This window comes from Dipteris shenzhenensis, chromosome 18 (genome assembly GCF_047967505.1).
Source record: "Dipteris shenzhenensis isolate YYH24624 ecotype China chromosome 18, Dip_SZ_1.0, whole genome shotgun sequence".
Lineage (NCBI taxonomy): Eukaryota > Viridiplantae > Streptophyta > Polypodiopsida > Gleicheniales > Dipteridaceae > Dipteris > Dipteris shenzhenensis.
This window is the reverse complement of record NC_141613.1, coordinates 15018733-15162911: the sequence shown is the minus strand read 5'-3', so window position 1 is coordinate 15162911 and position 144179 is coordinate 15018733. Positions and strand designations below refer to the sequence as shown.

At 45.4% G+C, this 144179-nt stretch overlaps 1 protein-coding gene across 2 annotated transcripts; it reads right to left on the bottom strand.

Moving 5' to 3' along the window:
* Positions 1-23653: 23653 nt before the first annotated feature.
* LOC147890844 (uncharacterized) lies at positions 23654-139316 on the bottom strand. Of its 2 annotated transcripts, none has more exons than XM_087389534.1 (15): positions 138864-139316; positions 119256-119296; positions 119059-119151; positions 118886-118960; positions 118613-118662; positions 118270-118359; positions 108102-108158; positions 107861-107930; positions 98355-98456; positions 58571-58623; positions 40483-40630; positions 24627-24711; positions 24320-24451; positions 24172-24220; positions 23654-23880 (listed from the first exon to the last, which is right to left on the bottom strand). In XM_087389534.1, the coding sequence occupies exons 1-15, from the start codon at positions 139207-139209 to the stop codon at positions 23694-23696; spliced, it is 1578 nt and encodes a 525-aa protein (XP_087245660.1). In that variant the 5' UTR covers positions 139210-139316; the 3' UTR covers positions 23654-23693. The 2 variants fall into 2 exon arrangements, with proteins under 2 accessions (XP_087245660.1, XP_087245661.1); XM_087389535.1 differs by having other exon boundaries at positions 23740-23880; positions 24086-24220.
* Between the last annotated feature and the right edge of the window lie 4863 nt (positions 139317-144179).

Sequence of the window (144179 nt, the reverse complement as noted above, 5' to 3'; positions counted from 1 at the left end):
ATGTGCCGCGCTCTGAAGCAAAAGAACATGCATACTTACCAAGGGATGCTGGGGTATTGTATGAAGGATTATGGGTAGCCGCATTTTAAAAGCGTGTCCAAAGCCGTGACAAGGGATGACCTGCAAGCTGGGGTATCGAGCCGTATATCCGTTATGGTGCAGATGAAATGAAGAATCGTGTTTGTTTGACGAGTACAAATGTGTTTGATCGTTCTTTCATGTTCTTGAAATTTAAGTTTGGGTGCAGATATGCCGCCACGCTGAGCAAATGTCTTTTGAAGATGCTCCAAAGTGGAAACTACTATCCATTTGCATCATGGGTTATCCCGTACCAAGGTAAAGGAATGGATGCGAGGAGAGATGAGTGTTTGTGGAAAGCCATGGTTTCGCCATATGTAGTCGCACCAAATGATGTGAGCAGTATTTTTTTCTGCAGTGATGTCAGAGAGACCCACCCAAAAGCTGATGACCATATAAACGACGTATTGGATAATCGTTCAAGGTACTTTGAGCTGCTACCTAAAGAAAATGGTTCAACAAATGAGAATGCACTGCTGTGTACTGAAAGCCCTATTATGAAGACTAGTAAGAGTTTGGATTCTGTTCGAGTGCATCGTCTAGGAAAAGAGCTCGCTGCTACTCCAGAGGCGTCTAAGTCTACCAATTCTATTGCACCAAGAGTTCCAGGATTTCTCCCTCTTGTAAAAGCGTCTCAAAATATGATCCATATAGCCTGAGTTGTTGTTTTGCATAGATGTTTTTTGGAAATGGATGTTTTGTAAGCCCTTGTGGCCGATGCATAATGTAATAGTTTATACCTTAATGAAATAGATCTTATGTAAGCATTATCTCTTTTTTTGTAAAATCAGAGTACATGCAATGGCTTTGAAAAATTGTCAAGATTTAAAACACAAAATTACCTTTCAAATGCAAAAAATCCCATGCAAATCTGATTTAAGATGAAGGAGTTGTAGATTTTTGAACATTAGTACACCCAATAGTAACAGGAGACATGTTTGAACATACATCTTTTAAGTTTTGATATGAACTCATTACTACAGGAAGCCTAGGGAGATGTTGGGTTTTCTCACACCCCCTTGAGCCACGTGTCATGAATCTAAGCCCTTCATCTGATTTCATCTTATGCCCTTGATTTCGTTTCATGTAAAAGCTAAGCTTTTGACTAAAGCACTAAAAGCATATAGGTGCTTTTCACAATACAAGACTATATAAACATTTTAAACCTATTCGATTTGAAGAGATGGTCTACTTGATTTGCAAGTTTGGGCTTATTGTTGGCATGTGAAGCTTTGGAGAGCCTCGCAATGACCTTATGCCCTACTCTCACAACCCTAAAAGCTAGACTTACTATAGTGATCAAACTCCCATTTTCCCAAGGTTGGAGAGGCACATAACACTGGCTAAGTGGAGAGTGAGAATGTTACGTGCTCTACTTCGGACTTCCTCTAATGATAGGTGTCTTTTTGTGTTGTCCACAATCTATTGAATGATCTGAGAATGTTGGAATCATCCCACTCAAGGACAATGTACGTAGATCCTCTCAAGGTCACATTGGCAAGTTTTCCAGAGATTGTCTCTCGGCGTTCGACTACGATTATGACTATTGACATTTAGGTAATATGCCAGTTTCTTATCCATTTGCGAGACTTACCCTTAGCACTAATATTATCGGCGTTTATATTCTTGGCGTTATCTCGACACCCAGGGAAGGACCGGTTCCCTCGGATTATAACTCTTTAGGAAAGGAAGCGTGCCACCTCCCCGCCCACACTATGTGTGGTTATAATAGTTATATTATAATATAAATATTTTCAATTACTGGTCCATTCAAAATTTCTTGTTTTTAATTTAAATTCTTACAACATTCCTCTCGTTTAATGCATGTTATCAATGCGAGGGAGCAAGGAAATCCAAGATGGATGCAAGATTGAAGGATGACTACACCTTTATTTCATATGGTTGTAGTCCATCTGACAATATTGTAAAAACTGCAACGAGGATCAGTTTTTGTATCGCCTTATTCATGTATTTGCTAGACTTTAGCTTCCAAAATATGGACATCACCAAATCAATAATAAATCACCACCTCTAACATTTGTAGGGAGGATCGGGTCCTAACAAACCCTATGTCGTGTCTCATGTCCACTATTTTACTCATTTGGTTTTTTCCTTAAACAATTGATAAATTAGTAGGATTTAACTTCAATTTTGAGTTAGTAGTTACGTGCTCCACGATGGGGGATGAGCATTTTCTGAGCGAAATCTTCTGAGCATCCGAGCGAAGGAAAAAAAAAGCTTTCAACTATGCAAAAATATGGCAAAAATGGATAAGAAGAAAACATAGTTTCACTTAAAAATATGCAAAGTATTATATCAATGCCTATTTTATACACAAATCTTTACGTGAATCTTTTGGAATGGTGAGAACATAATGGGATGGCTTTTGAAAAAATCCACATGTAGAGTAGACTTCTCTATGAAAATTCCCTTATGATCCTTCTTAGAACTTTTACTGGAGTGACATTGAAAAACTTCTCTCAAACTATCTTCATGAAAGGGTTTCTTCAAAGAAAACTCATTGAAGAAAGCCATCCAGCTGGTTTCGCCAGCGAAACTCCTTTGAGGTAGGTCTTCCAAGGTAGTTTCGCTGGCAAAACTATCTTGGACAACATTTTTAAAAGTGACATAACTTTCACATCCAATGTCCAAATATAGTCATTCAACCACTCAAATTGATCGGAACATCCCATTTGAGCACATCTATGGAGTTATATTTTGAAAAATATTGCATATATAGTATTAAATATTACATGTATTTTATGAGAGTGATATATAAGCCCAAGTTAATACTTATTTATAGTAATTTAAGCTTCTTTAGAAACATGTCCATAAATATCTTGTTATTTATGCTATAAAAACACTAGAAAGATATTGCCATATGATATAAATGTGTTAATAAGTAATTATATATGTATAGTATTATTACATTGAGAGTGATTATGAGGGATGTTTCTTAAAGGAGTTATTTTTCAACATTTTTTAAAGGTAATAACAGGGGTACAAAGGGATATCTATAAATAAGAAAATTTATGTTGTGTAAAAATGAATGAGTGACTAGTTTATATATTTTTATGATAAAGGGATCTAGTTCTAGTGAAAATAAAAGTATAAAAACCATGTTTCCTAAAGAAATACAAATTTTTAAATCTCTTGAAAAACACGCTCGGATAAACTTGCTCATATGTTTTTGCTCGTAAAATTGACGCATCCTCCACGATGGAAAGACTGCTTGTCGTGCAAATCTAGTTCTTAAAGAAGTTCATGTCAAAACTATTTTTTTCACACGTACACACCGCTCATACACTTGTGGCTATCTGCGAGGGACCAACAATCCAAGGCCTTTGCTTTGAAGGCAAAGCAACATCCCAGTAGGATTTGAAAGCGGCCAACCAACTTAGATTGGCATACATCCAAATCGCTCGAGTTGGTTATTGCTCCGTACACTCCTTCCTACACTCAAGCGAGCACTCGTGTATGTAAGTAGATTTGTAGTAGGCAGTCTTTCCATCGTGGAGCAAGTAACTACTGACTCGAAATTGAAGCTGAATCCTTCTATTTTATCAATTGTTTAAGGAAAAAGGAGAGTGAGTAAAATAGTGGACATGACACGCGACACAGGGTCCGTTAGGACCCGATCCTCCCTGCAAATGTCAGGGGTGGTTATTTATTATTGATTTTGTGATGTCCATATTTTGGAAGCTGAAGTCCAACAAATGCATGAATAAGGTGATACAATAACTCATCCTCGTTGTAGTTTTTACAATATTGTCAAATGGACTACAACCATATGAATAAAGGTGTAGTCATCCTTCAATCTTGCATCCATCTTGGATTTCCTTATTCCCTCGCATCGATAACATGCATTAAACAAGAGGAATGTTGTAAGAATTTAGATTGAACAAGAAATTTTGAATGGACGAGTAATTGAGAATATTTATATTATAATATATAATATATATAATTATTATAACCACACATAGTATGGGCAGGGAGGCGGTGCGCTTCCTTCACCAAAGAGTAATAGTTCAAGGGAACGGGCCCTTCCCTAGGTCCCGAGATAGCGCCAAGAATATAAATGCCGAGAATATTAGTGCTGAGTATAAGTCTCGTGAATGGATAAGAAATTGGCATATTACATGAATGTCAATAGTCGTAATCGTAGTCAAACGCTGAGAGACAATATCTTGAAAACTTGTCAATGTGACCCTGAGAGGATCTACGCGTGTCCTTGAGCGGGATGATTCTAATGTTCTCAGATCGCAAAAAAACAACTATCATTAGAGTAAGTCCGAAGTAGAGCACGTAACATTCTCACTCTCCACTTAGCCAGCATTATGTGCCTCTCCAACCTCGAGAAAATGGGAGTTGGATCATTGTAGTAAGTCAAGCTTTTAGGCTTGTGGGAGTAGAGCATAAGATTATTGCGAGGCTCTCCAAAGCTTCACATGCTAAGGCTATGCCACGTTGGGCTTCATCTCTTCAAGGCCTAGCACACAAATCCATCTTGGTTGCTGCAGATGCTTAACATTAAATCCTAGAGGCTGGCCGGCTTCCAACAACCTCACCGCAGTGTCTCCACTGTAGTTAACATGACGTGCCGAGTGATAGACAGATAGATTGATTGATCAACATCATTCCCATAGAGCTCTAATCATTCAAATTGTCTCACAACCTCAAATCTATAAACAAAAAATATCGAATGCACATCGACTGAGAGAGAATCTTACCTTATAATTTTCGTTGAAGACATTGCAAGCACTCCATTGTTGCTTGAAGCCACAAACAATGCTGACAATCATGTGCTTATTATGAATTATATAGATTTATGATGAAAGCACTTCTATGTTTTTCTCCCATCCTTTTGATAAAAAGCTTAACTATGCCTTTGCATCTTGCTTTTCACACCGTTAGATTTGCTTGAAATCAATGCCCATGATTGTGACAAGTGGCTCAAGGAGAGCTCAAAAAAATCAAACTTCCCTCTAGGCTACCTGTCGTAATTAGTTAATAGTTAACCTAATAAATTTGTTACGCTTTGCTTTTTGTAATCACTCAAGAGCCAACATTTTTCCTTTCTTCCAAAGGAATTCCATCTTACAAAGCCATATTTTACAAGAATCCATAGCTTATAAAGAACTAATTAAACTTTGGAATGACTTTGCTTCTCATGACTGTTTATAAGCTAAACTTGTTGAATCATTTTCTCACAACAATGAACTGCCTACGCAATTGGGTTATACGGTTTCTAACCTTGTTTTTTAAATTTAAAAAACCCAAAAAATTTTATCATATTCCTCACGAAAATTGACACAAAACTCGACAGGCTTGAAGCTTGCAATGTTGATCATGCTGAACTTCCATCCTTCGATTCTTCAATATGAATTGGAACCTGTGCTCAAAAATCATTCTCTACCCTTTTTCCACAATCTTAGAACTTGCGTTGCGACTGTTGAAGTGGCCAAGTAGTTTCGAAGGTTTTGCTAGAGATTCGCAAGAATAATGGCCTTCTAAGGCTAAGTGCAAGTTGCACGTGGGAGGACTTTTCGACTGTTGATCCACACTCAAAAAAGGACCAAAATTGTGCAAGGGAAGATGCCATAGCAACAGCCAAAATTCAGAGCATCAAGAACACTCAAATTGAAGGGGCGTCAAAGTCACAGGGAGCCAAACACACTGAGAGAGTGTGTGTAGGCAAGAGACATCATGAGACATCATCAAGGAAAGCGAGCTCAGGCACAAACAAAGCATCACAAAAGTGAGAAAAGAGGATCGCAATTCCATTGTATCTCTTCTACAATATTGATTGGACAAACAAAAAAACGACTTGTAAGAATTCTCTGGCTAGTATAAAATAGCATAGACTTAGTGATTTAGCTCTTGGCAATTCTTACTTAAAAGAATGGCTTCATGGATTTGTCTGTTGTTTGTTGAAGATGCTACACCTTCCACCATTAAGTACAAACTTGCAAATCAAGTAGATCATCTCTTCAAATCGAATAGGTTTGAAATGTTTATATAGTCTTTTTTTTGTGAAAAGCACCTATATGCGTTTAGTGCCTTAGTCAAAATCTTAGCTTTAGTCAAAATCAAGGGCAAGAGATGAAACCAAATCAAGGGCTTAGATTCATAACTTGTGGGTCAAGGGGGTGTGAGAAAACCCAAATATCTCCCTAGGATGCTTGCCATAATGAGTAAATTGGAACTTAGAATATGCAATCAAAGTTGGGTGTTACATCATTGAAACATGGATGACCTACTAATATCAAGGTAGTGGTTTTTATTACCAAATAAATGATAGCAAATATTGTAAGTGTAATAAGGCATTGTTGAATAAGTTCATCAATGTTCTTTTAAGAGTATGATCAAGTGAAGGTTGGTGATGGATGACATGATATCAAAATGGGGAACCTAGATCCATCAAAATTGCTGATGGGTCTAGGTTCAGTGGTGGGCAGTAAAAAGTCAATGTTAGTGTCCAGTCTTCTAGAGATCTTCTCTTCCTTCTTGTTCCCCTTCTACTTCCTAGTAGTGTAGGCTAGGGGTAGTATGCCCTTTTGAGTTAGTGAAATGTTTGTTATCTGGTCTTTTTTGGGAACTGACCACCCATATAATATAAGCAGGCTTATTTATTTTACTTTTTTAATTTTGTTTTCTTAAGGGAGAGCCCATAGAATGATGAAAGGAACACATGGAATTAAATCAACACAATAACACAAATAAGCTCAACAAATACATGCATTGTAATTTCAATACAAGAATGCACATCCATTACAGAGTTAATCATAAGGCTAGCACCATACTTTTGGAATGACTCTTCAACAAATGGGTGCCATAAGGGCATTATATGTAATGCTCCTCACATTGACTGCTCCCTTGTGATTAACTACATGCATAAATATGAAGGTATTTCATCATGCAAATATAAAGGAACGTATATAAATCCAAAGGCATATTTATAGATCATATTTTATAAAAATTATTTCATTTTTTTTAATGATATATATATAGGATTATAAAATGGAGTGTTCGTCTCCATAAGGTAAGCCGCAAATATGCCCTTCCCTAAAATGGCTTGCTCCTCTTCATATCTATGTAGTATTCCAAAATAGTGTGATCCTCGCCCTAGAATGTGCCTTTCCTTTTGAGTTTTCATATCAACTAGGTCAATCTTTCCCAATGACATCAAAATTGGAACTTGAACATCTAGTAACGAAGGCGAACACCATCTCAGTCTCTCTAGAGAGTTTGTAGCCTATACTAAATAATAAATTTCAAATGACCATTGATTATTGAAATCGATGGCTTCATTAGGTGCAATACATCACTTGAGTAACAAAACTTGCCTTCAAAGAACATCACCACCTCTTTATCCTAACTAAGATGTCAATTTACCACCAACAAACCTTTATCCCATACGTTGAGGACACCTTCCCATAGTGCTACGTTGCTCATCTTTACTCTAAATGCCTTTACAACCAACCTAGTACTTTCATTTGGTTTGACACTCTCACTAGTAAGTTTCATCTTCACATCGGATTAGATCACCTCCTTTATAATTCAATCATTGGAGAGAGAGAGAGAGAGAGAGAGAGAGAGAGAGAGAGAGAATTTTCTTAAATCATGTATGTATATGTCTTCACTTGGTAGAAAGTCAAAAAGTTTCCCATAGCTAGGGAGGGATCAAGAAAGAAAACACTGTCACATTATGATGTGTGTTTTTATGGTTGCCAAAGTCATAACAAAGCCACAAGCTAGTGTGATGAGGCAACCTAATTTTTGAAGTAGGCTATTAAGGCCTCATCAACCTTGCTATTACAAAAAGAGTACAAAAAGCACCATCTAGTGGGTGGATAGAGGTATTTGGACTATGTGTAGTCATTTGTGGACTTTTTAAAACCTATATGTCCCAATCATTTAACAGTGCTTTTAAAACCTATATGTCATGGATCTATTTGTGTCTTGCGTAAACTTGGACTAAGTGACTTCGCATCACTAAGCTACGAAGAGTGACCCAGATGTTCAACTAGTGATGTTGACACCATCTCCAAACATTGTCATCTTGGGAAGAAACATGACACTATCAAGACCTAGGAGTTGCATCCTCTACTTCAATTGGGAAGATACTTTATCCATGGATCTTGCAAGCTAGGGTGACAATGTCGATGGAGAAGGTGTGGCCTCCCTATGTCAACCAGGCTACCATGCCCTTATTAAAATCCCATTGGAGCCTTTGCATATGGCCCACTATCTGAAGGGTCCCCTACCAGATCCTTTATGCTATGGGGTAGCTCCAGAGACACTACAAGATCATCTCCAATTCTTCATCTGGGTAGGAACCGCATCTCCCATCAACCATCATCTGCTCCTCATCTTCTCCTCATCTGCTCAAGTGACCAAAATCAAGTAGTCCCAGTAGGTGCTTCCTGATTGTCAGTGACACTCAACATGTGTTGTTTATGAGAAAAAGCCTAAGCCTCCTCAATCATTATAAGGAAGCTGATTGATTTGGTTCAGTTGATCCTGGCCCCATATTCCTAATAGTATACCTAAGGGCATCTTGGACTCCCTCAAGGCTTGTTACCATGCCCTGTACAAAAAGGGTTTGGTCGTTTGTAAACTTTGATTCTAGAATCTTGTCCTCCTCATAGATCAATAAGCACATCCCAAAGAGACAAGTTGTCTAGGATCTTGTCCTCCTCATGGATCAATAAGTGCATCTCAATGAGACAAGCTGTTTAGGAGCACAAAAAGTAGCCCAAAGCCTTGCCATGAATAAAAGGAAAGGATCTAGAGGGCAACCCTATTGTTCTGAATGAGAGCAGAAAAAGGCCTCCCCTGGCCCCCAACACTCACCTGACTAGCACTCCCCATGTACAACGTAACAATGCCCAAATCATGTGCTTTGAGAAGCCCATCCTCCTTAGGGTGCTCTCTAGAAAAGATCACTCCACCTTGTCATAAGCCTTATGGTAATCTGAGAGAATGATAGGTTGAGACTCCTACTATACCTACTACCTCCCAAAAGTGAAGTTGTTATCCAAGATATTGTGCTCCCAAATAAAAGCTATTTGAGTGTCACATATGATGTCAAGGTGGGGGCACAACCACAAACTCAAGAATTCGGCTAAGATCTTGTATGAAATATTTTCCTGTCATCCTATCCTACAGTTGGACTCATCGTGCCTTAAAGGACTGGTAAGAGAACTCTTCTTTAGGGATATTTGTGGCCTGGAGGTCAAGGCACAAACTTTCATACCCATCTATAAGCTAGTCGAAGGTCGAGTCTTGCATGGAAGCCAATTCATGTCTTAGAGTTCTCTCCCACTCATGAAGCATGTATCGCATACACAGTGCCTCCTTGGTACTCCTCTAAATCATTATTCCTGTGCAGCTAGCCCATACATCCTGGCTGGGCAAGATCAAATATTGCCAAATCTCTATTATGAGTTATCACACTTCCTCCTCTAATAAGATCATGAATTTACCCCCTTTTGGGGGAGCCCATGATGGGGTTTCTCAAAGTGAAGCATTATCAAACAAGTATGAACTGGGGTTGTCAGCCCAGCTAAGATACCTATGCATCCACCCTTGTATAATGTCTAATCCCCAACATAAAATCTATAGAGATGCTCGAGTAAGCCATAATGCCAACTCTAGATGAATGTTTAATGGAGGCTATCGGGGATTCCAGACTACTTTGCCTCTGCCACAAATATCAGTTTCTCACCATTAAAATAAGGGGCTCTAGGTACTGTGCTTTGAAGGGGGCATTGCAAAAAAGGAGGCTCCTCCCTACCTGTCTTCCTCGAACTCTAGATTGTTGAGGTGTCCATCAACGAACATTTGAGAGGCACTCTATGAACCACCTCCAAAAATTTGGCCTTTGCTACTGACACAATGGTGCGTAAACATTAAGGACCACAATCCTAGAGTCCCCCATTCTCATGCTAATCTAAATTGCTTGTCATCCTATGCCTTGATGCTAGGTAGGGTCTTCTGTAAAAGCATCTTACATAAGAAATATCCACTACTCCTCTCCAATGGCTATGAAGTTGAAACCCCCATAAGGATCGGATGGAGTTTTGATTGCTCCAATGGAACCACCCTTCTAGGGCTAGAGGATCATGACTAACGTCTCCACTATGATGGGGTAATCATCTAGGATATTAAGGTAGTTCTAGGGCAGTAGCATCCAAAACTCTTAAGTGGGGGTTTCCTAGGTGGGGCTTTTGTCCTAGTGCTTGAGAGAATTGGGGGACGACTTCTACCAGACCTAAAGAAGTCGAGTCTTGGGTCAAAATTGGGAGGGGCCACTTGGAGACTGAGAAGAAGAAGTTGAAATTGTGCCCAAGCCATGTGGCCCAAGTACAGAGGAGTGCTAGGACATTGGCGAGTTACATGGCTCAAGTATCTTGTTCCTTCCACTAGAATTAGCAAAGAATAGAGCCATTGGGTCACATTGGCCTAAAAGAGTGAGAATAGAGGCTCATGGAGACCTAGGTCAGAATCGAAATCAAGGTTTGGACAAGGGTCATGTATAAAAGCCAAATTTTTGGATTTGGATCTCATTATGCATTGTGGAGAATACAAGCTCTCTTGCTTCCAAGCTTTGGTGTCTTGTGTCTACTCCCTCCTTGTTCCTTCCACCCTATGTTCCTTCCACGCCTATGTTCCCTTTCCCCTTCACCACACCCATGCTCTCCCCTCTCCTCTCTTTCTTCTCCATGTTTTTTTTCTTGTGGAGCAACTCATGAGACGCAATTCATGAGAAATGAAGGTGACGTCCGTGGATGGGATTGTAAAGCGTAAGCTACCAAATGAGGATTAGAAGCAAGTGATCTCTTTTTCAGTGATGGCTCAAAGTCCCCACAACACGTTGAGAGGTTGGTGGTTTTCACCTTACTATTTTTGGTGCTATTGTTGGGAAGTACAGGTACGCTTTATACTCACATTGCTTCTCTCATAATCTACCCATTGCCCACTACCAAGCAAATTAACAAAAGGTGGCTATTTTTGGAGATGTAGGGAGTTGATGGGCTCATTTCTTGGATTTTTTGAGTGGTTAGGTGTTTGAACAAGTTGAAATCGTATTAGGAGGAAGGCAACATGATTGTTGTGAAGCTCATGGTGGTAACAAACAACTAGAACTTAGAAATGAGTTTCTTAATGGCTTTCAAAATTTGGTAGATTAGGTAGTTTTTTGGAAATGTAGAAAATCACCCATGGGAAGTAGCAGTGATGACTCTCTGGTGGGCTGCAAAGATGTCTCATATCTGTGTCTATCAAGTTGTCTCACGCTACGGTGGGGGACGCGGTCTCCTCGCTCTTTAGACTATGTGGGCTATGTCCAGAGTGACCCCTCGTCTTTGTCAGTCCCCCCTGAGGAAAGCAATGATAGGTCGGACCTCAATAGAGAGAAAGAAAAATAAATTTTAAGGCACCTTTATGGTATTTGCCAACTTGTATGATCGTTTTTTTTCTAGCATCAATAGAAGTTCTTTTCTCGGGGGGGGAAGTTTATGTTGCTGCCAAGAGTTTTTCTAACAATTATTAATAGTGTGATGAAGAGGTGTCGAGACTGGCTAAATCATCTTCAAGCGATAGTCACACCTTCTACAGAGGACCATTGCATGAAGATTGTTGAGGTTTCAAAGGGGCTATGCATATTCTTCAGAGGATATGGGGCTCTACATTTGAGGAACCTCCACCAAAAGTCTTTTAAGTTGTTACTTCTCTTCATTCTAGTAGATGTAGGCCTGCTTCTTCCAGTGAACTAGGCAGTGGAACTCATGCATCATCTCTGCCTCTCCTGAAAGATGATGCTTGGTTTTGAGTAGGAGTTGTCAGTGTACCAAACCGAGAGGTGGAGGGTGCGTGGCTCGAGTGGTGTGTGGGAAAGTGTGTAGGGTAGCCTCATGGAGAGAGAGTGTCAACATCTAGGAACATGATAGAATCATCATGAAAATCCAGAAGCGTTACATGTCATGTACCCATCCTCACACTAAAGTGTTCAACAAAGAAAACTTCCCCATGGCTCAAGAAATCCCTAGTGTTCAGGTAGAGGGCTGCGTATGGCAAGGTCTCAGCCTCCTTGCATTGGTCTCTAGTGAAATGTGAGGTCTCGAGGGGGAAGTAATAGACCGCATATATAAAAAGCTCCTGACTAGGAGGTTATCAGATTTGGGCCCATAGGAAACTAGCATGTGGGTCTCGTCTCTCGATGGAGATCGTCTCAATAAGAGATGAGGTATAGCACTCCCACTCCTCTCTCCCTGGTCTCATCCCGATATGCTGTCCCCCATGTATATTCACTGACTATAGGTAAAGGGTGCTTTGGGATTTGGTGTATTTTTGTGTAAAAGGCTATGTATTGACTTGTGTACGATTCCAAGAAATTCCCTAGATCAGTCCATAAAGTACCATTGTAGTTCCAAACACTGTAAGTCGGGGTCTTGATGCTTTGAATCTCATAGACCTTGCCCCCATTGTAGGAGGGCCACTAGATGCTACTCGGGGAGCCATCCCTCTCAAACTACTGCCCACTTCCCCTCCTTATTGTCCACATCCCACAGTTGTAGGAGGGTAGGCCTCTCCTCCACTTGAAGGGGTCTATCTAGATGGATCTCTGGGCGGGCACATAAAACTGAGCATCTGTGTAGTGCTGTGAGATGAGGGCCTAGGCATCTTTGAATTGGATGATGAGAGACTACTTGCATTTGGCATCCCTCCCAATATGCCAAGCCCCTTCGATCCCATGTACTTAAACCCGAAGTGTGGAAGTCATGAAGTCGATCGACGATTGCATCATCTACGGGGACAACAGTTGACATTGAGAGCCTTACTGGCCCTCTACTGTGCTGCTCCAAAATGTTGGCTAAAACGGTGGCCCTCACAGCTCCTGTTTCACTACATCCACCCACCTAGAGGTCTCTGTAATGGCTGACCGCATGGTAGTTATCTATGCCTCAAGTCCTCTCCTATTACTCTACTATTGTTACACTATGTGGGGCTACTACTGCGGGTGCCATCTCCTTTCTAAGTGGCAATATTTCTTGGATTAGGCTATGGATGAGATGGTCCTACTCTACCTCTCATGTGTAGAGGCAATATATCTCTAGGAGAACATGGTCCTAGGAGTTTGATGGGACCATGTGGCCATAACGTGTGAACGGATGAGGTGTGAAAGGGGACTAGATGATGGGAGACAGAAGTGGAGCATGGTGAGCAGAGCAGAAGTGTGAACATATGAGGTGTGAAAGGGGACTAGATGATGGGAGGCAGAAGTGGAGCATGGTGAGAGGAGGTGGGTGTGGTAGGACCCACTGAGAGGGGGGAGAATGGGTGAGTGAGGGGGGGTAGGGATGACAAAAATGAGGCATACGATGGGGGTGTAGTGATAGGGTAGTGGGTTGAGTTGAGAGGGGATCCCCCTCATCCAAACACTAACGACGATGTGTAAACTCTGGTGCTCCCTCTAACACTACTAATAGTGGGGCAATTAGCTACAAAAATGGTGCAAAGGATGATGATTATGATGATTTGGGGGTTGATGTGGAGTTACAAACTCTTTGGGAAGGGGGTTGTTGGCTGCCTTTTGTATGGTAGTGCTATCAATTTGTAGGCCAATACTGTTGCTATGTTGTTCACATCATCGATAGGGAGACGCTTCTCTGATTTCTCCTCCTCCTTGGAATTTGGATCACCTTTTTCTCCTTTGGCCATTGTCTTTTTCTTTGTCCAAATGGCAGTAAAAGTCTTGCTTAAATTCTTACTGAAATTCATGAGTGGGGGAGGGCAATGCTAACTGACCCAAGGCTCGCTCTCGTGTGAGGTGGGCTCGCATCTCTCTGCACTCATCATCAAACCAAGGGTTTTGGGGCATCTTCCCATCTCATACCCATGAAGATCGGGTCGTAGGAAAGGATTTGGTGGGAGCATCCTGTATCACTGTGACAAGGGTGGCTCAGGCATGGGTGAGGTCTAAATCACCCCCCAATAAGGCTGGAAGCTCTCTGGCTAAGTGACACACATATAGTAGATCAAGGGGATGGTCAAAGTGGATCTGGGTATGGGTAGCAGTAGGAACTCTCCCTGTGACTAGTGTAGTAGCAAGAACATCGAAGGCTAGATATGAGTGGCCGGCTCCAAGTGTGTGGGGGGGGTATGGTGAGGTCATGTATCCATGAGATAAAAGCCAATGGATCCAGTAGGTAGTCCACTATGCTAGTCCCACCTCCATGTGGGAAGCATGTGAATCCCTCAGATGATGGCCATCTCTTAAGGCCATTGTAGATGATGAGGTCATGGACGTGGAAAGCTCCCAACTCAAGCAGGTGTTGCCCATATGCTATCACATGTGAAGTATTTAAAGAAAGTCTCCGAATCCCAAGTTTTGTTGCATCTAACTTTGGCATCATGTGGGGGTCTCTCTCATATGTGAAGTCAAGTAAGCCCACTTACCTATCCCTTGTCCTTACATTGAAATCCCCCCAGAAGAAGGGTGTCTCCCAATCTGGAGAACTCTATGATATCTTCATGTATCATCTCATAAGGATTGTTCCCCTCTGTAGCGACATCATGGGCATATGATGATGTGTGTATGAAGAGAGAGAGAGAGAGAGAGAGAGAGAGAGAGAGAGAGAGAGAGAGAGAGAGAGAGAGAGATTATATTTCTTAGGGTAGGAAGAGAGGGAGGGAAAAAAAGAGAGAAGAAAGGGGGAGAATAATTTAATTATTGACTTGTCTATACTTACCATTTAAAGTATTTGGACATTAATTCTAAGAGAGAGAGAGAGAGAGAGATTATATTTCTTAGGGTAGGAAGAGAGGGAGGGAAAAAAAGAGAGAAGAAAGGGGGACAATAATTTAATTACCAACTTGTCTATGCTTACGAGTAAAAGTATTTGGACATTAATCTTAAGAAGTTAGATTTTCTTTGGTATTCAAATTATTTTGGTGTTTATGCTCATGCTCACCATATTAGTTGTATTTGTAATGTCTTTTTGCTCATGTAGTATCTTGAGTACCAGGATTCAATATTTGCAAGAGCAACTCTTGAACATTTATGAGGTCATTCTAGATTCACAGCTTGTTACCATTACTTTGAACTCCTTGTGAGAGTCTTATCTTTCTTTTCATACATCTCTCAACGCGATGCGAGGGAATCAAAGTCACCTCACTTTTCAAGAGTTGGTAGCACTCTTGTTCAGGAGCAACAGATGCGAAAGAATACGGCTTCATGTTCTCATAGTGGGGAGCATTTTTTTAGCAAAGGATAAGGGGAAAAAGAAAGTTCAATTGAGTCATGTCCCTAGCAGTGGCTCTAGACATGCACATGCAAGTGGGAAAGATAAAAAGGATACCTCAAAGCCTTTCAAGAAAGGCAAGTGCCATTATTGTAAAAAGCTTGGACATCACATCAATAAATGCCCCAAGAGGCTTCTAAAAGAGAAGAAGAAGGGTCTAGTATGGCAGTTTTAGGCTCAACCCAACATGCAGGTTTCGATGATACTTCTACCCATCTTATTGAGCATGATTGGGCCTTTTTTACTTCCAATTATGATGCTTCTTGGGAGTTGCATATTTTTAGCGTGAATGGGATGGCTAAGACATGGTACTTTGGTCTGCCATATTACCTCACATAAATTGTTCTTTCTTAAGTTATGCACTGCACTGGTTGGCAAGTCAGTTTCTTTGAGAAGATGAATGAGTTGGAGAAGCAAAGAGAATAAAGGCGACTACCATATGGTCATGAAGAATAGGAAGAAGGAGAATGTAATAATATTGAACATGGGCATGCCCAAGGCTGATTAACTGGCAAGATTGCGCCCACCCACGGTGTGGATTCATTTGTTGCTTGGGTGGTGGCCATAGTCTGTAAACACCCTAATACTTCTTCAAATATAGAATCCTTCCATTCTACACCCATGTCACAATCTTATCTCAGAGATGAGGATTAAGGGATGACTATAATGGTGAAGGCACACTAGTGTCCAAGATGCATAATATGCATCAGAGGAATGCACAGCATGGTGAAAGTTCTAAATCCAAGCCTAAACAGAAGAAGAACAATCAAAGCCAACCAAGATAGCAATATTTTGCTAAGAAAATTCCATATGCAAAGAGAAAAATCAAATGTTATGAATGTGACAAGTTGGCTCACATTGCTAGAAAATGCCATAGCAAGCCAAAGGCTAGACTTGGCAACAATGTCAAGAAACCATGGATGGGTCAAAAAGGTGTGATGCCTCAGGCAAAATGCAGACATGTCATACAGTGATGTATTCATCAAGGACATCAAACTATGCACATTATTGAGGACATCAAAGAAAAGTGACTGTGATCTGTGGATAGTGGACTCAGGTGCATCACAATGCATGTGTTGTAGACATGATTGGTTCAAGACACTTGATCATGTCAAGGGCACTCTAGATGTTCATCTAGGAGACAATCATCAACTTCTAGTCAAAGGAATTGGTGACATACTAGTTTAGCTTCCAAATGGGAAGGTAAATTTCACTTGTAATGTTTTTATGTGCTAAGATTTGCCACGAGTTTATTGTCAGTCATAAAATCTATTGATCAGAAGACCAAAACTCTCTTTCATGGAAAGAAGGTGCTCTTTTTCACTAGAAAAGAGAGAGTTGGACATGGATGGAGAGATGGAATTTTTTATAAGTTGGCGGGTCACAGTCCCTCGTCAAAAAGTATGCATGGTTGCACTTACAAACTCTCAAGTATGGCACCAAAGGTATGGGCATCTTAATTTCAGATCCATGCAATTGCTTGAATGCAAGAAGGTGGTGTAAGGACTCCCATCAGTCAAAGGAGAAGATTTATGTGAGGTATGTCTTTATGGGAAACAACATAGGGAAGCTTCTTCCAAGGGCTAGGCCACAAGATCCAAGAGACCATTAAAATTGGTGCGCACTGATATTGTAGGGTATCTGAGCCGATACGCCATCACTTAATGGTAGCACATACTTTGTCATGTTTGTTGATGACTACACAAGAAAGATATTTGTCTACACAATGAAGAAAAGGTTTGAATTACTTACAAAGTTCAAAGAGTTCAAGACTATGGTAGAAGCTCAGACTAGTTATCAAATCAAGTGCCTTAGATCCGACAATGGGGGAGAATATATCTCCAAAGATTTTACTATTGCAAGCGATGCGAAATACGCATAGAATTTTATTTGCCTAAAACACAACAAAAAAATGGAGTAAAAACAACAAAGAATCACACTATTCTTCAGGGTGTGCAAGGAGCATGATGAAAATAAAGGACATGCTTGACAAGTTTTGGGTACAAGTAGTTTGCACAATTGTTTATTTGTCAAACTAGTCCCCTATTAATTCTTTACATGACAACACCAGAGGAAGCATGAAATGGACATAAGCCACGTCTAGCATCTTAGAGTATTGGATCCATTGCCTATGCTCATGTGTCAACATACAAGAGGGGTAAGTTTCATTTTACGAGAGGTAAGTTTCATTTTAGGGGTAAGTTTTCGATAGAAGCAGTTTGCACAGTCGTTTATTTGTTGAACTAGTCCCCTACTAATTCTTTACATGACATAACACTAGAGGAAGCATGGAATGGACATAAGCCAAATGTCTCGCATCTTAGAGTATTTGGATCAATTGCCTACGCTCATGTGTCAACAGACAAGAGGGTTAAGTTTCATTTCAAGTCTGAGAAATGCATTTTGGTTGGGTATGTAGAGGAACATAATTCTTATAAGCTATACAACCTTTCAGCTCATAAAATATTTTCTTATCATGATGAAAGCAATATATTTGCCATCATGGTTATGATAAATCAAATGAAAGAACAGAGAAAGAAGTGGTTGACAATGCTAGAGATGCAAATTTGTAGACATCCACAAAATGTGGAATATTTAATGACATGCTATCTAGTGTGAGTAGGGAGTAGTCAATGGAATGGGGGAAGTATCTCCTAGATATTATGGAAATTCTTAGATGGAGAATGCATCTCATGGTCATGTTGACATCAACCAAGAAGCCACATCATCCAAGTAGATGTCAAGGTGCATAAGAAAGATAGAGATGAAATAGAGGGCATTGTCAAGGACATGAAGCCTAGAAGAGTGAAAACAACCTATAGGTGTTGCATGGCTTAAGTTAAAGAACTTGTAACTTCCAAGAGGCACTAAAATCCAAGGAATGGGTTGTTGCTATGGAAGAAGAGTATATTGGCATTTGAAAACGAATTTTGGGAGTTGATGGAACCACTCAAAGGAAAGAGTGTCATAGGTTATAAATGTCTCTACAAAGTCAAGCAAAATGTTGGTGGGAGTGTAGAGAAGTAAGACAAGATTGTTGGCCAAAAACACACAAAAGTACCTAGCGAGCATGTATGCATGCATGTATTACCATGTATATGTGCACACGTAGAGATGTAATGGGTTTTGAACATGAAGGCGTGGCATATGGGGAGCTAGAACCACATACCTCATATGGACATGTGTGTGCACGCATGCGTGCATACAAGCACACCCACACCCACACCCACACCCACTCTATCCCCCAAAACACACACACACACACATACACATTCCCTTTTCCTTGCAACGGGAGAGAAAGGATGATGGGTAAGCCCACAACATATGGGAACCTTGAATTAAATGATGGTCGGAGATATACAAACCAAGACATAGACTGAGATATTTTAAAGATAAACCAAGATATGCCTTTTATAATGTGATAGACGAACATGTGATAGGTAAATATAAACAATAGGGTGGTGCGGCCCTATATGTCGATTGATTTACAAAAGGTGAAAAATTTGTGAAAAAAAGGAACATACACCCTATGAATTTATATCGTGATTAGAGGGTCTAACCTTGGAATTGTGAACCTAAAACCTCATGAGTTGGTTAACCCTTGATGGGCTTGGAAAGAAATGGAAAAAGAATTACTAAAGCTTGGATAAAGCTTGGCGTGCACTTAAGAGTGCTACTGGCTAGGTGATATTAATGGAGAACGAGACCATAGTTATGATTCCGTTGCAAGGACCACAGCGAGCACAATGCACCAAGTACTATAAGGAGACAATGAGAATGGAAGTATTGTTGACTATAAGGGTACATACCCCATAACCATTGAAACTGAATTAACAAATATGGGCATATCTATTATGGTTTGAACTATGATTGAAAAATAAATTTTATACATTTACGGTAGGCAGCCTATGGGGAATTTTGGGTTTCTTGGCCTCTCCTTGAGCCACGTGTCCTAATATAAGCCTTGGATTTAATTTTGATCTAAAGGCCTACAACACTGGATGAAAAGCATGCTTTTTGGCCTCTCCTTGAGCCACGTGTCCTAATATAAGCCTTGGATTTAATTTTGATCTGAAGGCCTACAACACTTGATGAAAAGCATGCTTTTTGGCCTCTCCTTGAGCCACGTGTCCTACTATAAGCCTTGGATTTAATTTTGATCTGAAGGCCTACAACACTTGATGAAAAGCATGCTTTTGGATGATAAGACATGAGCGCTTTTGAAGGCCTCTAAATCTATATATTTCACAAACTTCAACTCTTTGGATTATCTAGCTGACGTTGGCTCTGCTGCCCTCTCTGTCCAACGTCGCTCACATCAAGAAACCGCTTTGGAGGTAAAGATTGGATTTCCACGGCAAATAACGAAAGAAATCATGACAAAAATTTGATCGATGCTCAGGTTGGAATACAGATACACTCATTGAGATTTAGGTAATATATCATTATCTTACATATTCGCGATATTCAATCTCGACGCTAATATTCTCGACGATTACAACATCAACGCATGGGGAAGGGCCCATTCCCTCGAATTATAACTATTTGGGGAAGAAAGCGTGCCGCCTCCCTACCCACACTATGTGGTTATATAAAATATATACATATCTATATATATATATGTTTTCCATTTCAAGTTGTGTGTTTTCTTTTGCTTTTGCATATTCTAAATTCTTCTTTTTCTATTTGTGTGCCGAGGTGTTCGCAAGAAGGGAACGCTTAAACACATACGCCATTTGGTCGAGCCTGCTATTGTCAGCTTAGTTTATAGTCAGGTATTTTTCAAACACTGGTGTCATCCTTTCTTCATGTTAATTTATAATCAACATATTATAGACTACTCTCTTCATTCATTCCCCTTAGGCGGCCTACCGCACCCTAGTTGTATTCTTTGATGGAAAGATGTACTGACCCGCCCAACTGGCATAGTACAGAAACCAGGACGATGGTGGGAAGATGGCAAGAAAGCACGCGGCTAATAGTGGAGTAATGGAAAGGAATCTTGGTAAGTGCGTTAACATGGAAGAAAACAGGAGCCAAAGTACAATGAAACGGCGCCATCAAACCAGCTGCCAAGAGAGTAGTGGAAGAATTGGGAGTGGAGCATGAACATTACTGCACACACTCCTCCCAAGCAGCCCTGGATACCAATACTCCTAGATTACTACCATATGAATCTGAGCAACGGCTCTGAGGATACGGAAGCTGCTCGGGTAAGAAGATTGATGATCTGACGATATCTAATACACTGCACACAAGAGCTAGCATAGTCGGCCATGAGAGGATGGTACAATGAATAGCCTAAGAGTCCCAAGGGCTGGGCGAGCATCTCGAAGCACGAATTGGGTGATCAAGGACCAAAGGAGCCTTGAAAGGAGCTCGCGAGGGCGCAGACAAAGCCTGACACGAATTGACACGAAGCCCGTGGAGAGATAGCAAAACATCATGTATGTATTAATGAGTCATATCGACTCTCATTGTTTTAGAACTCCTTATTTTGGAGCAATGAGACAGCCACCTTGAGCACCTAGACAGGCTAGGTATAGAGCTTGTGAGCCTTTGTATAGAAGGGGGTGTGGCTCGTCGATTCAGTAACGAGTGAAGAACCTGCGTCCATACCTAGACATTCCACAAATACTAGGAGCTGCGCATCCATCGTTTGGAGCAACCAGACTAATGCAACTTGAGGGGCATGTTGAGTTATGTTCGGCGTGGTCAAATAGTAGGAGCTAAGACTAGTCATAGTCCGTTTTTTTTTGTATGCATAATGCCCAGTGTCGGTTGAGTGACCCGTGAGGGCACGAGGAAGCAATGAACATAGTCATGGGATGAACTACTGATGATTTGGTTTACGTGAGGACTGGGAGCTTAGATGATATGTGCATTGTTTGCTATGCACTCGCATAAACTGAGCGACAATATCTTCTCTATGTTGCCACCCAAACGTAGCGGGTTGTGTCTGACCCTATGAGACCTAGCGAGTCGCAAAGTAGGTGGTCTAATGCATGGTGAGCCGACCTAATAGGTTTAGGACAAGGAAACACAGACAATGCCATGCGATGGCATTTGATGTGAAGAGTCGTAGTTCGAGTGTAGCCGGGGGAGATGTGCTTTGCTTGCTAACGATTTACAAACTACTATCTCGAATACCTCTCATGAGAGACGTTTGGTCTCTTAGCAAGCCATGTGCTCCACTAGTGATGACAAGCTGTAGGGTTCTCGGTAGGTACACTATGGTAGCTTGGTAGCCAACCTGAGCAACATCTTCTAGGAGGATTCATGTGCTCGAACTTCAAACTAAAGGATTACAAATATTTGGGAGGTCTGCTTCAATGGGATTTCAAATTTCAATGAAACAGAGATGGGGTTGGTTCCTATGCAAATTCAAGAAGAATCTTGATAGATGGAGAGGCTTCCAAGCCAATTTAGCTGGAAGAAGGCTAGTTCTTAACTATTGCCTTTATCCTCTAGCTATCTTCTACTTATCCTACTGGGTACCATCAAGGGCTAGTCTTGAGAGTTTCATTTAGCTGTGTAGATCCTTTTTTGGGGGGGTCCAACTAGATTATCTAAGGTAAGGTGGTCTTTCTGCATTAAACCCAAAGGGGAAGGAGGTCTGGGGATAGTTGACATTGAGCAAGCTTCTCATAAGCTTGCTGCCTCTTGGATTGTCAATGCTATTCTTAACCCTTTGGAAGATTGGTCCTTGCTTTTGCTCAAAAATGCTATTCATATTCGGTCTCTCAGTGCCCCGAAGCGGAAAAATTTTATTCTTCTCTTGACTCTCTGCTCCTCAGAACCCTGCACCACAAAAGGGAACCGCTTATAAGGGTCTCTATGGTCTGCTTATGAGCAGATCAAGAGCTTCATTGTCTTTTCAGGCAGGGGTGCCTTTATGGCACTTGATCCCATTTAGGTCTCGATGATATTCAAGGACAAGATGATGAATGATGAAGATTAGTGAGAGCAAGCCTTTTATTCAAAAAGGGCCTTCAATGCTAGGGACAATTATGGGACTGAGGAAACCTCGGATGGAAGTGCTGGCAGGAAATACAAAGAGAGTTCTCACTCACTAATAATCAGCAGACTTTATTCATGAACATAATAGTTCTCTAGCAAGGCGAAGCTCAAGGGAACGGTGGCTCTCAGCTGGACTACAGGAAGGAATTCAGTTGGGTAGGCAGCTCCCTCTTTTTTCACATTCCAATATCCAACTCCACTATTGACGAAGTGTACAAGGAACTTAACAAAAGGTGGAGGTTTGATGACAGTGCTGCCACTTGGAAGAACAGATTTGAGTCTATTTGGGACAAAAACACACTACATAAAGTATCAACCCTGCTATGGATGATACTCCACATGGCCGTCAGGACAAATAGCAGAAGTTTAAGAATTGGGAAAGGTGATGGTTGTTGCAAACGATGCCCAGGGGTGCGTGAAAATCCATTTCATCTCTTTGTGGCCTGTCCTCAAGCAAGGAAAGTCTGGAAACTTGTCCATATGGTTACGCGGAAACCATTAAATTGGAAGGCTATTCTCTTAGGGAAGTCCTCCAAGGTCAAGAAGGACTTATGGCATCCGATAAGGGCACAAGTTGTCTGGTTCATATGGATTGCTAGAAACGGTTTTCAGTTTAATAACATGATTATCTCTGCTGACAATCTGTTTGCTGATTGGTGGGACAGGAACAAAAGCGCATCCACAAACCCATAGAGCTCTACAATGAGGCACACACTCAGTTGAACATGGAAATTGAACTACACGCACTCAGCTGCATTGAAGACTCACAAACCATTGTGATAAGGATACTTATTGAAGCTGATCGACATGTCTCGGCCAAGGAGATTCCTCTAAATAGCCCAGCATCCCCAAGTCCCTCTACCTGTGCTGCTGTTACCCCTCCTACCCATGTTGTCTGTGCTGTTGGTTCCCCCCCCTCTGCTGAACCATTCTTCAGAGCCCCCTTGCCAAGAAAAAGAACTCCCCTCCTTGCTGCTCGTGGACTAGGTCACATGGATCCTGACTCTACAGAAATTGGTACTGCGAGGTTTAAGCCTGATCCTCCACAAGACAATCTACAAGGATGTACTGCTGAGAGACCGAAAGTCTCAGAAAACCAGATGGTTAAGAAAGAAGAAGCCTGAGTGCCTGATGACCAAGTGCTTTCTTTTGTTTTTGCAATTCACCTCAGTTGTGACAGTTACTCTTTTGGTGAATCTTTTATATGATTCATGTGATGTAAACCGATTATGTAAATAATATATAAACTCTTTTTTCTGCACACAAGTAATTATCACATTTTACAGATCATTCTCTGGACGAGCTCTTTGGCTTTTCCACCTTCCTGCTCGGATGTGTATCCAGAAAGAGTAGGCCATACGAGCGAGGACACCATATGAGCAAGGACCGGAAATCTGGATCATAGGCATATGATGGTGCAATTAGCACATTTTCTCCATCATTGTTTGTACAAGCTCTTTCGATTATTCCCCTCCTGCTCGGAAATTATTATAGGAATATATACGCATGTATCGAGAAAGAAAAAGTAAAAAGATGGATCATGGACATATGAGCAATTATTATTTACAAAAGTTTTTTGGTCATTGTGCTGTAAAAAATCATGAATACACCTAAAGTGCCAGATAGGCATCACATTCCAAAGAATAACGATGAAATAATCTCTGATATGATAATGCAACCTGCACCTGCAATGATGGTGCCAAGCACAACCTGACCGCCTGGAACTATAGGGGGCACTGGAGAAGGAAGGCAGACATTTGTGTACCTTTCAGCCCATGCCATGGCTGCTGGTAGGATCCCAAATAATACCAACACTGCATAACACCATAAATGCTAATCATTTACCATGCCCAGCTCCATGAAGATCACAGGTGTTAGCAAGGTAATTGAGAAATAGATTCTAAAATACATACCGCCGTAAGTTCCAGCAAAGTCCAGAGCTCTATAAAATATATCTGGATTCAGTAAGGCCAGCACAAGTGGAGGGAAAATACATAGCAGATATGGAAGAGGTTGCCTGCCTCTGCCAGCTGGCAAATTCAGTACTGCCACAAGAAGAGACAAAGACGACAAGCAGCTCCTTAGAACTCTGTACCTTGCATCTCTGAAGAGGTAAATATAGGTAAGGTGTTTTTGCATTCAAAAAGTATTCCAGATTTAACTGTTGACTTCAACACAAGTACATTAGATGAGATATGGTATAAGAATGTTGCAACATACAGTCCGAGAGAAAATCTGCCAGCCCAAGCACAAAACCAATGTAGGAAGTTGCAATTGCAAGCAGTGAAAATATGTCGATAACAGGCTGCACAAGAGGAAAAGGCAAAGTTAATGCTTGTATTTCTTCTCTACACCCAATAGAAAGGCTGACTTTAATTACTTTTCCTTGCCTTAACTACACCAAATAATAATAAAGGAGCATTATGCCACATTTTAAAGGGAAAAAAGAACCGCTCACCGAAGTTAAGAAATTGGGAATTTGTAGGTCTTCCAACAAAACTTTCAAATATTAGAACTGTCATTATCCTACTGTTGTAAAAGAAGTACATATCTTTGATATTTGTTATTACTTGTCAATGTCAAAATAATATTTATTGATATATGATCAAATCTATTAAGTTTGAATTTCTCAACATTTATTACCATAGAACTGTGGCTCTGAGAAACCACAAATAGAGCAAAGGTATGAGAACAGTCAATATACTACTGTTGTAAAAGAAGTCCATTTGGTGATCAGGTAATCATTATTTTTTAATGTCAAAAAATAATATATTGTTATATGGTCAATATCTATTAAGTGTAATTTTCTCAACACCACAAATAGAGCAAAGAAAGGCATGAGAACTCGTTCACAATCTCAATATACTTCTCTTTCATGTGGGTTCACCAAAAAGATGAAAAGTGTCATTTGGTGTTAGAGATGCTTCCCATTTACTCCTGGAGTTTGAGCCATTTATTTTTGGCCTAGAAATTCACATTAATTTCTTTTAACAAAGGAGAGGGGGATACACATAAGCTATGGTTAAAAGCCTTTAATTTTTGCTCTCACTTGGCAATAGTGAGTACACTTAGCACTCAAAGAGAACGAGCACTGAACTCATCACAACGCCTCCTTCACCAATGAGCCTCACATTACTTACATTTACTAAAAGGTGCCTTTGGAAGAGAACCTCCTCCAGGAGGTGCCCCACCTGACCTCCTCCCCCCTCCTCACTTTATCAGAGTCCTCCCCCTCAAGATACCCCCCTCCCCCTTCTCATAAGGAAAAAGTAATGGCCAACCATAATGGCCAATCATGAATGATATTTCATCCACATAGAAAAAGTAATACCTATGTATCACCATAAGCCCAAAAATAGAGACTACATAGCAAATGCCAATGGCATGTTTTTCCATTAAAATATATTTTTTACTTTTTTATCTTTTTGGGTAGGTGCATGCAATAGACATTGGAAAAGTTTCCAAAAGTTTCATTCTCAAACAAACCATGATTGATATTTCATCCGCATAGAAGAAGCCATATCTATGTATCACCATGAGCCCAAAGTAGATACTACATAGCAAAATGCCAATGGCTTATTTTTCCATTTAAATATATTCTCTACTTTTTTATCTTTTTGGGCAGGTGCATGCAATAGACATTTCCAAACAGCCAAATGTTTGGAAATGTTTCCAAAAGTTCATTCCCAACAAACAGGTTGCATTGCGATGCTGCATGATTCCTGTATTGCATCTATTTCTTCTTTCTACATCAATCTTCCTTGGAATTGCACTATTTCTTTTTACGGTCATCACAAGAGACTTGCAATTGGTAGAGTGAATACTCTAGCCTCTACCTCTTCTTTGTTGTTCAAGCCATCTGAAAGTTGCAGTTGTTTTTGTTGTATAGTCATTGTGGTCAGTATCGTATCATTCCTACTACTAGAGCATCTTGCAGAAGAATTTTTTGCTGCATCTTCTATGACATGATTTCTTTAAGCCTTCGAATCTCAGTTTTCTGCTTGCTGCAACCTTGTTTGGAGTGATCGACCCATTTATGTTTCATTTCATGTCATTACTCTTCTCATGCCCTACTAGCAAATACTTATGACATTTGTTGGAACTGATGATCCTGTATGATATGAAATGACGAGTTGCCGTGTCTATATTGGTTATACAACTGGGTCCCATGCATCTATGTTGCATCCTGTCCTTTATTTTGAATGTTAGTTTGCTGTAGAATTTCACTAGCTTTGTTGTGCATATGTGTTAGTGGAACAACAGGGTCATTCATATTATTGACTTGTGTAGCTTGACCAGGTGCAATGTCTGATCCACCCATGAGATTTGTGGCTGCCTCTTGCATTACTTCCTAATGTCATTTTGTGGTGGCCCTTGTGGTAGCAACTGGAGCTAAGTTGCATCATTTTTGCTTTGGAGCTCCTCATTGTCATGCTCAACAGTTTGTACCTGTTTTGGTTGACCACTTTTCAATTCATTCTCATTGCCTCCTCCCGAGTCACGTCCATATCCTCAAGTATCCACTTGAGCCACAACATCTCACATGCTGCAATGCAAGCAGCTCGGTACTCCGCCTCTGTAGAAGAAGGGCAACTGAGGGTTGTTTCTTGCTCAGCCAAGAGATGGCCCCTGATGCAAGCACAAAACAATACCCTGAAGTCGATTACCTGATGTCGCTGTCACCTACCCAATCTGAGCCACATAATCTACCTAACTCAATCCCTGTGGTGTATGTAATCCTGTATGTGCAAGTGCCCTTCAGATACCTCAGCAATTGTAGACCTTCCTTCTAGTGACAGCAGCCCTGAAGGTGCTGAGTATGGAAAAATCCGGGAAAAGGCTGAAAGGAAAAACCGGCCTGTTCCAGAGAAACCCAGCTCACTGCCTAGGGGATCTTTGGTACTAGGGCTAACAGCCACGTGGGGGGACTATACAACCAATGAATCCCCCGCGAAGTGAAAATATAAAAAATCCCTGCAGGCCAAGCCTTGCAGAATCGAGCACGCCTCGCGATAGTCGCCCTAGAGCCTGGGGGTCCCATGGTCCCAGGTGGAGTGGAGGGTGTAGACGATATCCTGCCAGATGGCGACCAAGGTAGCCAAGGGTGGAACCCAATGCTCACCCATCACCAGACTGCAGCGAGCCACCCAAATGTTCCACGCAGTGATATTGGCTACTACCTCCCACACTGTGAGAAAAATGGATAGCAAGAGTGAGCTGAACGTAGATCACTTTGAAATGAAGTGAAGTACAAGAAAGAGATGAGGGGTTTTGTCTAAGTGACAAAACCCTATCTACTCACTAACCAAAGTTAGAGATTCGACTGTGGTTAGGGAAAAAAACCTCTAAGAGGGAAAAGTGCCCCTAACCCACTTATTACATTACATTGGCCACTTCCTAGAATATAATAATAATTCTAACACCCCCCTGCAGTGTCAATATGGTGTACAAGGTAGTGATTAAACACCCCACAAGAAGATAAGTTTAGGGCACTGCGAAATGCCTCAAACTTCTCACGTGGAAGTGCTTTGGTGAAGATGTCTCCAACATTATCATGTGTCGACACATAGATCATACTGATCTCCCCTGCATGCATCTTCTCTCTAACATAATGATAATGAACCTCAATGTGCTTCGTGCGAGCATGAAACACATGATTCTTTTCCACTACTATAGCACTCTGACTCAGTGAGAATTGGAGAAGGATCCTTCAATAAGAGACGATCAGCGAACAAACGTCGCAGCCAACACATTTAACTATCGCTGTGAAAGCTGCCCTGTACTCAGCTTCATGAGGAAGTAGCCACTATAGATTGCTTCTTGCTCAGCCAAGAAATGCAAGCTTTGCCCAAAAAGAAACAATTACCACTAGTGGACTGCCTGGTATCATAGTGTCCAGTCCAATTTGAATCACTGTAAGCATGCATTTGCAAGTCGCCCCCCCTGGGAAACATCGAGCCAAAAAACTTTGTGCATCTTACAGCTTGCCAATGTGTTATCTTTGGGCTGTGCATATATTTGCTCACTTGAGATACTGCATACTGAATATCAGGCCGTGTATTGCACAAGTATATGAGGCATCCAACATCCTGGCTGTAAAGTGTGACATCTACTGATTCACCTGCATCATACATAGTAAGCTTCAACCCCGGCTCCATAAGAGTGGCTATAGGCTTACAATCATGCATGTTGAACGCATCTTCCGTGGGCTGATCCCCATGTGTCGAATGAACTATTCCATCTGCTCCCGTGGGAGAGCCTTTGTGAATACATCAAAAAGATTGTCAGTGGTCAGACAGTACATTAGCTCCATGACATTGTCGATAATCAGCTCCCATAAGAAGTGGTAATGGACTTCAATGTGCTTCGTCCGTGTATGAAACACTGGGTCCTTCGCGATGGCTATTGCAACTCTGGTTGTCGCACATGACCATTGTTGCCTCCTCCCGAGTCACGTCCATATCCTCAAGTATCCACTTGAGCCACAACATCTCACATGCTGCAATGTAAGCAGCTCGGTACTCCGCCTCTGTGGACTACCTGGTATCATAGTCTCCACTCCAATCCGAATCACTGTAAGCATGCATTTGCAAGTCGCCCTGTGGCACCGTCTGCCAAGCGACCCGAGATTTAGTATTCCTCCTGCCCTCCGAACTTGCCCAGAGGAAGTTCCGAACCAACCATCAGAGCTGCCCAATGCACCCACTGTGAAAACACCAGCAGGAGGCGATATACTAGGCCATGGCAAGGACCTAGTTTGCTAGTAAGGCACGACCTGCTAGGGAGAGTTTGGCCAAGCTCTAGTAGAGAAGCTTGCGCTGAACACTCTCAAGGACCGGGGTGTTCTGCTACTTTGCTGTAATGTCAATACCAACTTGGCATCCAAGGTATCTTGTTGTCTGGCCCTGCGGTATCCATCTGAAGCCAAAGTCGCTCCCCTAGTCACGAATCTCCTATGTCTCCTCAGCGCCTGTGAAGAAACCTATGGACTTTGTCCAGTTGATCCACGCATCCAAGGCCTCACAATAGATAGCTAGGGCTCCCCTGACTCTCTCCAAACTCACTATCATGCCCTCTACATACAAGGTCATGTCATCTACAAACTCACAGTCTAGCAGCTCCTCCTCCTACATGATTGGGAGCCTCAACCCTATGAGGCCCGCCACCTGTGAAGCCTCCGCCACAAACAAGAAGAGAAAGGGAGCAAGTGGCAGCCCTGGCAAACCGAGCGAGAGAGAGGACAGGGGTCATCCGTGTGTCCTCCGATAAGCATCCAGCTAGAGCTCCCCACATAAAGCGCCGAAACTCATTTGACCCATTTGTCTGAGAAACCCAATCTCTGCATAGTACCCTCCAGGAAGGACCACTCCACCTTGTCGTAAGCCTTCTCAAAATCCAAGAAGAGGACGACCAGCGGCTGTGACTTCTCCCTGGACCAATCCACTGCCTCCCAGAATGTGAAGATGTTGTGCAGGATGCTACGCTCCTGGACGAACCCGGTCTGTGTGGCGTGAATGATGTCAGTAAGATGGGGCCGTAACCGCAAACTCAAGACATTGGTGAGGATCTTGTGTGCAATATCAAGCAAAGCGATCGGTCTTCACTGCTGGATATCTGACCTATCTCCCCCTTTCGGAATCAAACAAATAAACCCTGTGCTCAGGGATTGAGGGAGGGAGCCCGTGTCAAAAATCTCTTGGCAAGCTAGTCAGAAAGGGGTGGAGATAATCTCCCAGAAGTTCCGGAAGAAGGCCATAGTCAAGCCATCCTCGCCAACACACTTCTGGGTTGGGAGAGCCTTGAGGGCTTCCCAAAGCTCCTCATCCGTGAAAGGCTCCTCCAGACTGCTAGACTACTATCGGAACGTGATTCCAAACTACCTCCCAGGCCACAAGACCAGCTAGAGTCATCCTCTCTGTTTGAAAGAGCTAGCTGTAAAAACCTATGGTCAGGTCTAAAATCTCCTGCAGGTCAGTGTGCATGATGCCCTGTGGATCTAAGAGACGCTATAGCTGCGTGCCTTCCGATCGTGGCCCAATGGTCTGAAAAAACTGCTTCGTCATCCTGTCCCCCTGCTGTATCCATCGGGCCCGAGAAGAGTGATAGGAGAACTCAGCCCGCCGAATCTCCGTGCCTTGAAGCTCAAGGCAAGTGCTCTCGAACCTGTCAACTAAGCCACTAAGAACCTGGGTCCTGCTCCCTGCCGCTCTATGGAGGCGAGGTCTCTCCTCAATGCCCGTTCGCGCTCTTGAAGAGTCCTCCTTTGCTTAAGGGCATGAGCCTACAACTCCTCACTGCTCCTTTGGATTGCATCGGCCACCCACGAAGCCCAACCCTCACACGGTGCCGCCTCTGACTGCTCCTAAATCCTTGCCATGACCTACTGAATCTCCTCGTCTTGCAGGAGGTCCTCTTGAATGCGGACCCTCTTTTGGGGAAGACCTCCGTAGGGCTGCTCTAAGTAAAGTACTACTACGTAGAAGCGGTCTAGCCTCTCAAGCAGTCCATCATGTCTCCTCTGCCCGAAAGAGAAAAGGAGGCTGCCACGTATTATGCTGAAATTTGGCTCTTGCCACTCTGCCACTGATCATGAAAATGAACAGCTCCCAGGTGCTCCGCTCTGTTGCTGGCATCTCAAAGAAGGAGGCGCCGCCCTGCTTGTCTTCCCCAAACTCTAGATTGATAAAGTCCCCTCCAACAATCAAGGAGTCTACATCCGAAAAACACTCTAACAGCCTCCTCCAAAAGGCCGGACGGTGCTGTCTCCACGATGGGCATACACGTTCAGGATCCCAATCCTGGACTCTCCCGTCCTAACTCCCATCCAAACTGTCCGTCTTGGGATATGCTCGCCTTGATCATAGACATTTGGAGCCATTGTCTATGAGACCGAGATGCAAACCCCTCCACTCCATCCTACAGCAGGGGACCACACCTCCGGACCTCTCCCTAGGAGAAGGTGGTGTCGCCGTCTGATGTCTCATACTGAGAACATATGCTCCTAAATCAAAAGGATGTCCACTGTCCGCCCACCGTTGCCCTCTGCAACTCTTGCCGGAGTATCAGGTACTGCCGTTGACTACGAGCACAGTCGTGCAGCCTATGCACGTTCCAACTCACTATGGTCCAGCTCATGAGGACGGGGATGCAAAAAACAAGGCTCTCCTGTGAGTGGGTGCCTGTTCTAGAAAGATTGCCTTATGTGACGTCGCTGGGGGGTTTGGAGGGCGAGTAGTCCACACCAACTCAACGCCAATCTTCCGTGCCCACTTCATCATAAAGGAGACTTCCACCCTGAATAACTCCGCATAAATTAGTATGCCTGATCAACCTTTGCCTCAAGCGGCAATTTGATAACTCCTACCGCCAAACCACACATCGTCTTCTCTCGCGTGAAGCACAGTTGCACCATGGGCATGCCAAAGGTCCAGTCCCTGTGGCTCCATCCACTGGTCCATCATGCGTGAAATCTGATAGCATCAAACACCACTGGGAACCACTTCTCCAACCCTGTGGAGGCCAGCTGGAATCTCCAAATGGGGTGTGTCTGAGAGCACACTATGTTGATCGAACCCCCTTTCCGAGGCTGCAAGACCACAAACATTACCTCTAGCGGTAAACGGTAAGAGTCTAGAATCTCCAAATAATTCCAGGGTTCCAATCTCTAGAAGTCCCACAGTAAGGGACGCCCAGGCTGGAGATTGGGAGCTGCTGACCGGGAGGACGAGCCCCTTCCCTCTAGCTCCCTCCTTGAATGGACCGGATGTTGTGGTGAGGAAGCAAAAGGGGACGTTGTCTTACACTTGTTTGCCGAGGTAGGGGAGGGGAGGGAGGCTAAAGAACCTCCTAAGGATGTGGAGAGTGGGGTGGAGGGGGAGGGAGGAGGGAGGGGGGTGGGTGGTGAGGGTGATCAAAGCAGGAGGGGCGAGGGGGGGGAGGGGGCGGGAGGAATTCGACAGGGGGAGGGAGTGGAGAGGGAGAGGGAGAGGGAGAGAGAGAGGGATCTGGAGGGGGAGGGGGTGCGGGGGAGTAGGGGCGACCACATGCCCCCTGCTGATCAAGCTCGCCGGCGCTCTGGATCTGCTTCTCCTCAGCCGCTACCCGGCTAACGTCCGCAGCTTCCGCCCATCGCAGCATCAGGAGCTCTTGGGACTCGCTGCTGATGCAAGGGTGGATGCAGACGCCAAACCTCCAATACGGGAGGATCATTTGACTGGGCACTGGCCCCTTCCGCTGGGAGAGGTGGGTCTCCACGACATAAGGGCTCCTGTTAGGTAGTGGCTCCTTTCGCTGGGGGAGGTGGGTCTCCATGTAAGGGCTCTTGCTGCTGCTGCTCCTTAGGTGCCTCTCGAAAAACCTTGTCTCTCTCTCTCTCTACCTCTAGCCGTCTGCCTACGGCGCTTGCGGGCCTGTTTGCTTGGTTTCTTTTTCTTTTTAACTTGGGTCCAATCCCCTTCTGAGGGGGTCACCCAGGGGGTCTGAGAATCCTGTTGCTCTTGTCTAGGGGGATACTGGGCTCTAGCCTGTTGACTCTGCCTACTTTGTGGAGGTGGGGGGGGAGGCGCTCGGCCTTGGCCACGGGGGCGATCTCTGGCTAGGTGACCCATCTGTTTGCAACGAATACACTGGCCTGGTAACCCAGAAATCTCCATTCACTGGCGAAGTGTACCCCCTTTAAGGCTCTCTAGGAAAATCAACTCTGGAAGGGACTCTGGGCTCTAACCTCCAGTCTCATCCTGGAGACTGCGTCATCTGCTGCCACTGATACGGCCGAAGCTGGAGGAGACTTGAGCATGGTGCCAAATGCCCAACCAATGGAGGGGATGATGGCTCGGTACTCCTTTGGGAGCCCTGGGAAGTGGAGTGTGACTGGAAAACGGGGAACATGGTGTGTCGTCCTCCACTGTAAAGCCATGGTACCAAGGAAAGAGATACACCAAATGCAGGCCAAGGAGGATGGGGCTCTGCTCCACAAGTGTCAAGGCAGTATCGGGGGAGCTCAGTTGGATGAGGAAGACGCCTCTTCCATAGATGGTGATCTCCTGAATGTGGTCACCCTCTAGTGCCAAGCTCGCCTGGATCCACTCTCGCACCTGTCGCCTTGTGGGTGTGAGGCCCACAATCGCCTTGTCTTGGAGGGACTGTACTACTTGCTGTACCTATTGTTTGTCGGCTAAAGAAAGATCGCACCTGTCACCTTCTGGGTGTGAGGCCCACAATCGCCTTGTCCCGGAGGGACTGTACTACTTGCTATACCTGTTTTTTGTCGGCTGGAGAAAGAAGGATCTTAACGGCTGTGGGATTCGAGGGTGCTGCCATAGAGTCCCTCTGGCCAGACCAAAGGTCACCACCAAGATCTTCTTCCTCCTAACAAACACAAATGCATCTACTACGAGTGAAGGAAAGAGGAAGGAAAAGAAGAGGCGGAGAGGAGGAGGAGGTGGGGCGAGGGGGGATGGAAAATGCGAGGAGGAGGAGGTGAAGAAAAGAAGCGAAAAAGGAAAGAGGCGGGGGGGGGCAGCATGAAGGTAGAGAAAGCAACCGGGGGGGGGGGGTTGAGAAAGGGGACGCAAAGAGGGTGAGAAGGAGGCGGGGGGGAGGAAGCGCCGAGGGAGGCGGGGAGGAGGTAGAGGCGAAAAGGGGCGGAGATGGAGATGGAGACGGAGAGGGGGGTAAAGGCGGAAAGGAGGCGGAGAAGTGGAGGCGAGGAGGGAGAAGGAGGTGGAGTCGAGAAGGGAAGGCGGAGAGGAGGTGGAGGCAAGGGAGAGGTCGGCGGAAGGGCGGAGAGGAGGCGGAGGCGAGGGATGGCGGAAGGGCAGAGATGAGGTGAAGAGGAGCGAGGGCAGAGGCGGGGGTGGAAGGGCGGAGAGGAGGCAGTGGCGAGGCAGGGGCGGAGAGGAGACAGAGACATGGAAGGAATTGGGAGGGAGAAGGCACGCAGGGCGGGCAGGGCGAGCAGCCAGGAGCATTAGGTCACCTTCCTTCCAGTGATTCTCCTTGGGTTTCACAAAAAGCTGACACAAGAGCCCAATGGAAAAGGAGAAAGGAAGTAATGGAGAGATCCCAAGTCTATCATCGCGAACTCCAGCATGAGTAGCCTCTTGACCTGAGAGATCAGCCTGATGTGGTCACCAGTAAGAATCATATCGTCCACGTCTAAGATAAGAACCAACCTTTGTGCCCCATCTGAAAAGAGAGAGAGTTTTGCATCTATTGGACTTCGATTCTACCTGATCTTCGAGAAGAACTCATCGATGCACTAGTACCAGGCTTTGGGGCCTGTTTCAGCCCATATAAAGCCTTCTTCAACCTTTGAAGCGGACCCTGGAACCTGAAAACTGGGTCGCTGATCCACATATACACCCTCTAGGGTTCCGTTCAAGAATGATGACTTCATGCCCATTTGATATATGGACCAACCGTGATAGGCGACTAGAGCGATCAGTGTCCAAATACTGACCATATGGGCTATGGAAGCAAAGGTCTCGTCGAAGTCATGTACCTCAGCTGAGCATAGCCTTTCAACATCAATCTGGCTTTATGCTTATCCAAGCTCCCATAAAACTTGAACTTAAGATTGTACACCCACTTAGTACTGATTACCTTCTGTTTGTTGAGTCTGTCCACTAAGTCCCAGGTGTCATTTTTCAAAATAGCATCCATCTTTGCCTTCATGGCAGCTTGCCACTTCGGTATATCTTTCACCTCTCAAACCTTTCATGCCACAACTTTGAGTGCCCGTGGTCTCCATGTACAACTAAGGCATGTAACTGGTATAAACCATTTTCGTCGACATCTTGGGCCACCACCTATCCATTTTCCTTGGATGTGACGGTCACTTCTCCATTTTCAAAGAGTACTCACATGTTATGCTTATTCATCTGACTTACAGAGAGCAGATTCTTGCAAAGATTTGGAACATACAACACACTGGATATGTTATATTTCTTCTCCTACTGTGGTGGTGAACGGAATACTGCCTATACGACCACTTTTTCCTATTGGACATATGTTTTGAAGCGTTGCTGTCCATGTGCCAGCCCTCCTTGTTATTACTCGCTACATGAGCGGAGTAGTGCTCTATGCACAAGAAGAGCTCTCTTGTGGTAACATTGGCTGAGTCTGTTGGCTCCTCCTTGCTCTTGGACTCCTTTTTCTTCTAATCTGCCTTCTTATTCTGGCAGTCCTTTGCATAATGACCAAGCTTGTCATAGTAGAAACATTTACCTTCTTCTTCTCTGAGACTTCGGCCTTGCCTTTGGAGTCCTTGGGCTTGCCCTTATTGGGCTTGTCCTTCGCCAAAAGTGCCTTATTGTCGTCCGTGTTGTACAACTTCTCACAAGCTGCCTCCTACAATAACAAGGGCCCAAGCTCTTGGATTGTCACGGGCTTGGTCCTTTCTCCTGTTGTCACAGTGGTGACGAATACCTTGAAGCTGCGAGATAGCATACCAAGTGCCAGTAGTGCCAGCTGACTAGAATCCACCTTTTCACCAACCACTGCCAATTGATCTCTTACCACTTTGACTTTTGTCAAGTGGTCATATACCGAGTCTCCCTCATCCACACTCATCTTAAATTGCTGATGTTGTAGAGTCAATATAGGAGGAGTGCTAATCTATCTTGTACAAGTCCTTTAGAATGGACCATGCCTCCATTGACGTATCTACCATTTGGATGTGAGGAATCAAAGAGTCCATTGTTGTCCCTATGATTAAGCCATCTCTATCCTCCCATGCTTCGAGCTCGTCTGCATTAGCGGCTCAAGAATCCTCACCTTGTTGTCTAAAACATCCTCTGGCTTTGCCTCTGTTCCCATTGTGAGCTTCCACAACTTCCGAGCCACAAGATGACTCCGAATCTTTTTCCTGATGGAATAATTTGTCCCATCGAGCTTGCCGGACTGTCCAAAGTTAAGGATAGAATAAAAAGGAACACAACTGGAGGAGGAGGAAGGAAGAGCAGTGGCTGAAGAAGTTTTCTGACTTCGACATGTCTATTGCAAAGAATATCCAAATAGCGCGTGCAGCAAATAGAATAGAACTCTGCAAACCTGATATGCATCGGAGTTGCTTTCGAGTAGAAGAACTCCTTCCTTCGATGTTAGAGCGTCTAGAGCTAGAAATAGTGCTCTGATACCATGTTGGAAATGAAGGAAAGAATCTCTCTAACCTCACAACCTATCCGGAATAGGAACAACTCTGTCTCACACTCAATGATGTAGACCACACTCGAATACCTCACTCAAAAGATAGAGCATAAACAGCGTACACAAGAGAGACAAAGAACTCAGATATTATTCATCCACCAAGTGGTGGGCACAACGCAGCTCAAGGTGAGCACTGCCAAAACTGAGAACTCTAGACTTCTCCCACTCCGCATTGCTGTTGGAAAGCTTCTGTGGCTAATAAATAAGTGAGTGGGAAGGGGGGGTATTTATAGGGGGCCTGCAGCCCCTAGAGGTGGCCGACCCAGGGGTTGGCTGTTAGGGGGCTGGCCGACTGGCCAGTCGGCCCCTATGCTGTCCCAACCGAACCCCCCTGGGCAGCCTATATAAGGGGCTGCCAGGGGGTTCAGTAAAGCTGCTGTCCCTGCCCTTTATGGCCTGCCATGCAGCCCTCCATGTTGCTGTCCTGCTGCATATCCTGCAGCCCATAGCAGTCCCCCCATTATCCCTCCCCCTCACAGTAATATGCCCCCCATGGGGGCTCGCAGGTGGGGGACATTGACTTCCAACATGGGCAACCCCCCATTCCTGATTTTGATTGCATTCTCACACCTGGCCTCATGTGCCTTCATCTCTTTGTTGACCTTCTTATCCACCTCTACAGTAACCTCTGTCTTTATGGACCGAACTGTTGCAGTAATCATATCCTTGCATGTAGAAACCAACCGACCGATAGGCGGAGATGTATTGCATGTTTGTATTACTTCACTATCACTGCTTGCTTCCCAGACCTTCCAGATCTTGGATTCATGATTCCATTTCTATCAAATGTAGCTTAAGCTCTCAAATCTTTTGCTGAGATGCTTCCACATAGACAACTCACTGCAGCAGAAAATTAAATTGCCCAAGATAACACAACCATTAAGAGTAACTCCATGTATATACCAGAGTATAAGGAATAATCACACACACAAACTAGAGAATGCACATCATGTATAGACAAAACATGAATAATAGAATGCTACAAAAATGGTCAAGCCCTGATACATGTACCATCTAGTAGCCTAGATACTTCCTAGATGTGGACCTTTTCATTCCACCTCTCTCTGGCACCTCTAATCTTTGTCAGCGTGTGTGCTCTCCAAGAGCTTCAGTGGGCTCGCTATATGCTGCTCCAAGAGCCCTTCTACAGCTCTTGTTTCTGCTGAAGATCCTTTGGCTGAAGGCTCTATGAGAACCCCCATTGGGGGTGCTTCTATAGGGCATGGAAGCTCTAATGGCTGGCTAACCAGTCTGTTATGAAAGCTGACCAGGAACAAAGGCCAACCATACAGCCACTCTGCCAACAGTACGGCTGACCTACATCAGGACGGCCGACCTGCATCACGACTGTCGACCGGCCCTAAGTAGGCCTAACTGCTCCTATTCTGCTGACCAGTACTCTGCTGCCCTGACCTCTTTCCAGGCCTCAATATGGCTCATAAGGCCTGCTATTTTCAGCGTTCCCTTGGTCATATTCTGCAGCCCTTCTGGCTGCTGTTGCTCAGGAGGAAGTCCCAACATAGTCTGCCCACATGGCACCATTCTGGTGGCATTTGCTCCTGCCAACCTGGCCTCGTTCTGAGTCCCATACCTGCTGCAGGTCAATGTCCTCCTCATATGGGGGCTCACAAAGGGTGAGGTGGCATTCTAATCCCCAAACAGTTTGGTGAATGCTGTTTAAGAGTGGGTTGGATCGTTTGTGGAAGTATTCTTGCCGCCTAGGACCACAGAGTTACACAAATATGCTCTAAGTTGAGAAAAGGTGTGCTATATTCAAGGGAGATTGTGTGAGAGAATGCTATGTAGTTGTGAAGTAGACATCAGGCAGACACATCCCTTCCAGGAAGATGTAGCTTGAAAATACAAGCATATAGAGCGGATGACATGATACAGACACTGATTGAGCCAAGATGGGAGCCAAGACGGCCACACAAATTAATTAGAAGACACCCTTTGCTTACTATGGAGCTTGTATCTCAACCTGCTTCTCTCCTTTATCTCACTCAATCTCCTCTCTCCACTCCCACATTGGGTGGTCACTACTCAGCCGTCTACCAACCATCGTTTGGTTGTTTGTAATCCACTTCGGTCCAGCCCAGAATCCATTGTAGCCAAGCCTAGTGGTGATACTTTCACAATTAATCCAACCCACCTTTCAACAAAATTGGGCAATCATGTTGGGACACTTCTTGTGTGAGAAAGTTAGTTGCATGAGAGTGCATTATCCTCTACATTCATTTGTGGAGTTTTCATAGAGTTGCAAGATATTTTTTCATGAGTTGTTGTTTGAAGTGTAGTGGCAGTCTTATACAGGACATTTAGGGCTAAGCGAGCAAACAAAGAGGTGAAAGTGCGAACAATCTCAAAAAGTAATTTCCTAACATTGTGTCAAGGAGGTAACTCTTCTATAGGGGACTAAGCTTTGACTATTGCCTTAGGTTAGGAAACAGAAGGTAAGACATTGTTGGCCTAAGTGGCCTAAAGGCTACTTGTGCCTTGTTAGGAGGTTAAGTACAATCAGTACTAGTTTAGTAGTCCTAAGGGTGCTAGTGGACTAAGCTCCAATGAGCAAGTCACCACTAGGCTTAGGGGTGGCAAGGTAGTGCTTTTAAACATCTCTAGTCAAGGGACTTGGTAGATGGCTGAGGTTGCATGAGGAGCTAGTCTTTTGTAGTAGTTTGTTCTTGCAGCCTGAGTGGTGGTTCAGGGAGAAGCAGCAGGCTAGGTAGCATGTATGGGGGCGAGATCAACAAGAGAGAGGCATGGGGGGACGAAAGCATGAGGGAGAGGTCTGTGAGGGCAGGGAGTACGGGAGAAGAATGAGAAGATGGGGGAGGCACCAAAGGTGGGGTGAAGGAGGAGATGCGATACGAGTAGGTCTAGCTGCTAGCATACCATAGAGGTCACAGGTGCTGGCCATACAATATATGTCACATAGACCGTTGCTTTCATCTAAACAAACTCATGCATGGCATGGCCCCGAATCAGCATGACAATTTTCTCATGACCTCAGTTCATGAGATCATGTTGTCGTAGATGAGCAATTTAGTAAATTACATTGCCTACTTCCCCGCAGGCTGACATCTTGCTCCCTATTCAATAGTTCCTCTCCATAGGTTGCTTGCAAACTGGTTAGTGAACAAGAACGGCACAACCATGGAAGGAGTGTTTTTTAAATAACACTTATTTTAATTTTGAATCAGGTTTGATGATTTCTCATTGACTCCTATCTAACTAAAGGATTTCTCACTTACTAGAAGGATCTTTTTCCGAAAATAACTAAACAGTTATAGACCTTATATTTAAAAAGGCCATGCTGTTGTGGTACTCTTCAATACTAGGGTTCTAAAAATAGCTTAAACAGTCACAATCCTGGTCTTCTAGAACTACCACCCTGATTACATTCAAACAACTTCTAAGCATTGTGAGCAGGACCTTTAAAGTGAGGCAATCTAGGTACCTATTTTCCTTATATTCACATGTTTTTCACATTCAAATACACAAATAGACATGCACATAGAATATTTGGGCATAATTGGTAATGCAGCACATAATTACACAAGCTACACCATTCACATTAGTTACTGTCCAAAAGCAAGGCATGACATGTGAAAATCAAACTCCATCTCATAATTCATTTCCTTTCATTGCAGATCTAACCTGCTAAACTTTACTTCAGATATGCAGAAATGCATAGACAATAAGAGTTGCAGATTGAAGTAAAGAAAGGTAGCCACAAAAATGAAACAAAATTAATGAGTTTGCAAAATAAAACAGCTTTCAAAGGCCTTTCTTAAAACTAATTACTTGCCATAGGAGCCATAAAATTATCCATGAACAAATTCAACGGAATTGTAGGTGTACTTACACCAACTATACCATTGGTAGAGCGCAACCCCATTAATGGATCCGCAGTTTGTGTTTGACCCATGTCAGAAGAGAAGGAACCCAATATCACAGCATCCCATACAAGAAACATTATCAAGGGAATTGCAGTCCCCATAACAACTGCAGATCTGCACAACAAAAGCATGTCAATAATACTTTTACAACACATTTGAGCAGATACGTAGCCATAATATGTCATATTTTAAGCCATTTTGATCTTCCATCTCCAATTTATCCACTCCAAAACCATGTGAAGTCCCATATTTAGAATTTTTAACTGAGGCACCAGCTCTTTAACAAAGACACAGGCACCATTGGAGCAGCATGCTGAGTCACTCCAGTTTGTATATTAGTACAAAGCTGTAGACTTTTCAGACCTAAAAACTTCTCACACACATTTTTTGGGTAAAAGAACCTTTCATTAAGAAGAATGTACATTCATAGCTGTCTCAAAGTGAGTCAACTACTACTTATATGCTAAACAAAGACTGGAAAGAAAGCATACTGTAGCTGCTCCAGTAAAGAACAGCTAGTACAAGCGCGCACGTGCACGTACACACAAAATATAAATATAAATTTATATTTATTTATTTATTTGTATTCATGTGTGTGTGTGTGTGTGTGTGTACTCCCTTTGGAACTTCAAGACATGCTTTAGGATTGGACTCTTCTTCCTGTACACTCATCCATTCGTCCTTTGAAGGTGTCTCATATCACAGTCTCCTCTTTATATAAAATTCTGTTGTCTCCACCATGGGCATCAGACAGGGCTAATGAAATTTGGTGTTTGCATCGTCCGGTCAAATGGTGGAGAAAAAGATTGAAACAAATTTGGCACTCCAAGGTCCCTCTACGACAATAGGTCTTTCTATGGCGTGTTTTGTTGGAGGCTATTCCTTCTGGACAGCTTTTATCACGCAGACATATTGCTCCGGCTATTTGCCGTAGGTGTTTAGCTCCAAGAGAATCTGTATCTCATATTTTTTGGCACTGCCCTGAGACATGGAGATTCTTCAGCATCCTTCGACAGAGATTGAGACTAAGATTTCCTCAGGCTTCTTTTGGCAAGCTTTTATGGTTGTTTGAGATCTATCCTCGAGTTACCTAGGTTTGCTACTCGGCACTCTGTACTCTCTGGAAAGATAGAAATTATAGAGTCTTTGGTGATCGAGTTCTTTCTACTTTTGTTTTCTTCCGTCGTTCTTTGCAGCAATCGCTCTTCGATTGTCTACAAACTCACTACATAGATCATGATGTATATTTGTCCTACATGGAGATTTTCTCGTGATGTAATCTTTTGGCTTACCAGTCTTTCTGGGATAGGTATCTTGTAATATAAAGCCTTCAAGTTTTCACCCCAAAGAAAAAAAAAAAAGTGCGTGTGTGTTCTTTGCTCTCCTTGCTCCCTCATTTCTTGCTGCTCAGTCTGCCTTGGGTCTTCTCCTCCGTTTTCCTTTTGCCTTTGGTGTCTTCTACCGTCCTGTTGCTTAAGCCCTCTTCCAGTTGTCCGTTTCTACTGTTTTTTACCCCTTCTTTTCCTCTTCTAACCTTAGCTGCATTTTCTGTGCATATCCTTACTCACTTTCTACTTTCTTGCCTGCTCTTTCTTATCTTTACTTTCGCATGTGTGTGGGTCTCTGCTATCTTTTCAACTTCTACAGGAGCAAATGGCTAATATGAAGATTTATTCGCATAAGAAGCAGAAGCAGGATTTGGGTCATGATGACCCTGTGCATGCCTCTCTTGAGGCCCAATTGGTATATGATGTGATGCATGAGGGATTTGAAGTTACTCGCAAGGAACGGGAAGACTCTACTCCCACCTTTGGGATAAGGTCGAGATTGATGATATTGTGGCTCCGGTGCATGAATATGCCAAACACACAATGATTATTGTCTTTCCAGGCCGCATGCCAATTACAGCTAATGTGGGTAATTGGTTGACACACACTTTAGGTGGTTGTTTTGTACGCAAAGTGCATTATGCAGCCAGGGGCTTCTTTGAAGTTATTACGGTGGACGAACAACATAAGCATATGCTCTTGGAACATTCTCCTCTTTTTTATGGACAGCAAATGGTTCATGTTCTCAAACGGTCGCCTACTAGGGATTATTAAGCTTTGATCAGACATCGTTGTCTAGTGTGGGTGGAAGTAGTGCTCTGGTTTTAAAAAAGCCAAACTAGCCTGCTACTGCAGCCCAGGATAAGGGGAAAGCTCCGGTTGTGTCGAATGGAAATGCCTCTTCTTTGATGCCTTCTACTTCTCAATCGAAAGTAAAGGAAAAGACTTTGCAGGAAGCTTGGCAGAGTCCAAGAAAAACTGTGACAGCACGGAGACCTCTCCATCCTCATACATGGAATGGTTCATCCTCAAATGGTCATTCTCCTCAATAAAATTCAGGAATTGGTCTTACATGGGCTGCTGTGACAGCAAGTCGCACCCTCTTCCCTGAAGAGGAAATAACGGCTCTTTTGTCTTCTCCAAAGACACTTGTATCTTCTCAGGGTCAGGGGCCGAATCCTGAGATTGAAATGCAGACTTGATACTTTTGGTTCTCAGTTGTACATATTCTGTAAATATGTTGTCACATATAAAATGTTTGACTCTCAATGTATAGGGGTTATGTGTAACCAAGAAATGGAAACTTGTCTGGGGCTATCTCAATCAATTACAGCCTGACATAACGGCATTGCAAGAGCATAACCAGCAGGTGTAGTTTTTCTTGTGAAACATGAGTTTCAGGCAGTTGTTGCCCTCAATAATAGCCGAGGCAGATGGCTGATTATATAGTGTCTCATTTATTTTGAATTTGCCTCAGTTTATGCACCTCAATCATCTCGCAATAGAGGTTTAATTTGGGCTGATATGCAAGGCTACCCCTGGAGACAACATGCCTTTATTTGTTGGGATTTTAATAATGCTCCTCAGCACGGTGTTAATACTTCTAGCCTTACTCATATGTTGGCTTCTGAGCGCCATCGTTGGTCCAATCTATTAGTTCAGCTCGCTCTTGTTGACCTTTGGAAAGAATCACAGCCAATGTTACCAGGCTATACTCTTCATGCAATTTTTGCCATAGTTGCGAATAACTGCTTGCATCCTAGTAATGAAAGCTTCCCAAGCATAGTCAATACCAAAGCGGGACTGTTGTGATAGGGGGTGGACAGCCTCATAAACCATGACCTTGTATGCATCATGCACCAAATAACTATTATTGACAATGAGTAGCCTTCTTTGTGTAAGCCGATCATCAGGCATTTCATGAAGAGAGATCCTCAACCACAAAGGGGCATGATCCGAATGTGTAAAACCATAATCCACCCATAACTTAGTAGTGAGATAATCATAGTGCTAAGGATCAACCCTGTACCAACGATCTATACGGTCGCGATAAGAAGACTGAGCATTATGCTGAGAGAGAATGTTGCTCATGCTAAAGTTACGTGTCAATCTTTGATTAAGCTTAAAGAAAGAAAGAAAGAAAGAAAGAAAGTTTATTAAAGTCTTTGGAAGACCAATGGGTCCATGAGACTGTGAAAATCCTGGTACAAACGAGCTGTGAGGGTGGAGCTACTAAATGAGCATCCGCACCAATGCAAAATGCAAAAAATGCAAAATGGTAGTACTAAGTACTAGGTACAACATAGTCATGTCAGCGGTCGACTACATATCAATCTCATCATCATCATCATCATCATCATCATTAGGACATCACGGTGGATGAGGCAATGGAGGCATGAGGCGGCGAGAGTCCTGTCGGCCGCTCACAGGTGCGGCCCTGTGACATCTCCTGGTCATAACTCTGTGCCTAACAAGGGCTACAGTAACCCTTGTCGGCTGGGATCTGACTTTAAGCAGGGAGGGGATATCCCCAAGTGTAATATGCGCGTCCACCCTTTGTCTGAGCTGTCTACTCAGTGGCTCTGGGTCACGATCATGTCGAGGTCTCGTCCTGTGGAGGTCCATGTGATCTGGTAGGAAGAACTCCGTGATGGAGCTCTGAGAGGGATCTGCCAAGGAAGAAGTTTGCTCCTCTCTTCGTGATCGAAGTAGCCTCTTGCGGTGCTTGACTACCTCATGAATGGAAGCCGCCAAGCATCTCTGGTCTGGATAGGAGAGGAATCGGTACGAAACCCCACAGCTATCTCTGAAGAGGCAGTAGAAACGCCCTCGAATCTCATAGTAAATAGGACACCTAAAGATGAAGTGCTCCTCCGTCTCAACCTCATGTATGTCACACAATGTGCATATGCGCCTCTCCCTGGGTAGGCCCTCTGCTCTGCCGCTCTCGATACAAAGTCTATGTGAAGAGACCTGAAACGGCCCAATAGAGATCCTCAGTGAGTGCGGTAAGTGGATCTGCGTGTATCCTGGTGGGTCAATGAACCCCTCGTCGGTGATATGCAAGCAGTGATCCCTGTAGAAGCTGAGCTTCACTGGAAGCTCACTCGGTCCCAACTAGGTTCGGAATGTATGTAGTTGTAAGAGATCCTCGCGGATGACCTAGTTGACTTCATGAGATAGGAGGGGAGAAAACCGAGCGTCCATACTGTACTGGAAGGGAGGGAGTCTATCCATGTGGAGCCCCAGTAGCTCAAACCATCTCTCTGTGCATGCATACCAGCATCTCTGGTCACCTCTTGCTGAGAGAGCCATAGAGGAGGACAATGCTAACCATGGTAGCATGTTGCACCCTAAAGTGTAATCCCCATAATCCCTGACTCGGTACATATATGTGATGAATTGAAATGCAGCATCTAGCTGTAATGGGGATGACCCAAACTCAGTATGAATGATCTGGTGAGGAACGGATGGCTTACCGTGGATCATCTTTGATAGCATGAGAACCTGTAGCCGCTCCACACGAGCCCATTCTATATCCGACAAGTCTGGCCCCCAGCAAGGGCTATGTAAGAAAATCAGATTTAATGCCAGGCTAAACATTGTCTCCAATGCAATGACAATAGCAAAATCTCTAAATGGGAGACACACGCACGACAGAGAGCTTTTTCGGATAAAGGATGTTCATCCAAAGCCTTTTTTAAAGGCTTACACAATAAGAGGCACTCTCAAAGTATTTGCAAGGCTCTTCTCTCGGATGGTGTTTGGACTTCTTCTCGAGCATAGCTTGATGCAGCTTGTGTTCATAATTTTTCTGCTATTTGGGAAAGCTGATTCTCCATCACATGAGATTATTTCAGCAAGGCAGAAATTATTACAGCATGCCACTCCCATTGTCTCACCAAGACAGGCTTTGGACTTGGAAACTCCTTTCATTGAAAGAGAGTTAAGTGATGCTGTTAAATCATGTGGTAGATGGAAATCTCCTGGCTAGGATGGTCTCACTGTTGAATTCTTCTTAGTATATTGGGATGTTCTCAAGTCTCCTTTGCTACATGTTGAGGATGAGTCCTCCACCCACGTGGACCTCAACCAAGGAGGGTTAGTAGACCTCTAGTAAAGGAGGGTCACAATAGCAAGTAGTGGATACTTTTGTAATTGTAGAGACAGTTATAACTATCCTTAATAGCATGTAGTAGCGGCCTTATCCACCACATCATTTCTGAGACTATGTCTGTTTTCTGACTGTTATCCAACTGAGGTCGGAGTACCATTGGATGTTGTTATATGCGAGTCATCACCTCCTGCATGGTGGTTGTTGTTGCTATCTGCTGAAATACAAACTTTATGCAATATTTCTAGTCTACAAATGATTGTCTCGGCTATTTGCATGTTTTGTACTATATCTTCTTTTTCTGACATTAATCAAATTTAAGTCCAACCCTGGCATTCCCATTGCTAGGAGTGGATATGTGTAGGTGTTTTTCAGTCTTTTGGAGACACCACTAACACTATTGGTGATCCTCTACTGCGTTCGAGCTTTGACTGCCGGTTGCTGCTACATAGCAATTCTGCAAAAGAGTGAAAGCCGTATGATCTACAATGACTACAACACAAATCGACCAATAGAGGCAACAGCTCCCAAGAAAATCAAATCAACAACAACGTATTGTCGCAAAGACGACTTCTAGCAAAGCACGAAACGGCATACAACCCGATTCAATGAGCGACATCATTCAGAGATCGCTTGAAGGCGGACCACTTTCGAAAATCCTTCACGACTTCTGTAAATGACTTCCTCACGACAAGAACCAACTGGATAGCCGCCACAACACTCCGGACAAGTGAACACACTGTGACGAGTGAGGTGTCTACGAAGCTATGTCTTGGATTGAGCATTCAACAAGAAGCAAATTGTACTCCGACTCCATTCTGACCATACAAGTTTGCAACAACTTGATAAAATCCCTCATCAACAAACACTTGTTAACTATTTGGCAAAAAAAGTACAATACACGGTTCGACAAGCGACATTGCTGTCAAAGTCTTCAGTCACCACATCGACCAGACGAGCTAGCAAGTAGTCATCGGATTACCAGCGGATAGTTGTCCGACTGCGCAACAGCACTATCAAATATTCAAGGCGACAAGCCCCAGCAAAGTAAGCAGATTCCTCATCGAACTGCACTACAAGCAGCCCAACAGTAGCCAGTGACCACAGTTCTCTATTCCTTTCTTACATGGCGAGTATATTAGTCCATGTCGGATAACTTTTAGGAGAAAACGTAACCTCGCCGAATTGGCTACGCCTATTTTACAAGAACCTGTGCTAGACTGGAAGCGGGCACACAAACAGATGATCAAGACGACATTTTCCACGATCCAGATTACACATTGAGTGGAACAAGCTCTTCTGATAATTATGTGCATAGCACAAAAATAAGTGAGGTTCAAATTGAACTTAGCAAATTCATGGTGCAATCAACTACTGAAGAATTACTCAAAAGGAGTATTGCAACAAATTTCGCAGCACGCCTATTTGTTTAGGCTCAAAGAAAACTCGACTTCAATCCATTGCCCCCACCTCCCAAAAAGAAATTACAAGCTCAAGCTCGAAGACAAAAACGCCAGCCAAGAATGCAGAATCCTTTGGAAAAGTCAGCCAAATTCACTGGCAAGAAAGGGCAAGATCCAGACAATCATGTCGGACAATTTAAAACAAGGTGGGTTGCAAGCAGACAACTTTCGGACAACTTTCGGACGTGACCAAGAAAGAGCAGTTTGCAGCAACTTTTAATGGTAAGGCAATGATTTGGCTTATGCAATATGGTGTAGCTCATTTTGCATCTTATGATAAATTGAAAACTGCATTTTTAAGCCGTTTTCGTAAAGAAAAAACTCCAGAATACATACTCAAGAAGAATCGTTGTTTTACTCCTCCATCATCGATGGTGCAGTCCTGGATTGTAGCAACCCGTTGCATACAAGCATCGCTGGTACAGAACTGAATAGAAGCAAGCTAGGAGGAAGCAGCTAAGGTTTACTGGTGAGTGATATATATTTTTAATCTCGTGGCATTGGCAGATATAGAAGTCAAGCTTTTTAGAGCTGGTGACAATTGACTAGCAAAGATAAATGACTGCTCCATAGAAACATCTTTGGATCTGAGGAAAGACTTGCAAGAAACCTTCATTGGTTATTCTAACAGCTTATAGTTCCACTGTGAAATTCTCTGAGTGGCAAGTATTGGAGACCTCGAAACTGGAGATCTGAATGTGTAAATACTGTTGAAGCGCCTGGATACTTGGGTTGCCATTGTAAATTATGGGGATCTCATTCACTCAGTCAATAACTCGATACACATTCACACACGCATGCACGCCCACCACCTTTATCCTCCGTTCCCCCCGCCTCTCCCGCACTCCTCCCCGCCCCCCTTCCCCCCCCGTAGGCGCTCCTCCCCCACCTTCCTTTCACTCACTCCCTCCTCCTCTCCTTCTCCTCTCCTCCCTCTCTCCTTCCCCTTCTCCCTTCTACTTTCCCTCCCGCTCTATCCATCTCTCTCTTCCGCCTCTTCGCCTTGCTTCACCTCCGTCCCCCCCCCCTCGGAAGCCCTTCTTCCACTCCCCCCTTTTTTCTCTTCTTCCTCCCTGCAGTGGGAGCATTTGTGCTTGGTGGTGACCCTTGGTCTAGCCAGAGGGGCTCTAAATTTCTTAACAAGAATCTTGCGTAAAGTCGCATTCCCACTGCTCATCCTTAAGTTAACCATTAAATTTTTACATTCCAACTTCTTTCTCCTTTTGGGGGTTCTTGTGTGTATCTTCAAAGGCTTTTGATATGGACCTAGACACTCTTTTTTTGGTTTCACTAGGTCTCATAGAACTTGGAGAGTGGCTAGGGCATGCAAGCTAGACATTGTAGATGGTGTTTTGATGCATACCCTATTTACAGTTAGTGTAAACACCCAATACACTAGGTGTTGGAAGATTATTGGTTTTGGTTCACGTAAAAGAGACCCAACTACTCCGTAGGATTACTTGATGGCCATAGAATTCCATAGTTTAGAGATTTGGGGTTAAGGTCTTGATATTGATGACCTAGGCCTACAAGATGGGGCTAATAATTACTCTTTATGGCATGTTCATGAAGTTGGATTACTCATCTTCCAATCCTTCCTCCAAGTCCAATAGATCGCAGGGTTCTTCATAAGCTTCAAGCTCTAGGAGGGCTCTGTTCCCCATCCACCCACCCTTGCAATGAGTTAGAACATGGTGAGCTGAAACATAAACACGAATTCCATGATCAAGCAAGGCAACAATTGCATAGACTAATCCTTAGGCATGAATTGCAATGGGTCCTACTGGGTAGTCCGCTAGAAATCTCTATGCTTCAAGAGCATATGTTTTCAACAACATAAGATGGTTGCAAGGAACCAACTTCTCTAAAAAATCCGTGCAAAGGTTCAGTGCCCTACAATAGAGTGGAGACATGCACATTTGCTTGGCTAGTCCCTTGCATTTAGCGTCTTTGATCACAAAGAGCTTATTGGAAGATAGGTTGTTTGGATGGGCTTGAGAGAGGAGAACTCAAGATTGGGACCTTGAATGCGTAAGCGCCAACCTATAGATAGCAAAGCAGGCCCATTTTGGCACCAAGTCATAGGTGGCTTGCCAAAGGTTGACTCCTTGGTTGATGGAGGCAACTTCAACAACTTGGAATTTTCCATAAATGATATAAGAGGGGCCCCCTTTTCAGAGATCCCCCACATGAGATGGTTCTTGGGAGTAGCTTGTTTTCTCACTCAAGGGCAGTGATCCCTAGAGGTAACTTTAGTTCTCCAAGTTATACGGTAGCTTCAGCTTTTCCTTTGGTCAATGTATAAACGATGGTCTCACGGAGAAGCTGGATTGGATCTACACCTGATAATAACACACGTAACAAGGAGGCATCCACAAGGATTCTAACAGATACTATCATGCTAGATCACGTCCCCATAGTGCCTTGCCTAGAGCAACCATGTATCTGGTTGCCTCAATATGGAGTGACAATCACTTCCACACTATTAGGAGGAGGCCATCACCCATGTTTGGACCCTTGATGTCATACCTAGGTAAATTGTGCGCAATGGACAATAGAGACCATCTAGCGCAGAACCGTGGCAATATAGGAGCAAGCCCTTGGTCGATGACAATCTCTTTGGAAGAGAAGCAAGCCTTTCATCACAACTTTCCATTGAGATGGAGTGAGCAACTGCCAGACTCACCTTGGTTGGCAAAACAAATATGTGTGCCAAAGTGGAGTTGCATGAGGTTGAGGATAAATGATAAGAGTTATACTACCACTCCTCTCCAGTTAGGTGGCCACAATGGGGGTCTACCAAACCAGTAGACATAGGTTAGCAGGGACACATCTTCCATCTCCGATATGAGAAGGGCTAAATGCTTAGTCCGCCATGAGAACTTGGACATGACTACATCCTTCTATAGTAAGCCCTTCAAGGGTGACGATTCTAGATCCTAGGTAGCGGCTGCCTCTGAGAAGGTTTGGGCCCAGATTCCCTTGACAGTTATAAAGCCTATGATGTGTGTTTGGAGACTCCTTTTACAGATAGCCAAATGCTAAAGGCCTAAAGGCCTTCAATGAAGAGGACAAAATGGTGGATGTCCCTTGTCTTCTTCTAGGAGTTTTGGGACTTGATTGATACTGTGCTCCGTCAAGCTTTTCATGATAGTTTTTATGCAAGACAAATGCCCTCCTCTCTCTATATCTATCATAGATGGGTATACGTGATCCCCAAGGGAGGGGGGAAAGCCTACCTTTGTACCTCGCTCTATTGTTCTTTTCACAAGCTTTTCGACTCAATACAAATAGTCTTCTCTCTCCCGTGGATGGACATGTATGATCCTCAGGGTGGGGGAAACAACCAACAATCGATTGTGAAGAATAATCCCCTTCTAGATACAACCTACAAGGGTCTTGAGTCTCCAAATGCATACCACTTTTCCAAAAATTATTAATTATACATAGATATATCTCGTTTAGGAGCGAATTATATTGGATAACATTTTCACCTTTTTGAGGACATCAGGTGTGGGATCAACAAGGCCCTCCTCAGGTGGTTTTACTTGCTTCCCACACAAGGGGGGCACTAGTGTAGTAGATTACATCATGGGATCCCCTACCTTCACCTCATGTATCACTGACTTCACCGTAGCACCACTCCCTCCAGGAGCTGATCACACATACCTATTCTTCACTATCGCCACCCCACGCTTAGCCACACCACACACACCACATAGGAAGCACGACAACTACCACGACATTCACTTTGATCACAGCCTCTCCCCTGCCTACTCTGGACGCCTAAACAGACTCCTAATCCACATCGATCACATACCACTCATAGAGGACCATGCTGCCCTGATTAGCCGCACACTCCGCGAGGCTTCCCTCCAAATCTTTCCCCACACCACACGGTCCACTAGACCACCACCTCTTGATTCTGTACCCTGCAACAATTGGTACGATGCGGAGTGCAAGTCTTATCGCTGACAACTCCGACTTGAAGCTAGATGTCACCTCCCGAACACACCAGACACGGTACACAAGTACCGACGTCTCGTACGTCAGAAGAAGCATGCATTTCTTCGTCGAAATGAGGAGGAGCTTATACCTAGATGAATCCAAGAACATTCCCAAACTCATCCTCTAAAAACACAACATAGTGCAGTTTCAATCTCATGATAGTCACTCACAAGGTTGAAAACCATAAACTCCATCATGCATAGCAGGGACTAGCTACTATGACATCCCCACTCACGTCATCAACGCCCAACAGTTGCTGAACATCTTGTACAGCAACAACTCTAAGGATTTTTGGCAGAGATTCCTTGAGCATAGGTCTCCATCACCCCTCACTGACCGCGAGTTTGGCACACGTATGCACGCCATCTTTATGATGTCCCACACCAGCCTACTCTAGATCTCATACACACACCTCACCCCACCACTTGCACATTGTTCACCAGAGGGGGAGTCAAGGACACGACATTGAAACTACACAATGGCCGAGCTAAGGATCATGAGAGGCTATGCACTGAGTTTATCGCGTATGGGATCGACACATTAGCCTCGATCCTAGCAAAGCTATTCAATGACGCTGTTTGCCTTGGCTTCCCCCGCACTTGGACACTCAACACCATCACCCCCATCCACAAGGCAGGGGATCCCATGGACCCAAGTAACTACAGGACTATCCTGATTGGCATGTGATGTCCAAGATCTATGCAGTAGTATTGGATGCGTCAGTCAGCCTGTTCACAGAGATGAGAGGGCTCAGAGTAGAGGGGCAGATGAGATCATGAGTACCATAGGGGTCAAACAGGGTTGTCCCTTATCACCAACCCTGTTTGGCCTCTACATCGATGAGCTTGAGACTTTCATGGGGGCTTCCGGAGGGACCGGCTGCTCACTTGCCAGGATCATCATCAGGATTCTTCTTTATGTAGATGACGTGGCACTCTTGTCGTCCACACCCGAGGGGCTCCAGCGACACTTGGATGCACTGCAGGCTTTTGTTTATCCCATGATTTGGAGGTCAACCTTAGCAAGACCAAGGTCATGATCTTTAACACCTCTCGAGCAAACATGCAACAGAAGCAGTTCACTTTCGGTGGGTCATCAGTTGAGATCGTATCCTCATACACTTACTTGGGGGTCATCTTCTTCGGCCCAATCTTCACGATGAGACCAGCGATGCAGGCCAGACTGAGTAGGGGATACGCCTCACTACCTCGGCTAGAGAGACAGTGCTTCCACTCCCACTTCCAGGACCCTCGAACCAAGGCTCTTCTCTTCGGCTCCTTGGTTCGACCAGCCGGTATGTATGGCAGCCCTTGTTGGGAACTTGATATGTCAGAGATAGAGTGGACACCGGTGGAGCACTTGCAGATCCTCATGCTCTCACGGATGATCCGGGGGAAAACATCTGTACCACATCACATCATTTAGGCCGAGTTTGGTGCTTCTCCACTCGAGCTAGATACAACCTTTCAGACCATCACATATCTACACCGGGTTAGATCATATGAGGACTGCACATCAAGGAGACAGAGGTTGCCATGGTTGGCTCTTGATTCCTCCATGAGGTTGGTAGCAGAGGGAGACGAGCGATGCTGGTATGCACGGACTCACAGATGGCTTGTGAGACTAGGGTTTCACATCGATAGGATACCTTCTTTTCAGTACAGTTTAGATGCCCCTCCGGTACTCCCACCCACCATCCCAATCGGGCCACACACCAACCAGGTCATTGAAGAGGATCTTCAGCAGCTACACACCTTTAGGACCTGGTTGGAGCCGAGGGAGCTTCCAGTGAAGCTGAGTTTCTACAAAGATTACTATCTTTGTATTTCGGAGGAGGGATTCATCACACCACCGGGGTACACTGAGCTTCATATGCCTCACTCACTATGGATCTCCATCGGACAGTTTCGGGTATCATCACACCGCCTCCGCATAGAGAGCGGTAGAGTAGAGGGGATCCCTAGGGAGCATCGCATATGCATATTGTGCGACTGTCAGGAGGTTGAGTCGGAGGAGCATTTTATTTTTAGGTGCCCAGTGTACTACGAGATCCAAGGTCGCTACCATTGTCTCTTCAGAGACGGCTCCGGGCTCCTTTCCAAATTCCTCGCCTACCCAGATCAGAGATGCCTCGCGGCCTTCATTCACGAGGGGGTCCGACACAGAGAGTACTTACTTAGGCGGCGGGGCTTGGCCACACCATCAGACACCTCTCAGAGCAAGATCACAGAGTTCTTCCCATCGAGTGACATTGATCGGCTAGTCTCTAGCCGCAAACATGACAGAGACTCCAACCTGATGACCGTAGCACGACACAGGAGACATCGAGGGGACACACAGATCACTCTGGGGGACCTCCCGTCATTGTTTAGACCTAGGATACGTCCCACGGGAGTCACAGTGGCTTTGGTCTTGCGTCGAGCCTCCTCCAAGAGACCGAGACACACGGCATTTCTTGACAGACGCCAGCGTCCCATCACCGACTATGCACCAACCAAGGCGACATGACATACGGAGGATTCCGCTCCGCTCCAGTCTTTTTTCTTTTCATTGTCACACTCAGATGTATTTGATTATGTATGATCAGACTTAGGATTCAGCACGGGTGATGATGCTCGTTTTAGTAGCTCCACCCTTACTGTGATCTGTATCAGGTTTTCTTTCAGTCTCATAGACCCATCGGTCTTCCGAAGACTCTAATAAAATTTCTTTCTTTCTTTCTTTTCTCTCTTGTGGTCCTTCTAAACTTCAAGAAGGCTGATGCTAGGGTGGATTGGGCTTCCTTGGAGGGAACCATGAGGAGACTGGGTTTCTGGACACAATGGGTGGAGGAGTCCTCACATGACATGCAGGCAGATTGAGAGAATTATGCTTTGCATGCCACAAAAGGGAGGCCTTTGATCTTTCACATTCCATACGACATGCTATTTGCTGCCCCATATTCTATTCTCTTTACCATAGTGGCTCTAGGATATGTCACAGAATGTATGACGTCGGGTTGGTTAAAAGGCCCCTCCCAATCTAGTAAGAAGAGGAACTATTGAACTATTCTCTTCACCATACAGGCTCTAGGATATGTCATAGAATGTAGGAGGTTGGGTTGGTCAAGAGGCCCCTCCCAATCTAGCAAGAAGAGGAACTATTGAGCTTGTAGTTCATGGATGGCACAACCCTTTTTGTGGAGGGCTTGGCTGAGAGCTTGGAGAGGGTGAGACTCCTTGAGATCTATTGCGTGGGATTCTGTAGCATTACAAAGGGTTCTCTCACCTAGGGTGAGACACTTGGCTCCAAATGAGTCCCTAGATGTCATACCACATTACCTTGGGTGTCGGGTGTGGATTGATATGTTGATGAGCAGTAGGTCAGTCTAGCTCTAGCTGTAGAGTGTGCTTAGCTAATACTATACTGAAGCTCTACCAAACTCTCCTTATTGGAAGAATTTGGTGTACAACTAGGTATTACTTGCCATAGCGTTATACATCACATCATGCTAGTGCTTTCATAGAGGTTGCATTGGACACCTCATGCAATCGGTGTGCAACTTTCTTTGGAGGGATCAAGTGGTACTTGACATACTAGGGCTAGAGTGGCTTGGCAAACATGAATCTTGCCTCATGTCATGTTTGAAGTCATGAAAGCACTTAGAACACCCCAAAGATGGGAGGGCATTGGTAGCCTTCTTGCACGTGGATCTTAATATAGGGTTCCCTAAAAGGGGATGGCTCCTTATATGAGTAGTTTGATGAAGGGGTGGAGCCATCTCTCTACAAGCTTCATTAGGGCCAGCCACACAATGCAGAGAAGAGATTGAGTGACATCCAATTCTATTGGGCCGAATGTTAGAGATGCAAGGGGATTTAAGTTGGGTGCTAGTAAATACATTGTTTGAACACAGTGGATAGTGGTCCTCTCGAGTGTCCCTCTTTGTGTCTGCTAGCCTACCATTACAAGTGGTTTGAGGGTAGGATGATGCAATATCTACCCTTGCTAGTCTTTTATAGTATCTATCCTCACTAGTATTTTAGAGTATCAGACCCGATAGGGCTTGCTGCCTTCATAAAAAAATGGGATGATCGGGTACTTGCTTTGTTTTAGTGGCAAAGGATCAGAGTCATGGGAAGATAAGGCATGGGAAGATAAGCCTACCTGACAGAGAGGCGGCATGCCTTCTCCATAAACATGGTTTCTGCCATCTACTAATGTCGGTTACATGCAAGGAGATTACTAAGGCCACTTCAACCTTCCAAATACAGCACCTTGAATTCTTTAGAGGACATTGCTTGGGAGATACTTGTCAATATCCCCTCCTAGAACATTTAAGTAGCACGCTACAGCCTTGTGATGGCAGGGCAATAGGTCTAACCTCCTGCCACTCTAGTCAATATTTGGCTAGACATTCTATATACCCTGCGAGCAGGAGTAAGGCAAGAAGGGTTCCAAGAAGACTGCTCTACACCATTAGCATTTCTGCAAGGCTTGTCTTGGCTTGCACGTATCTATATTTTCATAGATCGAGGAATCCATTGGTTAGATAGGCCACCATAATGACCTTCGTTGGGAATTTCTCACAGCCACACCGCTCCTTATGGAGGCCCAAAAACCCAAGCATGATCAGATATCCCGGTACATGATCATTGATGGGTTAATTCTATATCATCCACCGTGAAATTGTAATACCATGGGATGAAGAAAACCAATATGGACCAAGACACACTCGGCTCTGCTTAGCCAGCGTTCGTATGATATCCGGCATATTGAGCTAGAGGAGGAAGACAACCCTCCCATAGATGGTGACCTCTTAGATACGATCACCTTCCAATGCAAGACTCGCCTAGATGAACTTGTTGCGCGTTAATGAGGCCAAAAATGTGCCCCACCACTACTTTATTATGGAAATCCTAGACAGCTTTTTGAACTTGGTTGGTTATAGTCGAGGGGAAAGGAAAATCCAGATGGTTGTGGGAATTGAGGGTGCTCCCATATGAGCTCTTTTGGCAAGACCAAATTGTCACCTTCTAGGTTTACTTGTCCCCTTGTCAAACAAGAATTGCAACTTGCTAGCATGATATGTAGTGAAAGGGAAGGGGAGGGATAAAGAAGAGGTACGAGGAGGCTGGAAGACCTGGGTGATGAAAGGGAGAGGGAGAAACCAAACCTATCCAAACAGCCCACAGGCTGTTGGAGAAGTAAGATTCAAAAGAGGGATAAAGAAGAGGTACGAGGAGGCTGGAAGACCCGGGTGATGAAAGGGAGAGGGAGAAACCAAACCTATCCAAACAGCCCACAGGCTGTTGGAGAAGTAAGATTCAAAGGAGCCCAAAGGCCTGCAAAAGGTGAAAGCAAAGGAAAGAAAAAGACGAAGTGCAGGGTGGGGGGGGCAGGAGAGGCTCAATTGAGAAAAGAGGAAGGGATTGTTGAAAGGGGAATAAAGGGGGGGGCAGACCCCTTAGGCCAGCCAAGAGCTAAATCAGCTAATCCAATTGCAAATAAACAAGACAAAAGGGCCAAGGAACTTATGGCATTCCACAGTCCTAAGGATGGCACAATGGCAGTTCAATGCCCAGCCTGTGAAGCAACTGAGAAGGCAGCTGCGTGGAACTTGAGAGATGAACAAAAGAGAGGCTGGGTTGATGTGAGGCCATGCTGGGAGCCAGCCAGATTCGAAGGAGACCCATCCCTAAAACGGGCTTGAAGAAGCCCAAGACAAGCAAAAGGAAAGCGGCAAATGAGTTGTGGTGAGAGAAGACCCGAGGCAGATAGAGGTGAACCAGACCTGGCCCGAGTTGGCATTCAAGAGGCCAGGGATACCTGGCAGAGCTTAGGCAGGGAGAAAGGAGGGTCAACAGTGGACAGGAAAATGCTCACACGGGGGGAAACTGCCCACAGCTTGTCTGAGGGAAAGCAAAAACAGGCAAAGGGGGGGGGAGGTTAAGAGAGGATGTTGAAGAGGGTCAACAGGATGCAGGCAAAGGAGTTGACAGGCTGGAGCAGTTCATGGGAGCTCATGTCCAAGTTAGGGAAGCTGCTGCAATGATGAGGGTTTCATCTTTCACCTCTTGTTACATGCTATAGATCAAACGAAATCTCCTTCTTCACCTTGTTCAAAGGGCTTTTCTCAATGGGAAAATGAGCTAGGCACTATGAGCAGCCTAGGCAGTGCACAATGAATAAGTCCTTGTAGCTCAAGAAGAGAAACCCTTGCCCAACCTTATAGAAAGTTTCCTTTCACTTCAATTCAGTGTTCAGCACTATCTACTTCATTGGTTGAAGCAATGGAGATATACACAGGACCCTTTAGAAGGCCACTTAATATGGAAATATGCACCCACTCCCCTTAAGCAAAGGCTGCCCTAATCCATTGGTGGGTTCCCTCTCCTCTCATTATGTTTCACCCTCTCTTTTTACAATTCTATTCAACTCCCCCCTCTTTGTTGGCTTCTCCCTATCCTCCTCCTTTTTACCCCTCCTCCCCATGGAAACCGTCCCAACCTATCCCACTGGAGTTAAAATTCCCTTTTAGAAAATGGATGTACACTTGTAAAACTTCTTCTATGGACCTTGTGATATCACCCTACACGTATTAAAGAGTGTGACACAGTCTGGCCAAGAACTGAATGGGCTTTAGTTTTGTTCAGGAGCCTCTTGAAGACAGGAGATTGTGCCATCCCCCATGCTTTATAAGAAACAAAATGATGCCTTGATTATAATGGCTGAATTCCAAGCCTGAATCCATCTTACATTCTTTGTAACTCTTCATTTAAGTTACACTATACTACATCATCTGCCAAACCACTACCTATACTCAGTGAGACATATATCATTTGTACTAGCTCAGTCTTCTTGTTTAGGTGATTTTGAGTTTGATTTCCAAATCATCCTTTGTAGTCTATGATCGAGGATTTTGTCCAAAAGAATAGGCTAAGAAACTTGGGAGTTTCTCATTAAAAAGGTGAAGCCTTGAATGCACATACCTAGTAATTATGTGTATGATTCTCAAATCATCCTTTGTAGTTGTCCAAATGGCTAGAAAACTTGGGAGTTTCTCATTAAAAGATGAAGCCTTAATGCACATACCTAGTAACCACAGTCACCTTTTTTTGGCTAAAACATAATCCAAATGGGTAGTTAAGAGAGCTGGCACCTTATTCTTGGAAGGTCTCCTTCAAGACTCGTGCATACAACAGGTACAACATTCTGAAACAGTATGGTTTATAAATATTAACAGACCAATGACATTACAAAGTATGATGATTACAGTACTCCATCTAAAACTCTTCAACATATAAACAGTATTGCAGCAAACTCTTGAAATGGTATAAATTCCACTATTTTCCTGAACCATGGACAAAAATTTACTTTAACAATGCCCAAAGATAGCTTTGTGATACTGTGCCAAAGCTTAAAATTTCTGGTCAAAAAATGCTTAGATGTATGGAGCTCACAAAAAAGAAAATGTCTCAGTACAAATCCAGCATAGTTTGACTGCCAAGATAATTTCAAGTCACAAAACGTGCAAGACTGAAGGGCCTGAAGGGGGAAGAAGAGCAAGAGGGAGAGAGTGAGAAAGAGAGAGGACTCCAAATGTGCGGGTGTGAAGTGATGAGCCACACCACAAACTCATTAGTTTTATTAGGATTAGGTTTTATCCTATGACTGTCTTAAGACAGTCATAGTTGTCTTAACTTTAATAAAGGGGTGGCAATGTGCCTTTACCCCAACAACCTCCCACCTAAAGGCCAATGTGCCTAAAGGGGAGAAAAGAATAAAAATTACAGCAATATACAGTTACTGTATACAGGACCATAAAATAAGAATGGTCTCATCCTAATCCCATGATGTGGCGGCAATGTGCAAACCGCTCAGTAGGCAAGCTCTTAGTGAGCAAATCTGCAGGATTATCATCAGTATGCACCTTCACAAGCTCAAGTCGCTTGTCTTCCAGTACCTCCCTGATGAAATGATATTTCACATCTATGTGCTTGGTCTTCTGATGAAAGACCGGATTCTTTGCTAACATGATAGCACTCTGACTATCACAATGCAAAACTGGCATATCTCCTGTAATGCCCAAGTCTCCCACCAGCCGAGTAAGCCATATTGCTTCCTTGCATGCCTCAGTGGCTGCAACATATTCAGCTTCAGTAGTTGATAGTGCAATGCATTTCTGCAACCGAGACACCCATGATATAGCACCTCCTGCAAATGTGAAAATATAACCGGTAGTAGACTTCCGGTTATCTGCATTCCCTGCATAGTCTGAATCTGTAAAACCATGCACCAATGCATCCTGCCTACCATAGCATATGCACAAGTCTTTGGTACCCTTGAGATACCTCAAGACACCTTTCACTGCTTCCCAGTGCCTCTTGCCTGGATTTGCCATATACCTGCTGATGACTCCCACCGCAAAAGCAATATCCGGACGAGTGGCAACCATGGCATACATCAAAGATCCAACTGCAGATGCATACGGAACCTTGGCCATTTCAGCCTTATCATCATCTGATCTGGGGCTGTCCTTACTGCTGAGTTTTAAATGTGGAGGCAACGGGGTACTAATAGACTTCCCCCCCTCCATTTTAAAGCGCTGCAGTACTTTGTCAATGTACTCTTTCTGTGACAGAAACAAAAGTCCCTTGGACCTGTCACGAGTAATCCGCATGCCAAGAATATGATTTGCATCACCCAAGTCTTTCATGTCAAAAGACTTATGCAGTTGTTTCTTCAAAGCACTAATCTCATGCTGAGATTTACTGGCAATAAGCATGTCATCCACATATAGAATGAGTAGCATCAAACTGCCATCCTTTGCCCGTTTGGTGTACAAGCAATGATCGGTCTCACACCTATGATACCCTTGGGACTGCATGAAGGCATCAAACTTCTTGTACCATTCTCTTGGCGCCTGCTTGAGTCCATACAAGCTCCTCTTGAGCTTACACACAAGATGCTCTTTCCCTTTAACAGCATATCCCTCTGGCTGACTCATATAGATCTCATCATGGAGATCTCCGTGAAGAAAGGCTGTCTTCACATCCATCTGACATAAATCCATGTCGTCATAAGCAACAAGAGCTAACACTACTCTCAAAGTAGTCATCTTGACTACTGGGGAAAAGATCTCATCAAAGTCAATGCCCTTCTCCTGCTTAAATCCCTTGGCAACCAATCTGGCCTTATACCTAGGTAAAGCATTTGAATCCACTTTGACTTTGTAAACCCACTTGCATGGCAAAACCTTTCTGCCTGCAGGTAACTGCACCAAGTCCCATGTATCATTCTGAAGTAGGGAGTCCATTTCTGACTGCATGGCTTTCTCCCACTTCTTTTTCTCTGTTCTTCCCATAGCTTCCTTGAAGCTGGAAGGCTCACCACAATCTGTCAGCATGATAAAATCAGCCACATTATTGGCTCCTGGAACAAACCTGGCAGGAGGCCGTTGTACACGGGTGCTCCTCCTAACAAAATGTTCCGGATTAGGCTGCTGTCCAGCCTGTTCTTCATGCATGACGGGTGGCTGTACCACCATATCTGGCTGTGCTACAGTTCCATCTGCTGGCATATCCAGTGGTGCATCATTGGCAAAATTATCTGGCTGATTTTCAGCCTGTATACCCTCTTGAACAGGGTTATCTGCAGCAGCCTGCTGCTGCATGTAAATGGGCATTCTTTGCTGTTCAACATCATCATAAATAACCCTCCTGTATTCCACAGGTTGCACGGGTTCCTTGTGTACACTATCCTCTTTAAAGATGACATCATTGCTGCGTATAATCTTCCGTTTAATGGGATCCCATAACCTGTACCCCATTTCACCTTCGTCACCATAACCCATAAAGATGCATCTAATAGACTTTGGATTCAGTTTAGTGCGCAGTTCTTTGTGTACATGAGCAAAGTACTCGCAGCCAAATACACGTAAGTGCTTATATGAAGGTGGCTTGCCAGACCACACCTCCTCTGGCACTTTCAACTCCAAAGCCTTGTTTGGCGACCTGTTAATAATGTGAACTGCTGTTTGCACAGCTTCTGCCCAAAAGCCATGGGGTTAAGCAGCATAAGACAACATACATCGAACCTTCTCCTGAATAGTTCGATTCATCCGCTCACTTGCACCATTTTGAGATGCATTATGAGGAGCTGTGAGTTCCTGTTTGATGCCCTTAGCTTGGCAAAACTGCACAAAAGCATGTGACACATACTCACCCCCATTATCGGATCTGAGGCATTTCAGCCTGCGACTTGTCCGATTCTCAACCTGAGCGACAAACTTCTTGAAAGCATCTAAGGCATCGCCCTTATGCTTCAAGAAATAGACCCACACTTTGTGTGTGGCATCATCAATGAAAGTAATAAAATATTTTGCACCCCCTAGTGATAACTGTGGCATCTCACACAAATCAGTATGCACTAGATCAAGTGGTGCTCTATTCTGGGGAGTTCTCCTCTTATGAGGAGTCACAGAATGCTTGCCAAAAATGCAATGATCACAAGTAGGCAAATCTGAAAAAGAAAGAGACGGCAGATAACCCAAACGTGACAGTTCTTGCATTCCTTTAACGGACGGACATGTGTCCCAACCGGCTATGCCACAATGAAACCTTTGGCAGCTCGGTTATGGCAACAACATGATTACCCACACTGGAAACATAAAGAGGATACAAGGTATCACTCTTAAAACCCTCAGCCACTACAGCCTGGCCATCAGTAATCACCCATTTGGAATCCCCAAATGTGGTGTGGTAACCACTGTCATCCAATAAGCCAGTGCTAATCAGATTTTTCTTGATTTGCGGCACATGGCGGACACCATCAAGCATGAATATGCGTCCATCAGGAAATACTATCTGTATACTGCCAATCCCTGCAATCTGACATGCATAGATGAACAACTCCATGAGTACCTGTGTAGGAAGTAAACCACTCCCTATGAGGAGTAACATGAAAAGAAGCACCTGACTCCAAGAGCCAGGTGTGCATGTCATGGCCATCAATAACCAAAGCATGTGCTATTACAGCAGAAGAGCATAAAACATCATGTATGTCACTGTCACTGTCCTCTGCTGCAACATTCACTGCATCCAAGTCATCTGCCTTGGCCTTGCCTTTGCCTTTGCTTGCATTTCCTACTTCTTTTGTTTCAGCCTTCTTGGCTTTCTGATTCCGTATGAACTTGAAGCACTTGGACTTCACATGTCCCTTCTTGCCACAATAAAAGCATTCAATATCCTTTTTGCCACGGGACTGACTGCGGGATTTGGACTTACTAGCAGATCTCCCCTTCTGCTGAGTCCTGCCTCTATCCTGTACCTGCAAGGCATTTGAAGACTTGCTGCTCGCATTATTCTTCCTGCTCATTTCCTCCATAAGCAGAGAGCTCTCTACATCAGCATAAATAAGAGTGACATTCGAATTTGACAGGGTGGTCTTGAAAGTGTCCCAACTCTCAGGGAGGGTACACATCAAGAAAGTAGCCTTGAACTCCTCATCAAGATTCAATCCCTGTGCAATCAGCTGTGTAAAGATGGCATTGAACTCACTCAAGTGTGAGGTCATAGCTGTACCTTCCTTCATGCGAAGATCAACCAGCTTCTTCAACCAATAAACCTTACTGGCTGAGCTCTTTTGGGCATACAATTCTTCTAGCCTTTGCCATAGACCATAAGAGGTCTTTTCAGCCTGAACATTGAACACAAGAGTGTCAGAAATAGTGAGCATGATAGCTGCCCTTGCGGACAAATCAAGCTCTTCCCAGTCATCAGCTGCCATGTCAGATGGCTTGACACCCTTCACCCTTATGGGCTTAGAAATCTTCTTTAATAGAAGTACATTCAAGCACTGTTCTGCCCATAATGCATAATTGTGTGCTCCTTCCAGTTTCTTTATGTTCAGAATTGAAGAATCACTTCCCCCTGATGCCATATCAGATAAGGAAAGTATCTGACCCACTGGAAGTAAAAAGACTGAATAAAAATTCTGATTTCTCAGAAAAAACCTGCTCTATTAAGAGCCAGGAGCACTCACAATAGTGCTGTTTTTTTACTGTCAGGAAATCTGCAGCAGAACAGAAAATTCTCCCAGTTACTATACCTTCTGAAACACTGTACCGTGCTCAAATAGGCATAAAAAAACAGTAATTTCAGACTGCTGCAGCTGCTCAACAAGTGCTTAACAGTGCATAATCAGCTGACAAAGCACAAACACTGATGTAAACACTGCTGTACTGGCTGTACTGATCACTTCTCCCACCTCAGATGAGGTATTGCACTGAGTTAATATGCATAAACCACTTGGCAAACACCCAAAAAAAAATGACACTTCAGCCTGTCACAAAACCTGCAACAGAAAATGGGATAAATCCCAAGCAATCACCCTTCTGCCAAGGGGATAAAATGCATCTGAAGATCTCTGTCGGTGACCCAAGTGCTATCAAACAAAATCTGGGCAAAAGCCCCTTGATCTGACACCTGAACCAAGTGAAAAAACACCTCAACACTGAGGTAGTATGCAATATGAAAGTCTCTCTGACAAAATCAACCAACAGTGTAATGCATATACTGTCCTGTGTAGAAATGACATACACAGATCCCAACGTACAAACACTCAATGAGGAACCTTTTGAGCACTGTCAACGATGGACAGTTAGGGACTGAGTAAACTCGATGCGCCCTGGCCCTGGCCAAGCGTGGCTCAACTGAGGTTCTCTGAGTGTTGCACAAGAAATGTGACCTGCAAGAAAATGTCACCTCGACGCTGCGGAAATCAAGACAAATATGTGCTCTCTGGCACCACACTGCCTCAAGGCATACAAAGCATCACCTGCCGGGCAAAAGCCCTATGATCTGCTCACCTGTAAACTGAGATTCAAACCCAGTAAAAGCACATGTCCTCTTGCAAAATCAAGGCATTACCTTCCCAGAACAAAATAACTGTGCAATCAACCACACTCTGTGGTTCTCTTTTCCTCAAGCACGAGGTAAATGAAGGTACTTGCTGTACTTTCAAGAAAACACAGTTCTGTGAACTGAAAGATGATCCTGAATCAAGAGGAATGAAGAGCAGAGTGCTCTTTCTCCTCTCTCTTCCCCAAACAAAAAATGTACCTGTTGTACTTTCGTACTTGCTGTACCTGTGCAAAAGCCAAATCCAAGGAGAAAAGTTTCCTCTGACACACATCCCGAAAAAAAAAAAAACCTCCCTGCTGCAAAAATCGGAAGCAGCTCCCTGCTCAGTTGAAGGGCCTGTCAGCGTACAGTACGGTAGTCTGTACTGTACGGCACAGGGCCGTCCATACGGATGTACGGACGTACGGCCAACGTACGGACGTACAGATGTACGACGCGCGAAGGGAGCCTGCGGCTGCTCCTGCTGCGCCGCCCTGCCCTGCGCGTTGCGCCGCCGCCCTGCCCTGCGCGCTGCGCCGCCGCCCTGCCTGCTCGATGCGCTGCTGCGCTACACCCTGATCCGATCCGTGCCCACGCTCGATGCCCGCGCCCGCAATGCCGTCGCTGCTCGAAGTTGCTGCTCGAAGCCCGTCCGTACGGATGTTGCTGCTTGCTGGCTAGGTAGAGGTCGAGGGGGGTGGGTAGGCAAGGGTAGAAGGGAAAGGTGGCTCTGATACCAGTTGAAGGGCCTGAAGGGGGAAGAAGAGCAAGAGGGAGAGAGTGAGAAAGAGAGAGGACTCCAAATGTGCGGGTGTGAAGTGGTGAGCCACACCACAAACTCATTAGTTTTATTAGGATTAGGTTTTATCCTATGACTGTCTTAAGACAATCATAGTTGTCTTAACTTTAATAAAGGGGTGGCAATGTGCCTTTACCCCAACAAAGACTGCACAATCTTTTTGTTTTAAAAAGCTGTACATAAACTTCTGTCCCTATATTATTCAAAAAAGTAAAAAAGCTATATGTGTGTGTGTGTGTGTGCATACTTTTTCAGCACCCCAGTTTTGGGATAGCTTTCTTGTAGTATAAAGCATTCAAAGTTTTCACCCAAAAAAAAAAGAATAAGTGTGTACATACTCTTTTTTTTGGTGAAAAGAATCATAGTGTCTTTGGTGATCCTACTTTTCCCACTTTCCCTTTTTTCCGATGCTCTCTACAGCAATCTGTCTTTGATTGTCTGAAAACTCATTACATATACTACAATGTATACTCGTCATATCGTGAAATCTTCTGTTGATGTACTCTTGAGCTCCCCATTAGAGAGAAGCTACTCTGTAATACGAAGCATCAAAAATTTAACCATTAAAAAAGTGTGTTATGTATGTGTGTGTGTGGGTTTCACTAAATAAAAAATAAAAAATGTGTGTGTGTGTGTGTGTGTCCGCGCGCGCGTGTATTGCCAGCTGAATATATACTTCCGATTGCCCGTCTGTCTGCAAATGACACACACTAGACATCTGTAGGCTAGAGAGAGAGAGCCTTTATGGAGTGATAGCTATAGAGAGAGAGTGCCAATGCTGATCCCAAGGGAGGGGATGTAAGAGAGGAGCTGCTGCTGTTCCAGAGGTGCAGAGAAAGGCAGATTTATGCAAGGGGAAGGGGCTGGAACAGTAGAGAGAGAAATTCTGCAGTAGAGAGAGAAAGACTACAGCAGGAGAGAGAAAGGGGCTGTGCTTGCTCCAGGCTAGGAGAAGGAAAGAGGATGCTGCTGCTGTTCCAGAAGAGCTGTTCCAGAAGAGCTGAGAGGGGGCAGATTTCTGGAGAGGAGGGTCTGGAACTGTAGAGAGAGAGTGTGCTGCTATAGAGAGAGAAAGTGCTGCTGAGGTGAGAGAATGGCCTAGGGAGAAGCTGGCTGCACCCAAGGCAACCAAAAGGAGGGACAAGAAAAGTGACGAATTTTTCATGTAGGGAATAAAGGGGAGAGGCCTTCTTTTATAGGCTCAGTCCCCCCTCCAAGGCCCAGAGTGGAAGGTGGACACTTGTCCCAGATTTTTGGTGGGCTGCAGTCCCAAAGAGGACAGCCCACAACCTGCCCCAAATCTACTAGATTTGGGGCCAGACACTTGGCCTGCATGCCCTGCCACCTGCCATGCATGCTGCCACATGTGTGGGACAGGTGGACTGACCTGCCAGCTCAGATTCCATGTGGCAGTCTGCCACGTGTCACTCCCAAAAACCCTAAAATTTCAAAGTTGTCAGAATTCAATTCTAATCGCACCCACGGGTTCCTAACAGCTTGGACTATCTACTGATGTACTCTAAGGTCATAATTAAGCCATACTGAGCTCATTTGTTTGTTGTCTTATCTTGTATCTCCATTACTCTTGGCATGCTGCCAGGCCCACACCCAAAGCTCAGGGAACATTCTCTTTAATAGTCCCTAGGTCAGTATGCAATTTGTGCGTTTGATTGGTCCCATGTTTGGGTACTCAGGTGGGGTGTGGTTTCCAGATGTCCCTCTCAAAGAGAGGCCATCACTCTTGTGGGTCACTAATGCCCATAACCCCAAGCAAGGGGATCCACCCTCAAATGCTAGACCTAGTCCCCATTGACCGTAGCTGAACAGTAGGAAAACATTTCATTTCTTCATAAGCATACTATTGAAAAACAAAAAGAAATATTACCAAGCAAGTAGATACATGTTGTTGAAGCAGGATGACATGATCTCATAGGCCCTTTTGATCTTTCACAAATATTGGTCTTTCACAAATATTAAGAAGCACATCTCTCTCTCTCTCTCTCTCTCTCTCTCTCTCTCTCTCTCCTGAGTGTTGATTTGGGGTAAGCCACAGTCATTTTGGCAACTCCCACAGTCGTTTAGCATGCTTGCATTTACTACTGTTGGCCCGAGTTTAGAGTTAGTGGACTAGTGCATGATTAGAAGTTGGCCACTTGTGGATGATAAGTGCTTTTCTATCGCTGTAGACAGCCCATTTCCCTTCTTGCGAGCGTCCTTTATGGACTTCATCTTGAGCTGAATCGAGGTGAGCTCCTCTGATATCCATACCTTGGTGCCTCTCAACTTATTTGTTTGCATGAGAATTCTTGCTTTCCTATCATTGAGTACCACTTTAGCTTGTGTCCCAATAGGAGCCACAATGGTTATATCCTTTAAGTCCCATTCAATTGAGGGGTTGCTGCTATGATATTATCAATTTTTTCTGCCAGGCTCCCTTCATGCCAATCTTCAGGTAATGCTCCAATGTGTAGACATCGAGCATTAGCCACACTCTTTTCTTATTATTGCACCTCTCCATATACTTCACTTTTGTTGATTTTGCTGTCCATTGTTGCTGAGATTTTCTCTTTGATCAATTGACTTCATTCGTAACCATGTCATGGACTTTGGTTACCAACTATGGTGCAGGTGCTGTTTCCATGTGTATCTGTAGTACTTTCTGTATGATGTCTAGTTTGCCATTGTTCTCCATCTCCTTCACTTTCTTCCAGAGAGCTGCAACCATAAGTCTAAGATCCCTTACTTCTTGCTGTAGAAAATATATCTGCTCCTGTGGGTCTGAGCCAACCCTCCGCTTGTAATGCAATGTGTATGGGCTGGGTGTTGCTGCGATGTTAGAGTAGGAGGGTTTTCTGATAGGGGTTGAAACAAAGGTCTTCACATTTGGGGGCTCCATGATGGGCTGTTAATAATTGGGGGCCCTCTTGCTAGCTCTAACACCCTAGACTAAGCCCAAAGCTCAGCTCAGCCTAGGGGCTGAAGATAGGTTGCTCTTGTACCTCTCTTAGACTGATGATGTGCGAAAAGAAGGCTGCCCCCTCCTGCGCGACCTGGGTTCGAGACGAACTGCTGCTGCTGACGCTTCTACCGCCGCGAGCTGGTGCTGGGGGCCGCCCCTTTGCTGTTGTGTAATGTGCTGTTGTGACTACAGCAGCCCCGCTAGGCGGGATCGAGAAAGGAGATGGGAGGAGGGTGTGAGAATGGGAGAGAGAGCAACAGTGAGAGCAAGAAGCAGGAGAGAGTGAGAGCTGAAAGCTTAGTTGCAAATAGATAAGTGTGTTACAACTGAACTGAGTGAACTAACCTTATCACTTCACTAACCATAGTTAGTGAACTAACTGTGGTTAGGGGGAAAAACCTCTAAGTGAGCGAAAAGTGCCCCTAGCCTACTTATTACATTACATTGGTCACTTCTAAATTATAGCAATAATTCTAACACCCCCTGCAGTGCCAATGTCATGTACAAGGAAAAGATCAATCACCAAAAGGAGATAAGTTCAGGGCACTGCGAAATGCCTCAAACTTTTCACGTGGAAGTGCTTTGGTGAAAATGTCTGCAACATTGTCATGTGTTGACACATAGATCTCTCCTACATGCAACTTCTCTCTGACGTAGTGATAGTGAACCTCAATGTGCTTCGTGCGAGCATGAAACACAGGATTCTTTGACACTGCAATAGCACTCTGACTATCAGTGAGAATTGGAGAAGGACCCTCCAATGAAAGATGAAGATCAGCAAATAAACGACGCAGCCAAACACTTCAACTGTCGCTATGAAAGATGCCCTGTACTCAGCTTCACATGAAGAGGTAGCCACTGTAGATTGTTTCTTGCTCAACCAAGAAATACAAGCTTTCCCCAGAAAGAAACAATTGCCACTTGTGGACTGCCTAGTGTCATAATCTCCAGCCCAATCTGAGTCACTGTAGGCATGCATCTGCAAGTCACCCCCCCTGGGAAACATCAAGACAAACGACTTGGTACCTTGCAAATAACGGAAGATGCGTTTTACAGCCTGCCAATGCATAGTCTTTGGGCTGTGCATATATCTGCTCACCTGAGAAACTGCAAACTGAATATCAGGTCGTGTATTGCAGAGATAAATGAGGCATCCAACAGCCTGACTGTAGAGTGTGACATCAAATGATTCACTTGCTTCATGCATTGTAAGCTTCAGCCCCGGCTCCATGGGAGTAGCTATGGGCTTACAATCCTGCATGTTAAATCTGTCCAAGCGTTTTTGCACATACTTGGATTGAGACATACCGATGCCACTTTGCTCTTGAGTGAACTGGATCCCCAAATAAAAGTGTAGCAGCCCCAAATCTGACATGTCAAAAGTGGTTTGCAATTCAGCTTTAAAATCTGCAATATTATCTTCATTTGACCCTGTGAGCAGTAAGTCATCTACATAAAGAATGATTGGCACACATGAGACCTTCAAGTTGTTGGCACATGTGACCTTTTTACCAACGGGTGGTGGATGCAGAGATGTGAAGAGACACTTCCTGGAAGTGATATGCTTTGAGGCACCGCTGTCAAAATACCATGTATTATGTGTCTCATTGACACTGAAAGCTAATGCATCCTTGGAAGAATCATAACTGCATGTCAGAAAAGCATAAGTGTCATCATTACAAGTGGTTGTACTATCTCGAGCAGCCAACTGAGAGTCTGAAATGCAAGACAAGAAGGCATAGTCGTGCTCCACAAAGTTGGCTGTAGCTTGCTCATTGTCAGATGCATGAGGAGCTGAATCTGAGACAGCCATACCGGAGCTGTTTTTCTTTTCTTTTGCAAGCCTTTCCTTGCATTCTCCAATGTAGTGACCTGGCTTTTTGCAATAATGACATATTCCCTTCTTCTTGGGCTTACCTGCATCACCCTTAGCCTTTTGAGAAGGCTGTCCTGAACCACTAAAAGGCTGATTTGCTGAAGTCTTTGCCTGTCCCTTTACTTTAGGCTTGAATTTTGAGAGCATGGCATGTTCACCTGCTCGTGAAGCCATGTTTTTCCTAGTCTGCTCTTCCTGCAGCAGAAGTCCTATCAACTCGTGAAAAGTGAGAGGATTTGCACCCCCCCTCAAAGACAAATTCAGCGAGGTATGAAAGCTGAGATAAGACTCAGGAAGAGAATTCAGAGTAGTGGTAATCATCTCTGAATTAGGAATGATCTCATCAATATTCAGTAACTGCTCTCGTAAGTCCTGTAGCTTTGTGAGGTGCACTGACATGGAGTCGCCCTCTTCCATATGTGTATGAGTCAATTCTCTTTTCGAAAAAGACACCCTGGCATCATTCCCAGCTGCATACATGCTCTCCAAAATATCCCATGCTGCCTTTGAGGTCTTACACGACCGGATATGTGGAATGATGAATCTTTTTACTGAAAGAGAAATACACGACAAAGTTAAAGCATCACGTGAATCCCATCTCTTCTACTCTGGAGTGGTAGGTATAACTGCACCAATAACTTGTGCTGCAGTTGTACCCTGTGCACGACCTCTGCCTCCTCCTTGTTGTATTAGGTGCCACATTTGTTGGCCGGAACTCGTCCCACTTACATAGTCCCACAAATTACGAGAAATCAGAATATTGCGTACCATAAAACTCCAGAGGGAGTAGTTGGTACCATCCAGCTTGTCCTCTTGTGAGAGACCACTGAAACCGAAATCATTCTGATTTTGCTGGGCCATGTCTGAGAAAGAAAATACAGCAAATGCAAATCTGAATTCCCTTGCTGGGAATGGAGTGCACAAATCCCAAAAAACACAGCCAAACACTGGGTAAAAATGCAACTCAAATCTCTGTAATGTCTTTGTCAGAAATCTGCCAGAGCATCCAACCTCTCCCAAAACCTGCCAAAAGCACTTGAAAGCACTCACAAAAAAGGCTGTGTGAACTGAAACCTGTCAAATTGCTCTCCCAACACAAAAGCCCCAATTTGTGGCTTGAAATTGCAACAAAAAGGGGCAAATTTACTAAAAGCCCCAAATCTGCAATTTCTGAACAAAAGCCCCAAATTTGGAGTTGAAATTGAGCCAAATTTCACCCAAATAGCTAATCTCCTGCAAAAGCCCCAATTTCTTGGCCAATCTTTGCAATTTGCTTGCAATGTGTGCCAAAATTTTTACAAAAGCCCCAAATTTTACTGCAAAATTACAGTGTAATTGCAAAAGCCCCAAATTTCTTCAACACTTGCAGATTTATTCCAACGTTTGCCCAAAAAATCCAACTGTGCTTCCACAAAACTGAGCCAAACAATGGCTATATGCAAAGAATGCGCCTGCAAATGAACCTTGTGAGTAGATCCCTGCTCAAAAGTCCTACAAAACTGTAAATTTCCAAGCCCACCTGCAAATTGTACGGACTACAGTACGGAACTGTCAGTCCGTCTGTACGACAGTTTGTACGAAAATGTACGGAAGATGTATGAACAACCGTATGTACTGTACGGCAAGCATCAGCCAGCGATGTACGGAGGACTGCAGATGTATGGCACCACACGTGCGGTACAGAAGCGTAGATCCTGTACGGGCGAGTTGGTACGGAAGATAGACACGTGCAGGTACAGTACGGAAGAGGTACGTGCGGGTACTGACGACTTATACGCAAAAGCTGTACGGAATGTACGGCGAACGTACAGGCAAGTAGTACGGCGCACGTAGAGGCTGTACCACGATGATGCAGGGGGTGCTCGTACGGGCGTCAGCGCAAGTACAGTACGGAAGCGGACACTACAGTTGTACGGCGTTGCAGTGTACGGACGTATGAAGTAGCCAACGACTGCTGTACAAAATGGTACGGAAGCAGAGCTGTACGGACGGGATGTAGCAGCAGGAGCACAAACTGTATGGGCACAAGGAGCTTGGGCTGAAGGCAAGAGCTCAATGAGGCTCTGATACCAAATGTGAGAATGGAAGAGAGAGAAACAGTGAGAGCAAGAAGCAGGAGAGAGTGAGAGCTGAAAGCTTAGTTGCAAATAGATGAGTGTGTTACAACTGAACTGAGTGATGGGTTTTGTCTAAGTGACAAAACCTTATCACTTCACTAACCATAGTGAACTAACTGTGGTTAGGGGGGAAAACCTCTAAGTGAGGGAAAAGTGCCCCTAGCCTACTTATTACATTACATTGGTCACTGCTAAATTATATCAATAATTCTAACATAAAAGCAATGTTCTAACTTCTCAAATGTACTATTGATGCCTCGATGGCCACTTGCATGGGAGTCGAGGACATCATGGAGAAGCGTCTGTCGTTTTTCTTTAAGTACATATAATCTATTCTTGAAGAAAAGCCACCCATCTTGAACTAAGTTATGACTACCTAAAATTGAATGCCTAACTCCACTGAATCTACATACTGTGCCTTCATAAAATCAAGGTCTTGACCATAGTTAACCTATAATAACTTTGTGAGTGGTATACACACTCCCCAAGAGACTCCCATTCTAAAACTGATGTTTGGTGTTTATCCTTTTGGTGTGTATTTTGTCCCATAGGCCCGTGAGGCCTCCCGAGGGCATTAATATATCTTTCTTTCTCCGCCTACCCCCTCCCTCCCTCAGCCCGCCTCCCCCTCGCCTTTCTTCTCGCCCCCCCTCCCCCCCTAGCCTTTCTCGCCTCTCTCCCCCCCCCTTCCCCTCTTCCTACACTCTCCCCCGCCCCTTCAACGTGCCTCTCTCCCTCAAATGAAGACATGAAGAGGCTTTCATTCATTCATCAAGTATATCATGACAAGTGAATTACAAGCCTTTATATAGGCTTTATATAGGCTACACACTCACACACTAGCACCTAGTGCATATGGGATAAGTCCCATGATGACACGTGCCACTCACACAAGACTCACACACATAAACTAGTACTAGATCACTTAGTACTTCACACCATTACACTCTTTGGCTATGATATCTCCAACACCCCCCTTCAGAGCAAAGAGTGTGAGAACCAACACGCAAAGAGTAGACCGATCCCCCCTCCACTGCAATACTACAAAGAGCAAGTCCACCTATCCAACACCTCCCGTGTGATAGTGAGTTCTCAGTCAGCTTATGACCGGCAAGGGCAAACCATCCCTCGTCTCCCCCCCTTACTTTGAAATGGGTGGGCGATACCATCAAACCAAAGTAAAAGACTGGTCGAAAATGCAAGTAGGAGCTCCAAAACTGGTCGAAAATGCCTCCAAATAGCTCGAAAATCTGCAACCAACGCACGTGGATGGGCTGCTCTGCTGCTGCAGTGACCTGGAAACCCTAAAAACGGGGATGAAGATGCTTTGAAATGGCTCGAATTTCCACACGTGCTGCTCCTAACAGACCTGAACAGAGGCAGCTATGAAGGGGAGGCAATGAAGAGGCTAAATGTCCAGAAAGGAGAGCGAACGGGCTGCAAAACAGAGACGGAATGGGCAGCAAAGATGGCAGTTGTGCAGAAACCCTAAAAGGGTAGAAAGAAGCTGAAAGGAGACAGAAATGAGGCCGAATCTAAGGCAGAAATGTGCAGGTCTGAGGCGGCTACAGGAAGAAAGGTTTGAACAAAATTAGGGTTTTGGATTAGGGTTAGGTCTAGGATGACGTGGCAGCTATGGCAGGGTGAACCTGCTCTGATACCATGTTAGAAACATGGTGGAGAAAGAGAGAGAGAGAGAGAGAGAGAAGGTTAGGGTGTGAGGAAATGATGCTCAAATGAAGACATGAAGAAGGCTTTCATTCATTCATTAAGTATATCATGACAAGTACAAGCCTTTATATAGACTACACACTCACACACTAGCATCTAGTGCATATGGGATAAGTCCCATGATGACACGTGGCACTCACACACATAAACTAGTACTAGATCACCTAGTACTTCACACCAACACACTCTTTGGCTATGATATCTCCAATAGTTTTCACTCTTCATCAAGTTTCCGGGCTCCCCCACGTCTACCATCGCCGCCTTCATGTGATTGGGGAGCACTTCGGCATGGTCATTGAGAACCCCCCCTCCCTGGGTTGCCCTTGACAACAGCAGAGGCAACCAGCTCTGACGGGGCCCCTAGAGTCAGAATCCTTACGGAGGACCCTAACATTTTGGATGATCGTATCTTGCTTCAGTGCCCGGATGGATCTTTCTTTCGGCAGAAAATGGAGGTTGCAAGCAGACAGGACCAGTGCAAGATCTGCAGGACCCTTGGGCATTTCGCCAGGGCTTGCCCCAGAAAGAAGAAAAGGCCCAAAAAGCCTTCTGGTATAGCAACTCCCCTTTGACCTCGACAGGGGGGTGGGACAGCTCCTGCACCTTCTCCTAGACCTCGACAGGGTGGTGGTACAGCTCTTCCATGATAGAGTGCCCCTTCGGTACCTCGTCTCTTTCCTTTGGTGCCTCATGTCCTCCAGTGGTACTCACAGCACTTCATTGGGTTCCGCGGAGTTCGTACGCAGCCTCCCCCCCGTCAGTTCAGGAGGCCGTCGTCCTCGACTCCACCTCCTTAGGAGATTTGGAGTCTCCCGTTCTGGCTGTTCCCAATGCTACACCTCACGCAATCCAGGATGCCTCAGCTACCGTTGCATCTTCTCCCTCTGACCCTTTGGTTGCCCCTCTGCCTGTCACAGGGGTAGCCCCTCTCCCTGACCATGCACATTCTCTGGTTGGAGGGGCCTCTGCAATTTTTCAGACACGGGGTTCTCAGGAGCAGTCTTTAGCCCCCCTCTTGGATAGAGGAAAGGGGGTTTGGTTCCCGTTGATCCACTTCCCTTTGAAGGGATCCTCCACACCCCTGTGTCGGACCTGATTCATAGGAACTCCTTTTCAGCCTTGGCAGATTTCCCCGAGAAGGACTTTGTGCCCTCTTCTTTTCGTGAGGCAGTGATTGGGATTCCTGTTGACATGACGTCTTCTTCAGGTGGCAGGGTGTTCTCTACTGTTGAGCTTCCGCCACTTGGTTCCATCCCTCACTCTTTGAGCAGGAGGTCTTCCCCTGTTGAGGCGTTTGTTTTCGCCACTAGGTTGGGTAAAATGTTCCATTCTACATCCTACCGTTGATGAGGATTGTTAGTTGGAACATGAAGAGCCTCATCACTACCGCGGACAGCTGATTCGGAATCAGCTTCATCCAGGTGTTACTGGTGGCTCTATTGATGTCTCACTCTTGTAGGAGCACAAATTGGATGCTAGTGATTGTACCAAGTCAGGCAAGCTAATAAACTTTCTTTCAGTGCACACAGTTGGGTCATATGCTTTGCGCTCCCTGAGCTCCCGCCTCAGCCCCCCCCCTCCCGCCTCCTTCTGTCACAGCCTCCACCTCTGCTTCACCTCCCCCTTCCGCCTCCCTCTTTATGCAAATGACGTGGCTCTCTTGTCTTCCTCAGCAGAGGGGCTCCAGAGACACCTAGATGCACTACAATCCTTTTGTGAGTCTCATGATTTGAAGGTCAACTTGGATAAAACCAAGGTTCTGATCTTCAATACATCTTGAGTCGTCATGTGCGATAAGCATTTCACATTTGATGGGTCCCCTGTTGAGGTAGTTTCATCATACATTTATCTGGGGGTCGTCTTTTCCGGACCCACCTTCACCATCAAACCCGCGATGCAGGCGCACTTGAGCAGAGGATATGCTTCATTGGCTAGACTAGAGAGACAGTGCTTCCACTCTCATTTTCAGGATCCACAGACCAAAGGGTTGCTTTTTGACTCCTTGGTCCGCCTTGCAAGGATGTATGGTAGCCCATGCTGGGGGCCAGATTTGTCGGATACAGAGTGGGCCAGGGTGGAGCGGCTACAGGTTCTCATGTTATCACGGATGATCTGTGGTAAGCCGTATGTCCCTCACCAGATCATCCTTGGTTGGTTTCATTCATGAGATGCTCAGACACCGTGATAGGATACTCTGAGCACAGAGACATGAGCAGACTTCTCCCTCGACTGATACCTCTCAGAGCTCTATCACGGAGTTCTTTCAGCCAGATCACATAGACCCCCACAAGGCGAGACCTCGACATGACCGTGACCCGGAGCCTGTGACCCGATAGCTCAGACAGAGGGTTGACTCACAGATCACACTTGGGGACATCCCCTCCTTGTTTAGCGTCGGAGCCCGACCGACGGGGGTCACAGTGGCCTTGGTTAGACGCAGAGCTACGACCAGGAGACATACTAAGACTGCACCCTTGAGGAGGCAACAGTGTTCTATTGCTGACCTCATGCCTCCACTTCCACAACCTCATCCATCTTGATGTCCTATTGATGACAATGATGATGATGATGGTTATGATGATGCCAACGATGATGCTGAGATTGATATATATAGTCGGGATATGACTATGTTGTACTTAGGACTTAAACTGCCATTTTGCATTTTTTGCATTCAGCATTGGTGTGGATGCTTGTTTAGTAGCTCCACTACCACAGCTCATTGTATCAGGTTTTTCACAGTCTCATAGACCCATCGGTCTTTCGAAGACTTTATTAAACTTTCTTTCTTTCTTTCTTTCTCCTCTCCGCCTTCTTCCACCTCTCCCTTGCCTCCTTCCGCCCGTAGGCCGCCGCTTCTTGCCTTCCCTGCCTCCTTCCTCTGATAGCCTCCGCCCCCGCTCCTTCACGCCTCCCTTCCGCCGCCTCGCCTCCTCTCGCCACCTCACAGTCCCCCCCCCCCCTCCTCCTCGCCTCCTCCTCCTCCTCCTCCTTCCCCGCCCTATCCTTCCACCCTTGCTACCTCCTCGCTGCCTCCTCCTCCCCACCCTCTCCTCCCGCCCCTCTTGCTTCTTCTCACCCCCCTGCTTCATTTCCTCCTTCCACTCTCCCCCATCCGTCTTCACCTTCTCCACCTCGCTGCCTCCTCGACTCCCTTCCCGTTCATCCCCTCTTCGTCCCCCCCTTCGCCTTCTCCTCTTTGAGGGCTCTCCCTATCCATTGGTAGCCAACTGCAGCAGTTCATCTTCAGGTGTCCCATCTATTATGAGATCTGCGGTCGTTTCTACTGCCTCTTCAGAGATAGTTATGGGGCCCTGTCTAGATTCCTCTCCTATCTAGATCAGAGATGCTTGGCAGGCTTCATTCATGAGGTAGTTAGGCACCGCGAGAGGATACTTCAATCACGGAGATAGGAGTAGACTTCTTCCTTGGCAGACCCCTCCCAGAGCTCTATCACAGAGTCCTTTCAGCCAAATCTCCTGGAACCCCCCGAGACGAGACCTCGACATGATAGGGACTCTGAGCTAGTAACTCGACAGCTCAAACAGAGGGTAGATGCACAGATTACACTCGAAGATATCACCTCCATGTTCACCATTGGAGCCCATCCGACAAGGGTTACTATAGCCCTTGTTAGGCGTAGAGCTACGACTAGGAGACGTCACAGGACCGCACCCTCGAGTGACCGACAACACTCTATCGCCGATTTCCCGCCCCCAGTATCTCATCCACCTCTGATGTCCTGATGAGGAGGATGATGATGATGTGACTCATTTGTAGTTCGATCACCACCTGACTATGTTGTACTTAGTACTTACAACTATCATTCTATATTATTTTTACATTATGCATTGGTGTGGATGCTCGTTAGTAGCTCCACCCTCATAGCTTGATTATACCAGGGTTTCACAGTCTCAAAGACACATCGGTCTTCCGAAGACTTTAATAAACTTTCTTTCTTTCTTTCTCTCTCGCTCGGTCCGCCAGGGCTGCCCCCTCGCTTCCTTCCTCTTCTTGTTTGTGGCAGAGGATTTGGGATACTATTTGAGATCGCAGGTGGTGGGCCTCACAGGGTTGAGGCTCCCAAACAAGCAAGAGTAGGAACTGCTTAACTCCGAGTTTGCAAATGACACAACCTTGTATGTAGAGGGCACCACAGCGAGTTTGGATAGTGTCACTGGAGCCCTAGCTATCTACTGAGGCCTCGGGTGCGCGGATCAACTGGACTAAGTCCATAGGTTTCTTCACAGGCTCTGAGGAGACACAGGAGATTTGTGAGTAGGGGAGCGACTTTGGCTTAAGATGGATACCGCGGGGCCAGAGGGCAAGATACCTTGATTGCCAGGTTGGTATTGACATTACAGCAGAGCAATAGATCACCCTGGTCCTTGAGAGTGTTCGGCGCAAGCTTCTCTACTAGAGCTCGGCCAAACTCTCCCTAGCAGGTCGTGCCTTACTAGCAAACCAGGTCCTTCTTGCCACAGCCTAGTATATCGCCTCCTACTAGTGTTTTCACAGTGGGTGCATTGGGCAGCTCCGATGGTTGGTTCAGAACTTCCTTTGGGCAGGTTTGGAGGGCACGAGGAATACTAGAGCCCGGGTCGCTTGGCAGACGGTGATCATGTCACAGGCACTGGGAGGCTTGGGTATCATTGATCCAGAGATGCAGAGCAGAGCCCTATTGGGCAAGTTGGTTGTTCATGGCCTCACACTAGGTGCAGAGCCTTGGAAGCTCCTCTTATAGCAAGGGCTTCTCAGGAACACCCATGCACTGGGGGGCAGTGGCAACTTTCACACACGTGGATCTTCTCAGAGGCCCCCCTTATGGGGAAGGGTTTCCCTTGATCAGGAGTCTCCATAGGGTCTGGCAGAGACTAGCAGGGGGCCCATTCAAGCTCAACCGAGATGCAGAGAGGAGGGGCATATGCTCGGACAGCGAACTCACATTGGTTGGGCATAGTGGGATAGTGGACCAGTTGGGTCCTTTGGCAGATGGAGCAGATTACCCATGCAGGTAGAGGCGAGGCTTGGCGCCGTAGCACATCTGCGAGGGGCATGGCAAAGGATGAGAGAGATTGACTTAGCTATCCCTAAGTCCTGGTGGGAGGGACTTCGCGTGTGGATGGGCAGTAGATGGTTGGACCAGTTTTCTCGGACTGGTGTTCCCTTGAGGAGGAGGATGCAGCGAGGTAGCACGCAGCCCGGTTTTTTCCGTGTAGGAACTGGAGGCCTACTCCAGGCACCCACTAAGAGAGACCCAGAGATGGATGGGAGTCTGTGGGATTCCTTGACAAATTATCAGAGTGGTGGGACGCTTGGGGAAGGAGTGGCACATTGACCCTCCTAGTATCTCAGAGCATGATGCCCCCTGAGATGGTGCCTCTGGCTTTGGGAGCCCTTGAGGGAAGTCCAGTGGCATCCGGGAGAGTGGTTCTGGCCCTCCAGGGGCGGCTTTGCTGAGCAGGTGGACGAGGTGCCCTTCTTTTCCTACACCACACGGATTGGCAGGAGGCTTCAAATGGATTTTTCGACGTGGACCTTGACTAGAGTGGCTATGTAAACAGCCCAAACCTTTAATCGCAGCAACTTGTGAGCAAATCATAGCAATTCTTCTGAATTCACAGCACTTCTGATCAATTTGCAGCAGCAGATTCTCTCCATAGAACAAGTTGAATTTTAGGGCTTTCTAGGAAGACAAGTGCCTGGATTTTCTTCTGGCAACCAAATCGAATTGGAAGAGGGGGAGAGGGAAGAGAACACACAAAAGGGGCTAGAAATAAGCCCCCCCCAACACTCCGAATTTCTTTATCTCATAATTCAATAGCTTGATACAAAGTTCTTCTCACACGGAGCTCAGAGAAGATGCCAGAACAAATCACAAATACAACAGAGCTGAATAGCTCTCAAAAATCACCTCTTGACTAGTAAAAAGGAGCTGCCTTCTAACTTTGGCAGCCCCAACTAAAAATAGCTACTTTTTGTCCTTGAGGACTTGGACATTCACTTTTTGCATGCCCTATCCCATTAATATGTGAGATTTTTGCACTCTCTTAGAACCTACACAAAAATAGAACACCACCACGCACATTTTCACCTGTTCAAGGATAGTCAATGCATGCATTCTAATTCTCCGGACTTATCCTAGTCCTATGTGGGCATCCCTACCATGCCACTAAAGCAAGAACAATCAGAAAGATAGAAACTCTTTTGGTTGATAGAAGTCGACTCACTTTGACCAAAGTTAATACTCTTTAACCAAAGTCAAATAAAATATTTTCTCTTTAGTTCTAAGGATAAATATGGCTTGTGACATCCCCTCGCCTTCTATTCAGTTTCCCAACTGAAAAGCTTCCTTATACATCTGGAGAACTTGTGGAGATTTTGTGAAATAGTCTTCATCAACCCACTTGGCATCTAATGCTAAATAATTCTTTAACTTGACAAGGCACCTACGGGGAACCTTGCCTCTGGGTCCTCTCTCTGAAGGTTTCAAGAAATTGAAAATTATTTGTATCTGGGGGACTCAATTCAGCATGCATATCCATTTCTACTTCTTTAACAAAAACCATATACAAAGAAATTGCAGGTTTTCAAAGGGACTTCTATTAGTTCTTGAAAAAACCAGCGATACAAATTAGCAATCCAAAAGGCAAATCATGGGAAAATAAGTAAAAACAAACTTGGTTGTTAGAAAGAGAAACCAGCTTGTTTCCAGAGAACTTAGCTCATTGTCTAGGGAATCTCTGGAATAGGGGTCATCAACCAAGGTGGCAGACTATGCATCCAGTGAATACCTCTCGTGGTGAGGATATATAAAATGCCTGCAGGTCCAGCCTTGAAGAAACGCAAGGCTGTTCTCTTGGTTCCCTGCAACAATCCATTCCCACTCTCCGGGGTCCCACTGCAGAAACTTTATGGGGACTCCTCCAAAGAGCTACAACCTCCAAGAACCCAAAAGAGAGACACAAGGGCTCGATCAACATGCCATGCAGAGTCCTTGCCCTGATCCAAAAAGCCTATGATCCTAACAAGCTGAAAAGGCATGCCCACAAGAATATCTTTTGAAGAAATAACCAGCCTGCCACCTGCCTGTACATAAAAAACCAAGGCATCCTCGTGTGCTCCCAAAAAATCTATAACTTGGAGAGAAATGCCAGTCCTCGAGAAGGCTCCCATCCACACGGAACAAATAACGGGCTTGTCATCTATATCCACCCAATCAAGGGGAGGGGCTGCATCAATCTGAAGTATCCTCCCCGCACATCCTCTGAGGTGACTAATTGTTTGCTGTTGGCGAACTTTTGGAAGCCTCTTGAAGGCTTTCCAAGAACCTGCGAAGGAGGCAGGGCCTCTCTCCCACATGGACCACTGCATATAGTGAGCATAGTTCCTAGGAGTTTCGGAAACGAGGGAACGGAAATTGGCGGCAAACGGTGTTTTGGAGTTTCGGTCACCAGAAGAAACAGTGGAAACGAAGTTTAGGTTTTTAAGGTTAATAAAATATATATTATATATGTAATTATTAGTAATACATATGTCATACAACAAGGCCTGAGAGGACAACAAGGAGGAGAGGAGAGGGCAAGGGCTAAGGAGAGCAAGGAGAAGAGGGCAACGGCTGAGAAGAGCAAGGAGGAGAGGAGAGCAAGAAGGAGAGGTTGGAGAGGAGAGTAAGGAGGAGAGGAGCAACGGCTGAGGAGAGCAGGGAGGATATGCTAGAGAGGAGAGCAAGGAGGAGGGGCAGTGGGCTGAGAGGGGGGTTGTAGGATGAGAGGAGAGCAAGAGGAGAGGCTAGAGAGGGAGAGCAAAAACTGCCCTACCCGCCGATGGGGTTCCAACTTCTTACTCGGTGGTTGAGGCTGGTGTGTGTGTGTGTGCAAGTACTTTTGCTTCTATAGCTGAGACTGGTGTCTACAAGCTCTTATATTGCTGCTCTATATATATGTTTCCTTGGATAAATTCCAAAGGTACTGTAAAAGCACAGCCCCCCCCCTAAAAAAAGGCCTATCCGAAACACCGTTTTTGGTTTCGGAAATGGCGAACTGTTTCGGGTGCCCAAAAATGCCGTTTCTGGGCATTATGATAGTGAGACGTACCAAGCTTCCTACCATGTTCATCAAGTATACTATCATTCCACATAATCGCTGCCTGTCAATCTCTTCGACAGAGGAGGCAGGAACTCTCCGAAGGGTACTTTTGAAGCTGGCCCAAGCCTTGAGAATCGCAACCATAAGCGGAGAAGAAGGAGACCTAAGATGGGCTGAGGTGAAGATCCATCTGGTGCTGTCCATCCAATCTCCCCCTGAGGAGGGGCTGCAAGCCTGAATACAACACAACGAATGTAGAATTTTTTCCAAGGCTCGTCCCTAGGCATAAGTCCTCTAACCACAAACTTGAAAAGCAAGGCCTTGCATTGCAAGTCTGGATCTATGATGTTTAGACCCCCCTCCTATGTTACTCTGGCAATAGTGTCCGTAGTGCCATCTAGCCCGCTCCATAAGAAAATCCTAATAGGCCTTATAAGCTGAGTGATACAATCTCTGGAACTGCACCAACAGGAGCACACATACGATTCACAACCACCACTCTGGATGCAAGGTCCAGTCTAGTTGAACTCCAGAAAAGGAGTTTCATACTAATGCTCTCCAATACAGGAGCAAACTGCTGCGAAGAAGAGATACCCAAACCGACCTGGCATCCTAGGTATCTGACTGACACGTACAATTCAAATCAGCCCCCCAATTTGGAGTGTCATCGTCACAGATCCAAAAGCCATTGGACTTGTTCCAATTGATGTGAGCACCTGTTGCAGTACAAAACAAATCCAAAGCTGTCCTGAAGGAAGTGAGAGTCCAAGGAGAGGCCTCCAAGAAGATAGCAATGTCATCTGCTAACTCGTAATCCACGAGGTCCTCTTCCCGTCTGAGCAGAAGTCTGAGCCCAAGAATGTCAGCTTGAGACTTGAGAAAAATGTTCATAGCCTCAGCCACAAAGAAGAAAAGAAAAGGGGCAAGAGAGCACCCCTGACGGACTGATCTGGAAATCTGAAACCTGTCTCCCCTAACCCCTCCTATGAGCACCTGGCTGTGGGCTGACCTGTACAAGTCTGAGACCCCTCTGATCCATGTATCTAAAAAACCATAGTGCCTAGGTTCAGATGGGCTTACACCCTCCTTTTTCTTGACCTTTTGGGATACGCTTGGGGATCACATCACCTCAGCCTTGCAGGGTGTTTGGGACTCTGGTGAGATGCTTGGGTCACTTACGGAGGGTCTCATACATTTAATCCCAAAAGGAGGGTGCAGAAATTTAGTGTCACAATGGAGACCAATCACTCTATTGGGCACTTGTTACAAAATCCTGGTGAAAGCGCACACAAAGTTTTTTCATGGCAGAAGCATTATTGATAATATATTCTCCTTTTGGGAAGCTTTTGAGTGGGCCATGAAGAGCGTTCAAAAGCTTGCTATTCTACTCCTAGACTTTGAAAAAGCCTATGACAAGGTAGATTGGGACTTCTTGGAGAGACTCTCATATCTGGACTCACCAACCTAGGGATACACTGCCAAATGACATGTCTGGCATGGTCTTGTAATTCTCCGGGCTGTTCTGTTAGAGTATAAGTAGTGCGGGGTGAACACTGGAATGGTAACAAAGGACCATTATGATTGGACATGTGATGTCCAAGATCTATGCATCCGTACTTGATTCCGAGGTCAGCCGATTTACGGAGTGTCGAGGACTTACAGCAACAGGACAGGCTATTTTCCGACGTGATCATGGCACTATGGATCATATTGTTGGGGTAAAGGCACATTGCCACCCCTTTATTAAAGATATGACACCTATGACTGTCTTAAGACAGTCATAGGGGGAAAACCTAATCCTAATAAAACTTAAGAGTTTGTGGTGTGGCTCATCACTTCACACCCGCATCTTTTGTGTCACCACTCTCTCTCACTCTCTCCCCCTTGTACTTCTCCCTCTTACCTTCCCCTTCAACTGGTATCAGAGCCAGCCTCTCTTCCCCCTCTACCCCGGCCTACCATACCCTCTACCCCCCTCGGGACTTGTGCCCTTGGCATAGCGCAAGCAGCTAGGGCTGCAACGCGGGACAGCAACGCGGGGCGACGAGGGGCAGCGTTGGCAGCAGCGCGGGCAGCAACTGGGCATCGAGCCGATTCGCGCCGTACAGTCGTGTACGGACGTACAGCCGTCCGTACAGCCATACGGACACCGTACTATCGACCGTACCGTACGGACCGCCGTACGGACTGCGACAGGGAGGTGCATTTTCGTTTGGGAGCAGCGTCAGGAACTTCTTCGTCAGGGATCTGCGTCAAGGAAGGGCTTTTTTTTTTTCGAAATTTTTTTCTCGTACCCTGCACAAGTACACAGGTACAGCAGGTACTACAGTGCTGCCAGTACAAAGGTACAAAAGTACAGCAGGTACATCAGTTTTTTTTGGGAGAAAAAGAAAAGGAGAGAGAGCACTCTGCTCTTTATTCAGGATCATTTTTTCAGTTCTCAAAACTGTGTTTTGAAAGTACAGCAAGTACCTTAGTCTCCCTCGTGCTTGAGGTGACTAGTACCACAGTGTGTGGTTGATTGCACAGTTATCTTGTTTTGGGAAGGTAATGCCTTGATTATGCAGAGGACTTTTATGCTTTTGCTGAGTGCAAATCTCAGCTTTTGGGTGACATTTTCAAAGGGCTTTTGCCTGGAAGTCTATGCAGTGTATGCCTTGAGGCAGTGTGGAGCCAGGGAGCCCACATTGGTCTTGTTTCCGCAGTGTATTCAGTGACATTTCTTGCAGGTCACATTTTGTGTACGACACCTTGGAAAATCTCAGTTGAGCCACGCTTGGCCAGGGCGCATCGAGTTTACTCGGTCCCTAACTGTCCATCGTTGACAGTGCTCAAAAGATTTTCTCTTCAGTGTCTGTACGTTGGGATCTGTGTTGTTATTGTGTACACAGGGCTGTTTATGCATTGCATTGTCAGGTGAAAGTGCCAGGAGAGCGCTTTTTTTTTGTATGCTACCTCAGTTTTGAGGTGTTTTTCACTTGGTACAGGTGTTAAATCAAGGGGCTTTTGCCCAGATCTTACTTGAGAGCACTTGGGTTACTGTCAGAGACCTTCAGATGCCTTTTATCCCCTTGGCAGAAGGGTGATTGCTTGGGATTTGTCCCATTTTCTGTTGCAGGTTTGTGACAGGCTGAAGAGTCTGGAGCTTCTTTTTCAGTGAACAAAACAGTGTATGACAAGTGGTTTATGCATATAAAATCAGTGCATTACCTCATCTGAGGTGGGAGAAGTGATCAGGACAGCAGTGTTTTGTGCTTCGTCAGCTGATGATGCACTGTTAAAGCACTTGTGGAACAGCTGCAGCATTCTGAAATTACTGTTTCATGCCTATTTGAGCTGCCTATTTGAGCACGGTACAGTGTGTCAGAAGGTACAGTAACTGAAGGGAAATTTTTTCTGTTTTGCTGCAGATTTTTTGACAGTAAAAACAGCACTATTGTGAGTGCTCCTGGCTCTTGATAGAGGAGGTTTTTCTGAGAAATCAGAATTTTATTCAGTCTTTTTTGACTTACAGGGAGTCAGGTACTTTCCTTATCTGATATGGCATCAGGGGGAAGTGAATCATCAATTCTGAACATAAAGAAGTTGGAAGGGGCACACAATTATGCATTATGGGCAGAACAGTGTTTGAATGTACTTTTGCTTAAGAAGATTTCTAAGCCCATAAGGGTGAAGGGTGTCAAGCCATCTGGGATGTCAGATGATGAGTGGGAGGAGCTAGATTTGTCCATGAGGGCTGCTATCATGCTTACTCTCAGTGATTCTCTTGTGTATAATGTTCAGGCTGAAAAGACCTCTTATGGCGTATGGCAGAGGCTAGCAGAGTTGTATGCCCAAAAGAGTTCAGCCAGTAAGGTGTACTGGTTGAAGAAGCTGGTTGATCTTCGCATGAAGGAAGGTACAGCTATGACCTCACACTTGAGTGAGTTCAATGCCATCTTTACACAGCTGATTGCACAGGAGTTGAACCTTGATGAGGAGTTTAAGGCTACTTTCTTGTTGTGTACCCTCCCTGAGAGTTGGGACACTTTCAAGACCACCCTGTCTAATTCAAATGTCACTCTTATATATGCTGATGTAGAGAGCTCTCTCCTCATGGAGGAGATGAGCAGGAAGAATAATGCGGGCAGCAAGTCTTCAAATGCTTTGCAGGTACAGGAAAGAGGCAGGACTCAGCAGAAGGGGAGATCTGCTAGTAAGTCCAAATCCCGCAGTCAGTCCCGTGGTAAAAAGGATATTGAGTGGCAAGAAGGGACATGTGAAGTCTAAGTGCTTCAAGTTCATACGGGATCAGAAAGCCAAGAAGGCCGAAACAAAGGATGCAGGCAGTGGAAGCAAAGGCAAAGGCAAGGCCAAGGCAGACGACTTGGATGCAGTGAATGTTGCAGCAGAGGATAGTGACAGTGACAGACATGATGTTTTATGCTCTTCTGCTGTAATTGCACATACTTTGGTTATTGATGGCCATGACATGCACACCTGGCTCTTGGATTCAGGTGCTTCTTTTCATGTTACTCCTCATAGGGAGTGGTTTACTTCCTACACAGGTACTCATGGAGTTGTTCATCTTGGGAACAACTATGCATGTCAGATTGCAGGGATTGGCAGTATACAGATAGTATTCCCTGATGGACGCATATTTATGCTTGATGGTGTCCGCCATGTGCCGCAAATCAAGAAAAATCTGATTTGCACTGGCTTGTTGGATGACAGTGGTTACCACACCACATTTGGGGATTCCAAATGGGTGATTACTGATGGCCAGGTTGTAGTGGCTGAGGGTTATAAGAGTGATACCTTGTACCCTCTTTATGTTTCCAGTGTGGGTAATCATGTTGTTGCCATAACCGAGCTGCCAAAGGTTTCATTGTGGCATAGCCGGTTGGGACACATGTCCGTTAAAGGAATGCAAGAACTGTCACGTTTGGGTTATCTGCCGTCTCTTTCTTTTTCAGATTTGCCTACTTGTGATCATTGCATATTTGGCAAGCATTCTGTGACTCCTCATAAGAGGAGAACTCCCCAGAATAGAGCACCGCTTGATCTAGTGCACACTGATTTGTGTGAGATGCCACAATTATCACTAGGGGGTGCAAAGTATTTTATTACTTTTATTGATGATGCCACACGCAAAGTGTGGGTCTATTTCTTGAAGCATAAGAGCGATGCCTTAGATGCTTTCAAGAAGTTTGTCGCTCAGGTTGAGAATCGGACAGGTCGCAGGCTGAAATGCCTCAGATCCGATAATGGGGGTGAGTATGTGTCACACGCTTTTGTGCAGTTTTGCGAAGCTAAGGGCATCAAACAGGAACTCACAGCCCCTCATAATGCATCTCAAAATGGTGTAAGTGAGCGGATGAATCGAGCTATTCAGGAGAAGGTTCGATGTATGTTGTCTTATGCTGCATTGCCCCATGGCTTTTGGGCAGAAGCCGTGCAAACAGCAGTTCACATTATTAACAGGTCGCCAAACAAGGCTTTGGAGTTGAAAGTGCCAAAGGAGGTGTGGTCTGGCAAGCCACCCTCATATAAGCACTTACGTGTGTTTGGCTGCGAGTGCTTTGCTCATGTACGCAAAGAACTGCGCACCAAACTGGAGCCAAAGTCTTTCAGATGCATCTTCATGGGTTATGGTGACGAAGGTGAAATGGGGTACAGGTTATGGGATCCCGTTAAACGGAAGATAATACGCAGCAATGATGTCATCTTTAAAGAGGATAGTGTACACAAGGAACCCGTGCAACCTGTGGAATACATGAGGGTTATTTATGATGATGTTGGACAGCAAAGAATGCCCATTTATATGCAGCAGCAGGCTGCTGCAGATAACCCTGTTCAAGAGGGTATACAGGCTGGAAATTAGCCAGATAATTTTGCCAATGATGCACCACTAGATATGCCAGCAGATGGGGCTGTAGAACAGCGAGATATGGTGGTACAGCCACCCGTCATGCATGACGAACAGGCTGGACAGCAGCCTAATCCGGAACATTTTGTTAGGAGGAGCACCTGTGTACAACGGCCTCCTGCCAGGTTTGTTCCAGGAGCCAATAATGTGGCTGATTTTATCATGCTGACAGATTGTGGTGAGCCTTCCAGCTTCAAGGAAGCTATGGGAAGAACAGAGAAAAGGAAGTGGGAGAAAGCTATGCAGTCAGAAATGGACTCCTTACTTCAAAATGATACATGGGACTTGGTGCAGCTACCAGCAGGCAGAAAGGTTTTGCCATGCAAGTGGGTTTACAAAGTCAAAGTGGATTCAAATGCTTTACCGTGGTATAAGGCCAGATTGGTTGCCAAGGGATTTAAGCAAGAGAAGGGCATTGACTTTGATGAGATCTTTTCCCAATCGTCAAGATGACTACTTTGAGAGCAGTGTTAGCTCTTGTTGCTCACGAGGACATGGATTTATGTCAGATGGATGTGAAGACTGCTTTTCTTCACGGAGATCTCCATGATGAGATCTACATGAGTCAGCCAGAGGGATATGCTGTTAAAGGGAAAGAGCAGCTTGTGTGTAAGCTCAAAAGGAGCTTGTATGGACTCAAGCACGCACCAAGAGAATGGTACAAGAAGTTTGATGCCTTCATGCAGTCCCAAGGGTATCATAGGTGTGAGACCGATCATTGCTTGTACACCAAACGGGCAAAGGATGGCAGTTTGATGCTACTCATTCTATATGTGGATGACATGCTGATTACCAGTAAATCTCAGCATGAGATTAGTGCTTTGAAGAAACAACTGCATAAGTCTTTTGACATGAAAGACTTGGGTGATGCAAACCATATTCTTGGCATGCGGATTACTCGCGACAGGTCCAAGGGACTTTTGTTTCTGTCACAGAAGGAGTACATTGACAAAGTACTGCAGAGGTTTAAAATGGAGGGGGGGAAGTCTATTAGTACCCCGTTGCCTCCACATTTAAAACTCAGCAGTAAGGACAGCCCCAGATCAGATGATGATAAGGCTGAAATGGCCAAGGTTCCGTATGCATCTGCAGTTGGTTCTTTGATGTATGCCATGGTTGCCACTCGTCCGGATATTGCTTTTGCGGTGGGAGTCATCAGCAGGTATATGGCAAATCCAGGCAAGCGGCACTGGGAAGCAGTGAAAGGTGTCTTGAGGTATCTCAAGGGTACCAAAGACTTGTGCATATGCTATGGTAGGCAGGATGCATTGGTGCATGGTTTTACAGATTCAGACTATGCAGGGAATGCAGATAACCGCAAATCTACTACCGGTTATATTTTCACATTTGCAGGAGGTGCTATATCATGGGTGTCTCGGTTGCAGAAATGCGTTGCACTGTCAACTACTGAAGCTGAATATGTTGCAGCCACTGAGGCTTGCAAGGAAGCAATATGGCTTACTCGGCTGGTGGGAGATTTGGGCATTACACGAGATATGCCAGTTTTGCATTGTGATAGTCAGAGTGCTATCATGTTGGCAAAGAATCCGGTCTTTCATCAAAAGACCAAGCACATAGATGTGAAATATCATTTCATCAGGGAGGTATTGGAAGACAAACGACTTGAGCTTGTGAAAGTGCATACTGATGACAATCCTGCAGATTTGCTCACTAAGAGCTTGCCTACAGAGCAGTTTGCACATTGCCGCCACATCATGGGATTAGGATGAGACCACTCTTATTTTATGGTCTTGTATACAGTAACTGTATATTGCTGTAATTTTTATTCTTTTCTCCCCTTTAGGCATATTGGCCTTTAGGTGGGAGGTTGTTGGGGTAAAGGCACATTGCCACCCCTTTATTAAAGATATGACACCTATGATTGTCTTAAGACAGTCATAGGGGGAAAACCTAATCCTAATAAAACTTAAGAGTTTGTGGTGTGGCTCATCACTTCACACCCGCATCTTTTGTGTCACCACTCTCTCTCACTCTCTCCCCCTTGTACTTCACCCTCTTACCTTCCCCTTCACATATTCTCACGATCAGGCAGGTGTGTCATCGAGGAGGCGAGGGCATGGAAACAGAGGGTCTATTGTTGCTTTGTGGATTTCCGCAAGGCATTTGACACAGTCTCGAGAGCCCGTCTCATACGTCACCTACAGGATTTGGGGTATGACCAAAAGATCATTTGGGCTATCATGGCACTTTATGAGAGAAAGAAAGAAAGAAAGAAAGCAAGTTTATTAAAGTCTTCGGAAGACCGATGGGTCTATGAGACTGAAAAACCTGATACAATGAGCTGTGGTAGTGGAGCTACTAAACGAGCATCCACACCAATGCAGAATGCAAAAAATGCAAAATGGCAGTACTAAGTCCTAAGTACAACATAGTACAACATAGTCATGTCGATAATCGACTATATATCAATCTCAGCATCATCATCATTATCATCAACATCATCATAATCATCATCATCATCAGCAGCAGCAGCAGGACATCACGATGGATGAGGCAGTGGAGGCATGAGGTCAGCAATAGAGCAATGTCAGCCCCTCAAGGGTGCAGTCCTGGTACGTCTCCTGGTCATAGCTCTACGTCTAACCAGGGCCACTGTGACCCCCGTCGGTTGGGCTCCGACCCTAAACAAGAACGGGATGTCTCCAAGTATGATATGTGTGTCAACCCTTTGTCTGAGCTGTCGGGTCACAGGCTTCGGGTCACGGTCATGTCGAGGTCTCATCTCATGGGGGTCTATGTGATCTAGCTAAAAGAACTCCGTGATAGAGCTCTAAAAGGTATCAGTCGAGGAAGAAGCCTGCTCCTATCTCCATGCTCGGAGTATCCTCTCGCGGTGTCTAAGCACCTCATGAATGAAACCAGCCAAACACCGCTCGTCTGAGTAGGAGAGGAAACAGGCCAAAACCCCATAACTATCTCTGAAGAGGCAGTAGAAACGCCCTCGGATCTCATAGTACACAAGACACCTGAAGATGAAATGCTCCTCTGTCTCAACCTCCTGCATGTTACACATTGTGCATATGCGCCTCTCCCTGGGTAACCGCTCTACTCTGCCACTCTCGATACGAAGTCTGTGTGAAGAGACCCGAAGCTGCCCAAGAGAGATCCTCAGCGAGTGGGGTAGGTGAATCTGCGTGTATCCTGGTGGATCAATGAAACCCTCCGCTGTGATATGTAAGAAGTGATCTCTGTAGAAGCCCAGCTTCATTGGAAGATCACTTGGGCCCAACCAAGTCCGGAATGTGTGTAGCTATAGTAGATCCTTACGGATAACCTGGTTACCTCGTGTGATAGGAGGGGAGAGAACGGAGCATCCATGCTGTACTAGAATGGAGGTAGTCTGTCCTTGTGGAGCCTCCCTCAAACCATCTCTTTGTGCGTGCATACCAACACCTCTGGTCTCCCCCTACTGCAAGTGCCATAGAAGAGGACAGTGCTAGCCATGGTATTCTACTACGCCCAGAGGTGTAATCCCCATACTCCCTAACTCGGTAAAGATACGTGATGACCTGAAATGCAGCATCTAGCTGTAATGGGAGTGACCCAAACTCCACCCAAATGATCTGGTGAGGAACATATGGCTTACAACGAATCATCCATGATAACATGAGAACCTGTAGCCGCTCCACCCTGACCCACTCTGTATCCGACAAGTCTGGCCCCTAGCATGGACTACCATACATCCCTACTGGACGGACCAAGGAGTCAAAAAGCAAAGCTTTGGTCCGTGGATCCTGAAAGTGAGAGTGGAAGCACTACCTCTCTAGTCTAGCCAATGAAGCATATCCTCTGCTCAGATGTGCATGCATCACGGGTCTCATAGTGAAGATGGGTCCGAAAAAGACGACCCCAAAATAAGTGTATGATGAAACTACCTCAACAGGGGACCCATCAAATGCGAACTACTCCTGGCACATGATGGCTCGAGGCATATTGAAGATCATAACCTTGGTTTTACCCAAGTTGACCTTCAAATCGTGAGACTCACAAAAGGACTGTAGTGTGTCAAGGTGCCTCTGGAGCCCCTCTGCAAAGGAAGACAAGAGAGCCACATCATCTGCGTAAAGCAATATCTGGATCAACGTGTCCGCGAGAGAGCAACCTACCCCCCCATGTCTGCATCACTATCTCGAGCTCGTCAATGTTGAGGCCAAACAAGGTAGGTGATAATGTACACCCTTGTTTGACCCTGATAGTGCTCATGATCTCATAAGTCCATCCAAATCCTATCCAGACTCTGCTTGAAACTCACTCATAAAGTGCCACGACAGCCCAAATGATCTCCTGGTCGTAACCCAAATCCTGAGGCATCGTATGAGGCGGGCTCTCGGAACCGTGTCAAATGCCTTGCGGAAATCCACAAAGCAACAATAAACCCTCTGCTTTCATGCCCTCGCCTCCTCGATGATACATCTAAGTGCGAGAATGTGATCCATGGTCCCATGATCCCGCCTGAAACCGCCGACCTGTCCTACTGCTCTAAGTCCTCGACACTCCGCAAATTTGCTGACCTCAAATCAAGTACTGATGCATAAATCTTGGACATGACATGGTCCTATAGTTCTCTGGGCTCATGGGATCCCCTGCCTTGTGAATGGGTGAGATAGTGTTAATGGTCCAGGTGCATGGAAACCCCAAGCAAACAACTTCATTGAATAGCTTTGCTAAGATCGAGGCTAGGAGGTTAATCCCATATGCAATGAACTCAGTAAATAGTCCCTCATGATCCTTCGCTCGGCCATTATGAAGTTTCATTACGGAATCCTTTACCCCCCCCCCTAGTGAAGAGGGTGCAAGATGTGGGGCGTGGCATGTGTGATAGGTTAGGGACTATTTGATTTGGGATATCATAGAGTGTGCGTGCATAATCAAACCACACCTGAGTGTCAGTGAGTGATGAGGGGGACCGTTTCTCTAAAAATCTCCGCCAAAAGTCCTTAGAGTTGTTACTGAACAGAATGTTCAGTAGCTCCTCCTCGTTCCAGCGCACAAAGTTAAGTTTCTTCCTGCGTACCAGTCAGCGGTACTCGCGTAGCGTCTCTGGTTCGCTCGGAAGACTGTTTTTGGTTTCGAATCTGAGCTGACGGCGTAAAGCCTTACACTCATCATCATACCAGCTATTACAAGGTACGGTCCCAGATAGTGGTGGGTAGGTGGGTGTGGGGGAAGGTGTGAAGAGCAGCCTCGTGTAGTGAGCGGGTGACTAGGGCAACACGATCCTCTAATAGGGATATAAAGTCAATGTATGCGAGAAGTATGTATAGACGGCCAGAGTAAGTAGGTGAGTGATTGTGATCAAAGCGTATATCATGGTAGGTGGAGTAAGAACTCAACGGGGTAGAAAGTGCTGTGCAACGGGGGATAGAAATGCTAAAGAAAAGATAGGTATGATCAGCCCTTGGAGGGAGAGGTGCTACGGTAAAGTCAGTGATGCGAGATGTGAAGGCAGGGGATCCCATGATATAGTCCACAACACTGAAGCCTCCCCCATGTGGAAAGCACGTGAAGCCACCTGATGCAGCCCATCTGTCAAGACCATTATAAATAATGAGATCATGCATCCTGCCAAGGTCTAAGAGAGCCTATCCATAAGATGTGAACGGTCCTCGTCTGTCAGCGGAAACTCGTAGCATACCTGCCTCCTCAAGGTCAATGTCTGGCAGTAGAGTGGAATCATCCCTGAAGTCAAGGAGTGGTGCCTGACAAGCACCTTTCCTCGCGTTGAAGTCCCCAACTAGGAGGACTTCTCAGCGGCTAGAGAAGTCAACAATGGACTGATAAAGAGCAGCAAATGGGGATGTCTCATCCTCCCCTCAAATATCTCTAGCAAAGCGGGAGGTCTCGGGGGGAAAGTAGCAAACTGCGATACACAGATCCCGGCTGTCCATGTGCCAAATCCTGATCCACAGAAACCTGGAATGTGTATCTCTCTGCTTCACTAAGATGGCCCCCAAAAGTGTGGATCTATAAAGGAGATCAGCCTGGTCTCGGATAGCTTGAGACTACTCCTATATGAGATGCACTTGCTCCTGGGTGAAGTGTGTCTGCTCCTGTGCGAAGCGTGACAGCTCCCTCTCGTGCTCTCGGATGCTATGAACCTGCATCAGCAAGTTCTCCCAAGCCTCTAATGGCTCAGCTCGTCCGTGCTCTAGCGGAAACTCAAAGGACTGTGGCATGAAAGTGTGAGAATGAGACTGAAGGCTCGGTGAGGACTAGGTGAGATGGGTGCGGTATGGAGATGATAGTGGCTTGGAGGAGGCGATCCCAGCAGGGTGTGGGAACATGGGCTGACTGAGAGGTAGAGGGGAGAAAAAGGTCGAGTAGTGCGGAATAGTGTATGACCCCTCCAAACTAGGTGTCATAATCGGAGAGAGAACTGTAGCGGGAGAAGAAGGGAGAGATGGAAGAGATCATGTTAGTGACAACCCCCTCTATCCTAGGGGAGGGTGGAGCAATCAATGTCATGGGTAGGGGTATATCAGAGCCAGTAGCTATAACTATAGAGGCTGTGGACAAAAGTGGAGCTGAAACTGGAACTGGAGCTGACGTTGAGGCTGGCACTGAAGCTGAGGATGAGGATGTAGCTAGACTGAAGCTGAGACTGAAGCTGAAACTGAAGCTGAAGCTGAGACTGAAGCTGAGGCAAAGGTGAACCCCACCTTTGCTTTGCTCTCAACTCCGAGTCCATTGCGGTTGTAGCGTGTGTTCACATCCTCGAGTTTCAGCTGTGTTTGTTTCTTGGCTTTGTTGTCATCTTTCTTGGCGGCTTTATCCATATCTTTGCCACCTTTCCCCATTTCGTTTGACTGACCTGTGTTCGGTGCACGTCTTAGTGCAGGAGCGGGAGCGGGAGCATGATCCCCCCCCATGACGGGAGGTACCCCCAAGTGGCTGAAAAAAGGCGGGAAGTGGGAGAGCTCAATGGAGGGGAGAAGGCGGGGCTGTAGGTTGGGGCAGAGGAGAATGGGTGAATGTGGAGGGGAATGGAGGAGGATTTTCTCTGATTCTTCTGTTGTTTTCTGACAAGTACAGATTGTCTCTAATAGACAGAAAATGACAATGACACCCCTTTTTTTTTCTTTTTGTTTCTTTTTTTTGGGGGGGGGGGGTTGGTGTGGAGTAACTGGATGTGTAACTGTCTGGTTACACTAACCAAATTGATTGGTTCTAGTCTGGTTAGATGACAGTCTAGTTAGCTTGTAACTAGCCTACTAACTAGAGTTAGTTGACTAGGGTTAGCTTAGAGATGGCGAGGCTAAGCGTAGGGGAGCGTGGAGCGTAGAGCATGGAGAGGCTGAGTGTGGAGCGTGGAGAGGCTGAGCGTGGAGCGTGGGGAGGCTGAGCGTGAAGAGCGTGGAGCGTGGAGAGCGTGGCGAGGATAACGAAGAGATCAACGGACATAGGCTGAGCATAGGCTGAGGCTGAGAGATGGCGAGGCTGAGCGATGGCTGAGTGTAGGCTAAGAGATGGCGTAGGCTGAGAGCAACGAGCAACGACGGGCTACATAGAGAGCAGTGATGGGCTACGCAGAGATGGGCGATGGGCTACGTAGAGAGAGAGAGAGAGAGAGAGAGAGAGAGAGAGAGAGAGAGAGAGAACACCTCACACACACACACACACACATAGAAGGAGAGAGAGAGTTGCAGGCAGAGTCTGGGCAGGGGCTAGGTGGACAGATGAGATCATGAGCACTATTGGGGTCAAACAAGGGTGTCTTTTATCACCCAGTCTATTTGGCCTTTACATAGACGAGCTTGAGACAATGATGCAGGCACAGGGGGGGGGCTGTTTGCTCTCTCGTTGGCACGTTAAACCAAATATTTCTTTATGCAAACAATGTGGCTCTTCTGTCTTCCTCTTCAAAAAGACTTCAGAGACACCTTGACACACTCCGGTATTTTTGTGACTCTCATGATTTGAAGGTCAACCTGGGTAAAACCAAGGTTATGATCTTCAATACATCTCGAGCCATCATGCACCAGGAGCAGTTCACGTTTGATGGGTCACCTGTTGAGATAGTTTCATCATATACATATATGGGGGTTGTCTTCTCCGGGCCCATCTTCACTATGAGACCCGCGATGCAGGCACGCTTGGGCACAGGATACACATCATTGGCCAAACTAGAGAGACAGTGCTTCCGCTCGCTTTTTCAGAATCCACCCACCAAGGGGATCATGGAACCATGAACCACATTCTCACGCTCAGATGTATCATAGAGGAGACGAGGGCACGGAAGCAGAGGGTTTATTGTTCCTTTGTGGATTTCCGCAAGGCATTTGACACGGTTCCGAGAGCCCGCCTTATACGGCGCCTACAGGACTTGAGTTATGACCACGAGATCATTTGGGCTGTCATGGCACTTTACGAGAGTTTCAGGAGGAAGAGTCCGGGCAGGATCTGGGTGGACACACGAGATCATGAGCACTATCGGGGTCAAACAAGGGTGTCCATTATCGCCTACCTCGTTTGGCCTCTACATTGATGAGCTTGAGATAGTGATGCAGACACAGGGGGGGTAGGTTGCTCTCTTGCCGGCACGTTGGTCCGAATATTGCTTTACGCAAATGATGTAGCTCTCTTGTCTTCCTCAGTAGAGTGGCTCTAGAGACATCTTGACGCACTACAGTCCTTTTGTGAGTCTCGTGATTTGAAGGTCAACCTGGGTAAAACCAAGGTCATGATCTTCAATACATCTCGAGCCATCATGCACCAGGAGCAATTCACATTTGATGGGTCACTTGTTGAGATAGTTTCATTATACACTTATCTTGGGGTTGTCTTTTCCGGACCCATCTTCACTATGAGACTCCCGATGCAGGCACGCTTGAGCAGAGGGTATGCTTCATTGGCCAAACTAGAGAGGTAGTGCTTCCGCTCGCACTTTCAGGATCCATGCACCAAGGGGTTGCTTTTTGACTCCTTGGTCCGCCGCCCAGTGGGGATGTACGGCAGCCCATGCTGGGGGCCAGACTTGTCAAATACAGAGTGGGCCCGTGTGGAGAGGCTATAGGTTCTCATGTTATCACAGATGATCCATGGTAAGCCATTCGTTCCTCACTAGATCATTCAAGCTAAGTTTGGGTCACCGCCTTTACAGCTAGATGTTGCATTTCAAGTCATCACGTATCTGTACCGAGTCAGGGAATATGGGGATTACACCTCTAGGCGTAGCAAGCTACCATGGCTAGCTCTGTCCTCTGCTATGGCACTTGCAGCAGGAGGGGACCAGAGGTGTTGGTATGCATGCACAGAGAGATGGTTTGAGCGCCTGGGGCTCCACATGGATAGACTACCTCCCTTCCAGTCCAGCATGGATGCTCCGTTTTCTCCCCTCCTATCACACGAGGTCAACCAGGTTATCTGTGAGGATCTATTACAGCTACACACATTTCGGACCAGGTTGGGACCGAGTGAACTCTCAGTGAAGTTTAGCTTCTACAGAGATCACTTCTTACATATCACAGCGGAGGGTTTCGTTGACCCACCAAGATACATGCAAATTCACCTACCCCACTCGTTGAGGATCTCTCTTGGGCAGTTCCGAGTCTCTTCACACAGACTTCGTATCGAGAGTGGCAGAGCAGAGTGACTACCCAAGGAGAGGCGCATATGCACACTGTGTGGCATGCAAGAAGTTGAGACAGAGGAGCATTTCATCTTTAGGTGTCCTGTTTACTATGAGATCTGAGGGTGTTTCTACTGCCTCTTCAGAGATAGCTATGGGATTTTGGCCCGATTCGTCTCCTACCTAGACCAGCGGTGTTTGGCACGTTTCATTCATGAGGTACTTAGACACCGCAACAGAGTCTCATAGACCCATCGGTCTTCCGAAGACTTTAATAAACTTTCTTTCTTTCTTTCTCACCCCCTGAATTTTTCTTGGGGGGGTGTGTCACAAGATACTTGGGATATGTATAGGATATGAAAATGGTCAAGATAAATGATGAGTGGTTGAGTGAAAGCATGAAAGAAACAGAGAACAAGAGAAAGATGAAGAAAGCACTAAATGAGAACAATAATTGAAAAAGAGAGCAGAGAGAAAGAATAGAAAAGTATGAAATGAGCAGAGAGAAAGAATAGAAAAGCAGTGGTAAAGATAGAAAACAGTTTTTTAGAACAGCCATGCTAAATGGCTAAATGGCATACGTCTAGTCCTATAAAATGACATCTCTTTTACAAGATCTCTTATGGAGTGAGTCTTCCATCTTTGTGCTTGGTTTATTGGAGGTTACCCTCATGCTCTATCACAAAAGGATTAGATAATTTTATCTCCTCATTTCCTTCAATGTAGGTAACATTGAATGTAGATTGTTAATCTCTTCTTCCCGAGGACAACACTTGAAGGTACTGCATGCAATGGCTTTCCACTTTCCATACTGAAGTCTTTATTTCTTTCACCAGTAATGTATGATTAATTTTTTCCTTTCATATTTCTGTTTCCATTTTAAGGATCCAGAAGCCATATGCAGAACATCCAAAAAAAAGGAAACCCCGCTTGCTTGGAGTGGGGGTGAAAATAAGTTCATGCCACCATAATCCCTACCTGATACACAAATGCCAGTGCAATAATTGGTATGCTCCCAGGGACAGCTCTAAAATTTGCTTGTAAAAGAGAGCTCCAATGAAGGTCACCAGCAGCTGCAAACTAAGTTTCATGACAAAACCCCAAGTAAAGACTTACAATTTTAACTTTCCAAGAGTGTTAGAAAGAAAATTAAACTTTGCTTGTAAACTTGAAATGTTCGTAAAATTGAGCATACATGGTGATACTTAGAAGTGCAGTGGCATCAGTGTTCAAAACTGGCATTGATATACCAGGCTGATAGATTTTTTAACAAAGAAAAATGACAAGATACATACTTTTTAATGGTACACAGATTTTGCAAAAAGCCTGGTTTAGTCCAACCCCCAACACAACCAAGTCCTTATCCAGATATTCACCCTTCACAGCTACCTTTCCTGTGCTTGTTCCTTGAGATGCACAGGCCTTCCACTCCCTTGCTCTCCCCCCCCTCTCTCCTTTAGCTCGTGCACAGTGCCCTTTGTCCAGAGGTGGTCTCTGCACTCCCAACCTGCACTCTCAACTTGCCCTTCCGAGTCCAGTGTCTCCATTCTAGTCAAGACTAATCCCGCCTGCAACAAGCGAAGTTCTAGTTCCCTTGATTTGGCCATTTGAGAAGGCAAGGCACCCAATGGATTTGAGCAATTACCAAATGATTATGTATATGAGTATTGTTTGAGTTGCACCTTAGTGAGATGCGGAGGTCACGAAACTGTGATAGCTACTTGTCATTAGTAGAGCAGTCTAGGTCGTGAGTAATGGACTCCCTGCTCAAGCTGCTAATGCCTTCTTCTCCACCAAGAGCTCCTTTCGCTGGCAGATTGAAAGAGCAATCCCACCAGTATGTTCTGCAAGATGCTCCTCTCCTATACAAACCATGTCTAGGTGTCATACAAACCATGTCTAGGTGTCATGAATGATATGAAGGCTCTGATAGAGAGTGTAACGTGGCCAACATGTGCCAAGTGCAGTCCCACATCGCTCCATAGCTGCGCCTCCTCTTCACACCCCAAAAGGTACCTGGATTCAAGGAGGTCTTCAACCAAGGCCACCACAAGCGCACATTGATTTATGGGATTGATTCCCCATTGTACACATGTCACACAGTGCACGAGAGCTCCAATACCCTTTCAATCAATCAAGCCACAAAAATGGAGCACCAACCGGGTTGGCCCATATTTCAACACCCCCAATGGGCCAAGCACCTGAAAGTACTGACCAAACCAAAGGCCAGCACACCAACCAAGGTTGATGCAAGACAAATGCATGGAGTACAACAAACCAAGCTGCCCCAAATTGCCTCAAAGTCCTTGTCAACACCAAATTCAGGCAGCCAGCCTGCCCTAATGCCGCCAAAATCAAGTCACAGTCCGTCGAAGACAGCCAGCACCGCCAAACATCAGCCACAGGTCACCACATCCCGCGACAGATCCAAGACAGCTACCACGCGTCAGCCGCAGAGACACCGCAGTCCAATGTCTAGGCTCTGATACTGCTGAAGACTCTATAGAGTGTGTCACTTGGCCAACATGTGTCAGGTGCAGGTCCAACACCGCCCCATAGCCGTGCCGCCTCCTCACCCCCCAAAAGGTTGACCGGGCGCAAGGGGCACTTCAACCAAGGCCTACACAAGTGCACATTAATTTATGGGATTAATTCCCAATTGTACACGTGTCACACAGCGCACAAAGCCCCAATACCCTTTCATCAACCAAGCCACACAAGGGATTACCAAGGGGGTTAGCCCATATTTCAACATGATATCCAAGAAGAGGGGGCAAAGCTACAGACTCGAGATTTTTGCAGAGATCGTGTTAGCTATGTCTAGTAGGGTGAATGGTCTCCAGCTCTCAGGCATATCCAACCTGTGAGAGGAACAGGTCGAAGATTACCTGCAAGACAAAACAGAGGGGTGCCAATCGATTTCCAACACTGACCAAAAAAGACAAATGATGGCCCATCCTCTCCCTGGCAATTTTGCACCGAAAAGACCTTCAAGGTCTCAAGCATCTCTTGATCTATGAACGGCCTCCAACTATCTCATCATATTTTGGGGTAGCCACTAGAGGAGTGTGAACCCACATCTCCCCCACTGCCAGCACCTATGGGGTGGCCTCATCTGGCTGAAAGAATTGTACATAGAAGGTGGTAGTCTTCTCCAAGATCTCCTATGGATCTTAAGTGTACCTCACATGTCCCATCCCTACAAATGTTGAGGCTCGGTCCCTACAAACTGACGTCTCAAAGTTTGGAAAAACTCCTGCATCATCCTAGACCCATTAAGCTCACGAAAAGTGAAAAGGATACTCAGCATGCTGAGCCTCCATAGCCTGAAGCTTCAGTCTGGTGCACTCTAGCCTATCTGCCACCAAGTGTCATATGTAGATTTCTGCTCTTCCTCTCAATGGTGATCGGTTTGGGGGGGGGGGGGGGTTGGAGAGACAAAGAGACTGAGAGGGAAGGGGGGGGGTATTACACTCTAGCCGAGGTAGCATGACCTCGGAAGAATCAGTCGACATTTCCCTTAAAGGATCTATTTTTGTAGTATATTTGTTTGCGCTTCATGTAAATGATCGGGAGGGAATTAATGTCAAGGTCCTAGGTGAGGGTTGATAGCACCAGACTAGGTAGATCTAAGGCTAAGGGCCTAATGCAAAGATTGTGCCTAGGGGCAAAGGATTTAATGCATCCCAAGAGAGGGGTGAAATGTTGCATTAGGAAGGCCCTATATGGATGACATGTGGCATCTAGATCTATCTAGGGAGATGGGGCTTGTTGAGGCGAGAGAGAGAAGAGAAGGATTTTCACGTATGTTTTGATATTGGAATTCTCTGTCTACTCGTGAGCTTCAGCAAGATAGGCTGGGAGGATATATATGGTGTTGCTCCCGTGATCTGCAATAGGAATTAGATAGTAATTGTGTAACATTTGGTATCAGAGCCCAAGGCTAGAAATTAGGAAGGGACGGACGAGCAAACGAGAGAGACGAGCGGGATCGTCGAAGGACCTGAGCGCCAAATCAACGAAGAGTCCATGCGACGGGCAGATTGTGTTGTTGCGATGTGACGATGAACAACTGGCCTACGCGTCGACCGGCGCAGGCCTACGCAAGCTTGTCGCAGAGCGCAGGAAAGGAAGGGATCGACGAAATTGTTGATGATCATCCTGTAAGGGCCTTCGACGTTGATAGTCTGTGACTGACGCAAATCAACGAAAAGCCCAAGGGAAGGTGCTAGGAGCGTGATTGCGACGGAAAGTTGGTGCTACACGTGATCTGGAGCGGACGATAGGCGTGGAGCGCTAGTCGACGAGCAGGTGGCCCGTAATCAAGATTTGGGCAGCGAGTACGTAAGCGGTGATCTGGAGCGGACAACAGGTTAGGAGTGCAGAGGCGACGCAAGACAGTCTGGTGGCCCGTAGTAACTGTGACCTGCTTCCCTGGCGCACATACGCTCAAGATTTCGAACGCCAAGCAGCCAGTACCGGAGCTGTGACTGTAGATTGGTCGCAGGAGTGTGGCTGGATCTGCATGGAATCAAGAAGTGGTGAAATCGTTGATGACCAGGGAGCTCTCTTTCACCTCCATTAGTTTCGTGTTGTTTTTTTTTCTTCTCGATTTAGTCGGGTGATGCTCTACTTTCATAGACAGAATCTCGTGAGTGATCAGCCTGCATGAGGCTTTGAGGTTGTAGCAGGGACAGATTATGCTTGTGGTTATGCCTATGTGCTACAGTTTGAGTTTGTTTGCAGGAGCTTCCCTAGGATAGGAAAAAGCGCCATTTGGGATATATGCCTGTGTCAAAAGTGTGCATGTGGGATTGCAGGAATTCCCTAGTATAGGGAATTGTGTCAGATTATAAATACAGCTTTCTAGCGGTGTTTATTTATTTATTTATTTATTTAAAAAAAAAACCCAAAACAAAACAAAACAGAACAAACCACCCATTGAACTGAATGGAAGCAGAAGAAGGAGCTTCCAGGAGGGACCCTGGTGAATCAGGAGTCCGGCCGACCCAGCAAGTGTCGCGCCCAGTAGCTCATACTTTATCTGGCAGGATTGCATTGCTGGAGGATGCCTTGCAACAGTTGTTAGCGCAGCAATTACAGGCCAATGCAGGGCAGTCCGAACTTAGGAGAGCGACCGGAAAAGTATTCTGGTCGGATGAGCGACCGTAGTTCCGATGTCATTGAGACCTGGTTACACAAATGGGACGAGGCGTTCGCCATTTATGAAATTAGAAATGACATCAAGAAGATCCGTGAGGCCACCCACATGTTTAGTGAGGCAGCGGATCGGTGGTGGATTAAACAACAAAAAGATGGTATAGCATCCACTACCTGGGAGGGGTTTAAAAGAGAGTTCAGGAAACACTTCTTACCTCCTAACGAAGCATCCCGAGCTTGGAATCAATATAGGAACCTTCGTCAGAGGAATTTATCAGTGGCAGAATACACTGATAAGTTTCGAGAGAGTGTAATGAAGGTTGACGAGCCCCTGCCTCAATCAATCCAAATGAAGGATTTCATATTTGGATTGAATGATCGAATAAAAATGGAAGTTCGGGCTAAGTACGCGAACACGTTAGATGATGCAATAGCTATAGCCCTGAACTATGAGTATGCCAAGGGCAGCAAGCCAAGTGGGTTTGCACAGGTCGGAACCCAGTATGGGTATCCGAAGAAATCTGGGTTTAAGAAGAAATGGACTAGTAGAGGGAGTGGTTCTCAGCCGAGTGGTCAAGCCAAGCAGGCGAAACCAGCTGAAACTCCTAAATCAAGTACCACCATTGGAGTAAAAAGGAAAGTAACCCCAATGGCAGCCCGGGCTTGGTCTAAGTCTCCCTTAAACCCAAAACAAAGGGAAAAAGCGAGGAGAGAAGGCTTATGTTTTGGTTGCCTTCAGCCTCATTAGTGGAAGGATTGTCCACGTAACAAAGATCGTCGGATGGCTCAGATGGTGCATCTCAGAGTGCGACGTGGAGATGGAGGGAAGTCCCAGAGCGGAAGAGATGCAGATTCAGCTAGCGGGATCTTCTCAGAGGTTAGTACCTTGTTTGTTATGTGTGTCTGTTGCTAAGCTAGTGACGAGTGCACCTGATAACATCCTATCTAAGCCCACAGCAACGGGGTATACAGCCTTTAATGATACGGAGTTAATTAAAATGAAAGGGCAAGTGGCCAATCATGATGTCATTGTGTTGTTTGACTCGGCGTCAACTCACAATGTGATTAACTCCAAGCTTGTGAAGAAACTGAAGTTAAAAACAAGTCCATCTGACTATGCGTATACAGTCAGGATGGCAGATGGAAGTTCAACTGAAGTATGGGACCAAAGGGTTACCCAGTTGGAGCTTCGTATTCAAGACTATGCTGAGAAGCTTGATTTTGAAATGACTAAGCTTGCTCATGCAGATATAGCCCTGGGTATGGCGTGGCATTCTAGGAAGAATCCAGCCATTAATTGGAAAAAGCATGTACATCAATTCAAGATGAATGATGTGCTTTATGTCTTGCGAGGTGAAAAAGATATACCTCAGGGACTGTTGGTTTCCATGATGGAAATCCGAAAAGCTCAAGTAGAGTTTTTATTCCTTTGCACAGCATCGGTAGAGCCGATTGATGATTCTTCGGCTAGCATTGATGTTACGCAAAGTGGTGAGATGGCCAAGCTGGCTAATCTTATAACAGAGGAGTTCTCTGAATGTTTTAGGGATGAACTACCTTATGGGTTACCTCCACAGCGGAAAGTTCAGCATAAGATTGAACTGATCCCGGGGGCAGAACCTATAAATAGACCTCCCTATAGAATGAGTTTTACTGAAGAGGCAGAGGTGCGTAGACAACTGGAAGAATACCTCAAGTTGGGGCAGATTCAACCAAGTTTCTCACCTTTTGCTTCGCCAGTGATATTAAAGAAGAAAAAGGATGATACATTTCGCCTCTGTATAGATTACAGAGCATTGAATAATATCACTGTTAAGCACAGGTATCCGATGGCTCGGATTGATGATTTGCTAGATGCATTACATGGAGCCGTGATTTTCAGCAAGATAGATCTTAAGTGTGGCTACCATCAGATCCGGATTAGAGCCGAGGATGTGCATAAACCCGCTTTCAAAAGCAGGTTTGGTCATTATGAGTTTTTGGTAATGCCCTTCGGACTTACCAATGCTCCAGCGACATTCGTCATGCTTATGAACGATTTACTACGTCCGTATATCGGAAAGTTTGTAGTACATTTTATTGACGATATCCTGATATTCAGTAAAAGTATTACTGAGCATCGTGAACACTTAAGAGTAGTGTTCAGTACTTTGAGGAAAGCCAGTCTTTATGTAAATAAAAAGAAATCTATACTGTGTATGGTAAGGCTTGAATATTTAGGATTCATAATTACTCCACACGGGGTAGAAATGGATCCGAAGAAAGTGGTTGCGATACTGACTTGACCAATCCCTCAGAGTCTGACCGCGTTGCGATCATTCTTGGGATTTGTCCAGTTTTATAGAAGGCATATCAAAGGATATTCCGGAATAGTATCGCCATTGACTGATCTGACCTCAGATAAAGTACTTTTTATATGGGGACAGAAGTAACAAGAAAGTTTTAACACCATAAAACAAGCTGTGGTCATAGGACCGGTGTTAAAAATAGTTAATCCCCGAAAACCGTTGTTCCTGGAAACCGATGCAAGTGGCATTGCGGTAGGAGCAGTTCTCCTTCAAGAGGGAAGGCCAGTAGCCTTTGAAAGCAAGAAGCTTTCTCCCTCTCAAAAGAATTGGCCGACTCATGAATTGGAGTTGTATGCTGTTATCCATGCTTTGAAAACATGGAGACATTATTTGTATGGTTCAGAGTTTTATGTGGATGTGGATCATGATACTCTGAAACATTTTTGTAAACAGCCTGACTTGAGGGGCCGCCAAGCTAGGTGGGCAGAGCTCATGCAGGAGTTTAATTTAACGATTCGGTACCGAAGAGGAAAAGATAATAAGGTTGCTGATGCGTTGTCTCGCATTATGCACAACCTGAGTTTCACGGTATTAGAGAGTGCTCTAATGACCGAGATCAGAGAAACTCAAAAAGTGAACGAGTTTGTCCAGAGCTTATGGCCTAAGGCTCATGTGTTAAAACCCGGGGAAAATGAAAAGGATGACCTGGCATCCAAAAAAGGCCAAACATATGCAAGATATACCATAAGGGATGGTATGCTAGTAAGAAATGGCAAGGTTGTAGTACCTAGTCAGAATGATCTCAGGCAGAGAGTCATTCGACAGTGCCATGATAGCCCGTGTGCGGGACATCCAGGAGTCGAGAAGACATATGATCTCGTAAAGCGAGATTTCTTTTGGCCAAAGACGAAAAAGCATATTCATGAATATGTGACACGGTGTTTCTCGTGTCAGGTAAGCAAGGCCGAGCGGGTGAAGCCACCCGGACTTTTACAGCCCTTGGAAATACCACTAAGTAAGTGGGAGAGCAATTCCATGGACTTTATTGTAGGGCTGCCTATGACACAAGGAGGGTATGATTCTATCCTTGTGGTAGTTGATCGTCTAACCAAGATGGCTCACTTCATTCCGACTAGGGAGTCTGTTAGTGCCCCGCAAGTGGCGGATTTATTTATTAAACATATATTTCGTCTGCATGGATTACCTAGATCCATAGTGTCAGATAGAGATGTCAGATTTACCGGTCATTTTTGGACAGCGGTATTTGAGACACTAAGGACTAAGCTGGGAATGAGTAGTGGGGATCATCCTGAGATGGATGGTCAGACGGAGAGAGTCAACCGGACCTTAGAGGATATGCTGAGAGCATATGTGTCATTGAGGCAACATACATGGGACAAGTGGTTGCCATTGTTGGAGTTTGCCTACAATGATAGAAAACATTCCTCTACAAGGTTCAGTCCATTTGAGCTGAACTATGAGGTTCAGTCCATTTGAGCTGAACTATGGTTATAGACCAGCAAATCCAACTATAGTTGGAGTACCTCATAAAGTGCCTGGTGCCGCGAACTGTGTGGTTCAGATGCGGGAGATGCTAGCACTTGCGAGAGCTCATATCAGCCAGGCTATGGATAGAGCCAAGGTGTATGCGGATGAAAACCGGTCTATAAGAGTATTTAAGGAAGGAGAAAAAGTTTTTCTCAGAGTTCCTTCGCACTCAAAGTCGTTGACTTCAGGAGAGTGTGCTAAGTTATCACCTCGATACTGTGGGCCGCGGTTAATTCTAAAGAGAATAGGCAAGGTAGCCTATAAATTAGAATTGCCACAGGGGTGTAAGGTGCACCCGGTTTTTCATGTTTCGCGCTTAAAGAAATTTTTACATACAGGTGACTCACTAATCGAAGGTGTGGTTTTGTTTCAGGAGATAGAGGATAATGCGAGGCGCAAACCAACAAGAATCTTGGACCGAGGAACAATGCAAATACGAAATCGGAAGATATCCACGGTGTTGGTTGCATGGCATGGTTAGCCTCTATTCGAAGCTACCTGGGAATCCGTATACCAGTTGCGGAGAGTGTTCCCAGATTTTATCATCGAGGACGCTGATGTCTGAAGAGGGAAGGAATGTTACGCTCTAGCCGAGGTAGCATGACCTTGGAAGAATCAGTCGACATTTCCCTTAAAGCATCTATTTTTGTAGTATATTTGTTTGCGCTTCATGTAAAGGGCAAAGGATTTAATGCATCCCAAGAGAGGGGTGAAATGTTGCATTAGGAAGGCCCTATATGGATGACATGTGGCATCTAGATCTATCTAGGGAGATGGGGCTTGTTGAGACTAGAGAGAGAAGAGAAAGATTTTCACGTATGTTTTGATATCGGAATTCTCTGTCTACTCGTGAGCTTCAGCAAGATAGGCTGGGAGGATATATATGGTGCTGCTCCCGTGATCTGCAGTAGGAATTAGATAGTAATTGTGTAACAGGGAGGGGGGGGCGGGACTATGGGTGGAGGGGGTTTGGGGAAGAAGGGATGGTCAGAAGGCATGCGAGGAGAAGAAGAGGGACTTATGGGGGAGGGAGGTAAAGGAGCGACTGGGGGCAGTCTTGAGCTTCAAATTGACCATGTGGTTGATTCAATCGTTGTTGTGCAGCTACCTTTGCAAATATTTACAAGTTTCCTTTTAGTTTCATAAACATTCCATCAATAAATTTGGTCAATTTGAAAACCCTTATGAGTTTTGAGAGCTTCAAATCAATCATGTGGTTGGCACAGCTATGCTTCCCAAAATATTGCAAGTGCAAGATAGCAAAACACTCCCTCCAATGACCAATTATAGGCACACAGGGTGCTATTGCTACCAAAGTCAGAGAAACTCCTTGTCTAGTCCACATAAGAAGTCATCTCAATCCTTTTCACTTGTTTCTATTCGGTTCACCTTAATACATTAAGGCATATGTTTGCTAATCTACTTGTTTGATTAATCTTATACATAGTTTACAAAAATGCAGGGAAAATAAAAACCTATAGTTCATACCACGAGGACTGTGAAACTAACAATTATTGCAGCCACCAAAGTTCCATTGACAGCACCAAGCACTCTTTGACTGTAAATTAGACAAACAATTTCAAACAAATTAGACACGAGTCCTTCTCATCAAACCACATGAGGTCTCGATCAAGTAGCAATTCTGATCAATTGGAAATGTGTGTCACTACTCATTGGAAATTTGCTAACCATAAATCTAATGTGGCACAAAACTAATATAGATGATCACCTGCCAAAGTAGCAAAGACCTCCAAAAGCTCCAGAGAAAATGGCAGCACTCAACCATCTGAAATCACAACAACAGCACATTTAGACCTGAGGATGTACAGAAACCATACATTTATTCTTCACAATCACCGCTCACCATCTGCACTCCCTGCAGTATTTCTATAATTTGACGGTCAAGCTAGGTAAAACCAACGTTATGATCTTCAACACCTCTAAAGAGGAATTTCATGTAGCGTGACCAATTTAGATAGGCCTCATCCTATGCATACATGGGGATCGTCTTCACAAGGTTTGTCTTCTCCATGAAGACAGGGCTCCCCGGATAGACTTACCAAGGGAGATGCTTCCCTTATGAAGCGAGAGCAGCAGTGCTTCCAGGCAGACTTCCAGGATCCACAAACAAAATACTACTTTTGATCCACTGATCAGACCAACAGCTATGTATGGGGTGGGTTTGGCCACCCAACGTCCTTGAGGACTCAAACTGGGCAGGATGGAGCGACCACAGGTCATGATGCTATATCCATCATTTACATTGAGCTCTTGATTTCACACCACACCATGTAAGTAGAGGTTGTAGCATTTACTCTGCAGTTTGATGAGACCCTCTAAACATTCACATACATGAAAAGGGTCCTGGACATGGATGCCGATAGGATACCTGCTTTGGCATTGTTTTTCTCCTCCCATTTTGCTCAAGAGGGGAACAAGGGGTATTGGTGCGCATGAATCACAGAATAATTTGTGCACAGCTGGACAAATTTGTGCACTAAGTTTGAGGCTCAGTTCTCCCGCGCAGTACAGCGAATGCAATCTCCTGGAGCAGTCGCCAGTATGGAAAACTGTTCAGTCTGGATCCTGATCAGCATAACGTCTGTTAAAATACAAGGGATCACTCTCTGGTAGCGCTCCTACGAATGCTCCCACCCCTCCCCCGCTCCCGTCTACCCCCCCTCGCGCTGCGCGGCCCCCTCTCCCCTCCCCCTCCTCTCTCTCCACCGCCTCCCAGCTCGCAGCCGCCCGCCGCGCCTCCTCCGTCCCCCCCTCCTCCTTCTCCGCCCGCCATCCCCCCCCCTCTCCTTCCTTCTCCGCCCCTCCGTCCTCTCCCCGCCTCCCCCCCTCGCGTTGCGCTACCACCCCCCCCGCCCCCTTCCTCCCCCTCCCCGCCGTTGCGCAACGCTGCCACCCCCCCTCCCCCCCCTCCTCTCCTTTCTTCCCCGCCCCCCCTCGCGCTGCGCTGCCACACCCTCCCCTCTCCTCCCTCCTTTCCCCGCCCTGCGCTGCGCTGCCCCCCCCCCCTCCCTCCTCCTTTCCTTCCCCTTTCGCCATTCGCTCCCCACTCCACCACCTCTCCTCCCCCCGCTTCCCCGTACCTCTCCATCCCTCCCTCTTTCCTCCCCCGCCTCTGTCCCACTCCCCCCTCCCTCGCCTCTGCCATTTCCTTTCCCCGCCTTTTGGAGCTTTCGCAGTTTGTCGGTGTGGTATGGCGGCCGTGAGCCCGGAACCGGTGGCCCAGACGGACCCCCCCCCTCCATCAGCCTACCGCATAACACTGACAGAGCATCAGGTCTCCTTGGTGAAGCAGGCCGCCACTGACTTCTCCCAAACGTCCGTTTATGGGAGAGTCATTGGCTATGCCCCTTCACGAGCAGACATCAGGGACTGATTGCAGTCCACCCTCTACCTTGAGGACAGCCACATTGAGGAGGTCCCACTCATGGGACGTGGTATCTTTTGGCTCAAGCTCTCCTCAGCACAGGCTGCGAGCGATATGGTCAGACGGTCCCCTACTTCTGTGGGTGGGAAGATCATCCTTATGGTCCCATGGTATAGGGGTTCCAGTGTAGCGGACTTCGATGCCCGCTTCCGCATTCCTCACCATCTAGTTACCCTCATTTTCCCAGGCCTCACAACAGAGCTTCGCCCGATCATCAAGGACATGGGGGCGCACTTTGGCTGGCTCATGCAGTTAACCTTCGTTGATGCGGCGGCAGCCCAAGGGGTGCCACGTGTCAAAGTGGGCAGTCCTAGATCCGCAAAGTATCCCCTCGGAGTTCAAGATTGAGACGGATACAGGTGTGGTGACGCAGCGCATTATGGTCACTGGTCGCCCAAATCAGTGTCTCAGATGCCACGGCTTCAGACACCAGGCGCACTCCTGCCCTCGCTTCACGAGGACAGAACCTCAAATGGCCCCCATCCACGCAACTCAGGATCCCCCCTGCCAATCATCGACACCCCCTCTCCCAAGGGGAAGGGGGGGGTATGGTCAGAGGGTCCCCTACTTCTGTGGGTGGGAAGATCATCCTTATGGTCCCATGGTATAGGGGTTTCAGTGTAGCGGACTTCGATGCCCGCTTCCGCATTCCTCGCCATCCAATTACCCTCATTTTTCCAGGCCTCGCAACAGAGCTTCGCCCGATCATCAAGGACCTGGGGGCGCACTTTGGCTGGCTCATGCAGGACACCTTCGTTGATGCGGCGGCAGCCCAAGGGGTGCCACGTGTCAAAGTGGCAGTCCTAGATCCGCAGAGTATCCCCTCGGAGTTCGAGATTGAGACGGACACAGGTGTGGTGACGCAGCGCATTATGGTCACTGGTCGCCCAGATCAGTGTCTGAGATGCCACGGCTTCGGGCACCAGGCGCGCTCCTGCCCTCGCTTCACGAGGACAGAACCTCAGATGGCCCCCATCCACGCAACTCAGGATCCCCCCCGCCAGGCATCGACACCCCCCCCTCCCGAAGAGGAAGGCTGGACTGAGGTCAAAAGAAAACGAAAAGGAAACAAAACAGGACCAAAAAAGCCTTCCCATCTACAGCAAGAGACCCCTGTGGTCACCAATCAGCAGCAGCCCGATAAGGGGAAGGAGAAAGGGAAGCAAAAGATCAGCCAGCCTCCCCCTCATCCTTCACCCCGCCCCTCCCCCCTCCCCCCTCCTCCTCGGTCCCCCTACCCCCCCCCCCCCGGGATCCCCCCCAGCACCTTTGGTTTCAGCCCCCCCGCCTCCCTCCAGCATGATCCCAAGGGAACTCCCCATCCGCCTGCACCACCTACGGCCCCAAAGCCAGCACAGACCTCCTCCGCGCCTACCTCTCCTGGCCCGGTGGAGGGGAGAGGCCCTTCCCCGCAGATGACCAGCACCACTCCAACTCGTTCGACAGCCAGCACCCCTCTATCTGGTTCAGACTCCTCATCCTCGTCCCCACACCCAAGGGCAGCTCCTAGAGCTCTACCTTTGAAGTTTTACCGAGCACTACCTTGGGATTATTTGGATGCAGCGGGTATTGGCTCCTTCCCTGCATGCCTAGACATCAGCATCTTCTTCCTCCGAAAGGGGGCGGAGGGTAAGGTGTCCGTCCTTGCCCCCCATGATGGTCCTAGCTATTCCTTCACTATCATCAATGACGGGAATGAGCAATGGATGAATGAAAATGTTTGGGAGACGATTCGAGATCAGTCCCAGGAGCAGGTGCAGGACTGGATCGGTAGCAGAGCAGCGGAGCTTCTTCAACAGCAGTGGAAGGAGGGTGATGTTCGTCTGGATGGTGTTCGTGTTCCTCTGGATGGCGCCAAACGATTCCGCCTTTTGGTCATCATTCAACCGCCTCTGGAGTGGATCTATGCGGAAGGGCTCCGCCCTTGGAGGACCTCAGAGGTAGCGGGCTTCTACAGTATTTCCCTGGCGGAGGCTTCGAGTTGGTTAGAGAGAGCTTACCACCATGGGACGAAGGGCCTCTCCCCTCTGTTGAAGGTTTTAGAGGATGGGTCCGATGATCCGGCCTCTCCTTCGAAACCCTCACAGAAGCGCCTTCGGCTGCACACTGGACATCCTCCGACCACCTCGACACAAACACACAAGCATAATGTAAACAAAGGAATAAGCCTATATGCAAGTTCTTAAGCTAACAAGGGGAGTAATGGCAAGAATATGCAAGAGGTATGGAAACTCTCTCTCTCTCTCTCTCTCTCTCTCTCACACACACACACACACACACACAGAGGTTTGTTATTCTCGAGGAGGGTAAGGGGTCAAATCTTCCAGCACTCTGCTCAGAGTCTTCAGTGGCATTACTCCCCCCCACGGTGGCTGTTTGTCCACACTCCGATGATTATGCCCTGAGAGGCTTGTAATTATTATTATTTTGTTACCACGGGCTGTATCCATTTTGTGATTACAGCCCGCTGGCCTTTAGGCCCTCTTGTACTCTCGTTTTCAAGCAATATAACTAGCACTACTTTTTGCGCAAAAAAAAAGATCAGCATAACGTCTGGGCAACAACCTGTGCAGCCACCAGGCAGAAGCATTTTGACTCTTGCACAGTGCATCTTGTTGCGTTGTATTTCCACTTCACACTTCAGCCCTATTGGTAATTTGTGCATGCAATTGGCACCTACCCACTGCCCAGTGCCTTCCAATTGAGGACAACAGCCTGTAGGTGACAATTCAAGTTTGAAGTTTGAACAGCAGCGACAATCATGGATCATGCATGATTGCTCTTTGGGAAAGCCATGCCATTATTATTTAAAAATTAAGCTCAAATTTCAAGTTTAAACAGTGAGGGTTTGAAACAGCAGCCACTATCATGCATCATGCATGATTGGTCTTTGGGCAAGCCATACCATTATATTTAAAAATTAAGTTCAAACTTGCAAGTTTAAACAGTGAGGGTCGGTTCTAATTCCCCCTTTTGTATTGGAGTTCGAGTTTGAACAGCTGTCAGCATTGAGCAGCGTGCCTAAACTCGTGAATCTCTTTTGGACCGCCCACACCACTACCATTAATCCAAATCCTTCAACTGGGTCAGGTACAATTGTGGAGAACCTTTCACGAGCACTGTGACACGATTCATTTGCCATGTGTCTGGCCTTGGTGACAATGACATTTCTGCATGTCTTGCCATTACCCCAAATGTTGCACACAAAGCTATTAGAGAGGATGCACACCATTTTCATGAGTCTCAGTCCCTGGTTGGAGCTGCATAAGAGGAAAGTTTGGTGCAGGATGAGACCATGCTCGAGGAGATTGCAGACTCGATGGCTCTTGGTGAATCTTCCTAGGTAGAGAAGAGGGCTAGAACAGCACGTCAGCTTGCCCCTCCTCCTGCACATCTTCATCTAGACACACAATAACTACGAGTGTGGGGAAACATGGTACAATACCAGCTACATTAACTTCGAAGAGTTGGCAGAATGAGCAGCAACACATTGCACATATTTAGATTGGCAGGACAATCTCATTGAATGCAATTTTGCTTTCTATGTTTCACAAACTCCACGGTGGAAGAGCACGATTAAGGCAGTTGCAGCAGTGGGGCCTATAGATGCATGGACAGGGATCATCTACAAGGTGATGTGCACCGTTGAACTTGATGATGATATCATTAAGATCAACAAAGCTCTTGATCCCAACAAGGAGGAATGGAAAATTCGTTGAATCATTCTCTCTAATGGTTGGAGCGATGTTCGAAAAAGGGGCATCATCAATATTAGTCACCTCATGCCTTGGTGCATAGTTCAATGCAGTGTTAGTACTACATGAGAGGTTATCCATCAACACATCCATGAGGCTATATATTGAGGTGGGTCCTCAGAATGTGGTCCACATCATCACAGATAATGCAAAAAACTGTGTGAGGATGAGAGATCTTGTTGAGCAAGAATTTCCATCCATTGTATGAACACATTGTGCTTCACATTGCCTAGACCTCCTCATAAAGAACATTGGCAAGCTTCCATGGATTGCTACTGTCATGCAAGATGCTAGTATCACTACCTCCTTTAAGAAGAAGCGAGCAACATTGGCTATTTTCAGAGAGCACATCAATCCTGACATCATTCGGCCATTGAAGACATACTTCACCTGCATGCATATTGTATTGGAGCATCTTCTTGCCATACATGCAGCTCTCCAATAGACAGTTGTGTCATGACTGTGATTCGAGTGGAACGAGAGAGCATGGCAATCCACAGGATGTGCTTGGATCATGCATTTTGGAGTGGTATGCACTCATCAATTGTGAGCCTCAATATTAGTCTTGTTACTCACTTTATGGAGTTGCCAGCCTCCCTAGAATCTCGTGAAACACTCACACATTTGAGGTAAGCCTTTCATGATTTGACTTGTAATTTGGAATGTGTTTAAAGTTTTAAGTTTATTAATAATTGAGGATTCTTAAATCTTACATGATTGTCACATTGTGACATGCAGAAAGGCAGACCTGAAGAGAGTTCAACATGGGAAAGAGTAAGCAATCTCCAAAGGAGGTACCTCCCATGAAGCCTGGAAGACTTCGGAGAGTGTTTGGCCAAGCAAGCAAAACTCCTCGACTATACCTTAGAAAGAATTCGTATGGGCTTGCAATGGACGAAGGAATAAAAGTGGCTTGAGCACATTGGTAATCTTCGAGGCATGGCTCGCTTCAAGGAAGCAAAATGGCAAAAAAAGAGAAAAGTACAGACTCTTCAAAGGATGAAGAAAGTAAATGTCCATGTGAGCAAGCTCTCTTTGTGAAAAGCCGTGTATCCGCTACTACTGCAAGCGGTCAGGACTATCATTAAGGAGTGTCGTAAGTAGCAATGAGATGAAAAGTTTGATCATAAGGATACCTCATCCAACATGAAGCGAACCTCGCCAATGCTGAAAGTGTACTCTAGACTATATGATTGTACACTTCTTTGTGATCAAACAATTCTAAGTGAGTCCTTAGTGATTCCCTGGTCAAAGCACACCCTACATGGTATGGATGCTAGATCAAGGGAGATTGTTAAGAACTAGATGATCATAGCATCCAATACCAGATTCGAGCTATATGTACCTAAGCCAAGTGGTGTCTGAGGTTCTAGTTGTGTGTTAGGCCTATGACACATGTAGGTGCTATGTGGCAACAAGTTGTAATCGCATCCTTTATGTGAGACACTTGGAGGTGGAGTGCTTAGTGTAGGACAAGTGATCTCTTCCATTTACGTATTTAAGGTCTTGTACATGAGTGTGTCAGACATCTATAACTTGTACTCTCTGTGAATATTAGAAACATGTGTTGCTTTGTGACTTCTTGGCTCTTTTACGTCTCCTCACATTTCTCTTTAGCTACTTCTAAATTATAACAACAGTGACCACATCTTGGAGGTCACTATCTAAGGGGGAGAAGTCTTCCATCTCAAACTGAGCTCCTTGGTCACCATTCAGGCCTTGGTGGAGGCTAGAGCACAATCCCATTTTTCTCTGCTCGAACCTAGTGTTCTTCATACCTTGGTATCATGGGTTTATAGTTGATGACATGGACACGATGCACCAAGTGTTCTCGAGGCTCCCAAAGGAGTTCCGGTCCTCCATCAGAGGTTGTTTTGGCACAATGCTAGATTGCAGATAATGGGATTCCATGACTCAAGCTGATCGTAGAGTGCATAAAGACCCTGCCGGAGGAGATCCTCCTTGAGACACTAGATGGGGAAGAGCTCTGGCAAAGAGTCGAGGTTTCCGGACTCCTTGGTCAATGCCTAAATTGCAGGTAGATGATTGCAGGTAGATGGGACACCTAGTGAGGGCCTGTCCTCGGGGAGTAGGTCGGGCCCCCTTCCACCCACAACCTCGTCATGGCATAAGAGCCGAGAGGACAAATTCCATCAGCCAGTCAGACAATAGCAGAAGTCCTGAGCCCCTAGGTGGTGGCTTTACAGGGGCTTGGATCAAGTGGACCAGAAGAAGTCAGACAAGAGGGCCACAAAGAACCAAAGATTAAGCACCTGCCGTTGACAGCGAGTACAAGCCCTCCACCAGCTCCCCGCTCCCAGGGGGAAGCAGACAGAGATAGCCCCCTTAGGACGTCCTTAGACACTTGAGGGAGCGACCTTCTTCGACCTTTTGGTAGACCCGCTTAATACAGTGCCCCAGAGTTCTCAGGTGGGTTCCAAGCACGACAAGTCACGACGAAAGAGCCCCCCGCTGCTCTCATCCACGACACCCCTCCTCAGTTGCCCCTAGATATCCTCCCCCCACCCCATCCATTCCTTCTTCTCTCCGACCTTCCCCACCCCTCCCCTCGTGACCCCTCCCTTCCCTACACCTACCCCATGCTGCCATCACAACCCAGCCGGTGATCACTTTCATCACATGCCCTCACCCCCTCCCCCCCCCCCTCAACTATTGTGTTCCGCATACTCTCAATACTCCCTACTCGCCTCTCTCAATGCCCCAACAACCCTCTCTGCCTAGGCCACCTGGCATGGGCACAGCTTCAACTTCATCCTCTCAGCCCTAGTCCGTCCTCTCATCCATTCAAGACCCAACTTCTTCAAAAGCGAGGCAGGTGGCCTCCCCTTTCTCTCAGCCACCAACACTAACGCCTCCCCCAAAATAACCTCTCTCGAGGGAGTCTTGGAGGCTCGGGCCCTAGAACTACATTGATGTCTTGGATGATTACACCATTGCTATGGAGATGCTGGCCATGATCCTTCCACCCCAGAAAGGGAGTTCCATTGGTGCAGTTGGTAGCCCCCTCTCGTCCTTTTTGGAGTTTCAACTTTGCATCCACAAAAGAGGAGCAATTGACCCCACTTCTCTTCAACCTTATGATGCGGGAGCAGATGTTCTGCATGATGGATGAGTGATTGGGACAGCACAGGGACGAGCTGTGGATCACCCACAGTCACATGACCATATTCTACTTAGCTTTCTCGCGAGATAGGTGTGCCTTAGGCCTTGCCGTAGTTGTGATCCGCTTGGAGCCAGAGGTTTAGTTTAAGAAGGTCACATACTGGCCACTAACTGGCCGGTAAACTAATGTGCTCAAGTGATCTGGATTGGCTTGAGGATCGGGAGTGCAAGATTGGGATCTTGAATGTTTATGCACCAGCCTCTCACTAGCCTGTCGATGGCGGAGGCTTGCCATTTAGAGATAGCTAACAGAGTGCCTCCTAGAAGTAGACTCATGGATTGTTGGAGAAGACTTCAACAATCTAGAGTTCAAGGAGGACAAGCTAGGAAAGCCTCTTTTTCAGTGATGCCCTGCATCAGAATGTAGTACATGGGAGCAATTCATCTTCATAGTTAGTGACAGAGATCTGTGGCATGAAGCTGACTTCTCTAGACCCCAAGGAACCTCTATCGCCACTCTTTCCACCAAAGGCAGTATGATGGCCTACTTGAGCATCTTGACAAATCTATGTCGGGGACCAGGCAATGCATAAAGGAGGAGCCACAGCTATCCTAGCCGGGATGACAATGTCAGAGCATTCCCTGACAATGATCCGTTAGAGTAGCCACGTCGTGGACTTCCCTAGGAGGGGTGCAGATCCCAGGTGCCTTCTTATAGAAGAAGGGGTTTTGGAAGGCCATAGCAGAGACCTCCCCTCAGGATGGCTGGGCCAGTTGGGCAGTAGCAGCAATCCAGAGGAGTAGCGAGGAATTAGAGTCTAGGCACTGCAAAGGCAGCATTCCCTTCATGAAAGGGAGAGGGCACTAAGGCATGACTTGGCTTCCATAGAGAGACTCAAGGAGCACGACCCAGCCTACAATGGCTTGCAGATAAGTATGAGAACACGCAACTTGAACCCCAGGCCACAAAGATCCATAGAGTAGAGTTCTCTTACCACTCTTCCAAGGCATGGGAGCTCTAGCATGGACCTGGCAGTTCTTTTAGACACTAGCCTACGGTTTGCAAGGACCCAGCTCCAATGGTACGCGAGGAGGGTAGCTAGGTCCACTCGACCCTCAGGAGATTCTGGAGATGACCAGTTTAAAAGCCAACTTGTGCTTGTCCAGGGTTTACAAGATCAATGTTACAGATAGATCCCTCTTGCTCAAGTGGTGCAAGGAAGTAAAGACAAGAACAAAGAAGAAGGGAAAAAGGACAGGTGGGAAAATAACACAAGGGTGTCACTCTCCTCTATCTACCCAACCTTATTCCAGCACATCGTAAACTTTTATCCTTGCAATTTAAGTAGTCATTTATAAAATGTATGTCATGCACTGTTTGCGACTTGTACACTATGCCTCTTCTTTCAGTTTTTTATGTGGCACATAATTATGCGTGTCTTTTAAATGTTACTAGTATTAATCGATTAAGAAAAGATGCCTTCCAAATAAATGATACTAACAACAATATACAAATAGACGGCTTGAGAAAACTAAAGACAAATATAGCTTGATAGAAGGATTTGAAAACACACTGTGGGATGCCTAGCGTACTTGTCAGTATATCACTCGACCGAGCCACATATGCCACCAGTAGTGCATAGTGAATAAAGAGGTATGATATACTGCCAAAAGTTAAAAGACCAATGATTTCAAAGCTCTGCCCTTGTGACTGCCAATATCCCAAACAAAATTAGGTAGCCAAAAAGCACAATATATAACTGAAGTTTTGAACTTCATTTATCTGAGTAGATGACACCATAGAAATCAATAATAAAGCATGTTTCTGATCAGAAAAGTTGGATAAAATGATCATGCCAAACGCCATATATGACCTGCAAACAGCTTAGCCATGAGAACCAGAGTCTTTAGTCTTACCATGCAGCCCAAACTCCATTTCTTCCCAAAGTACGCATAGCCATAGACACCTGAGCATAAATTGCTTATGAAATTATTTTGGCATTGTAAGATCTATTAAATTCTCCAAATTCACATGAAGAATATTAACTTGTCTATGTGTTTTGAATTTGAACTCAGTTTTTTTTTTGGGATAAATTACTTCATTTGTCACCCATTCTCTAGCATTTCTTTTCTTGAATTTTTAGAAGAGATTATTCTGGTAATTAACACGAAATATTATAGGCATTGTACCAAAGATACACCCCCTGATCCTAGCTCACACATGGTGCTGACATTCACTTCTGCAACAAGCAGCCCCGTGGTGACCTGCATAATTGAATAATCTTGGTCACTCAACCCTTCCAATCAAGAAAAAAACTTAAGAACTTATGCCACATGATGTCAGTGAATAACAAAAAAGTTACCATATATGACCAACAGAGTATGCATGTAAAGGATGATGCTAGGAACCCTGCTTCCTGTGTAACTGCAGGTATAGCCAGAATTCCAGCACCAACCTGAAAGGGGTCACCACAAGATAACATGACATAATTGATTGAGCACGCATGGAAAAATCTTTATTTCATCATCATGGATATGCTGTTTTGTGGGAATCACTCACTGTCGTTCCTGCAATTAATAGAACTGCACTGCTCAAGCTTCCTGCAAAATACAAGGAATACTTTCTTTAAGTAAATATAGGTTACAAACAGCAGGTAAATTCCTACGAATGACCTAGCATAATTACAATTTTTCCTCATTGAGACATGGCTAACTGCTCTTCTGGTCCTTCATGTGATCAACCTTTTGCTTTCTTGGGTAGATGATGGATCAAAGAGAGCTATTTCCAGCATCATAAGGCTTCAGCAGGTGTCAAATGATTTTCCATTAACTGCACTTAAATATAGAGATAGGCTTACACTTCAATTTAGAGCTAAACCAAAACTAAAGGCTGGATATACAAAAAAGTTAGGGGCAACTATTTAGAGATGTGAGGATTGGTGCCAATTTAAGAGGCCTTCATGTCAGGTTTCCAAACATGAGTTTTAACCTCTTCATTGATTGGAACAAATTGAGCCACCTTGGTCAACCAACCACAATAACCCACACATGTTGATCCCCCTCTATGTCCTAGGTAATCCAATAACAAAATCCATGGAGATACTTTCACATTTGCGAGGCATTTTTGGCACTTTAATACATAAACTTCGACGTCCTTCTTTATTCCAAAAGTGCATATGTCTTCTTGTTGGAAGAGTCACCTCCCCATCTGTAAGCGCCCATAAGAGGAGAGCATCTGGGAGGTAGACTTATGGTTAGGGTTACCACATGGGCAGCACAGTGGCTGCCATGTGGGTGACATAACCATAGAGAAAACCAAGGACAGGGAGTGCCACATGGGCAGCACACCTCAGGTCCTACTTGGCAAGGTGGGGTCCCTTTGGAGGCCCAAGAATGTACGGATCTGCCACGCAACTATTTGGAGGCCTGCAGACACAGTACAGACCAGGGTAACCTGTGGCACAGGCCTGGGATAAGTTCTGGTGGAGGAGGTTCCAGGGTAGGTCGTTCTAAGAATTCCGGTGGAGGCAGTGGGGCTGGTGGAGGTACTACGGCACCTACAGTCACTATTCATACGACAACCACACTCTCTTCAACAATCCCAAATTTCAGAAAGATCAGGAAGCTGGACAAGACAAATTATCCTATCTGGAAGGTAAAGACCCAAAGCCATTTAGTGGCAAGGAAGATGTGGAAGATCACGACAGAAACGGATCCAATGACTGCGGACGTCAAGGATACGGCGGGTAATGTTGTCCTTGCTGTAGATTCGGATGACCTCGAAGCATGGGAGGACAAGGATATCAGGCCCTAGCACTTATCATAGGGACGATGGCAGATTTGGTGAGTCCTCACATCTAGATGGCGGACACGTCAGTCGAGGCGTGGGCCACTTTGAAGGACTTATATCACATGGACAATACGTCCCAGATCTTAGCTCTGAATCATCAGTTGTTTAATATGAACATGGATGAAGGAGATACGGTCCATGACCATCTCAGTATGGTGAAGGTGTTAAGAGAGGAACAGACCTCTGACTTTTGAGGAACTAAATCCATTATTGCTACAAGAGGAGGCTCGGGAGAAGCTCTATAACAAAAGTTGCTGGCCAACGATAAGGTCAGCAACAGGAAGGGCAAGCCTAGCAGTGGGAAGCCCAAGAAGGACGACCCTTAGGACAATGAGGACACTTCAAAAAACAAGCACACGAAGAAGTGTTTCTATTGTGATCAGCCAGGCCATCGTATGAAGGATTGCAAATAAAAGAAGACGGATAAGAACAAGAAGGGGTCCAGTTCAGATTCAAGAGAGTCAGATACTGCCAATATGGTAGTTAGTGGAGAACCATGATTCTTGGTGACATCTGCGAGTGTTACTGAGATCAAGTATGCGACCCAGAAGTCACATTGAGGATGTCTGATATTGAGATGTGGGCAAACGAGGAGTCGAAAACTTTTGTGCAGGTGAAGGACAGCAACGAGCTTGGAGTCATCCATGTGCTTTGTTGGTATTGCTAACACACGGGATGATTCCATGGAGTGGCCTACAGTTTCAAGGTCAGATAGATGTTGTGGTCCACAAAATTACACAAGGTAGTCGAATGTGCCTCTACGAGGTGCATGGTTTGCTTTCAGAGCAAACACACAAGCACGACGACGTTCTAGTATGTACTTTACGTTATTTGAGCCTTTATAGCATGCTATGGGAAGAATCTACTCTTCATGTGTCTCATGAAATGCGAGATTGGAAGGCATGTGCCATCTCGAAGGCAGAAGGGGAAGTGTGGGTGCTTCTTCAAATCTCGAAAGCATAATGCCGGAAGGTGATCATGGACAAGGTGTACTGAAGCCAGAAGAGTACTTGCTTGAGAGCTCAGTGGGAGCTCGTGGTCCAGATCGTCTGGAAATATTCTTGGGATATCATTTCTCAAGATAGTTCTTTTGTTGCGGACCTTGCCAAAGGGAGGACAGGTTGAAACAAACCCTGAGCACGGTGCCTAGAAGACTCCAGGCTGTTCACTCATTATGAGGGGGACAACTGGAAGATGGTGGCATCTAGATTGCTCAAGTTCAAAGGCCGGAACGTAGCTGAAGGTGGTTGGTGCCATCAAGTGCTACTTTGGATGAACCCATGTACCAGAACGGTTTACTACTGCGGGACCAGAGCTGGTGGAGTAGAAGCCAATGGTTGAAAAGCCAAGAATCTACATCAACACCAAACTGCTCCAGAGGGCTACAACACGGGAGCTACTAGAGCATCTTCATCAATGAGTTTCCATCAGGCTGAGAAGTATCGGTGAGAGGGGGTGTTGGAAGAGCCACCTCCCCATCTGCAAGCCCCTATATGAGGAGAGCGTGGGGGAAGTGGACTTAGGGTTAGGGCTACCACATGGGCGGCATAGTGGCTGCCGTGTGGGTGGCATACCCACAGAGAAAACCAAGGAGAGGGGGTTGCCACATGGGCAGCAAACAGGCTGCCATGTGGGCAGCACACCTCAGATCCTACTTGGCAAGGCAGAGGTCCCTTTGGAAGCCCAAGACTGTACGGATCTGCCACGGGGCTGTTTGGAGGCCTACAGCAACAGTACGGACCAGAGGAACCTGTGGTACGGGCCTAGGACAAGTGTCCAAAGGCTGGGTCAAGTCACGAGACACAAGGCGTACAGGTGGACTGTTTGGAGAAGACCAGGGTGCTGCACAGGTCCTAGATCAGGTCGGCCAGGAGGGGACAGTGGCAGGAAAATCTGCGGGCCAGGTACAGCAGGAAAAGGGGCTGCAATGGGCAGTCCCCTTGCCCTTATATAAGGCCTGAACTGGCTGGTTGGCTGATCAACCAGGTAAGCCAGCACACAGACCCATAAAGGGTCTTCACAGTCCCATACAAAGGGCTGTGGGTCGGTTTACATTGTCGGCTCAGTAGGGCTGACGGGGCTCATATCTCATCCACTGAGGCAGCACTTCAGGATGCAGAATGGAGCAGCAGAGCAGCATATCTGGGCCACCATCCAGAAGATCCAGGGGGGGCTGAGGAGCTGCAGACATAGAAGGGGCTGCACCCTTGGCTATCTTCTATGGCAGCAAGGAGCAGGGATCAAGGCATGGTGATGAAGTGTACTGAAGCTCAGCGAGGAGCACACAGGCTTAGGGATCTAGAAGTGCCATGAAGGTAGTAGGACAGCATCCTTTTGGTAAGGACAGAGGACCGTGATTTGGTGGGACTCTGGACTCCTTTTGTATTGTATCCTTCAAATGGAAATATGTTTTGTTGGTTTTATGTCTCTGTTGGAGCACAGTCCAATCACACAAAGTAAAATGTGAGCTCCTGGGCTATCAGTCATTTGCTGTGTGTATACCCTCTGTTGTCATTTTCCAACACTTCTGGATTCCCAGGTGTCCTGCATTAGGACTATGACGATGCTCAAAAAGCATTTAGCACCTAGTGTCATTGTTATACTCTACTTTTGTAGAGCAAGTATACTGTATTTTTTCCGCTTTCAAGACTATCTTTTTTCAGTTTTCAATAATATTATTTTTCCAATACTATATGTTTTCTGGCAGATTTCTATGTGGTTCCCAAGTTGAAAGCACAAGTGGTTAGTAGTCCTTTGTTGACACCTGGAGTGCTCTGGTTTAGGCTATAGTGCAGTGCGTTGCTTGGGCAGTTTTCCCCTCTGTGCCTTTTTTTTGTATTGTAGATCTTTTTTAGGGATTGGCCACCCTCTTGTACAAGCCGACAAGTTCTACAAAAGAAGAAGAAGAAGAAGAAGAATATAGATTGTTGCGCTATTATAATATCCTTCCTAATAAGGTTTGTGTAGCTTGTTCTATGATTCATTACACATCGAGCTCCTTTAGCAACATTGCAAAAGTAAAATTTTGCAACCTAAACATTGGTTCCTGCATGTGTTGCTAGTGGCGCACATGGGCCAGCTAGGTTTTCCATGTCAACCATCATGATGATTCCTGTCATCACTGCACAGGTTCAATGACACATATGGACCAGCCTGGTGGTCCATGTCAAAGCAACACACTAGCATTCAGTGGCACAGATGGGCCAACTAGGTGGTCCATCTCTTATGTGGACCATCGCTCTCGTTCTTGTCACAAGACATGTGGCTAATGTCGAAGCTCCCGGGACACACAAACCGCTTCACAGACTCAGTGGCAGACATGGACTAGCTAGTGTTCTATGTCAACCTTCAATCCTTTCAATTCTGAATTCTTACACGATGGATCTCTGATTGGGTAAAATAAATAGATCTTTGTTTGCTATTTGCTAAGGAGAGAGAGAAAGGGCAAAAAGGAATCTATGAGGTGGATTTTTTATTTAAAATTTCAACTTTGTTATGATGTGGCACTGTCTTTTGTTGAGCTATGTGTTTTGTCTGTGCAGGTCATAGTGTTCAACAAGGCGACGTGATTCCAGCTCAAGTCACACTTTCTTCTTGACCCTGGACTCATGAAGAATACTATCCCAGACAGTGATATATCTCAGCAAACCATTATTCCATCAAGCCTACAATCAAACGGCCGTTTCGTAAACATATGAGAAAAATGCTTGGAGCAAATGTTTGCTGTTTTTCTTTTTTGTTTCTTTAACCACAGATCCTACAATGTTGAACAAATCTCTGTTTCAGGCTTTTGAATGCTTCTTCTTTGGAAACAGTAACTCTAATCGAATGCAATGATATTGTGCAAAAGCCTTGCTGCAACTTCTGAAGCAACTGGTAGATTGGAAGGATAACTAGCAGACTAGCAGCAAGGCCCCCCACTTTTGATCAACAGGCTTAGCAGAATCCATAACGCTCTTCAGCCAAGGTAGGCCTCATGGGGTTGACGTCGGGGTGGTTGCAATATGCCATGAACTGCTGCTTATAGTCAAAACTTTGATGCCAAAGTGTATGAAAGCAAAGGAAACGCAAAGCAGAATGCGCAAATCAATGGACAACAGATTGCAAGAAAATTCTCGTTTTCCTTTCTGTCAGACACGGGAGATTTTAAAGATTCCCAGCTTACAACCAGACAAAGAAAAATCTGCAAAGGGTCAAAATGTTCCTGCACTGTGAAATATTTTCCTCCTCTGATACCAATGTCAGGTTTCCAACATTGAGGGCTCTATTTCTTCGTATCCACCCAGCCACTGGTTCCTTCCACTATGAGCTGTTTTCCTTCTCTGTTCCTCCTACTGCTTGGTCTCTTTGTCAAGATCTGGTACTAAGTCGAGCTCTACATTTACAACCCCAACGTCTCCACTTGGGACATCCTTTGGGTGCCATGTGTTTTTCAATTGAGCCTTTTCTTTAAAATCTTCTTTAGAGCCTTTTATATGCTCCCCACAGTTAATGGCTAGGCCTAGAGATAACTCTAGACGATATCCCTTTACACATTATGACATACCAACATCAGATGGTCCTATCCATTAACATCCCACCTTGGTAGATGCTGTCAAGCCCTCCTGGTTTCCCACCTTACCATAACCAAACAATAGAACTCCACGACTATGGTTGACGTAGCACTTGAGCCACTATTCCTTCATTGAATCACAGCAGCTGTTTGATTCAGCAGCTGTCGAACATAGAGCAGCTGAACTTATCAGCATCGCAGCAGCAGCAGCAAACAGGAATAGAAGGCAACCAAGGACAGCCATGCATGTAGGGCAGCATGCAGCCACGGCAAAAGATGGGATACTGCTTAAGGCAATAATGTGGATCCAGGAAGGCAACAAGTACACATGCCTTCATTGCAACCATCCTGCAGAGGCAGCAATACATGTAAACCCTATGGCAGTGATGTCCAAGACAGTCGCGTGAAGTGCAGCCTCCCACAGGATTTGAATGAGGATGTGAAGCAGCCCACAACCTGCAACCCATGGCCATGCACGGACTTAAGTAGAATGACTGTTTGGGATCACACCCGAGCTGTTTTCAAGGCAAGCACTCTCTTTGGAGGAAGAGGCGTGTTATACAAGAGCTGAAAAATACTACGGTTTCGCAGTAGACGAAGCTAGATGTGAGTGTGCACAGGGAAAGTAGTCGTAGTCCAAAGTCCCATCTTCGTCAAGGCAACCCAGCTGCAATGATGATGTGCAACAGTCCATTCAATCTGTTTGTGCACATTTCATATAATAGTCCGTGCTGTGCATTTTACGCCAGAATCAAAGCTAGCAGCAAGAGTATCAAGGCAGAGAATGAGAGAGACAGAAAGAAAGAAATAAATAAATAAATTTTATTAGAAGTCTTCGAAAGAAGGGTCTATGAAACTGAAAGAAGCAGGCCTGATACAATGAGCTGACAGGGTGGAGCCTCTAATCCGGCATCATCACCCACAATGAGTACAACATAATCAGATATAATACATGAGAGAAGTCTGGAATTGTGGCCAGGACAAAAGCTTGAGGGGGGTCAGGCGATAAATGAGGCAATGATGACAGGAAACCTGAAGTTTGTTCTTCCTGTGTCTGACGTCAAAATTTGAGATTCTTTGGAATAATCTAATCGCATGGAAGGCCATTCCTAGTTCTACATGAAGATTGCAAACTCTTCAAAATAGTCTCATCTTGTACAGAGGAATACTCCTTCTGAAGATGACACAAGGGCATTAGTGACAGATGGCTGATGGCATGTGGTCCGTTGTGCTCTCCTAGCAATGGTCCTGTCTCTGATGAGACACTATAACCCCTGTTGGTCATGGAGGAAGATTCTCAAGCATAATCTCTGTGTGTGTGTGTGTACGTTTTCTTCCTCAGCGACTGTTCTTACGCTCAATCATTCTGTGGTCGCTCCACATGTACATTTTATGTTCCAGTCTCCTGCTTCTTTTCGATCTGCTCCATTGCAACGTTCTGGCAAACAGAAGCAGCCTGCACAGTTCAATACTTCCGGTCAGCATGAAAAATCTCAGAAATTTGATTTCAACAGTCTTCCTTCAACGTCTTTACAGCTTGATCTCCTTCGTCGTCTTTGCGAGGAGTCAGTCATCAATAATCAATCAGGTCATGGGTTCCTCTTTGCGTCGGTTTCTCCCTTCTCAATCTTTTCTCCAAAGCCTATCTCAGGGACAACAAAATGGTGTTTGTCTATATTTTATGGGTCGAATTATGACAGCCTCTATGTTACGTGCATGGTCGACTGCAGCTGTTGGAGAAAATAAAATAAACTCATTTGTACTCCTTGGCAGAGGTTTTTATTATGCTGATTTTATCAATGTGGAGACAGTCTATCAGCTCGTTAATATGGCTGGCTTCCATGGTGCTGGTTATTTTGCGTATGTTATGCCTTGGGACCCTCTTTTTGACCCAGCCCAGAATCTAATGCATTATCGCCCTATCTGGGTCACCCTTAAAGCGTTGCCAGCACCTCTTCTCCCACACATTTCTTCTATTGCAGCTGTTTTGGGGAGAGTGTTGCATCTTCCGAAGCAGGAGTATCCTTTTCTAATTTCTTTATCTTTTGCTTTTTTTCCAAATGCATGTTACTAGTGTCGTCAACTTGGTCATTTTGCTCGGACATGCCCCTTAAACTCATGTCCATTTACCAATGTTAAGGGCTCTTTGTCCATCCCTCGGATTTGTACTCCTCTCCACTCAGATAAGGTGCAACAGTTGAAGAATAAACAAGAATGGAGGTGACTTCAACCTCAGGGAAAAGAATTGATTTCACCATCTTCTTCTACTCCTTTGTCAAACCCATTCCAGCCTCTTTCAGTGCAGGATATACTTATGCCTGAATCTTCGACGCTCTCTTCAGTTCAGCAGTCTCCCTTGGTTGGAGTTGAGCATCAGCTATCCTCTCCGGTTGTTGAGTATCAGTCTCTTGAAAGTTGAGCTGCAAGTTGATCTCTCTCCTTCGGAGGTAGATGATGTTAATGGGGAACAATCTGTGGATGTCAGAGAGCAAGATAATCCAGCAGTTGGTAAACAACCTAAAAGCACTTTTTCACTTGAAGATATGCATCCTCTGCTACAACAAAATTTTGACCCAGTTATACAACACTTCCGCCTTCCTTCTTATGTCAAGAAGAATCACAAGGGTCAAAAGAAATTACATTTCATTAATGACACTATTACTTCACTTCATAGTTTTCTAGTGCAACAAGGGATCACAGTGGAGGATATTGTTTTTATGTCACCATTTGGAGGTGAATAACTTTCATATATTCCTCCTTTCCCTTTTAGTTTTCAGTTAACCTCCTGGCTTTTCCCAGGGGCCTACTACTTCATGGTGGGTTTTCACCTCTTCTGAGGTTTCCCACAAAGAAATATAAGACTTCACAAAAAGTGTGTGTGTGTGTGTGTGTGTGCATGATCTTCATCCCTCTATGGCCTTCAATGATTCACAAGGCAGATGGATGGTTATGCAATGCATTGTACAGGGTGATATCTTTGAATTTGCATCTGTCTATGCTCCTCAATCCTCCCGTCATCGAGGACAGATTTGGGAAGATATGTAGAGGTATCCATGGAGGCAGTATGCTTTTCTTTGTGGTGACTTCAACAATGCTCCTCAAACAGAGGATAATACATCTAGCCATACACATATTTATTGCTGCCTGGGTTTACTTTCCAGCACAATGCTCAATCTACATACAAAGCTAGACTGGACAGGTGGTACAGAGTTGATCTTCAGCACTCTGACACTTTTACTACTACCTTGTCAGTTGATTATGCATTTGTGCATTCTGATCATGCAGCACCTCTATGTTTGAGGATTTCTCTGCATGACATGCCGGATGATAGGCTTCCACACAGAAGGCTCCTCATGGTTAACAATAGCTATTTGGATCATGATCATTTTAAGGCCATGGTGTATGATGCGTGTCAACCTCTTTCACCTCAGAGTTTTATTGATATTGATTATGCCTGGGATGCATTTGTTGCTCGTATGCAATCAGTTATTCGTGATTATGGCAAAAATTATCTCAAAACATTGAGGGATATGGTTGCTCAAGCAAAATCTCCCTGTCAGAACTTAGTCATTTTCGGTCTTTGTCTCTTGAAGAAAGCACATCTTTATGCCAAGCTAGACATTGTTTGCAAAGTAATGATCATAGAAAAATTGCCAAATGGGAGACAAGAGCTCGTCAGCGAGCTTTCTTGGATAAAGGTTGCTCGTCGAAGGGTTTTTTTAAGAGCTTACATCATAAGCGACAAGCTACCAATATTTGTCGTACTCTGCTTTCTGATGGACATTGGACTTCCTCTCGAGCTCAACTTGCTGTAGCTTGTGTTCATCATTTTTCCAGGAAGTTTGGACAGGCTGATCCTCTTTCTCCGGCAGTATTGGCAGCTCGGACTCAAATTTTTTATTTTTATTTTCCCCAAGAAAGGAACCTTCTATTAATGCTTGAAAGATTTCATACAAGACAACAGCCCCGAAGGTGCTAAGTATGAAAAAAAAAAACCGGAAAAGGCTGAAAGAAAAACCGGCCTGTTCCAAAGAAGCCCAGCTCACTACCTAGGGGATCTCTGGAACTGGGGCTAACAGCCAAGTGGGGGGACTATACAGCCAGCAAATCCCTCGCAGAGTGAAGATGTAGAAAACACCTGCAGGCCAAGCCTTGCAGAAATGAGCACGCCTCTCAATAGTCGCCCTGGAGCTTGGAGTCCCGCGCTCCCAGGTGGACCGAAGAGTGTAAATGATATCCTGCCAAATGGTAACCAAGGTAGCCGAGGGTGGAACCGGGTGCTCTCCCATCACAAGACTGCACCGAGCCACCCAGATGTTCCAAGCCGCGACACTGGCTACCACCTCCCAAACACTGTCCTCCCTAGGAGAAGGAAGAGCTAGGGTGTTAGGGGGGATTGCCTCGTGGAGTGCAATCCTCTGAATGCTCTGACCCTGTATCTGGTAGGCTGGGGAGATCTCATCAATCTGAAACGTGTGTCCTCCCTCTGTCAACCAAGCCACCATCCCCCAGGTGTAATTACTGTGTATACTCTGCATGCATGTCATGATCCTGAGGGCTCTCATCTAGATCCACGCTGCACTACGACAGCTCCATAGGCAATGCGGGATAGTCTCCAAGACACCATCTGAGCAGCAGTGGCACTACCCCTCCACTCGCATCTACTCCAACCACGGGCTGATGGGCAAGCCTTCGTGGGCTGCCAGCCAAAAGAAGTATGAGATATTCCTCGGCCGCAAGCTGGACCACAACCGCGTCCAAAACCTCGAGCGAACATCCCGAGGCACTCTCTGGCTCACCCAGTGTCTTTCCCTCGAGGGAGTCCACCTTGACGAGTCCATATGTAGTCTCCTGCCAATCCGTGTGGTGTAGGAAAAGAAAGGAACCTCATCTATCGTCTCAGCTAGGCCGCCCCTGGAGAGCCAAAACCACTCCCTCGGGTCCCACTAGACCTCCCTCAGGGGTCTACCCTCCCATAGCAAGAGGCACCATTGAGAGGTGTCCTGCTCTGAGAAGCCGGGGTGCATGCTGCCTCGCTACATCAAAATCCTCAGACACCAGTACGGGAAAACTACCCCAACCATTTGCTGTCTCTCCAAATGTGAAGTCCTTCCCACCACGACTCAGGAATGGCTAAGTCGATCTCGACCATCCGCTGCCCTGCCCCTCTCAGATGCGCTAGGGCATCAAGCCTCACCTCTGCCTCCATAGGTAGTCTGCTCCAGCAACCAAAAGACCCTGCTGGACCACTGTCCCACTGTGCTTAGCCAATGTGAGTCTGCTGCCCAAGCATACATCCCTCCTAATCTCTGACCTTTGGGTGCCACATAAGGGGCTCGCGCTCAAACTCCTCTCTACATCAGGGCGGAGCACGGATGAGGCCCCCTGCTAAGTCTCTGCAACCCTGTGGAGGCTCCTCATTAGGGGGGAGCCCTTCCCCGTAAGGGGGGCCTCTGAGAAGATCCATCTATGTGAAGGCTACCACTGTCCCCCAGTGCGTGGGGTGTTCCTCAGAAGCCCTCTCTGTAAGAGGAGCTTCCAAGGCTCGGCACCTGGGGTGAGGCCACGAACCACCAGCTTGCCCAGAAGGGCCCTGCTTTGCATCTCCGAAAGAATGATACCCAAGCCTCCCAGTACCTGCAGTATGATCACCGTCTACCAAGCTACTAGGGCCCTAGTGTTCCTCATGCCCTCTGAACTTGCCCAGAGGAAGTTTTGTACCAACCGTCGGAGCAGCCCAATGCATCCTCTGAGAAAGCACCAACAGGAGGCAATATACCAAGCAGTGGCAAGGACCTAGTTTGCCACTAAGGTGCGACCTACGAGGGAGAGTTTGGCCGAGCTCCAATAGAGAAGCTTGCACCGAACACTCTCAAGGACCGGGGCGATCTGTTGCTTTGCTGTGATGTCAATACCCACCTGGCATCCGAGGTATCTCGTTGTCTGGCCCCGTGGTATCCATCTGAAACCAAAGTCACTCCCCCACTCACAGATCTCCTGTGTCTCCTCAAAGCCCGTGAAGAAGCCTATGGATTTCGTTGAGTTGATCCGTGCCCCCGAGGCCTCACAATAGATAGCCAAGGCGCCTTTGGATCTCTCTAGACTCGCTGTGGTGCCCTCAACATATGTTTCGCTCAAGTTGAGGTAACATGACCTCGGAAGGGTCAGTCGACATTTTCCTTTAAAGGATCAATGTTTGTATTATATTTGTTGGGCTTTACGTAAATGATCAGAAAGGAATTAAAGTCAAGGTTCTTAGTGAGGGTGATATGGCACTAGACTAGGTGGATCTAAGGCTAAAGGGTCTAAATGCATTAAATGTGCCAAGGGGCAAATGATTCAATGATATCCCAAGAGAGGGGTAAATGATGCATTTAGGAGGTTAGAATGAAGACATGTGGCATACTAGATTCATCTAGGGAATTGTGGCTCTGGTATTCAGCTTGCAAGTCCTTCTCACGTTTTTATTATTGTAATGAGCTTGCTGAACTGAAGAACGGCTGGGTGGTTATTCGTAGTGCTATCACCTGTTAATTGGTGTTCGTCAATTCGTGGCCATGAATGAGCTGTAAATTTTAGTCGTATCATTTTGATATCAGAGCGGATTGGGTTGGATCGAGGGTTCATCGTAAGGCCTTGCGTATCGCCTTTAAAGATTTGGTTGTAACAAGAAAATTGTCTTGGATATCATTTGCCACCGTACCAATGCTCCAGCTACATTCGTCATGCTTATGAACGATCTACTACGTCCGTATATTGGAAAGTTTGTATTACACTTTATTAACGATATTCTTATATTCAGCAAAGGTACTGCTGAGCATTACGAACACTTAAGAATAGTGTTTAGTACTTTGAGGAAAGCTATTCTTTATGTAAATAAAAAGAAAACTATACTGTGTATGGTAAGACTTGAATATTTAGGATTCATAATTACTCCTGAGGGAGTAGAAATGGATCAAAAGAAAGTGACTGCGATACTGACTTGGCCAATCCCTCAGAGTTTGACCGCTTTGCGATCATTCTTGGGATTTGTCCAATTTTATCAAAGGATATTCCGAAATAGTATCGCCATTGACTGATCTGACCTCAAATAAAGTACCTTTTATATGGGGACAGAATCAACAGGAAAGTTTTAACACCATAAAACAAGCTGTGGTTTCAGGACCGGTGTTAAAAATAGTTGATCCCCGGAAACCGTTTTTCCTTGAAACCGATGTAAGTGGCATTGCGGTAGGAGCAGTTCTCCTCCAAGAGGGAAGGCCAGTAGCCTTTGAAAGCAAGAAGCTTTCTCCCTCTCAACGAAATTGGCCAACTCATGAATTAGAGTTGTATGTTGTTGTCCATGCTCTGAAAACATGGAGACATTATTTGTATGGGTCAGAGTTTTATGTTGATGTTGATCATGAGACTCTGAAACATTTTTGTAAACAACCTGACCTGAGAGGCCGCCAGGCTAGGTGGACCAACTGTGGATTTGCGAGAGCAAGTTACTCAGACTGCGGTTGTTACTATGGATACTTCTGTTGGACTGGATACAAATGCCCCATCAATGTCGGATCTGGCACCTGCCTCTACTTTTTCCCTGGGCACTTTCCATCCCTGATTGCGTTTTTGACCATGTGATTCAAAAATTTTGAGTGCCTGCTTATCTCAAGAAGAATCACAAGGGTAAAAAACACCTTCATTTCATTGATGGTGATGTGGTTCCTTTACAACAGTTTTTGCAAGCAAATAATCTCACCGTGGTGGATAACCTGCTGGATGCCCCCCTGGTGATTTGTAATTGTTTTCACTTTTCCATTTTTCAGTTAGCCTCTTGGCTTTTTCCAGAGGCCTACTTGTAATCTTTTTACTTTTGTACTTCCTGGTGGGTTTTCACCTCTTCTGAGGTTTCCCACACAAAAATATAAGATTTTACTATTTTTTTTAAAAGTCTGTGTGTGGTGTGGAGTGAGTGAAAGGAGCTCTACTATGGTGTTTTCCTGCTGCAGCGTGCCCATTTAGGGTTCCAGGCCCTTCCTAGTGCCCCGTCTAGGGTTCGGTGCTGTCCTCGTTGGTTCGTACAGGCTCTCGTGCCCTCCTTCAGCTCTCACGATCTCCCTTGCAGGCATGTTTTCTCCCGTACCTGTACAGAATTGCTATGTACAGTTCCGTACTTGCTGTACGGCCTATACGGCCATTTCTGGCTAAGCGTGGGTTCTTGCTGCTGGTCGCCATCCTTCGTTGCTCCTCCGTTTTGCTGCTGGTTGCCTCATTTCCTGTTTCTTTGTCTTGCTGCTGGTTGCCTTCACTCCCTCTCTCACTTCTATTTCATTTCCTTGCTGTCTACCGCGTGGTTCAGCTTTCTTTCCTGTCCATACCTTTTCACATTTTGTTCTTCCTTCCTTTTCTGCCCCCTGTGTTGTTCCTTTGTTCATAGGCCTCTTTTGTTGTCTTTTTCTTTGTTTTACCTCATTTCAGTTACATAACTTCAATGAAGATTTAGTCTCACAAGAAACAAAAGCAAGACTCAGGTCAGGATGACCCTGTGCATGCCTCGCTTGAGGCACAACTGGTTTTTGATGTTATGCACGAGGGTTTTGAAGATACCCGCCGCAAGGATTGGAGATTATGGTGGAGGTTGATGATGTAGTGGATCCCCTGCACGAATATGCAAAGCATGCTATCATTAACTTTTTCCCAGGTCGTTTGCCAGTTGCAGCAGATGTGGGTAACTGGTTGACCAGAACACTGGGTGGTTATTTTGTTCATATAGTGCACTATGCAGCCCGGGGCTTTTTGAAATTATTATGGTTGACGAGTAGCAAAAACAGATGCTCCTTGAACTTTCTCCACTTTTTTATGGACAACAGATGGTTGATGCCCTGCCATGGTTGCTCACCAAGGATTATCAAGCTTTGATTCGACATCATTGTCCGATGTGGGTGGAGGTGGTTGATTTCCCTCAATGCTTGGCTTCGCTTTTGCCAAGAATTGCAGCTTCTTTGGGCAAGGTGGTATGTCCACCTAGGCCAAATGGGAATTCAAATAGATTTTGCATCCAATGGGATAATGATAATGCCACTCCCGAATCTTATTCTGTTACAGTAAATCTTGTTGCTATGGGAAGCGCATTTTATAAGCTCAAATGGGGATTATTTGCAGGAGCTTGCTTTGAATGTAAAAAGTTTGGGCACGTGGACTCCCAATGCCCTCTAGTATTACACAAAATGCCTCCGGATGCTATGCCTGCTCAAATGCAACCTAAGGATACTAGTGGCTCCTCAGTGGCTAAAACTAAGTCTACCAAGCCCGTCGGTGCAGCCCAGGATAAGAGGAAAGCTCCCATTGTCTCAAATGGCAATGCTTCTTCTTTGATGCCTTCTACTTCTCAATCGAAAACAAAAGAAAAAACATTGCAGGAAGCTTGGCAGAGTCCAAGAAAAACTGTGATAGCACGGAGACCTTCCCTCACCGTCTTCCCTGAAGAGGAAATTACAGGTCCTTTGTCTTCTCCATAGACACTTGTTTCTTCTTAGGGTCGCGAGCCGGATCTTGAGATTGAAATGCAGACTTGATAGTTTTGGTTCTCAGCTGTACATATTCTGTAAATATGTTGTCACATATAAAATGTTTGACTCTCAATGTACAGGGTTTATGTGATCCCAAGAAATGGAAACTTGTCTAGGGCTATCTCAATCAATTATAGCCTTACATAGTGGCATTGCAAGGGCACAACCAGCATATGTATGCTGGTCGTTATGGGCACTTTGCTCGGTATGACATATTTTATGCAGGTGAGCATTCTTTTTCAGGTGTGGATTTCCTAGTGAAACATGAGTTTTAGCCAGTTGTTGCTCTGAATGATAGCCAAGGCAGATGGCTGCTTATACAGTATCTCGTTCAGGGTGAATTTTTGAATTTGCATCGGTTTATGGACCTCAATCCTCTCGCAGTAAAGGTTTAAGTTGGGCTGATATGCAAGCCTATCCCTAGAGACAGCATGCCTTTATTTGTGGGGATTTTAATAATGCTCCTCAGCATGGTGATAATACTTCTGGCCATATTCACATGTTGGCTTCTGAGCGTCACCATTGGTCTCTTAGCTCGGTCTTGTTGACCTTTGAAAAGAATCACGGCCAATGTTGCCTAGCTATACTTTTAAGCATAATGCTCAATCTTCTTATCGGGCTCGTCTAGATTGTTGGTACAAGGTTAATCCTCAGCACTATGATTATCTCACTGCTAAATTATGGGTGGATTATGCTTTTATGCAGTCTGATCATTCCCCTTTGTGGATGACTCTCTTCATGACGATCAGCTAAAGAAGGCTACTCATCGTCAATAATAATTATTTGGCACATGATGCATACAAGGCCGTGGTTTATGAGGCTGTCCACCCCCTATCACAACAGTCTCACTTTGGCATTGACTATGCTTGGGAAGCTTTCATTGCTAGAATGCAAGCACTGAGAGCAGTTATTCGCAACTATGGCAAAACTTACATGAAGACTTTGAGAGAGAATGTTGCTCATGCTAAATTTACGTGTCAATCCTTGACTGAGCTGAGTCATATCAGAAATCTTTCTATGGAAGAAAATCAGATTTCATGCTAGGCTAAACGTTGTTTGCAATGCAAGGACAATAGAAAAATCTCTAAATGGGAGACACAGGCATGACAAAGGGCTTTTTTGGATAAAGGATGTTCATCCAAAGCCTTTTTTAAAGGCTTACACTATAAGAGACACTCTCAAAGTAATTGTAGGGTTCTTCTCTCTAATGGTGCTTAGACTTCTTGTCGAACACAGCTTGCCACAGCTTGTGTTCATCATTTTGTTGCTCAATTTGGTAAAGCAGATCCTCCTTCACAGGAGGTTATTTCAGCAAGGCAGCAATTACTACAGCATGTCACTCCCATTGTCTCACCAATGCACGCTTTGGACTTGGAAACTCCTTTCACTAAAAGAGAGTTAAGCGATGTTATTAAATCATGTGGTAGATGGAAATCTCCCAGCTAGGATGGTCTCACAGTTGAATTCTTCTTGGCATATTGGGATCTCCTTAAGTCTCTTTTGCTGCAAATGATAAATCGTGCTTGGCAACATCAATACATGCCGGATTCCTAGAAGAAAGGGCTTGTAAAACTTCTGCCCAAGAAGCCAATCTGTGAATCTCTAGCTAATTGGAGACCTATCACTTTGATGCATGTTATTTATAAGATTCGCACCAAAATGGTATCAAAGAACATTTGCATGATGGCCTTCATCCGGCGCAACATGGTTTTATTCCTCGTAGGCATATAGCTGACAATATTGCAAATGCCTATATTAGGATTGAGTATGCCAAGTATACTGTTGCAAAGGCTTTTGACACCATCCAATGGGATTTTATAGCTCAGACCATGCGAGCTTTGGGTTTTGGTTAGCATATCATCTTTTGGCTCTACAGTGACAACAAAGCTGCCTACATCTTGTCACAGGATATTTTTGAAGCTTGGACACTCCGTTGTTCAGTTCGCTAGGGCTGTCCTCTTAGTACTATTCTGTATGCTATAGCCACACATCCTATGCTTCAATATATCGACCATTTGGTTGCCGCCGACAAGTTACATGGCTTGCATATTCCTAAAAGTCGCCCTCCAGTGTATGCAAATGACTCCTTTTCTTGTGTCACGGAATACTAAAAGGAACCTTTCTTTGCTTAAGCAAGCTCTCTCACTATATGGGCTGGTTGCTGGCCTTCATGTCAATTTTGAGAAATCTCGCTTGTTGCCTTTGCATCCTAAAGATTTGCATACTCTGGTATGGCCGGGGGAAATTGTCCCACCCAATAAGCTGGCACATCATGTTGGTTATCCTTTGGGTTGGTCAATGACCCGTCGTCAACACATTGATTGGGTTCTTGCCAAATTAAAGCTGGAATATTGGAAGTTAGCCACTTGGCCTTTGCATGTCCGGCTCACAATTGTTCAATCTATTTTGGTGGCCTACATTCAATTTTATCTGCCATTGATCTTTTTTACCAAAGGAGATCTTACATCCTTTATGTCCGCCATCATGGAATTTTCTAGCGTTCAAAGCATGGCAAGAAAAGCTTGTGCTCGCTTCCAGTACAGCAGTATGTCCATCAAAATTGCATGGGGGGTTGAATATTCTCAACATTCATGTGCACATTCTAGCTCATGAAGGGAAAATGATGCTACAGTTCCTACATGGTGATCACCCTTGGGCTGCTATGACGCGCTTCTTACTTCTTCAACTCACTATTACTCCTTTTGGCTATTGGCAACCTACTCAATGGGATTTTCTGTTGGGCAGTATTGAAGGCAAGGTCAAAGGTTGCCCTATTGTTTCTCAGATGTTTTCGGATTGGAAAAATATTCTCTCGCATTTGGCTTGGCATGGCCGGGACTCTTTGTAGAGTAACTCTTTGAGAGCTGAGAGCATCCACTGATCACGGGTTTTTTCTCCACCATTGGCTTTACAGGAGCCCAGACGCTCATATTTTCTTAAGTCAAAAGGCATCTCCTCTGTGGCAGATGTCAGTCATGATGGTGGCATTCTTTTATCCTTTCCTTTGGTTGCTGATAAATATGGTTTAGGGATGTGTTACCGTCCTATATGGCAGGTCATTCGGATGCTTCAGCCATTTCAGCCAGTACTTGTCCATTCGTCCTTTGAAGCTGTCTCATATTATAGTCTCATCTTTATATAAAGTTATGTTGTCTTCACCTTGGGTGTCAGACAAGGCTTATCAAACTTGGTGTTTGCATCGTCCAGTCAAATGGTGGAGGAAAAGAGCACTCCAAGGTCCCTCTACGACAACAGGGTCGTCACGTCTGGACAGCTTTTATCATGCAGACGTATTGCTCTAGCTATTTGTCTTTGATATTCTTTGGCACTGCCCTGAGACACGGGGCTTCTTGGGTACCCTTCGGCAGAGATTACGACTAAGATTTCCATAGGCTTCTTTCGGAAAGCTTTTATGGTTGTTCTTTACCTGGGTTCGGTACTGGGCACTCTGGACTCTCTGGAAAAAACCATAGTCTTTGGTGATCCTATTTTTTCTACTTTTGTTTTATTTTGTCGTTCTTTGCAGCAATCGCTCTTCGATTACCTACAAACTCACTACATAGATTATGATGTATATTTGTCCTACACGGAGATTTTCTCTTGATGTAATCTTTGAGCTTCTTAGTTTTGGGATAGCTATCTTGTAATATAAAGCATTCAAAGTTTTCACCCCCAAAAAAATGTGTGTGTGTATAGAGAGAGAGACTTTCCTGATGGGTTATCTTCTTTGCAATTTGCAGACAAAGGAGTTAAATGCTGGTTCTCCTCTCTGTAATTGCATGTCTTCCAATGCAGCACTGCTGCATCTTCATAGGATGTCAGGAACACAGCAATAGAGAGGCATGCTAACAACCATACCATCGGGCAAAATCTGTTTGACCCACCGCCCAATTTCATTGTGGGAATAAAATTGTGAACTCACAGCATAGTTATGCTGTGAATATTACAGGTAGCAGAGAGAACCCTTATATAAAGTTTAAGCATCTAAGATCCATTACGTATATATCAAGAGTCCATAATGCTTTAAAGAGTACCGTTCGATATCATTACGTGTGGATTATGATAGGCCTTTATACGGAGTTTAGAAGCATTTGTGAAAAGTTCAATCTAGACATATGCATCAACAGTATACGGTAGCTAGCCATGCTCTACTAGTTTATGAAGATTATGCGTATGCTTTACTTTCAACGTCCTTGAGACTTCAATTTGCCATACCTGGCTCATGCTGCAACGTTGCTTCGTTCAGATTGGAGAAAAGCCTCTCGTATTGATCCGGTGCACCATTTTCGGTATTCCAGCGATCCGGAGACGTTGGCAAGTTAACTTTAGGCGGGGCTAATTTTACGTCGGCCACAGCATCTAGATCGGTTTCTGTTGCGCCCGATTCGTGGGAGGCTCTCCACGGCAGCATTTGTTTCAAAGATGTGGACCTGAGGGAAGTTAGCTTGCTCATTTGGAGCGACAATACGTTCCCGTTGTGGGTGAAAAAGGATGAGGGTCTTGAATTGCAGGCAAGGCGCTCAGCTGGAATTGGGAGTGCAGCGTGTAACGTGAAGCCCATTGTAGATTACACTTCCTTTAACGTGTAATCATGGGCAGTTCTCAAAGCATAGGCATTGTCCATGGCATCCAAATGTGCCCACAAATGGATGAAGTTCAATAGTCATTGCGAGATTGATTGGTGCTTCTTTCATTCAGCTCATCTCTTGAGGTGGTGAATATCAGCCACTAGTGCCAACACTCTTTTTTTTTTTGGTGAAAGCACATTACTATATTATTAACATGAAATCAATGTACATGACATTAGACTCCAAAAGAGAGCCTAATGGAAGAACTCAAAAACAGTCAGAAAACACTTCAAGGCTAGTAGCATCCAAGTCCCTTGCAGCATAACTATCATATAAAGATTACTTGAGGGACATTCTCAAGAAAACATATGCCTGAGGAAACTGTTGACCTATCCTAGAATGCAATCTCTGTGTCCAAATGGTCCATAGTACCCAAAAACGAGTCCAGTGAAAGAAGAGGAGGAATGGAGACATCTGAGATGAGAAGCATCCAAACATCCAGAAGAGTTTCCCGAATCTGATAGAGGGAAACCGAAGCCGCAGCAAATGAGAGACATGAGTGATCAATATCCGAGAGTGCGGGCAAGACCATAATAGATGAGGAACTGTCTCGCGGGGATGAGAGCAGCGGGGGCAGGAAGGGGAAGCAATGCGACGTGTTGCCAATTCACCAGTGCCAACACTCACCTTGTTTCATGCCACTTGGTTGATACACCCCATCAAAGGCTTGGGTCCCTAGATATATTAATCTCCGCCCTTGGATTGAAGTAGGCTTGGGTTGGATTCAAGTAGGCTTGGGTCGCGAGAATATCAATCTCCTCTGTTGGATCATCCAATATAGCTGCCCGAACTGCCGGCATTTAATTTATGGCATCTCCCTAAGCCTGTGATGGCCGAAAAGGTGGGGGTGTCCCGCTTTCCCACTCAAAAAATGGCTCGCCATTTTCTAAGCTGGAAAGTGGTGGTCCTCCCCCACTTTCCCTACTCCCTGAATGTATCATACATGTAGGGTAAGGGCCTATGACTTTGCATTTACTTTTTGGAAGGAGACGAGGGGTTTTTTTTTTATAGAAGTAACCAAGATGCCTATTAGTACCAAAGGGGAGGTAAAAAGAAATGATATACAAAGTTGGCTATCTCTTATGGGTACACTACCAAAGGAGCAAGTTACATCCTAGAAGAACTTATTTGAATCTATCTTACCAGAAATAACACCCAGGTCGATCAACAAAGATTTTGATAGACCAAACGACATCTTCATGACACCCAGTCCCAACACCTTGCTCAAACACAATCCAATTATGGGCCCCCAGATACAGCCAGCACGTTGCAAGTGTATATGGAAGACCCCTGTGAGCACCACACTCTCGTAATGAAAAATGCGCCATCAATCCCACCTTCTTAGCTACCCCTTCCAACCTTCGCCAAATCCAACTAGTTGTTGGACACAATGATAGCAGATGCACCACATCTTCTACACACCTCCCCATTGATTTTGTTATCCTATCCTTAAGAGGCAGCCACATGTGCATCACTTTCCACATTAAAAATATGGCTTCACCAGTCTAGCATCCGTTCCACACGCCCCTCAAATCTGCTCTCTCCACCACCTAGGGCTTACACTTGGTATTTAGAGAAGCAATCACTGAATGATTTTCCATCAATCTCCTATAGACTACCGTTTGAGACCTTACATGGACTCGTCCTCCCTACACACCTCTGGTTCACCCACCACATTAGGGAGGAAATGTAATTTGACGGCCACCCATCTAATATATTTTTCATCACCTCAATTATCACTATCATTTCACTTTCATTAAGGGGAAACCAATTCGGAATCTCCAGTACCGGTAGCCAATAGGCTCTCTTGGAATCCCATAAGTGCATCCCATGAAACAATTCCCTTCCCCTACAGAGTCCACCCTAACCAAATGTTTACCATTGACAGTAATAGCTAAACTCCACCACAAGCTTTCACAAAGTCTAACATCCCCACACAACCCAGATTTCCCTTTGCCACCGCATCATATGTCCACACGCCTTCCAAGCCTCTACTAATCCACCAATCCGCTTTGGAACCCATTATTTTTTATGGGTACTAGGAACAAAGGCTACAATACCAAGAAACACGTCGCCATGTTCCTTCGCTTTTGTTGTTCCCATGCTCCACAAACAATTTCACACACTTCACCCAACAAATCCTACCATTCAAATGGACATAGCAACCAATTTGCACAACAAAGAGATATTCTCGTTATCAATATTTGGCATTCCTAGTCCCCATCAAATTTAGAGTGTTTCATGGTAAATAATGCCATCGGTGTTTTCCTCTCTCCTTTGCCCAAAGGCTCTTAACATCCTTTTGACCTCTTACTAGTGATTGTTCTTAAACCTCCAAATTAAATTCAAATGTGTTGTAGTCACTACCAAAACATGCTTTACAACTAACATTTGAGCATTCCTTCCCATGCCTAATCCATGTGGATGTCTTATTTTTTGCTTAATTTTATCTTCAAACCAACCAGATATTTGTTTGAGGGAGATACAAATCCCCAACGGGCAACCAAATACCTAATCACTATTCCCCTTTCAACCCATTTCACATGTATTCACTGAGAGGGTTTGAAGTACACTTCGAATGAGTACAAGATGCACATAGACGTTATGAGCACTATCAGAGTCAAGAAGGGTTATCCGTTATCACCAGCACTGTTTGGACTATACAGCAACAAGCTTGAGACCTTCATCTCGAGACATTAGGGAGGCAAGTTGCTCTCCTAGATCGATCCTCTATGCTCCCGCAACACTTGGATGCACTCCACAATTTTTGCAAGCCTAAGCCTGAGCCGGCAAAGCTCCCACATCACTCGTAAGGGCAAATGTTTTGATCAAACTCACTCAAATTCAAACACTTTACAAATTTGCTCAAAGCATCACACAAATTACCCATGCTCTCTTAGCATTCCATCGTAAAAGCCACCATATCAATTGAAAATAACTTTGAAACAAATTGGCTCCCAGTAAAGTAATACCTTTGAACCTGCTCTATGCAACCCTTTCTTAATGAGATTCATTGAGGAAACACAATACATAGCAAACAACAAGGGAGCCATGGGACCGCCCTACCCCACTAATCTCTGTAGCTCAAACCACTCTACAACACCACTATTTGGACATAAAATAGCCAAAGCATTGCCAAATAAAGTATAAAGTGCCCACCATCTTACCAAACCCCAACTGATCCAATACAGCTAGAATAAATCCCACCTGATTCTATCACATGCCTTATCAAAATCAATCCCAAAAAGAATACAGAATTGACCCAAAGCTAAAGAAAAATTCAAAGCTGATGAAACATTGAAAATATTCCAGCTCTAATAAATCCATTTGCTCCTTGTGAACCACCGACATGCAAATCTCCTTCATTCTATTAGCCATCACCTTAGCTATAACTTTGTAAGATGTATTCAACATTATAATAGGCTTTCATTCCCCAACTAACAGTGCACCCTTTGTATAATAGCATTAGCCATAGAAACTAAGTCCCCTTTCATATTAACCCAAAAAGCAACATAAAATTCAACTATCAATGTATCAAGCCCTGGAGACTTCTCATTCTCTATACTATGTAATGCATCCCGCAATTCATCCTCTACAAACTATTTGTCCAAACTACACCTCTGCACATCTAATACCCTAGCATCCCATATAGCTCCATATGCCTAGATAGAATAGCTACCTATGAGTTGTGTCCAGTCAGGTGTCGTCTCATTAAGCCCATAGTCCACAATATAGTCCTCTTTCCACTCCGATACCATGTCAGAGATCCCAAAAAGGGCCATGTGATATCTGTCAGTGAGTACACAACTACCATGATCATACAACTTGGATCCATGTTGACTGTAGGCTTTTCTAAATCTTTAGTAAGTTTCAAACTCTGTTCCATGGGAGTGGTTGCAATCTTGCAATCTGTCATATGAAACTTCTTTAGGAGAATGTCAACATATTTCAGCCATGTCGAGCTCTATAGATAAGTCTTGTTTGAATTTCTTGATGAAGCTTTCGGTCACAATAAGATCATCTACGTACAAAAGTGCAATAGTAATGTCTTCCCCTTGAACTTTGTAGTAGAGTGTATGATCTGCATTGGATTTTATGTATCCCAGAGCAGCAAAATACTTTTCGATTCTGCTATACCAACATCTAGGTGCTTGCTTTAAGCCATAGAGACTCTTGTTGAGATGGCAAACCTGATTCTCCTTTCCTGGTTCAACATAACCTACTGGTTGTTGCATGTAGACTTCTTTGTCTCATTGAGAAATGCATTCTTGACATCAAGCTGATATACACATTCCATCTATTGAGTGTTGCTAGTGATATCAAGAACTGTATGGAATCCATCTTTGCTACTGGAGCATAAGTCTCATAATAATCTTGACCATATTGGTGTGCAATCCTTTTGCAACTAGTCTGGCTTTGTATCTTTGAATACTTTCATTTGGATTGTACTTCACTTTGTATACCCATTTGTTTGCTATGGCCTTCTTTCTTGGTGGAAGGTCACATAATTCCTAAGTATTATTCTTGTACAAAGCATCCATTTCTTCATTCATAGCAGTTTGCCATTCTGGCTTGTCAACTGCATCTTCGAAGTACACTGGCTCTTCCGTAGCCACGATGGTAGTTATTAGAGCATAGTTGGTGGTTTCAACCTGAATTGCTTCACCTTTCTGAGCATATGTCAATCTTGCTGGAGGTCTGCTTTCCCTAGTAGACCATCTGAATTGCTATGGTTCTTCTCGGGGTGTTTCTGGAAATTCTTGCTCTTCTTCATCAACCTTTTCTGTAGATGACTGTGAAATTGCTGCGTCTATCTCCTATGTGTTTGAGGTTCTCCATTCTGATTCCTCATCAAAGATTACATCTCTGGAGATAATGACCTCGTGATTGATGGAATCATACA

Bases quoted from the DNA above. Each gene is read 5' to 3' on its own strand.
- LOC147890844 (XM_087389534.1), bottom strand. From the start codon at position 139,209: ATGGGCTTCACGTTACACGCTGCACTCCCAATTCCAGCTGAGCGCCTT. The intron at 118,663-118,885 runs GTACAATGCCTA...ATTTATGCTCAG, and splicing joins GATCAGGGGGTGTATCTTTG to GTGTCTATGGCTATGCGTAC. The intron at 24,221-24,319 runs GTATGTATTTTA...GGTGTTATGCAG, and splicing joins CTTTGCTGGAACTTACGGCG to TGTTGGTATTATTTGGGATC.